We start from the raw sequence: 122,909 nt of genomic DNA, 5'->3' as shown, positions 1-122,909 counted from the left end.
TGTCAGGCCAACAGAATATGGCTTATTGCAGGTGGTTCTCCAAGGTGGTCCGTGGACACTAAGTGGTCCGCGGGCAAAGTCCAGTGTACCGGCTGAACAGCGTCATATGTCACAAAGTGATGTTTAAAGTGAGCATTCCTCGCATTAACATTTTAATTACAAATAACGAGATATGTTATTTTAATGTAACTATTACTAAATTTTTTTAAAGTATTAGTTTTTGAAATTAAAATGAAACAAATGCGGCAATTTAAAAATTTTGAAAATTCATAATATACGACTGATTTTTAGGCTTGGTGGTCCGCCATACTTTTTACTTAGGTTCTTTGGGGTGGGGGGGGTCCGCCCCAATAAAAGCTTTTTTACTTTTTAGTTAAAGTGGTCCGCGTCGAAAAACTTTGAGAACACTGGCTTTTGCCGCAAAGGTTTGTCCCCTTCCACGCGTGAATGAGGTTTCACTTTCACAATTTCCCTGCCTTTATGGCCATGTTTCTACAACCTACATTAGACATCAGATATTTGTCTGACAACTTACATTAAACTATTTGTCTTACAACTTACATTAGACTCCACATCCACAACAACAGGCCCCTGCCAGGCATTTGAAGATACGGCAGCTTCAGCTGTGACACTAGGAATAACCTGTGATGTGAGGTTCACCAGAATTGGGCAAGGCCTGGCAAACAGGGGGTAGGTGTAAACAGAAAACATAGTTCCGCTAACACTCTCAGAAGAAGATGAGTTACTTTATATAGCAGAATATTTTTCCTTTTTTAACAAATCATTAACTATCTTTTTATTACATAGCACACACGATATCATCACAGAGCATCAACGTTTCAATGTTTCTTTGTTTTTCATAGACAATACCACATCATTTGGTCTGAGTGTACGAAGCTACTGTATTGCGGACCGGAGAACTAACCCACTCCGCTCACATTCAGATTACCAGTGATCCAAACGGATGCTGAAAGAAGTACTCCAGGTCCCCCATGGGGATTGGTACGTTCTCATACTACCGTATACTTGTTGGGAGTCAGACCAGAATAATTTGCGAAGAAAAATTAACTTGTTGGTCCACCAAGCTAGCGTACACAGATAAAGCAACGGGTACCTGCATCGGAGACTCACTCAGATGAAATTAGACTGTGAGTAATTAGCTTACCCGCTTATGCGCACCAGTTTCAATTGTTTGATGTGGAGAGAAAGACATAAGTTCGGCCCACTAGCTACTCCCACCCGCCCCGCACCTCCGACCAAGAATCAATCATTTCAGATCTCGTACAGACACGAGACATAACCTGCTTTCTCTAAATCTTGTATCTAGAATAAAAAGTATGAAGGGATTTGCAGTTTCCTCTTGGCTCTCTATATTGAAACTTAGTGGCTGTTCTATTATGAACCTGCCTCTAAGATCCGCTTAAACACCTTATTAACTGATGTATTAACCAAGTTTATGGTCATAAATTTTAATAACCCATTAATAAATTTTATGCGTACTCAGTAAAAGCCCACATAGTAATTAGTCACAGGCTAATTTAAAAAATGGACACAGAGAGTCATTCGCTCAGTGAACGGATCTGCCTTAGGTTGAGTTCCAAAAAATTTTTCCTAATTTACAAAAAAAATGCGTATAATGCAGGTAATTACTTAGGGTATGTCATCCAGGGATATAACGCGGATAGACAGAGTTGGGAGGGTTATGTTGCGTGACCTGGACAACCAAAAACTAGGAAACAGATCTCCGAAAGAGCATTTGCCTTTGATTTGTCAAAATACATCTAGTCGATTCAAGTCTACTCACCTCTCAATTGCAGTCTGTATGGCCATGGTGTCAGCATCAGTTAAGGCAGGATTCTAGCCACGATTGGATTCTGATTCTGCACCTGCAACGAGCGAGAGTACAGCCAATTTCTTGCCCTATTCGGCCGCAGTGTACCATAAACCTATTCTTTTTTCAGGATCACAATGAAAATGAAGCTTTCTGAAATCATTATTTAAAGTCTAGCCAAGCAAACAGAGGTTATTTGATACATTTGATTATTTTAGGCATAATCTTTTACATGCAATGACGTTTCAAGGAATTGTTGTAACAGGGGAATCCTGTACCAGAATGAAGCAACTTTTTTGTTTCATGGGAGTGGGGGTTGAAACTTTTCACTTCTTTTGTCATATTTAGCCCAGATATTATGACTGGATATATTATTTTATGCCGACTTGTATACGCGCAAGGAGTATGGTGATGAAGGAAGCATAGTCATGCATTGGTTCGCGCTGACATATGATGTGCATGACTCGGAATTGCTTCTTTGGCATGCAATGTTAGGGAATGTACCCAGAAAATAAAACGTTATTCTAACATAATATATTATGTTATTTCTAGTCATTTGTAAGTGCATTACCCACCATGGTCTGAGGATGCAAGCTTCAATGCAACTACACAAAAAGATTACAGAAATCGAACAACAGGAACAAGGGAACCATCAAGAAACATAAACATTAGATGACCCCATTAAAATAAAATTAGCCTAATGTCTAATTCTTCACATCTTTCCTCAGAAGCTAAGAAAATTTAAGATGCAGCTGAGTAACAGTACGAAATGAGACTTACTAGGTTGTCTTGGCATTGAGTTACGACTAGGTTTCATGGCAGGTGGTCGCAGACGACAGATCAGTGGCGCTTAGACCCTTTGCCATGTAGGGACATAGATTGTGCCCGTCCAACCATGGAATGATGACACTACCTAAGTCATCATAAAATGATAAAAAAAATGAGAAATGGAAAATAAATAGTCGTAACAAAGGCTAAAGTTATATTAATGATTCAAACATGAAATTTATTTGAAAAAGGAATTAAGAAGCAGCATAATCTTATCAAAAGTGCACTGCTTAAAGCTGTGAATACCTGAAATACTCTAGCGGAACAAGCAATAATGCCTGGTGTTTCTAAAATAGTGACTAAGCAAAATTTGAAAAAGAGACAAGAGAGAACGAACCTCAAGCAGACAGTTAAGGACGAGTGAGCACAGAGCAGATGGATCCAGCTCTGAACACTCCTCACTCCATCCTAGCCTACAAAGAGGCGTAAAGATTAAACACAAGTTTACATTTGAGGTCTTGAAATTATTTTTCAAAAGATGTAACCTAAATTTGGGTATAGATGGTGGGAGAAAAAAAAATCACTTTTTCTTTATCCAGTATTTATTCTTAAGGATATTCAAGAATCCAAATTTTTAAAAGATTAAAATTTCTTCAGAACATTAATCAAATCATTTACCATCAGATACTTTCACTGAGCTCTAATGGGTATCTTTCATGCTGTATGCACATAAAAATGCAAGGGAAATCACTCACCTAGATGTGATGTGTGACAGACATATCAAAGTACTTTCAAGTGCTGCCAGATTATAGAAGTGCGGCCCATCACTAATGTTCAGACGCAGCAGCAGCTTCCGTGACAGGTCTCCGCGTCTCTGAGGTACTGACAACCTACAATGCACAATAGCAGTTTCTAGATACACACAAAGATAATGTAGATAATAAAAGTATCCTGTCTAAATTATACAAACAACTCAAACTGTAAATTTATGTATGCATAGATGAACATATAAAAAAGATGCAATCTTTCTTTTATTTTGTACTTTCATTATAAAAAGTGTGTCAGCCACACATATGTGTGTATAAAATAGGCAGTCAAATCTTAATCTTGAAGTGAACAAAGCAAGTAGGTGCTGATGTCTACAAAGCTTTTATCCTTTAGTCTCTTACCTCTTATGTAGCTTGTATGGCAGTTTGCTCATGAAGACTTTGATAAATTGAAGCACAACCTTGTCTAATGATCTGCTGGCCACAGACAATATGCTTTAATTTTGATTTTAAATTGAATTTTTGCATTCATTGATCATGTGTATGTATCTAAGCAAGAAGTAGTTTGTGCAAATGGATGCATATATGTGCACACGTACACATTATCTCACATGAATATGCACATTCTCTCATATGTATACACAGCATCACACATGTATGTACATTATCTCACATGAATATGCACATTCTCTCATATGCAAACATGCAGTCTCACCGCTTAGGACCAACAGAACCACTGGATGCCTCTCTCCCTTCGGCTGCTGTCAGCGCACAGTTTAAAAGCCCTATTAGTGGTCCAGAAGGATCATATAATTTCTCTCCAAGCCACAGCTGAATCTGCTCTGGCACAGATGCAGATAACTCTAGAATGTAGCAAATGAACTGCAGCACCTCAAGCAGTAGATTCTCATCGCGAGTGGAGGACGGTGTCACTGACAAAAATCTGTAATCAAAAACTGATTTGGTTCAAACGTAAAACAAAGCCATTCCTTATGGTTGTTTTGTTTTCCAAAACAAATAATCTTTCTGTAAGCAAACATAATGGTAATGTCTTGGCTAACACAAGTCATGCCTCTAGCTCCTCGCACCCAGCAGGTTTTGAGAAACTGCATTTAAAGCACTCAACACTGCATTTGAAGCAACATTGCATTAGCACTCAATCAAAAGATTAAACATTTCCATAAACAAGTCTCTAAAAGTATCCACCTCTCAAGGGCTGAGGTCCAGTTTAGCTGGTTTAATGAGCTGACGCAGTCTCAAATGGCAAGGTAGCAACATGCATCAAAATGCAGGTCAGGGCTGATGAGACATCTGCATGGGATGTGGCATTCAATACAGCATAAACACCTGTCTGCAGAGACCATTTTAGGCTTGAGACAGCCAAAATCTCTTTGTCTACTGATGTCAGCAGCATTGCCTTGTTGAAACTAGGACACAAGGTTTGCAGAAATTATCTTTAAAAATGTCTTTAATCATATATCAGTCATTATGTGTATACAGAAGAAACAGCATGCGATAAAGCACTGGCACTGTTTCTGCTTACTTTTGCAAACATTCTCTTTCACTAATTTTTCAGTCTTCATGTTTCACAACTTTTTTTTTCATTTACCTAGAACCTTCTTCTGTATCTTTCTTACCTTTCTTTTTCTTTTTCTTTCAGAAAAAAAGCTCAGGATGATACAGCATTTAAAATTTATGTGTCATTTTCTGATCTAGTAAAACCCTAATTGCTGTTAAACTGTGCAGTTCTTCCAAATGCTACCCTAACATACAAGCAAAATCCAAGCACTCACTCGCAAATTTCATCCATTTTTGAGCCACCAGACTTGAGCAGTTGCAGCAACTCATCCAGTCCTCCACACCATGCTACATTCCAGGCCACACGCAGCATTTCCTGAGGACTAGCAGTCTTCAGTACATCTTCATCTGCAGGCGCCAACACAGCACTTGGGCTGACAGTGTGGTGCACCATTGCACGAAAGGGCAGGCGATACCTGAATACCAGATTATGGATTCAGCTGTGTTCTTTGGTAATAATGTCAAGCTGTCCTGAAGATTGTGTTCAAAGAAGCTAATCAAGCTTCCTTCTATAGCACATGAATAATATTCATACTATGAGGGGAAAAAAAACAACTGGTATCACCACAAGTGGATAGTAATCCATGGAATATCTACTTCTGAATAACAACTGGAAGCAAGTAGATAGGAATCCTTGTGATATTTACCTTTGGGTTATAACAGCTGGGAGCGAGAAGCTTCTTTTCAAGTGTCCAGCATGCGCTGAGCTGGGGACACATTCCCAAAGTGAAACTTACACACATTTCTAGAAATAATTCTTAACACACAATGAATGAAATTACAGGGGATTTTTTTCACAGCAACATTTCAGTATGCATAATTTGTCTTAATTTTCAGGGCACAATTAAAACAGGGCACTAGTGTTATGCTTATTGTGCATTCGGTACACTCTACATTTCATGCCATCATATTCCATTAGTCAAGATCATTTCTGAAGCCACTTGCAATGAAAGCTTTGCTGGGCATGTGGATTTTTTACTTGCCAGTCTGTATCTTTGATCATCCTCAGGTCCACGTCTAAATTCTATACACAACTTTTGCAATGATCTCACAAGTTTCTGCTTTTTCATCTTTGAGAATGGAGCTGTCTGAGGTTTTCTGTTTGTTTGCTTTTGTCGTGAGTAACAAATGAAACACTTGTTTTCACTTTGTTTTTGGTTTACTTGCTTCTGACAGTCTTGAAAAAATCCAAATATACTTCCTGGAAATATTTGGAGCTGGTTAGGTGGTTAGAAAATTATCCAGTAATTAATATTGATCACATGGTTGGTTTTCAAGCCGGTGCAAAGAATGTCAACAATTATTTTTGAAGTGCTTCAAACGCACACTAGGTATGGTATTATTGCCGGTGCATGGTCAACCTGACTCTCAAACTATGCACTCCTCAACAACATTTTGAGGTAATCCTGCAAGGTTGCAGCCTAGAATAATCTCTGCTACATAATAACCAACATATGCCCCCCTCTTACTTGACATCATACATATGATCCACCTACCTTACATCAAACTTGGCCACCTCATCAAAGAGCAGCAAGGTGAAAATGTGTGAAACTTGATAGGCAACACTTTTGTTCTCCAGCAGCATCATTGACACTGTCAGGAAAATTGGCCAAACAGTCACAACACTCAGTAGATAAGTGAGATTCTATCCTGAAATGGTTTCTAAGGATACCCAAAGCCAGAAATAATGACAATGCAGAAGAGTAACATAATAAGCAAGAATTTAGTAACTACAGTAATACAGCAACATTTCAGCATAGTCTCATTGTAAAAACTACATCCTTATGACTAAGACTACCTCGTAGCAAGTCATAGTACAAAGATGCATCACGACTCAGGTTGTGACATAATGTGTAGTCACAGTGCAGTAAGTAACGCAAGATAGTCACACATGCTGGAATGTATGGAATTTGTGATTTCTGAAACAAACAAACAAAAAAAAAGACATTTCCCAAAACTGGATTTATATACTTGGGTGGATTGACATTAAGTAAAAATGTTTGTAATATCACATGGTATTTTCAAAAAATAAAATCCTTCATTTCTGCAAATATTTATGTAATATTTATTCAGGTGACAGTTGCACACAGTCTTACTTCACATTTGCTATATCATCTCTCAGCTTATGTAAGGTCCATTTTCAGATAACTCAAGAGCTATTGTGTGATATAGCTCAGCCAAGGTCAAGTATGTGCTTGTGAAATTTCTAAGATTTGCTCAGTAAACTGGTCACTTCATTTTTTTTTTTTTCAGTTCCAAATACAGTAACATGAAGTAATGTATATGAACATAGTCATAGATAGTAATGGTTTGTTTCAGTACCATCTCTGCTGGCAGTAGAGTATATCAAAGAATTTTCTAATATTATTATAATATCTCATCCCTATTATAATACCTTATGCCTATTATAATGCCTAATACTTATTATAACGCCTCAGTAAATAATGCACCACAAAAATAAATTGAAATAAAAGACCTGGGCCTCTCCCTGCTCGGGTTTCATCACCGCAGCATGAAGAATCTGAAGAATGACCTCTAACCCTCCATTCTGGCGGAATGCAGCATGGAGATGTGGATCTGGCCATGATCAAGTCAATACAATTTGCTAATCAGCATAATAACAAAAGTTAACGACCTCTACATAACCACTGCCTTTTACGTGAATTAACACCGAAACCATCAAGAAAACTGCTTTAGAACTAGTACCACAGCTTCGATTCACTGGGATGTTCATACTCTTTCAATAAAATCATCAAAAATCTCATAAGAAATATCTTTAGAAAAGGATTAAGTGATTAAAGAAAGGCAGCTGTGGCAAATAATTTAGCAAACCAATCTTCACTTACTTCTCTTAGTCTGCATATAGCAGATAATCTGGACAGAATTGTTTTCTCTGCATGAAGCCATGACAGAGTGACTCCATTCTTTAGCAACCATAAGTGAAACAACTTTGGGGAGATAAGGACTACAGTCTTAAAGCATCATACTACAGCAAACATGGTTATTGTTCATATCACAGTTCAAGAGAGCAAATACTTTAACCTTAAGACCTCACCACCATTTCTCAAGGAAATACTGGCTGTTATCTCAAGGTTATCAAAAATGGCGCCAACCTTGAAGCATAATTGCCAACTGATCTACTGCCGATTTTTTTACTTCAGGATCCACAGGGTCAGCCGTGAAAATGTCATAGACTTGTTTCATGCCTTGCTCCTGAATAAACAGAAATACATTTCTTAACTCTTTTTGGTAGGTTACCTTGAAAAAAATCATAATAACTAAATAACATCTCATAGGTGAACAAGAAAAAAAAACTTATAATTAAAATTCAAAATGTACAAAAATCCACATTTCCTACATGAATCCCTTTTTATACACCACCACTTTTTGTAAAAAGAAATTACATATATCTAATGGACTTAAAAAAACAATTCTCTACCAATGGTTTCACCAAAAAATATCATAAACAGATATGGCAGCAAAATTTACTAGAGATGGATGTTTACACCAGTCAGTGTGAAAACTACCATCTGTGAAGCCAGAAATATCTTCTGAACATTTATTTTGCAATAAAAACTGATATACGTGGGTCAGAAATATCTTCTGTGACATTTATTTACTAATGACTTATTGGAACAATCCTGATATTTGTCAACTTCCATAACAATTTGTCCATCTTTTCTTCGATCCACCATTTTTGCTGGTTCAGGAAGACTATTCGACTTGGCAATGTAAATTGGAGATAACATCCTTTTGTGGATCATTCCTTTTTGCATAAAAGTTATTGATTTTAGTTCATGTAGGACCAATGTATACAACAGCACAAGTCAGGGTAAGTGTCCAAAAAGTTAACCATCTGATCTTTCTTCATTTTTATTACTCTTTTACCAAATATGGAGTTCTTATTTTCCTGTTCTTGCCATCAGCAAGTGCATTATGAAATCAATCACAGCAGCAATGAAATGGGTCTGAAGGCAATAAATGTGCTACTTTCACCATGTGCTGCTAGACTATGTTAGATCCTCACCTGGAAAACCGATCTGGAATTATCTTCATCCAGATAATGTGATGTCTCTGTTATAAATAGTGATAGCAGGCATTTGACATCAACAGATGCAGGCACAGGACGCCTGTCACAGCTGTCTGACTCATTAGCTAGAAACCAGCCCAGGCGCTTCACCACTTCACTTCGGAGTCTGCAGCCAAAGGACAACAAATGTCAAGTGTGTGATGGACTTGACCAGGTCTATCAGGGCATCTAAACTATGCCAGATATGCTGATCAGAACTGACTATACAGCCAATTTTATTAAGTGGTATCTCAGAGAAACATGGAAAGGTCAATAATCGATTTGATCATTTGACAATGCAACCATACGCACAAGTTGATTTGACCACGGCAAAGAGTCGAATTCGACCACAAATATGTTTATGCACCTTTGGTAGCTGCTATTTTTTTATTTCAGCTTGAACCCTACTTTGTCATTATTGACAACCTGTGAACGTCTTTTTTTTCATTCTCTGTGTGTGTGCATGTGTGAAATTTAATTATACCATCTGGCTTGTGTGATGACTGACTTACAATGTCTGTCACTGATGCTCAAATCAACTCAGGCTGTAGTCAAATTGACCTTTATCTGTGGCTGAAGGGATCTTTGGCATGTGGTTAAAATCAACTTGGTCAAATCTATCAGCCCCCACCACTATGAAAACTGAAAATACCTCAGAGACATGAAGAATGTTGAAGGGATCAAACAGTTAGTGATCTTCAGAACTTCCTGCTACACTTAATATCCAAGGGTTAACTAAATTCACTCACTGCCTACAACAATGAGAGCAGCGATGTTAACACACACAGATGTCTTACCCTGCATCTGCAGATAACATGAGCCGAAGGTTGCCTCGCAGCTTTTCTAGTAAACATAGGTTGTCAGAAGCCACTAAAGGGTCTAGCATTGTCCAAATCCTTCGCCCAAACCTCGAAGTCAAATCCACATAGGACTGCAGATATCAAATCAAGAAATAAAATCACCTGAGTAACAAGAAAAGCCAATCAGACATCTTGTGAAGAATTACATGTATATCAAGATCAAAATGGTGAAATCCTTGCTGTGAGGTCATAGCTTCTCCAATTATCTGTCTATACTTTCTACCTTTACCTGCAGGACTGGTAAAGACTTGAGGAGAGCCGAGGCAAACTCTGACCAGAGCTCATCTCCTAGCAGCAACCGACTTTGAAGCAAATGGAATATCACTTCCTTTGCAAGGCTGCACACCTGGAATTGAGTTCCATAAACAAACTCTCCCTAAGTAACAGTAGTAGTAGTAATATTACTGATAAAATAAAGCTAGGTAACCAAGATGATCCTCATTCTCCCAGTTTATATCTTGTATTTTTTTGTAAAGAGATTGAACTTGAAGCCAATGGAGAAATTGCTCTATGTAAGTGCTTTTTTTAAATAATAACAATCAGACACCAATATCTTATGAACATCAAAGTAGTGTCTCTTCCTCAATGTTAAGAAAAGCCAGAAAAAGTTGCACAAATGAAGATCATACTAGAGTCCTCTTTAATTCCAATTTCAATAATGCTATATACATATGACTGTTTATATACCCTGCACCAAATAAAAAGCAAAAATGAGCCACCAAAAAAAACAACAACAAAAAACCAACAAAATGAACCCAAAAGGCAGCTTACTTTGTTGTCTGAATCAGCCAGCCCAAAGCAGATGATTTCATACAAGATATCACTGTTGATAAGAAACTTTGTCTCCAAGTGACCCTTGTATTTAACATCTGTAGCCTCATTTGAAGGATTCAGATTTGCCTGAGGGCACATTTTTAAAAAGAAAAAAAATGTTTACAATGATCAACAACTTGAGCCAAGAGCTACATGAAAAAGATAGCCTTTATGGTGATGACTGTAGGATAAATAAGGTTCTGTGGCATTATGCATAATCCATTCTAAAAACTTCCTTAACCCTTATCATATACCTCTCTTCTGCTGAATGCCAATGCTTTGCACATAAGCATTCTTGCATGTTTGCCTACATATAGGTTCACACATACATGTGCACACACATACACGTAGAAATATGCTGCCAAATGTTAATCATCAAAGGTATCAAAGGCTTATTTTACTTTTCAATCACAACTATCCTTTAAAATTAACATCTTTTCTTAAAGTATCATTGTATGTGATTTATATCTCACCTGGACAGTTTTAAACAAAATTTGGTATGTGTGCTGTCGGATAATTAGAAGTGGATGAGACAGCATTTTTAGAAATGTGCCAGTGCATCGTGACACAATGTTTTTGTCTGCGCTACTTCTGCTGCATCTGTAACAAAAATCAGTTATCTTTAAGAAGAAAAAATAAAATTTTAAGAATAAATTCTCTTTCTTTGAGACTTAAAGATGACATGACCATCAGAGGGAAAGGGTTACAATAGCTCTTTAACCATCAAAAAGTTGTCTCTCTGATAGTGTTAAGAGACCCCAAGCCTGCTCGTTCTGTGGTTAGTGGTCTCTTAGGTGCCTGCATTTTCTTTCTCCGCATATTTCTCTGTTGCTTCTTGGGTGTGTTCAGGACTGTCAGTGCTTGCATTGCCTTTCCTTCCGCCGAATGTTGCCTTGTCAGACTATTGTCCACAGATGCGCCCTTGGTCTCTTTTCTTGAGAGACTTTTTTGAGCACTCTGTTTCTCTGGCAGTGTGGCAGGCGATCACAAAAGTGCAACAGGATGCTTTCTTCCTTCTCAGGTGGTTGTTTGTTTCTTCCCTCTATTGCCATGTCATCTAGTTCAGTCAAAGAAGAATCAAATTTTGAGAACAAATTCTCTTTCTTCAAGATTTACCAACTTACCCTCCCAACCTCCCCACGGTTTGGTAGAGTGTTGGTCGAAAAACTGGTGTGTTGGCCTTGGGTTTAGCCTTTTACACTATTAGAAGGCAGTTGCTCACCTGACTAGTGGAGTGCATGGCACACCAAACAACTTACTATCTTTTTTGTAACCCTTTCCCTCGTACGGTCATGTAATCGGGTACACTCAAAAAAGGAAAGCAAATGCATATACTCACTGATATAAAGCTGTATCTAAAAGTGAGTACAAGTCAAAGAGTGTTACCATTAACATTTCTTAAATGCAAATGTAATTAGCTTCTTAAAGCAGAAAATTAACTCTTGTTTTTATGCATGTGACCACACCAGCACCACCATCGTTATGTGGGCTGCAACTCTTCTCAACTGTCAGATTTCCCCCCTCCTCTAGTAAACAATGATGTAACGCTTGTGTACGTTGATGAAAATATAACTAGATAAGACTCCAACACTTTGCATTCACACACAACACCAGTGAGTATCCCTTAAAAACAGTTTGTAAGGCATTAAGTGACTACTCACAGATGTGAGAAGAATTTAACAAACTCTTCTATGAATGGCAGATGCAGGTGATAAGGTAAACTGGCGATGGCTCTGTCTGCAAGTGAGGCTGCCTCTTCAGGACTCAATGTCTATCAGATAAGGAAAGGAATTTGATCAAAGATGGTAAGTGTCCATCACTCCAGAAAATAAACCCCTTTCATTCGAAGGAGTCTGAAATTTTTTTCTTCATCCATTAATCTTACTTAATTTAATGTCATACATTATCTAGTATTAACTTTATATTTGTGTTGTCTAACCAAAAGTTATAGGCTTTCAAGTACAAACAGGTAAAGACAGAAGTGAATACTAACAAGTATCAGTCGAATCAGATACATGTTCATAGTACCAAGAACTAGTTAGAACTGTCTACATTAGCAGAACAGTTCATAAAATACCGTTTTTGATGGTAAAATTCCTTTCTTTGAGTATTTACCAGATGACATGACTATATAGGGTTATCCTAACCTCAATTCCAGCTGCCCAGATTGGTCCAACTTTACCAATGTACAGGGAGAGTACAAAATCAACCCACTCACCCCTCCACCCATCCTGCCCTAGCCAGCCAGTGAGCTCTCCTCATTTTTTGCCTGTATGAGAAGAAACCCACAGCAGGGGGGGGATGGGGAAATTGGTATTTTATGTTGAGACAGCAACTAAAGCTATATCATGGCAAAGCAGCCAACCCTGTAAACAGATACCACATTCAGAGAAAGAATAATATGCCCGAGAAGAGAGCTGAACCTGGGACAATCAAGAGTAGACAGCTGGAATTGAGGTAGCCAGTTAGGATAACTCCATATAGTCATACCATCTGGTACAGTCGAAGAAGAATATAGAAGTCAGAATAGGACTGTTGCAACAACAACAAAAATCGTTTGCAATACATATTTTTTCTGACACTATCCTGGGCCTTATATTCCTTCAAAACCTGCATTCCAAGTATTTACTAGAGGTTTAGTATTTTACCTGAGATCTTGCCTGCATCATAAATCTGCAGGTGTCATGCATGGATTGGCGAACTTGTGTAACCTGGCACAGGATTCTGTGGGTCTCTAGATTTAGCAGGTGGGCAAAGTGGGTCAGCACAGCATGACACTGTGGGTAACTGATTGCCAGACTCTCGTCAAACAATACCTTTCCTAAAACAATCTGCAGTTTTTCTGGAACCACATGTGAAGCCTGAAAGGAATTGACCAAGTTTAATACACATGATGACAATGATTATAAATGTAACTCCTGAGCTTTTGAAAGAACAAAAGTATCATACCACTCACCTCAGCAATAAGTGTTCTAGACCCCCCATCCACCCCCGCCAATATAAAAAAGAAACTTTCAGAAAATACTTGAAAAAAAAATCTCCTGAAAAAATTATACCACACACTTAAGATTTTGGTTCATACAAAAATCAAAACAGTAAAAAATAAATAAATAAACATTAATAAGAGCAAAATATGACTAGTTACCATGTCAGATGGCACAAGGTGCAGGACATGAGAAAGAAGGCTAACAATGCCAACATACACACGCCTCTGCTGGGCAATCGTACTCCCTTCTTCACTTGAGGATGCACCAGAGTTGTACTTGCCATGATGATGGTAGTCAAGAAGATCAGCAATTGTTTCCAAACTCCTCATCAGTCTCTCCACCTGACAGCAACATGTGCATAAGGAATAAGGAGAAAAGTTAAGTCTTAGATTATTCTGACTCAGATGCACTTAAAGACACGAGCCTTACATTGACTGACCGCATAAATTTGCATGGCATGGTCACACAGCTAGAATACACTGCACTGAGAAAAAGGGTTATCAAGAAAAAGAAGGACTCAGTCTGTTCACAAACTAATTTATCTTTGAGTGTCTCCCTTTGCCAGCATTTTGATGTACCATTATAATTTGAAACTATCGGAGGAAGGTTGTGTACAATTTGAATTGATATCACTTCCTTATAAAAGAGTGACATATTCTTGTATTGATATATACTGGCATTTCTTTTGTTGACAGTATGGCCTTTTATGTTGTGGTTTGTGAACCATTTTTGTAAACTTTCTGACCATAGCTCATTCAAGTATCCTTTTTCACACAGATTTACACAAAGCTTAATACTCAGCAAAACACTTCACACCTCAATAAATCTTGAAAATAAAGCAGAATGTGGCAATATGTTTGGATAAGTACTATGTAAATCCACACCATTTGGCAAATCTGAACTAAATTTTGCAGAATACACATTTTTCCTCTCAACTCTCATCTGGTACAAAGAGAAATTGAAAAGTAGAACCCCATGCATCCTCACTACAGTACAAAAAGCAATCAGCACACTCCCTCTAGGGTCCACCCTGCCACCCTACCAAATCTTGGGCTGACTCTGCTGCACTGTTCCAGAGGTCAGTGGACAAGACCACGGCAAGAATCTTCCATGATTCAAACCCTAGCCTTAGCAGTTCCATGCTGGCCTTCTGATGGGTGGTGCGCAAGTTTTGCAGTGCCCCTTGTAGTACATTAACAGCAAACTGTGGGAGTGACACCTGCATGTACTGCAGTGAGTCAGTTTCTTCCAAATCTGTTTCATACACTGCATGCCCTGAGTCAGCTCCGACACTTGAATCTCTGCAACAGACCTGGAGTTCAATAATACTTGGCCACTATTATCATTTAAAATTATTTTCTTATGCATTTCAAGACAGAGACAGATGCATCAGATAATTTAAAAGGTCTTAAGGTACCAAATGCCAAATGGCCAGTATTATTACTTTTATAGTTATTTTATCTCATGCACTTTTAAATTTTAATCATTGAATAAAAATCCTTCAGTTTAAATTTTTTTTTTAGCAAGTGTCAGCACCTAATCTTGCTCTCAGTCCTTACAGTAAAAGCAAATTATTAAAAACTGCTGCCTCTCTTCATTTAAGACAGCAAGTTGGGTACACAGCAGCAGAACAGGTTGTCAGCATAGCTCAGAGGCAGTAAAAGTGACCCATAAATATGTTTGCTTTCCTGCAAATATTCACATCTGCCCATCAACAGACCAACCTGCCATCAGACTCTGAAGAATCTTGATCCCTTCCATCTCCACGGCGACGGCGATCACTCCAGCCAATCAGTGTGTCAGAGGATAAAGCAGGACTAGAGGAACTGCCAGTTAGGGAAAATGTTGATGGGGATGATGACAAACCGAATTCTGTACAACAAACCAGTCAATGGAGATTATGAGCTAAATTGTCAGACCTACATGGGGGAAGGGTAGACAGGAGGGAAATAGCAGGTAATATCTCTAGATAATATCTCTAAGGTAATATCTCTAAGATACATATAAAGTTTTGATTATGGCTCATGCTGTTTGGCTATGCACATCTGGTTCTAGTCTGTGCGTGGTGTATACAATGTCATGACACTCACCTTGCTTGGGTACGTAGAGAGTGGGATCCTGAAAATACTGTATTCGAACCTGCAGACACTTACACAAATCTGACAATGTGTGTGCTGCACAGACCACCAATGCTGGGTCTATTGTAGGCCCAACATTCAACAAAGACATAAGGCTCTGCAACACAGATTCGTCAACTGAGGAATTAGGCTTATGCCACACAAAGTCAAAACATTTATAAACCCATTAAGATTTGTAATACAAACAAAAATGTTTAGCAACATTATATGCAAGCAAAACCTGTTCAAATCTATGATTGGCAAAGACTTGTTAACACATCGTCTTGCACATGACATAAAGCTAAATAAGTGATGAAATAGCTATTGTGCCCAGGAAAGAAATGTGCTTTAAACTTGCTTCCAGGTCATTCATTACCTTGATAATCTGTGGTCTCTGAAGGAATATTTCAGCAGGAAAATCTTGAAACACCACTTCACTAAGAAACTCACAGGCACTGATCAACAGGTTTTGTTCCTTGCTCTGCAGTGACCTGCAAATCACAGAAATAACCCTTTCACTGCACAGCCAAATGGAAGTAAATGATCACATCAATACAAATCTTGTCCAATCTTCAAAAATAGCATGAACTAAAACAAGCTTCTAGTAAAACAATTTTTCTCCACTTTTTTCAACTAAGAAGTAAAGAACAGCATACCTGTTTGTTGACATGATGACATGACGGTCTGTCATTGTCAAAGGAAGCCAGGGAAATGTCACCATCTTAAAATTTACACTGTCACCTGATTCTGTTGAAGAATGACACTGACTGATCACACTGCATACTCATTACTCACTCGGTTACAGTGGGGAAATGATGTAACCTTGTCAATATTTAAACTTAACAAATTGAAGAACCAAAATCACTAATTAAAAACAGGAAGAATTCTTTTACCTTTAAAAAGCATAAGAAGTCAGCAGTTGGGATCTATGGGACCTATCTATTACACTATGCAACAATATACTAAAAGCAAACTATATGTATTTAGTGCCAACAATATACATCAATACTACAAAAGTAAACCATGTATATTTAGTGCTGACAATATACCTCAGTACTATAAAAGCCAACTATATATACTTGGTGCCAGTACATAAAGTCAAAAGCTACTGAGTACTGTGTCATCTTCTACAAGCTAGCTCTTCTTACCATTTGCACAGTTTCTCAAGACAAGATGCATTAGTCTCAGTCCTCATTGATCCAGATACAACTACAGAGTGTGCTGACCTACCACTTTAGTGCCCCACACTGCACCTAAAGATCTTTAGAAGATCACATCATCTTAATGTCAGTCTATTAATCTTCTGATGTTTGACAAAACACAGCACGTGGAATTGGTGTTTTCTGCAACTGAGGCTACAACATGGAAAGCAGCCAAACCTGTAAATGGATGCCATTTACAAAATACAGTAACTTACTCAAACAAAGTCTTGGTTCTGCAGTGACTTCATCAGCATCACGTTTCTCATGTTCCCCCTCAAAATAACCAGGTGAAATGTTGCCATGGTTACCAAATATGCTGGATGTTAAAGGAGGTGATATGGAAGTTCTAGCACCTCCCACTGCCATGATGTTTTGAGAACACTTCCATCCCCAGCTGAAGTTCTTGAAAGCCCACATAAACCTGCAGTCCAATAATGGGAAGAAAGATGAGTTATAATCAACTCTTCACAGTTCAGTCGATTATTTATAGTTGAAAAACCATGTTTATTTGGTGGCTGATCATAAAGGGTTTAAAACTAAAGAGTTAAAATCTACTGGTCTTTGTTTTCCATGTGCTACAAATGCTTCTTTTTACCACATGGAGCCTGGCCTGGGTCTTGATGGTCTAACTCATTAAACTCAGTCTTGGCTTTGGGTCAAGGAAAAGTTACTTTTCCTGTTGGCCCTGGCCACCGTAACAAGAGTCTTTGAGATTCTTGCTCTCCCTGCTGACCCAGTTTTGTGCAATTCCAGAGTTTGTTCCCCTAACTCACTGTCAGGGGAGACAGCTTTCGAATGTCACATAGCTAATGTAATCCTTTATCTCCAACGATCATGTCAACTGGTACACTCGAAGAAGAAACTAAGCATTTAATCGGTAAGATCATCACCATCACAATTTCACCATTCCTATATAGTAAAGCATCATGAATTTATGTGATTGTGCTAGCAGTGTATGTCATTGTCAAAAAAAAAACTCCTGTCAGAACATAAAAACAAAATAAAGATAACAAAATAGATACCAAGAACACAGACACAAAGACAAAATAAAAGCAGCACGTAATGCTATTAAAAAACATTTAGGCATCAGATATTACAGTCTGTTATAATATTCACAAATAATATAAGTTTTATGTGTACTACACAATTTTAATCAAGAAATCTGCAAAAATTGTTAAAATAGTGTTCCCAAGAATGCAAATTTTCTTACCACTGTCAGCAGTTTTGTGATAAATACATTCAGGGGCATGGTCTTGTCCACTGGCCTCTGGAAGATGCATAATATTCTCTAGGATCTTGTCCACTGTTGGCTGGAGTCTTAACTCCAAATCTCCTCTCACGTTTGTAAGAAATTCGATTCCTCCAATACTTTGAATCAGTTCTGCTGCTGCCCAGTGCTGCAAAGCAAATTCTTGCAGCTACAAGGATAATATGTTCATCAAAACTTTAAACTTCTGTGTATCTGATGTATACATCTGTGTTTCAGTGAGAAAGTGTGCGTTATGCAAACAATAGACAGGTTTCAAGATAAATTTCATTTTTATTAAGCAAGTTACAAAGCATTCCTCTGAATAGATGCATATATGGTGCATATTTTCTTTAAAACAGTAAATTCCTTTCTCATTAAAGAATCAAAAAAATACATAAATAAATATTCTGACTGAAGAAACTGAAAAAATAAAAAGCTAAACATAGCTTATCCTTCTAAGTAAACGATCCATTTTTTCAGTCTGCTCGTTGTTAAGTCAAATCACTTTTCAACATATTCATAAATTGCAATAAAAAATCAAGCTCATCATTTACCTTTGACAGTCTGTATAACAACTGTAGCACTTCCTCTTTTTTGGCACATGGTGTAAAGTTGAACCATTCTAAAAGTCTAATAAAAAGATGTCGCTCATGAATAAGGTCATGTTCACAGATAAGACTGTGCTCTAATTTTGAAAGGATGCTCTCCAAAGCACGTATTCGAATCTCTTCTAAGCTGTGACCTGCAACAAAAATTCCAAATAGTTTAATTATTTACAGAATTCTTATTATTGCTTTAGTTATAGTTTGCTCCTCTTTTAGATGCCGTATTTTTCACAAAAATGATTTGATCTGTCAATTTTATTTGTCATTTGCTCTATATGAAACAGAAATATAGGTTTACATGGTTCATGAAGACAAACAATTGATTCATCCCTGGTTATGGGAAAGCAGATAGCCAAGTGATTAAAGCGCTGGTGTCTAAACCTAAAGATCTATCTATCTATTCCTCTTCGTGCATCAGGTTGCACATAAGGCCTCAACCAGAGTCCGCCACCGATGTCGATCGGCTGAAACCCGCTCTAGGTGACCCCATGTCCAGACCTTTCCTTTCATCTCCCTTTCCACTGTTCTTCTCCAAGTTTCCTTTGGGCGGCCTCGTTTTCTTCGGCCGTCTGGAGTCCATCGTAGGGCGACTCTGGAAAGGTCTGCTGTCTGCTGGCGGAGCACATGTCCAATCCATCGCCAACGCCTTCGTTGAACCTGCGTGGTGATGGACTCGGTTTCAGTTCTTCGGTGGAGTTCTTCGTTGCTGATGGTATTTGGCCAAAAGATGTTAAGTATGCGCCTGAGGCATCTGTTTTGGAAGACGTCAAGCTTGTTACTGATGGTTTTGGTCATCTTCCAGGATTCTGATCCGTAAAGGAGGGTGCTGATCACATTTGACTTGAAGATTCTCAGTTTGATCTTCTGGCTGATGTTTTTTGCCTTCCATGTGCTCCTGAGTGAGGCGAAGGCCTGGCTGGCTTTCGCCAGTCGGGCTCGAATCTCCACCTCCGCATCCCCGGTGTTTGACATTTTGGACCAAGATAGGTGAAACTGTCAACTTCCTCAATCTCTTCTCCATTTAGTTTGATGCCGTCTTGGACTCTGGCGTTCACTCTCATACTTTTCGATTTCTTTGTGCTGACCTTCAAGCCAAGGTTTCCAGCTGTTTCTGAGAAGGCCTTTGTTTTTTCATGCATGTCTTGGTGGCGATGTGACAGCAGGGCAATGTCATCAGCAAAGTCCAAGTCTTCCAGCGTTGTTGTTGCTGTCATAGTCATGGTCCATCTGATCCCTCTCCTCTCACTGTCGGTGGAAGTCTTCATGATCCAGTCCATGGCCAGGATGAAGAGGAACGGCGATAGAATGCAGCCCTGCTTCACCCCGGTACTGACGTTGAAGGGGTCTGTGAGCTCCGTGTCACAGACAACCTGGGATTTGAAATCGCTGTACAGCATTGCAATGACCTGAACAAGTTTTGCAGGGACTCCGTAATGCCTCAGGATCTTCCATAAGGACTCGCGGTGGATGCTGTCAAAAGCCTTCTCCAGGTCGATGAAATTGATGTACAGCGGTGTGTTCATTCGTTGCTCTGCTCCAGAATCTGTCGCAGAATGAAGATGTGTTCGGAGCAGGATCGCCCAGGACGAAATCCTGCTTGCTGTGGTCGGAGGTCTTTCTCAAGAGTTGCCGTCAGTCTTGACAAAACAATCTTGCTGAAGACCTTGCTGGTGAGGGAAAGAAGTGTTATGCCCTCCAATTATTGCAGTCTCCAAGATCTCCTTTCTTGGGTAACTTGAAGATGAGCCCTGTCTTCCAAGCAACAGGAGCTGCCCTGATTCCCAAAACTTGCTTGAAGATTTCAGTCAGCTTGGGAGCTGTCACATTTATATCTGCTTTCAACATCTCTGCTGTTATTCCATCTGCCCCTGGTGCTTTGCCGCTCTTCATTGTCTTGACTGCTGCTGTCACTTCTTCCAGGCTTGGTGGGTCTGTGCAGATGTCAAGGTCTATAGCTGCTGGCTGGATGTCTGCAAGCTGAGGGGGATCTGGTCTGTTCAGAACTGACTCAAAATGTTCCCTCCAGCGCTGTAGTTTTCCTGCCTCTCCCTCGATGACATTACCGTTCACGTCTTTCACTGGCACATCACTGTTCTTAAACCCGTTGTTTAGCTGTTTGTTTATCTTGTACAGTGTCTTCAGGTCATTTTTACTTGCTGCATTTTCTGCTTCATCTGCCAGTTTCTCTATGTGGTCTCTTTTGTCGGTTCTTGCCATCCTCTTTACTCTTTGTTTAGTTTGCATATCTTTGTCTGAGTTGTTCTTTCAGCGTTCTGATCTGGTGCTGTTGATTCTTTGTTTGGCTGACTTTCTCTCTTCTATCTTCTTCCATGTCTCTTCTCTGATCCACTGTTCTTTCTTTTTCCGTTGGAAGCCCAGTATTTTCTCTCCTGATTCCTGTAAGACTCGATTGAAGTCGTCTAAGGTCATCTCTTGTTGGTCTCCTAGTGCTTGAACCTGTTCTTTACTTCCATAGCAAAGGCCCTTTCGATGACTGGATTTTTCAGTTTGCCAGAGTCCACTCTCTGCTGACGTGCCTGTTTTCCTCGTGATCGACGTAGCTTCAGAGAAACTGTGGCTATCACAAGAGTGTGGTCACTGGCAACGTCTGCTCCTCTGTAGGCTCTAACATCTTGAAGTGAGCTCCTCCATTTTCGGTTGATGATGACATGGTCTATCTGGTTCTTTGTGCTCCCATCTGGTGATGTCCATGTTGCCTTGTGGATGTCTTTGTGTGGGAAGAGTGTGCCACCAATCAGTAGGTTGTTTTCTTCACAAAAGTCTGCCAGTCTCTCTCCATTGTCATTGATGGTTCCGATTCCATGTTTGCCCATGACATGCTCCCTGCAGGTGTTGTCACTTCCCACCTTGGCATTGAGATCGCCGATGATGAGCAACATGTCATGGGCTGGAACGCTCTCTGAGGCTGCTTGGAGCTGATCGTAAAAAGCATCCTTGTCTTCTGCCTCAGAGTCATTTGTTGGTGCATAGCAGGCTAGCACTGTCAGCTTGGTGTACTTGGAATGGAATCTTGCTCTCAAAAGCCTGGGTCCATAAGGCTTCCATTCCAGCAGTGCCTTTTCCGTTTTCTTGTTGAGGAGTAGAGCTACTCCTTCAGAGTGCTGAGCGTCTGATCTTCCTGAGAACAAGATGGTATGTCCTGACGCTAGTCTCCTCTTTCCCGTGCCGGTCCATCTGACCTCACTGACTCCCAGGATGTCCAAGTTGTAGTTGTCAAACTCCTTGACTAGTTGGAGCATCCTGCCAGTCTGGTACAAGGTCTGGACGTTCCAGCACCCACCCTCAACTTTTGCCTCGGCTTCAGTAAATCCACTGTTGGGGCGCCAGCTCCCTTTCGGTTTGGCTGTCGTCCGTCATTAGTCCAGTCACCTGGTGTGCTTCATTACCTCCGCCATCTGTGACGAGTTCTCTGGTTTTAGTTTCTGTAACATACTTTTTTTTACATGGTGGGGTTGTTAGCCCTACCACAACCTAATTTACCTCTAGGTGAGGTGTCCACCTTAGTCGCCTCTTACGACATGCCTGGCTGGATGGCAGGGACCCTATTCTTACAATGCTTGCTAGGCAAGCATACCCCGGGGTCCCACAGGGGAAACCTAAAGATATGTCAGTTTTATATCCATGTGGTGTGGAAAACTTCCCAGTTTATTCAGCTGTTGGAAATGGGTACCCGACTCCATGGAGTCAGTGAGGGAGAGATGGGCACTGCTGGCCCCGAAAAACATGAAGGCTCACTACTCAATGACCTAAAAAGACTAGGGAATAACTTCTACTTTTACCTTTATAAAACCTGATTTTATTTGGGGCAGATTAACAAATAAGCAAAAGCTAGATGGCATAGCTATGATTTGTCTTGTCAGATGAAACCTAATCTCAGTTAAAAGATCAGGAGTAGGTAGTAGAGACTTAACTAGCATATAATTATTATAGCGGGACCTAATCTCAGTTAAAAGATTAGGAGTAGGTATTAGAGACTTCACTAGCATATAATTAATATAGCGGGACCTACTCAGACCAAATTTACAAAACGAACCTAGTTTTCTAAAAAGTCCATGAAAATCAATGTCTTGTCGTAAGGTTGTCATGATTCTTTTGTACAAAAATACAAGAAATCGTTCATAGCCATGATCAGTCGTTTCTATGCCCAAACATGTTTCAAAACATCCGCTTCGTCCGTATTTAGCACGGAAGTACGGTACGTACGCTTTAAAGATATCAAATATTTGCAGATAAATAATATTTACTTAAAAACCAATAAAAACAAGATGAAACTAAAAATCAAAATCAAGAAATATTTATGAAACTATAGAAATGTAGTTTTCCATTTTTCTTCAAATGAAAATATTCCATTTAGCTTTATCTAACAACCAATTCTCAAATATCTCTAGGCGGATGTTACATGTTACATCTAAATGAAGAAATAAGAGAAGTAAACTATAAGCTAGAAAGCTTATTAAATGTCTTCTTAGCAATTAATGCTTTTATGCTGCTCTTTTATCTAAACTACTGATTTTAAAAGTAATTTGGATTATTACGGATAGGCAGAAGTCTGTTTCGCTTAAAATATGCTTTGTTCCATATTAGTTCATTTGAAAATCTCATTGATTTTAAGTCTAGCGCCATACATGGACAAGTCCTGTTAGTATTGCGGCATCGTCTGTAGCATTAGTCACGGCGCAGTCAGGTGTCTTTTGTTGTCATACAGGTAGATTAGTATAAAACTGCTGCTTTCAGGGAGACGATGTTTCACTTGTAATTTCTAATAAGTGAAGGATGAACTGTTCACTGAAATTTGATTTTGTGCACAACTGTCATTGATACACTTGATCACCTTCAATCACAATGGGAAGTGGAATGAGCAAGGTAATAATTATACATTAAGTAAATTCAGCTTTTCACATTTTTAAAATACACAAACATCAGTTTTGAATCGGGATTTTTAAAGTTATAAGCAAGTAAGGAAAAGATCTGGCGAAAGAATCGATTCATGTTCAGATGGAGATAATTGCAGAAAATCTTTTTCATTATTCTCCACTTGGTTTTGTTCACGTAGTTTCAGGACATTTGTTTTTATTGGTCACAGGTCCTTCCTGGCCTTTACTTAGGAAACTTCCGGGATGCTAAAGACTTGGAGCAGCTTGAGACAAATAATATCACACATATCCTTTCCATTCATGACAGTGCTAAAAAACTTCTGGAGGTAACTTATTGCAGCGTGCTTTCATTTGTTGTTACTTTGTTACTAGGAGGGATAGTTAAATTTTGTTACAGAAATGCTTGCCACTGTGGCTTTGACAATATAAACATATTCATCTATATTAATTTTTTAAAGTTGTGATATACTTGTGTCTTAGGGTTATTCACTGACTTTAATATGCCGGGATTAGTGCATGTTTCCATCTCAGCTATGAGTGAATAGAGGAATAATTTGGGAACAAATTGCATGCCTACTAATTTTGCTTTACATTTTTTAAAAGAAATAATATGTCTTTAATATTTACAGAACAAGGAATACCTTTGTATACTTGCCAGTGACAGCCCATCACAAGACCTAATCCAGTTTTTTCCAGAATGCATAGATTTTATACACAAGGCCAGATTAAATGGTGGAGGTGTGCTGGTACACTGGTATGTTTGATTGATGCATAAAACCATTTATATCAATGGCAAGGGTATGTGGGTATGCATGAAGAACAGTTGCCTAAAAAGATACTTCTTTACTTGATATGTCACAAGAGTTTTATCAAGACTGTCTTACAAGGCAATAACACAACTAGTCTGCAGACCTGTTTACCCTTATGAGGACCAACCTGTAATATTTCCAAAACAAAAAAAGGGTGCTATCCCAGGTACAATCTGTGATTTTGATTCATTTTAATCAATCACAGATCAAACAAACATAATGATTAATTTCTGTAATTGTTAAGATCTGTTGTGATGATTACTAGGGAAACCAGTAAAGGTAAACTGCTCTACAGCTGTGTCTAGCAGAGAACAGATCATGATGGCCAGCCCTCTCATCTACTATATTCTCATGTGTCTTATGTGTACCTGCACAGAGGTCAAGGGCCTAAATGTCTTTAGCAATTGGGCGATGACTTTCTAAGATTTATTGGTGCTACCAATGATTTACAGAAAGACATTGAAAGCATTACATTATTCGTTCTAGTTTCAAAAAATAAAGTTTAAATGGTAAGTTTTAAACAATATAGCCAAGCATGTGTTATAGCATTGGTCTAGGTGGTTATTCTATACTGCTTGTTTCAGCCTGGCAGGTGTGTCAAGAAGTGTAACTGTGGTGGCAGCATACATTATGACTGTTACTTCCCTTGGATGGAGAGATGCCCTCAATGCTATCCGTGGAGCACGCAATTGTGCCAATCCAAATTTTGGATTTCAGAAACAGTTACAGACTTATGAGAACTGTGGGCTAGAAGAAGTAAGTTACTAATTACTGAAATATTTTATCTTTAGTTACACTATATATAATAAGCATTACCATAAAACATAATTTTAAATATTAGGGTATGTTCAATTTTTTTTTTTCCCCATGACTGTCCTTCAGAATCTGATGCCTTTGTCTACAATTTTCAAGCGATAAAGTTTTACAGCCAGAAGCTACTGATTCAAGGCTTACATTTCATAATGGGGGTTACAAATATCAGTGGAACTGACTTGAATATTGTCTTTTTCTTTGTTGTGTTCAAGGAGGCAAAAGGCTTTATCAGTGTTGTAGTTAGTTAATTTTTTTTTAAATCCAGAGCTCTTGCATGTTGCATTCACACAACATGTGGTGCCATTAAGTAACAGCTTCAGTTTCACTGACCATAGTATTGTATTTAGGCTGTCCAAGAAAAAGTTTACTCATGTGGTGTTAAGGCAAATTTCACTAATATTGGGGATATTATGTTTATAGTTCTTTCTTTTTTCACTGCAGGCCAGAAAACAATTAAAAGAAAAGTATCCACATAATCCATTTAGTGATGAAGCAGACTGTCAGAAACTGTTGCACTGTTTCAAGCATTACGTCCTGACTGGAGAGACAACGACTGCATCATCATCCATCAAAGGTGATGACGATGGGCTTTACCCTTTGCCTCACAATGCCTATGCAGACAAGAACCGAGACCCAGAGACAGGGACCAGTGACCAGTCTGGTTCAGCTAAGCATGACTGATGACATTTGATTTTAGCTACTTTACCTGTAACACTTTGATTCCAAAAAGAAAGCCATAGGTAAACTTTTATTTGACTTTCGCTCATCCATCAGTTTACAAAAAATGTTTAGGAGAATGAGCAGGAGTGCATGGTAATTGTTTTCCATGTCTTTTTATTGTGTTTTCAAATTACGTTTTTCAAATTATCCAATATGGTTGTCACTTTTTTAGGAATATCCCTGCAGTCCTTGCTTAGTTCATTCTCTGCTGCTACTCTCAAAGTAATTAAGTTTTGATTTTAATGTAAACATTCATTATAAATCTAGTCTAAAGTTTCCAGTTGTTTTGATTCCTTTAGGAAAAAAATACAAGATTTTATAGGTGTGCAAATCTGCGAAGAATCCACGTGGTTCTTGACATTGAATAAAATAAAGGCAAATTTATTTTTGAAAACTATTTTATGCTTGAGGCTTGTTTAGGTGCTTTATATGTTGATGTTGTTGCATGTTTTTCTTTTCTGGTTGTTAACTTTTATGTAAGTGTTATTTAGTCTTGGGGCACTGTGCATTTTTGCTTCGAGAGATCTAAAATCTCCAGCTTTTAAAAGGGATAAATTCTCTCGCTTCTTAGGCTAGAGCCTATCCCTTTCCCATCCTTAGTTATTACTTTTCCATATATTTTTATTTTCATTTCTGTGTGCATGTTCATTGCTAGTAACTTTCTAATTCACCTTTGTCTGTTTTCCTGCAAACATAAAATGTTATCCAATTGTTGTTTCTTATTTAGTTCTATTCTTATTCTAGTTCCATTTAACTAGAATAATTTTCTTCAAAATTTGAACTTCCACATTTTTTTTAAAAGGTTTTTGTGATTTTTAGGCTTGTTACTTTCAGGACATTTGTTAACATCACTTGAGCAATACTAGTGCATTTGGAGGTTTTCTCTTGTGCCTTCAATAAAAATAAGTTTCTTTAAATGTTTTTTATATTTAGAATGAAAAATGCAACTTCTTGCCTGAAGACCTTTATCTCATAAATATGTTTACTTCATTTGTGCATATAACTTATTTGGCCATGTGTCTTAATTTCAATCTTTCATATTTCAATCAAGCACCAACTCAAATCAAAATCTACAATTTTTCTTTGAGAGAAATAGATGAGAGGGAATATGTGTGCCTGTGCTGTTTCACTCTTTCACTATATGCTGATTTTACACAATCTGTTGTAGACCAATGTTTCCTAGCTTTTACCATATTAAAACATTCAAAGGCTTTTTTCCCACCTAATTATCAATCATTCTTGAGACTTTACACAAACTTGACTTTTGACATCATTTTTTTTTTCACAGCTGGTTTATACAGTATGTCATTCGCTAAAGATGTAAACCTTAATGGCCATTTGTTGTGAATATAAAGAGACTTGTGTTAGCATGCCAGTCTTTGGCCGCTTACGTTGTTTTGAATGCATGGTATTTTGGGCTGTTGTCCTATTTTGCTATGCCTTTGTTTATTCAGTTACAGTATTGTAGCATGATAAACCATGTTTTGTATGCAAATTGCATTATTTATGAGGGCCAGTCCTTGGACTAGAATGCATACTTTATAAGAGATCAAATCTTTGTGTAATGTACATTGTGTGAGCGACAGTAACTGCTTGTTGATAAATGAAAATTTTGCAATAACTTTTTTTAGGTCAACATGGTTTATAATAAGAAAGAATTAGAAAGTTGTACAACAGCAAGTATGGTTCTTAGCTATGCAAATAGATCATGACTGATATTATTTATATAGAGTGATGCTTGTTAAAATGAGGATACTGTCAGTTTCATGATTTAAAGCATTTTTAACTTGGTTGCTGAACTAATAAACTTCTGAAGGTTCTTAAAGATGACACAAGGACCAAGTTACAAAAATACATCTACAGTATAGAATTGATTTGTTTGTTTTATTTTACTGTTTCTTAGTTCATATTTATGTAAAATGCTTGTGAAGATTATCACTGACATGTGCATGTGCTCTAATTGTTTTAAATGGTTTGAAAAACATAAAATTTTTAAGCGAATGTTATCTATAGACATTAAGAACAAATCACGTTATGCTCAGGGGTAAATAGAAAGGTAATTTTGAATATAAAGTCAGATGGGTAATAATTTTTAAAATACAAGAAGTTAACACATTGATAAGAGAATATTAGATTTTAAAAAACTTCATTAGTATGGTTATTTCTCAAAATTTAACTCTGATTATGTGTGCCTCAAATGTTGGGATTACCAACAACGAACAGAGTATATAGCATTCCTCTTTTTTTTTTTTTTTTTTTTTTTTTTGGCTTTATAAAGACTATAACAAAAGTTGATGAATATGAATCCAAAAGCCTATATTTATTCTTTTACTGTTCTTTTCATCTCTTTGTTATGTCAGAAAATTTTGTACTTAAATATCCCTTCAAATTGTTTGGGAGATAAGATGTAAGTGTAATGGTCCACCCCATTTTCAAAATGTATTCATCTGTTACTGTACATTTGAACACTTCTTTTAACATTGCAAAACAAAGTTTGGTCACCACTTCAGCATCTTTATTAACTATCATTCTTATGTCATTTCTAATTTCAAGTTCCACCTACCATTTAAAACATTTTAATAATAATCATTTGATTTATATTGCATGGTTCATGACTAGGCCTAACATGAAACAAATCATGGAGTACCTGCCTTTAGTGTCAAGAATTTTTATCAGTTTTGTACATTAAAAAAAACACAAAAAAACCCCTAGCACCTGTCACGTACTTTGGTGGGGATCAGGAAGCTAAGTCTATGCACAGCCTTTCATTGTCCACTTCTATAAATGTGGGTAGGCAGCTAACAAGTGGTTGTGAGGTGGGTCAATCCTTTTAAGGGGCATTATTAAAAATAAGACAGCTGGCACATCACTAAGATTATTAAGATGTATTTTTCATGCTCCATTCCTTTGCTGCTCACAAATTAGAAAGCTTTGCTATATGTTTCATTTGTTTAAAGACACTTAAATTCTTGATGAGGTTTATTATGGGGTCAAATGCAGGAAAGTGTTAGGTTACTTTTTTTTTTACCAAATCAAAAATAGAAGTGGAGATGCAGTACATGATCATAATTGAATATAAATCTTCCTCATGTATCCCATAAGGTTTTTTTTATAGCTGTTGTCATTTTTTCTATAGAAAGTTTCTGTTTTATGACTATGTATATGCTTTGTCAATTTTTATCAGCTTCTCTCACTCTTTCTCTCTACACAAGGATAGGGAGAGAACATGATAGCTAATCTCATTGACTGTTTAAAGTATGAGACATTGTACTTTTAATTATAAATTTAGCTGATGCAAAATAAAATTTCTCTGTCACCTGGCTTATTAATGGCACAAAACTCCACACTCCATTTCCATGGACTGTTCAGTCTGCTTAGCTTCACTCTTCTCAGCTGATCAGGATTGTCCCAAAATACTTTAAAAAACATAATTTCTTAGTCATTTGGGCACCCAAGAAGAAAAAAAATATTAATAAACATTTTAAAAAAATTACCTTCAACAAAAATCAGACCTTCACTTTCAGTTCCCACATTGCCAAACCTGCCTCTGCACCATAGAATGGTTCAAGCATCCATTCCTCAGTTGCAATACAATAGTCGCTTATCATGTGTTTTAAACAATCAGTGAGATTTGCACTGACATTCTCTTGTATGTCTTTCCTGCCTTCAATCTTTTCATGTAATTTTTGTTTCAAAAAAATATTGTTACATAAAATTCATTCTAATCTATAATCATTTTCTGACAGTCATTAACATTGTTTGTCTTCCTCCCAGTTTTGTTCTAGAGACGCTGTGGTAGGTGTCTTTGGTCCAAATCAGTGTAACATTCTTGCCCTTGATATTGTCCAAAGATGCATGTGCATGATTATGTTTTTCCTGTACTGCTGGTTCTTCCTTCCTAAACTGTTTTGAAGTATACATGATATCCAGCATGTGCCAGTTGATCCAAGTTATTTTGTATGATACTTGATAGCATCCTTTTGTGTATACATGTTGAACCTCATAAGTCTTTGATGCCAAATATGCATTAGGACCAGCATTGTTCTGAACGCATTGCCTTGTTTGCATTGACTGATTATCTTATTATCATTTGTTTGTACATGTCCAGTTCTGTACTTAACTGAGAAGTTCAGGTTCTGTTGACTTGTGCTTCAAAAGAGTTTTTCAGATTCAAGCCATAAGGCAGCAGTCAGTATATATGACAGAAATCATGAAGTAATTTTACACACTGTTATTTTTTTCTCTGCATCAAGTGTAGATTTACATGTTATCATGAAGCAGCAACAGCTATGATAGTGTTAGTAGCTTCTCTTGTTATGCCTTATTTACTGTGTTGCATCTTTTCTTCACAAAGCATTTGTGAAAAAGTGAATATAAAATAAGTAAATGTATTCAACAGCAACATCATGTTAACAGTATACCTCAGGGTCAAATATGTTTTGAAGCCTGTATGAATATATCCATATTCTTTGAGACTTTGCTGTCCAGTAATCTAAACGTTCCTAGAATCTACATCGACTGATGATCACGGGTGTTCTGTAATGTAACTTACTACTTTGTGACCTTAGAGAAGGTATTGCCTCATTTTGCTGATGATTAGTAACCAACCTGTTGAGCTGGAACAAATGTTAACATGCATTACTTTCAGTTAAAAGTGGAATTTTTATGGGTGCTTGATATAAAAAAAATATTTTTTTCATATCGAAATTCATCAAGATCCTAACTGTTAATGAGCTCTGCTCAACTTCTTGTAAGACGTACTTTTTTTTATTAAAAAAGCTGTTAATCTAGCTTCTTTGATATGACAAAGACAGTGATCCCTTAATTGTGATATCTGAAAGAACATTATGTTTACATTGCTGGCCAAACAATAACTTTAATAGTTATCTTCCAAGACAGGAAGAACTGTAGCCCTATAACTTTCAGGGAGGGCACCATAGACCCATAACTGTGAGATGGATAGATACTGTGTGTGCATGTGTTGTAATAATAATATTTCAGTTTTTGAAGACCATTTGGTCCATATAAGCAAGAGAAAGTTTGCAAAATAGTGTAGCATAATGTCATTCTGTATATGTGAATGGTTGAGTATGAGAGAGTAGGCAATTAGTTTTCTTGTAAGATATAAAAATAATCTCATGATACAAGTTTAGCAAGCTTTTAAAGCCTAAGCTAACTTCAATGGCAATTTTTTTCAATATATATTTGTACATCCAAACAAACCCATACAGGCATGCACATGTGTGAAGTGTTTAGTTTTAGCATATTTCATAACCAAAATTACTTGTGTACTGCTTCCTTAAGAATGCTGTTTGCATTAAAATCTGCAGTCTGTGGTAAAGTTAGCTTGGGGGGAGTAATTCATAAACTGCAAAAAAATAAATCATGCTGACTATATGATTTTGCATCATTATGTGTGCTGTGCTGCAAATGTATGCAATAAATTTGTGATGGTTTTTAGCCAAATTCTTATTGGTCTCTGTGCGTGTAAACTTTTTTTTTTGGGTGGGTGGGGGGGAGGGTGTGTATGGAAATTGATGTGGGTACAGAAAATTGTGCAAGAGTTGATGTGTTAGTAATGTGTCAGAATGCACTGATGATCTTGCACCATTTGATGTACAGCTATACAACTATATTTTCCACAGCTGCAGTCCCAGCATGCAGTAGATTAGAACATCTATCTTTCCCAGACCATCAGGAATGTTGTGTGTATTGAGATCATTATTTGTAAATACAGTCTGCAAGTCCATATAACTTTGCAGGATCAGCCACATCCCATTCTGCTATTGGAGACAAACTTTCGAGGAATAAGAATGAAGCTCGTCGTATTGTCTGAATGAAAATCCTATCATTCTACACTTCTACCCCCCTCCTTCAGCCACACTACCAGTCCGAGCTAGCCATGGATTACAAGATCACTACTTTGTACCCTCTCGATAGTCTTCACGGCCGTGTACCGTTCCAAGCACGCCTGTCTAAGTAACTGCAAGGTCCTACTACAAAGTAGGTTTCTTCAATCTGTTAGTGCCGACCTCGTACTCTCTCTGTCACACATCAGACAAGAGAATGATTGTCCTCTGATTCTACCGTTTGGGGTTCTCTAACCTCACCCTTCAGATCGTGTCTACCTTCGGAACTTTCAAGTTTGTCCCAAAATAATAAACCATTTAAAAGAAAAATTGCTCACTCTTCAATTTCCCCTCCCCCATCCCGTCTTTGTCTATGCACTTTCTTCGTGTTTACTGCTGTGGCATTCATTGTATTGTGAACTGTCCCGTGGTTTGGTTGTTTTTTTGTTTTTTGTTTTTTTTCAAAACGCATTGAGTTCGTCTTCACACGGAGAAGTGCCCGCTGTACGAATCATCATTACTTACACAATGCAAAGCAATAAGCACGGGTTGGGAGGGGGAGAAAAAGAGAGGGAGGATGGAAGGAAATAAATGTCTGGGACAAACAGGTGTGACAAAGAGACTTAATTCAAGCTGTCACAAGTACCTCTGTCTAGTGCTTTCTCAGGCGAAGATCTCCACGGTGCGATTTTTCCGTATTAACCGCACACGTACTCTGCTTATCTTAGTCTCTCCAGTTCCATTTCCCGCTTGCGACACACCCCTCACCCCGCCACAGCTTGGGTCTACGATGCCCCGAGAATCGTTCCCCACCTCTCCTCCCCCACGATCGCAACACATATCGTTCTTTGCTTTTACCTTTATACCTGGCCGACAGTTAGTGAACATTCATTCCACACATTTTTCGTGACTGGCAACAACTCGCATCTAGAACAATTCGTCAAGTCACACGGGGTCAGCTGACACAAACACTGCTCTGGGTAAACCCAGGGACATATAGGTCGTCTAGCTTGCAGACTTCAACCATTTGTTATTTATTTCAGTAATTTAGCTCGCTACTTTGCGTTAGCCATTCAGCTAGCACCAGTGCACTTTGCCTGGCTATTGTATGGGCTGTACTCAAGCTCTCCGATGTACTGTCTGTCTGCCGAGACCAACGCTTGCGATGTTCTCTGTTGTCTCGGCGAACCTAAACAAAGAATGTGACTAAACCGGAAGCTTTGTACACACCTGCCTCGTTTTAGTAGCTAATCTGGAATGTGAATAAACCGGAAGCTTCGTAGTAGCATGACTCATTTTAGTAGCTAACTTGAAAAAAATCGTCTGCCAGCAGTCCAGTAAAACAAGTTCGTGCCTCTATGGTCCCGAGCTTGTGCTCCACACCATGGATGTGTAATACAAGTTCCTGTCCACACTGACCTTTTTGAGATCCATATCCCACAAAAATTTATATTTATTATGCGCTGAGCGATGGCCTTGCAGGGTTTAAAATTTAAGTGGAGTCAAAGGGACTCCAAACAGAGTGGCAGGTGCATTGTCACGATCGGAAATCGATCAAGAAATTCCATAAGAGAATTCCCTGAGTCTGGGTGAAGGAGAGGCGGGAGGAATGTTCAAGAAATACGTGTGTTAACTACTATTAATAGCAGCAACTGTGTTGGAAGAATGTTTGTGAATGACATCAAGTTTATTACTGGTCTGATGCATATTATGTATGAGGTCAGCAGATTTTGACGTCAGAGAACGAAGGGGAGGGCAGACGTGAGACGTGCACCAAAGGAGTTGTGCAACTTTACTCAAAAAGAAAAACTTCGTTCAGTGAAAGCCCTATGTGAAGGGGCGAGTGAGGAGATTTATATTTGTGTGTCAATACTATACGATGAAGTTTACGATGAAGTGACTAGTGAACAGTGTATGAATGGCGTGTGAATAAATTAAACTTGACAAGCTTTTCTGTAAAACAAGAGAACAAGGGAGATAAGTACCTGTGTGCAAAGAGTGAGATTCCAATTGAGATCTAAAAGAACTATTTTTCAGAATGTGGACTCGCCGGTTCGATACCGATGTGGGGCACCAAAATTTCTGCAGAGTGGACTTAACTGTTGGGAATCCGTAAATAATGACTCAGTAAAGGCTGATTCATTAGGTGCAGCTATGGGGAGGAGATGTGCGTCCCACTCTCAAAAAGAGGGCCTCGAGAAAAGTGCAGTCTTTAACACTTAATTCATTCCGCAATAACCAAGTCAAGAATTGTCTTGACCTTTTACTCTTCTAACACAACTTTGACTGAAGATGACACGTGACCTATCGCCCATGTTTGGAATGTTGATTATGTGTTGAAGGAGCGTTGACTGCCACAAAATTGCTTTGACGCCGTCAGAGATTTTCTAGGGAACTGAATAGAGAAACAACAGTGACTGTCGAAGCCGCTTAAACGAAAGGAACAAAAAAAGGGAGGAACATTTGTACAAGGAACTTTAAGCCCTGTCTGACATGCATTGTCTGACAATGGACAGCTGAGAGTGGTGTCAGCAATTAAAAGACCATTTAGTATGACTAATGCACGATTGAGCGGCGTTTTCGCTGCACCCTTCTGCCCCTGGGACCAATGGAGGCAAGAAAACATTAAGTGGTTCTCCGCCTAACAGTTTTCCCGGTTCAAAAGGTTGCCAAGTGTGTGTGTGAGCGCGTTAGGAAGGAAGAATTGAAGTGGAAGGGGTGGAAGGCATGGGGGGGGAAGGTTTCTATGTACCGGCACCCACCCCTCACCCTAGTTAACTTTCAGCAGCATTTCATTGCGGTTTCAGAGGGGGCGGTGGCTGTCCGCTGGCTTATGGACGAGTTCAAACACCTCTGCGGATCTAATTCCCTATCCAATCTTCGAGGGCGCTGACACCGGCTGCCTGAGGACAAAACTTGTTACGGGTGCCCTGCAGTCCACGGGGGTTAAAATACGGTAGGCAGAACCACAAGGAGTCGAGCGGTAGAAGTCTCTTGCTGTCAACCAACCAGCAAAGGGTTTAAAACTTTAACAAATAACATAATGCAAATAGTGAAGTGAAGATAAGAGCGTGCTTTTTCCGACATTTTTGTAAACTAGAAAGATACAATGACTAGGACATGCCACCCGGGGTGATCATGCTGACCTGAACAGACCGCGCAAGTGACACGGAGATCAGTTGTTTGGGCTGCAGTTGGAACAAAGGCCAGGACGAAAAACCTTCGTTAACTCCGGTGGATACAAGGTGAGGTCTACATGATATATACTTGTTTTGAACCTGTGTGACGCGCTTGGAAACACAATACTGGTGCGAAGAGGTATGTGGAATGGAGCGGTTTGAAAACTGAGGAAGACTTCTGAGTGTTACAAACCTTTCAGTTTTTGCAATTTAATGATCAGCATCGATGCTTTAAAAAATTCTTTGTAAGTGACTTTTCACTAAAATGCTTTTCATGTAGTTGATATAGACTTCATTAAAAGTCCGATCTTAACTTCTGGTAAAAAAAAAAAAAAAGAAAAAAAGGGAGGGGGACGCTCTTCAAAGTGAATAGGATACAGTGTATATGAATTCCTAATTTCAAACGGTATTCATAATGTCATGGGAGTTTCTCAGGTCATTTAACACAACATCGTGTAGTATCATTTTAGTATTTTTATCCACTGAAGTATCGCAGAAAAACAAAAACATGACAGTAGTTTTACCATCCCCGAATATGTCAAGGAAAGATGTATAGCTATGTGTTGAAAACATTGTTCATTAAGAAGTTTATACAAATTTATTTTAAGTAATAAATATAAATACTTATTTCCTCAGTGCATCAAAAAGAAAAAAAAATATCATGCCAGAAAGGTCGTCTTAATGTCTTTTCAGATCACATGGTGGAACATCAAAGAATAAAAGAAACTATCGAGTCAGCTATCCCTCAAACTGAACAATGAATAACAAAAGCCGAAATTTATCATTGACCAAAGCCAGCCAGCAAATCAACGCTGTCACGTGCCTCTTTGGAGGGAGGCCTGTTCCGGCTTCTTCAGTTTCGTCATTCTACCAACTGTCGGCACCCCTCATCAACGGGCGCATGGAGCCACTCTCTAGGCACGAAGGTCGGGTGTGCCTCGTAGTGAACATGGCTTCCGCTGACCCTACCACTAGGCAAGAGCTCATGCAGGTTAGCTTGACTACACTGAACTCACTCATGTACACTCTATGATTTGCTTAGTTGTTTGTTTTTGTTTGTTTGTTTGTTTGTTTGTTTGTTTGTTTGTTTGTTTGCCCTGGCGTAGCCTTCATGTCAACCTGGCATACATCACTATGTAGAGAAGGAAGTCAGGGACATATAGTCCCAGCTCTCATATTTGTTGTAACCTTGACAACGGTAAATGTATTCGTGTACAATCCTGACGTCTGCATTGTTGACTTCTTTCTGTGTCTGGGGAGGTGAGTATCTGGAGAACACAAGAGGAGTGTACTTACCCAGATTTGGGGGAATAGTATATATCTTGCTGTAAATATTTTTATAACCCCGGCTCTCTCAATATGCATTCGTAATATATATACGTTTTCAAATTGTATATATATATACGTGTGTGTAATTTTTTTTAATAGCTCAATGATTTGGTGACTGTATTCGGCCCACATGGTCTGAGTGTGCTGGTGTTCCCCTGCAACCAGTTCGGAGGCTTGGAGCCGTTCTACAACGACGAGATTCCTTTGATCCTCCAGAATGTGCGGCCAGGAGCCAAGTTCGAGACAAAGTTTCAACTCTTCGCCAAGTGTGAGGTAAACGGAAGCAGCGCCAGTCCTGTATACGAATACCTCAAAGTCAAGCTGCCTCTTCCAACCAACGACGACTCTGTGCTGTCACATGACAGTCAACATCCAGCAACATGGAAGCCAGTCACGCGCTATGACGTAAGTTGGAACTATGAAAAATTTGTGGTCTGCTACGACGGCCAACCCTCGAAGAGGTTCACCAACAAGGTGTCCTATGAACTAATTCGTAAAGAAGTAGAGAGCTGCCTCAGGAAAATTCCCAAATCTGTTCGAGAGCATCATGGGTTCACACCTTTTGAGACACTGTTACATACCTACAGGTAGGCGAAATTCGTAAGAAAACTTTTACCTGCAAGAATGCCAGAAGAAACGCCGAGTTTTTTTGAAAAAGCAAAAAAACATTTGTTCTCCTTAGTTTGAAAACTTCTTGGTAGTTGGTGGTCTACAAAACAAGAAACAAACAAGAAAAAAATGAAGACATCTGAATTTCAAGAGGTGTTTGACAGTTATTTAAAAAATCAGTCGAAGGACAATGTGTTTTTCGTAAATATGCTTTGAAGGATTTTTTTTTTCGTGTCCATTCTGTTTTTTTGTGTGACTCAAGTAATATGGTTGTGAAATATTTCTTCTAGCCAAATATTTCTATGTATGTGCGTATGAGTGTGTGTGTGTGTGACTGTGGAAGAGTGCCTGAAACATATACACACACGCACGCACGCACGCACACACACAAATAAGATGTAAAGACGATGACCAAGAGTTTGACATGAGTACATACCAGATGAGACAACATTTTTTTATGTTTTCTATATCTTGTACAATCTTCTTTTTCAAGTCTTTCTCACCTCTTCTTTCGCTGTTTTCGTTCAGGCTTTCGGCTGTCAACTACTGGTTTTCTTTTATATTTCCTTCTTTTCTTTTACATTAGTGTAGCTGTGTCCTTTCCTCAGGTTACTTTGTAAACTATTTTCTAATTGTTTGCTTCGTATTTTCGCACTGACACAAATTATATAAGTGAAACAAAATTGTACTTGTGCAAAATTATGTGAGGCACAATGGCTTTCGCTGGCCTCATTGAGGACACTATATTTAGAAAAATCTACTCGTAGATTCAATAAAAGCTGGTTTTCAGTTTGACCAGAGTAAGCCCATTATTAACGATTTCCAACCCTCGGTCAATAAAGGGAGGTAAGCAAACACCGAGAGAAACAAAACAGAGTAATGTCCCTTGTAACATTATCCGCGCCTCTGACGCGACCTCTGACCTGCGAAGCAGCCGATCGTGAAAGTGGGTGCATGGAGACGGCATAGCCGCGTGGTTCATTGGTCTTAGCAACCATTGAATCGGTCTTGTGGGTCTGAACTAGGGTCTCACGAACTCTCCAACAGAGTGACTAACACCTGGCGCCGAGGACAGAACCAAGAGGACTGGACTAGAAATCTGAAGAAGGGCAACTTGTGACATTGAGTGCGCGCGACATTGAAGAGGGAAACGGTGTCGCTATTGAAAAGGGCCGTGTGCAAATGAAGGCCTGGCCACTGAACGTGCCACTTGTTTAGTAAACAACAACCCTGCAATCGAATCATGAAGCATGAAGTTAACAGAACTCTGAACCATCGTCAGGCCACAGGTCCGTGACGGCCAACGAGCTTTGTTTCTGCGAGGGTTTAAGGTGATCATGTCGGACCTGGATTTGCTGTCAGACGAACTGCTATGTCTGCTGTTTGATGTCGACGAGTATGCTTTGCTGTCCTCGGCTTTAATGACCAGTGAGTATATATGCTGTCGGTCTGTTTGCATAGCACCAGGGTGATAAGCTGTTACGGTAAAACTGTTGGTCGCTGAGCCAAAGGGATCAAGTAGATAATTTTGTTTACATACCAGCGTGGTATGCTTACTTACGAAGAGTCGTAACGTCGTGTCAGGTAAAACCTGAAGATTTCATAATCCTCATTTTTCTGTCATAGCTTCTTGTTACCTTTAAAAAATTTAATGTCTCATGCCAACAAATAATAAATAAAACTGTGTATTTATGTAGTTCTCTTTTCTCACCACCGATAACCAATTAAAGCTCTTTACATTAGCAACCACACAGACGATTATTCACCCCGACTATCACGAACGGACACATGTTGACAAACAAGCGAATAAGGGAATAGCAGTCTTATCCAAATATTATAAAGAACAATTATAACCCAGTTATAGGGCCAGACAGACTCTGTAACAGGGATAATTAACGGTGAGTGGTTATGTTATGGTGAAAAATGACATGGTCTTGAATACGTATTTCTTTAACTTAAATGATATTTTTTTAAAAATATGTTCGTGCATCACACACACACACACAATGCGCACGCGCGTCGTACAATCACTCTATCGTGACAGAGCCAACAGTTAATTTCTCTTTATTGTACATACACAAAGCAAACAGCTGAATTCGCCCAGTTTTACCTGCACAAACAACCACATAAGTTTGCACCGTTTTTATTTGCTGGCATGTCCTGTTCATAGATGGCGGACCTCGCTGTGCGCTTTATGCTCGAAATCGATTGTGGCCAATTTGTACGCCTGTGTAAGCCGCTCAATGCCATTGTAGGAACCTTTCTGTTCTGGTTTCATAATGAGTGTTAGGGTGTGGGTGGGTGTAGGGTATGCTTTCTACCAGAATGAAGGGTAATTTGTCACCGCCTCAGTACCTGGAGTTCCCTCTCACCCGCCTCTGCCCCATGTCGTCTCAAGTAAACGTATATGTGAGTTGCTTTTTGGGGATTGTTTCTCTGGTCTTATGCCAGGTGCCAGCCACGAGAAAAAATCAATGGAAAAGCTAATGTCCGTTTAGCCGCCTTGCTTCGTACTCGCGTGGAGCTCAATCAGTGCTGTATGTTTTTGTTCAGATGCTAGAGAGGCGACCCCTGCAAGAGGCTGCCTAGGTAAGGACTTGTGTCATCTTTGTGTGTTCGCTGACTTTTATTTCTGATTATTTAATCCAAAAAATACCCTGTAACTAATTTAGTTGACTTGTCTGTGACCCTTGAACGGGAGGAACATACAAGGCATGCAATGCGTTTCAGTGCTTTGACAACTGCTTACAGACTACGAACATACAAACTATAGAAACTGAAGTATAAGTTGTAACTTAGACAAGATGTATCTCCAAAATGTGTATTTCTAACCATTTATTTTGTTAAATCAAAACTTTTTCGCGTATCTTATTCCTGTAGGCAGTTTCTTTTTATTAGCTAAAGTTTCCTGTGGAGGTTCTGTGTGTAGGTGTATGTTTATGGTGGTGGCGGTGAGTGTGTGTGAACAAATTTCTTTTTTTTTTTTTTTTTGCACTTTTGTTCCTTTGTCTTCTTTGTCTCACATTTGTTTTACTGTATTTGTGTGTGAGAGAGAGAGAGAGGTGCGTGCAGATGTGTGAGACTTCCCACAGCGCGTGCGTGATTCAGAACTATTATTTGACCATTCTGTGTTGGAACCCCGATGTGATCGATTTAGCAATCACGCACAGTTGGAGCTCGTGTCTGCCTGAAGAAGTTTTGTTGCAGTTGTTCCCTACACACCACTTACTTGTGCTGTTCCAGGATTTTTCTTCGCCCTGTCTTCTTTTTTTTTTTTTTTTTTTTTTTTTCGCTTTCTATGCGTGTGGTGTGTCTGTTAGAATCCCGTTTCACGATTTCTTTTTAAATCTCCATTTTCTTTATTTCACTTAATTAGCGGATTATTTAAAATAATGTTATTTAAGACTGGCAGTCATTTTAACAGTTTTTAGTCTTAAGAGTTGACATTAATTGCACACCCTAGTCAACCTTGAGATAAAATCCTAATGAGTTAGCATTGTATTCTTCAGGAATAAATGTGATATTAAGACTACTTTGTTACAGAATACTTGCTTTGGGGCTTAATTGAACACATTTCCGAATGTAGCTTCATGTAAGGCAAATATTCATGTGATGGTCTTATAAGAATGTGCCATATAAAGTCACATGTACGGCTATGTGGGTACCCTTCTGACTGGAATGGATTTCACATAAATTCCGTCCTGTACCTTTCTTTTGTCAACAAAATTTGTTATGGTCGTAGAAGAATGTCAATGTGAGGTATGTTTGTTTAACAGAGTGGGCACCCAAAGCAGCTGGCAGTCTAGGTAAGTGTGTGTCACTTCAAATTGTCTGTGACAACAGGCATTTTAGGGCATTGGCATAGACAAAACTTTATTCGGCGCGCGATATTAGTCTGCACGATCGTTGGCAAGGCGTGAAACTGCCACTTGGTACACGTCAGCGCCCAGCAACCGACCACAGTTCAGTGGGTAAATATAGGGACAATGAATATAGATGGAATGGGAAGACTGTACACATGCCGGTCATGCGTTTCATTTCATTTACTTCTACCTCTTGAGCGGTAGAATCGGTAGTTGACAGCTTTTTAATGTAGGTGGACGAGCTCATTTCATCGGTTTAATGGTTTTTGTTATTTAGTGGTGGTGTCGTTAAACCTTTCTGCCTTGCCGGCAATCAGTGAACCGTGACAAAGAGACTGTGATATGAACAGGTGATCGAAGGCATCGAATACCATTTCGTGCTTTCGTTGAAAGGGATCAAAGAAGCTGTGGAAAAGCCCACCCTCTCGGCATGGGGGAACATTGAGACCAAGCAAAAGCTGTTTGTGTCAGATGCTTCCGGCAGGAACTAGGTTCTGTGCCGTGCCATACAGGCAGAAAAATAAATCCCGTTGCGAAAAATCGATAGCCAATAACCAGAAATGAGGATTATGCCCATTGCACGAGGGCTATATCCCTTGAGCAGACAGACGGCCCTCCTCTGAGACGAGAGTCGAAAAGCTGAACCACGATGGAATGAAGCAATGTCGGGAAGCCCATGCTTATCTGAGACCGCGGGTGCTGTAGTCTGATTGATGTCGGTTGGAGGATTAATTTTCTTGGTCATAGTTGCTACAAAGTAAAAAATAAATTGCACAGCTTTAGAAAGCTTCAGACAAGGTAAACATATATGTTCACCTAAGTGTATGTCTATACATGCATAGCTATATCACTAGAGAGGCAATAGATAAACGACATTATTCGATAGACAGATAAATAGATAGTGTGTGTAAGTGTGTGTGTGTGTGTGCGTGTGATCGCGGCATTTACTCATACAGAGAGCTAAAATATTCACTGACACAGAAAGTCCAAAGTATAGGAAAAAAATGTTGGGGAAGCTACAGTAAAATAGATTACCTGTTACAGAAGTGTGTGCTTTGTGTATGTTTTTTTTAAGGGGTGGTGAGGGGGAGAGTGATCCCTGATCCCTTTGAGCTATATTTTACTCTCCTATTCCGCATTCCTTTGAAAATACTCAGGTAAAGAACAGGGTAGAGTAACTTTTCAACACCCATCTACCTTTTAAAATGTTCGTGAAAATGTACATTTAAAACCTGTTTTCTTGAAACTTAGAAGAATTAGGATGTAGTTAACTTTCTTCTTTTCAGTGTGCTATAGAACAAACTTTGAAGTATTTAAATAATTTATCGATGTTATGTTAAAAGTGTATCTCAGTAAATACCAGTCAGCTTGTAACTGGATAGCGGCAGTTCATTACATACGGAATGATTCTTACAAAAGATATCCGAGCGTGTTATATCTTCCTTACAGTAAGGATGAAAATAAATAAATCACGAGATAATGAGGAATGGCGGTGAAGCCTGGACAAGGGAGGTGTCGAAGGAGGGTAACAGACCCATCGTCTGTGGTGTGAAATAGTTGGATATTTATGCTTCTAGTTTGGGGAAGTCTTTTTAAAGCCACAGAAAAGCGTACATTATGCAGGACATCATTAACATGTACACTGAGAGGAGAAAAGGCGAAGACATGGCAAAGTCAGTAATGTTTGTACAACGATTGAAGCAGACCATGGTGAGTCGTAATGGCCGCGCGAGCGCACGTGTGTGCATGTATGTGTGTGCGTAACGAGAAAGAGAGAAGAGATTAAGATCGAAAGGACAAGATGACAACATCTTGGAGATAAAATGTTTTGGGGTTACTTATCACTCATGACACAGGTTTGTGCAAACATTTAATCAGGTGCAAGGTGCACATCCCGATACAAGGTGCTAATCCCGTCTTACAAGAGTCGTTTGTCTCAATGACAGCACGAAGAAGGAACAAGACGGAGGCAGACCTGCCATCTGGTGATTGTGCGTGCATCTCGGAGGTATACCTGGTGCAGCTATGCAGTGTATGCAGCCCTGAGCTGTACACGACCATGACCTCTTCCGTTTCACCTTGCAGATGTAAAGGATCAAGAGCAAGGCGCACGGATACATCATCATGAACGACACCGACGAGAAAGGCTGGAGCCACATTCACCACTGCGCCTACCGAGGCTACGTCAAGTCCTTAGAGCGCTTCGTGGAGGGCGACCCGGAGTCACTCGAGCTGCAGACGACAGATGACCAAGCCAACACGCCCTTCCTTCTCGCGGTAGCCTCTGGCAACCAGGACATGGTGGCCTGTCTAATCAATCTGGGAGCAAAGGTCAGTGGGATGCTTGCTTGCTTACAACTTTGTACGAATGCATTTACTATCATAGCCTTGCCTCGGTATTTCGTCTTTTGACAAAGCGTCTGTCGGGACATTGTTTTTGCAATGACAGGTCTGTTACGGAGCAAAACATTTTTCTCAGTTCCAGAAAATCTTTCACAAACTGAGTGAATAATTTTCCTTTGTTCTCGAGATACGCCTTTACATGCATTGCCGTTCACAGAAAGAAATCAAGATCGTAAAGTAACTTTTGTCGACGGACTCTCCTAATTAATTAATTACAGGAAATGAACTGTTGCAAAGGTAGCCTTGTTCATATGCCATCGACATGTTACTGTCACACTAGGTGGATGCGATCAACTCGCAGAACCATGGCGCCGTGGAGATATGCGCACTCAAGCATCACATCTCGCTGCTGCGCTACTTCCTCTCGCTGGCGCTCGACAAGCTTCCTGTCTGGAAGAACCTCCTCAAAATGCTCGGCTCCGACATGGAGGAGGACGCTGTTGCAGCAGGAACTTGCCTGAAAACTCTTACAGACCCCACTGGTTTGTACTTGAGAGGGAGATTGATCACAGCTTTGTCCTCTGCCTCTGTCTCTCCCCTCTCTCTCTTGCTAGCTTGGTATCCCACTCTTGGACTTTGTACATAGCACTTTCTCCTGCTACAGCATGCACGCACACATCAGAGAACAGCACAAGCGGGACATGCACACATAGATAAGTATGTAATGTATACATAACACATATAAAATCCTATGGATGGAAATTCAATATTTTTTCCTAAACGAGAAGATGTAATCTTCAGTTACTGAACGTTTCTATAGAAATCAACACAGGTAGTTGTAAGTAGTGAGCATACAGATTATCCTCTTGTTTTAACTTCTGACCAGATGGCGTGATTAACTCAGATTGGGAACCAGTCTACTCCCATGGCATCGTGCCGGTTATCAGCAAAGTGGTCAAATCCGCCATCACTGACGACTGCAAAGTCCCTGCCATCCAATGCTTACTCAATATGTTGGAGAGACCGGAAGTGCAGGAGCAAGTAGTCAGCAGTGGAGGGTTGCCAGCTTTTATTAAGCTGCTCAAATCTAACAACAACTTCGTAGTTCAGCTTTCAGCTACGGTACTACAATGAAAGCTTTCTCTGTGTTTGCAGGAAGGATATGCATGTAAAATTATAGTCTGTGTTTGTGTGTTTGTGTGTTTGTTCGAGGGATACACATAAGTGTTCTTATAACTTCACTGAAACGTAGAAAAACGAAACTTAAAACTTTTGCTGTGACATCCAGTAATCACAGTGTTATTTCAAATGTTATGCAATAGAATTTTTCTTGTCATCGTCGTCGAAAGGTTTTCTTCCATCCAGTCATCCTTGGCAATAAAATAACCCTCTTGCTTGAGCAGGTGGTCAAGGAGCTGACCAAGAACAGAGAATACTCGGAGATGGCCGTCCAGAACAGTGCCATCCAAAGCCTGCAGAGAGTACTTCAGTTTGTGAATGACCCGGAAGTGCTTGTACCCTCTGTAGAGGCTGTGACCAACATCGCGTCGTCCGGAAGCAAGATGGCAGCCACAATTGGCAGCACAGCAGGTACTGGACAAACCAAAAAGGACGATCTTATTTGTCTCTACAGTTCTCCCGTGACGGCGTAGTGTTTTCTTTTGCTAATTTGGAAATTTTTTGAAATCATATCACTTTTTCTACAGGTTGCATTGGGGCTATTGTAAGTGTGTTCAACTCCGCAAACACTCCAAACTTGCTGTTGGCCTTGACCAATGCCGTGGCAGCCTTAGCCGGCTCACGCGAGAACCAAACTGCCCTCGCTAACGAGGGCGTGACCCAGCATATATTCAACGTAATACTGACACAGGTATGATATGTTTGCTTTTCATATAGGAGCACTTCAAACTAAAAGTACTCCATTCCAACATGTTTTTGCTACCAAAACGAATCTGTTGAGATTTATGGTGAATGTATTTTATAGTGTCAAAATATTTCATAATTAGGACACATAGTTGGTCCAAATTTAAATACATATGAATGTATTCAACTGTGACCTTATTAAGACATATCTCAACACTGTAAAATACATTCAGGCATATAAAAGAACGGGGCATTCTGGTCGCAGAAAAGTGGAACACATTCTGTTGCCAGGAAGAATCGATTGTGCTCGCCTGCTAACTGCTCCCGACACGGAGTTGTTTTACAGAACACACAGTCAGAGCGCCAGTAGAAGTCTGTCGTACTCAATCATTTACTTATGTAGGCATGATTGAAATATATTTACTCTTCTGCTGTCCTTGTCAATTGTTTGATCGTAATATTATTTTGCACTTTGTTCTCTCCGCTTCTGAAGGGCAATGGTCGTGGACTAAATTCATCAAATCAATCAATCAATCAGTCGTACACTAAATGTTTTGTGCTGACCCTGACTGCTGCAGGCCCGCCACAGGGAGGTTCAGGAGAGCGGGGTGGAGGCAGTTCACAGCCTGGCGGAGAACAACACTGTGGTGCAGAGGGACTTTCTGGACAAAGGCGCTGACCGGCTTTTGATGCAGGTGTGTGTACGTGCGTGTATGCACGTGAGCGCATGTGTGTGTGTGTGTATGTGTAAGACAGAAAGAAAGAGTTTCTATACTTCAGGGTGTTTGATCTTCTTACTGTCGGACTGAACTGAATGCACTATGATTAGCGCTGGCAGGAAGTTGATGAATCAGGTTTTCGACTTCTTTACAGTATTAAGGTTTTCTTCTTTCAATATTCCCTTTTCCACACGCCGCCATTGGCGGTTGTTCTAGTATGTTCTGTTCTGACTCAAGCCGCATGGCGTTTGCTTTGCACCTCACTGGACATGAGTAGGACAGTCAAATCACGAAACAGCTACTACTCCCGAATTTTTTGACAATAGTACACTCTCTTGAATTCAGTGTCTGATAGGTAACATCGGGACACCAGCACAAACAGCAACAAAACAGAGTAATGTCCCTTAGGAACATCGTCTAAGACTTAATAAAAGTTACCCCTGACCTGCCAATGCGCGTGCATGGAGACAGCATAGCCGCGTGGTTCACTGGTATAGCAATCATTGTCAAAGTGTGTTGTGTGCGTTGAGAGATCTCTTTCTCTTTCTTGCACCTGACTTGCTGTTGTCATCTTGAGCACACGCACACACACACTGACATACACCATTGCATCGTGCAGTTGCTGAAACGGCGCAGCGCCGAGTCGCTTGCAGGAGAAGACGGCGCGTGCGCTGTGGGCCTTGGCTGGCGACGACATCAACGAAAAGCGCGAGATGGCAGCAGGCATCGGCGTGCAGACGCTCATCGAGTTCGTCAGCTCCATGTCCGCCAGCCTCCACCTCATCGGCTCAGAAGGGCTTGGCGCATTGGCACAGGTACGCTCAGGACCAGGGGGTGGGGGAAGGTGGTAGAGCAAGGGGAGCGAAAGGGACGACAGCACTCATAAGTTGCACTTCCGGCAAAATCTTTCCAACAACTCGTTTATTGTTTCGTCAATGAGTTTAAAAAAAAATTTAATTAAGTAACATTGAAAGTAGGAGGGTAGCTTTCTCCCTTCATTTAGACACTAATACGGTTTCCTCTCTTCATCCTTGTTCGAAGGGACCAAAGAGCCAGCAGTCACAGATCGCCACAGCCAATGGGATTCAACCTATGGTGCGACTGCTGAAAGCCGAGAGCGAGGCCCTCGTGCTGAGTGTGATCCGCTGTCTCAGGTACCTGTCCGTTGGCGTGGGCAACGTGCCGCATCACAAGAACCAGAGCACCGTCTCGGGGTCACGCGGGGTCAAGCTGCTGGTGGCCCTCATGGTTCACTCGTATAGCGAGGAGGTGCAGGTGGAGTCTGCTTACACTTTGGGCTGCATCGCGCTTGGTGAGCACACAGTGTGAAATGGAAAACAGGCAAACATTTACTGGGGCATTATTCTGGAAACCGTATCATCACCCAACTGAAAAATGTAAAAAAATCGGTTTGACGAAAAATGTACGTGGGCAAGCCTCATTGTTTAGCATTTATATTTTCTCTACATCTCAAAAACAGGTAACAGCGACACGATGGAGGAGATCCACAACCACCCGGACTTCAGCTACGTGCGAATCCTCAAGATGATGTACGCAGCAGACAGCAGGGTGCGCGTGCTCGCCGGGTCAGCCCTGGCGGCTTTCGCCTACAACAGCATCCAGCAGCAGCGAGAGATCGCGGACCATGGCGGGGTCAGGTTCCACTGCTTTGTGCCCTTTCTGCGGTCCGACAACGAGGAATACAGGTGCAACGCTGCGTATCAGGTATGCCCCACCTGTTTTAACTGCTTCCCGTCAAGTGTGCAACAGCTTGCCATCAGTCCTTGGAAAAAAGATCAGAGAAACCTCGAGGTCCGCCTACAGTTCACAGCCTTTAGTGGGACTGAGTGAAGAAAATCCGGAAGTATATAGTACCTCCGGTTAATAACTACTTACCCCTAAAAGTGTCACTTCAGTGTTGTCAGGTACACCACAGGTGTACTGCTGAGTGGTCAACCCATGCCATAGGCTTAGCATTGCACACTTTATATATATATGTCGAGGGTGAAAATATATTTAGCCACAAGTACAATACCATATACCAGACTAATTTTTGTTGGATTAACTTTTTTATTTCTCGTAAGTTTACCGAGAAAGTGTAAGATTTATTCTGAATGAGAAATGTCTAAAGAATATAGCATGGCATGAAATGTATTGCACACCTGGCGCGCAGGTTGTGGTCCTGGCACGAATCATTCCAGACGAGGAGCAGGCTGTCTCATCTGCGGTGGGTATAAAGCTGCTGGTCGACATCCTGCAGGAGTCGCGCAACGACAACATCCTGGCAACAGCCGCTGACTACATCGCTTGCCTGGCCCACACCAGGGCAGGTCGGTCACTACTTTGAACGAGTTCTTGTCACATAGGCTACAACTGTATTTATTTTATCCCCGAAGTCAATTAGAGAGCTCTACTGTTATAGCTAATCAATAATCAGTAAGACTCGCATAATACAACACCAACAACACCATCGCGTGTTCACACCTGCCACACACACTCAGATCAACACCAGCTTCCATACAGTTACAATTCAGAGCAGCATACAAACACAATTTATTCACATGCCAGGTTCAGAACGATAACAGCAAAAGTCAAATAAAATAAAATAAAAGTCAAATAAAATAATCTCCTAACATACTGAACAATATTGTTTTGGCGAAAACCTTTAGAGACTCAGCATTGGGCTGAAAATGTTTGCAGTTTGATGGCGCAGTGCTATCCTCCCGACCTCGTTTCAGGTGTTCCCTCGGCCATTGTGTCTGTCAATGCCATCGAGTTTCTGTGCGACATGTTGCTCAACCAGTCGGAACAAGTCAGGGGCAACTCCGCAATCGCCTTGAGTTATCTCTCTTTCAACCATGCCGGCGAGAGGCAGCTCCTGAACAGGTGAGCAGATCACAAAAATGTTTTTCGACTGCAGGGCTGGGTGTCGGGAGTTTTCTCCGGGTACTCCGGTTTCCTCCCCATCCTTCTTCCCCCTTCCTAATGCGGAATCAGAAATCACCTCAAGGGGGAAGCACTTTCCTACTAAATAAACCAACCAACCAACAAACCCCTCTACCCTCTGTTCGATAGGATCGACCTATGACGTACTACCGTTCTGCTTTCGTCTCTTTGTCAGTCTCAGTTAAACAGAATTGTCTTCTCAACTTTTCTGCTATTAAAATCACGGCAGGTGTGGTTCATTGCAACATTAAAAACGTTTTACTAACATCTATGTTTCTTGTTTAAATATTAGGGATAGTCAAATGAAATGCCAGGGCTTGTGTGATTTTTTAACAAACTTTTCAAAATTATTTTAAATTTAAGTAATATTCTTTATAAAATTTAAATTATGCTGCTCTTTCTTTTGAATCCATCGTGTAACTGGAGGTGTATTAGTGTCAAGTTGACCAAGCTTGTCTGATTCCAATTCGCTGACAGTAATGTCGACACATAAAATAGTGCATTGAATGATAATATACAGTGTGTTCTGTGTCTGGGAACGGTCGAAATTTCGATTACATTATTCTTTCTTATTATTTTATTTATTTTGTCTCCGTAGATGCCGTAATGACCCCTACCTCATGCAGGTCATGAAATTCTACACCAAGAGGAGCAAACTCTCCCCATCGTTTTGTGGAAGGATGGAAACATTGTAAGAAAGTTGGATTGCCTCCCATTCCGTAAGTGTGATCTTTCTCCAAGCATCGATAGCAGAATTCTGTACTTTTAGTGAATTAGAATAGAACCAGGACCAGAATAATATGTTTCTAGCGAAAGCACTCTTGATTGTGCTGTACGGCTGCTAGATGTGATCTCTTCTCACACAATCGGAGCGGGGGATTCAAGCGTTTGTAGTATCATGTCTGGTACTAGGGACTCAAACCTGACTCTTCTTGTCATAAATTCTTAAAATTCTTTTCATTAAAACCAGTGATCAGTTTTTTTGCTGACGATCACATATTCGACCGTGGTTACTGGTTAGCCTATGCTAATATTAATCAATCAGGGGGGAAAAGATGGGAAAGATCGTTAGCACACAAATAAATGCCCTATAGTCAAGCCAGCCGCCACGCTCTGTTCGCAGTGACGGGCGACCCTCCCTGGTGCGAGCCAGACCGCCCAAGGAGGACTTGCTGCCGGTGGCCATGCTGGGCATGGAGGACGCGCACTGGCCGCCGTCGCGCCTGAGTGAAGAGGGACAAGCGACAGGGCGCACCTCCCAGGCGTCACGGACCTCGCACCTGTCACGCGGCTCGCGCCGGTCACGCGCCTCGCGCCAGTCACGTGGCTCGTTCCAGTCCGGACTGACCCTGCAGGCCACACAGCTGTCACTGGACACGCGAGGGACGCAAAGCTCCTTGCAGGACATGGTACTGGTGGACGAAGCGTGAGATGGACCACTCACCTTGGCCATTTCTTCATCATCAAAGGCACTATCAACTGGACAAGCATTGGGGAAAGACAAAATTCAAGACTAAATCCCTAAAATGTCTTCTGCTGCTGCCAGCAGTCATATCCGACGAGAAGCGTTTATTTCATTTTTTTTTAAAGGTTCATGACCAGCCGCCTAGCCTTTACTCCACTCCCCAACCGTCCTCACCACTCGGCGGAGACACTGCCGTATCAAACGCAAGCAACCAACCATGCAAGTTGATCAGCTGAACGATACCTGACCCTCTGTGGAATAACACTGACCAGCTGTGGGATGACCCTTGACCAGCTGTGGGAAATTAATTCAAAGCTCTGCGTTTGACCAGCTGTTGGGCGATTTTTGGCCAGCTGTGTGTTACTCTGCTCTTCTGTGTACACAGCTGATGTTAACGATGAAATCTTCACACCAGTTGTTCACCTCTCAAGTGACAAGACTGGACAAGCTTGCACGGATAGTCCAGGCTGCATAATCGCATCGAATGTCTGAGACAATCACAGTTCTCTCTTACTGCGTTTCTGAGTTTTTATAATTATTCAGATTGTTCTTTCGAGAAAATCTGTTTGTACTGTAACTACTACAACGAAAGTGACTGCTTGTGTTTGTGGGTGTATTTTTTTAAAAGCAAGTGTTGTCTACATGCGGGCGGGCGTACCTGTATAGGTGCATTTATGAATGTGTGAAGGAGTATGCGAGAGTGTGTCTGGTGTTGTTATCCTTCGGTGAACCCTGTAAAATGTAATTAAAATATTCAGACTGCTAACTCTTGGTCTTCATTCCTCTGTTGTAACAAAACTATACTCTCTCCCTCTCTCTCTCACACACACACACTCAGAGGTTGTGAAAAAGTCATGTGATATTATTGTGCATCTGTGATGTCGGCTCCGATAATATCTAAGACCTTTACTTGGGAAGTAGTTTGTTTTACACATCAAATTCATTGTCCAAAAAGTCTTTATGTTAAGCAGGGGCATTAAGCACCATTAATACCAGTTAAGCAGGAAGGCACTCAAAACCAACTACAAATCCAACTAACTTTTGTATTTCCAATATTTTACTATGCTGGGATGGTTGCACTGATGTACAAATAAAGCTTTGAAGATGAAAAAAATCGTTTAGACCTTTTAAGCTTTATGAGCATTTATTACCATATGAAGCTTTACAGCTTTCAGAACCAAAATAGCATTGAACGATCTCAAGTGATATTTCTTACATGAGATTAAAGATTCTTTATTAAATTGTCACCTTCTAAGGCAGCAGTGGGCAAAGTTTTCTTTTTTGCGGACAGGTCTCAAAATTCTAAGCTATGCGGCGATCGAGTCGGTAAAACACCAAAGCCAGGTAACTACAAAAGAAACTTAGTAATAATGGAACGGACAACAAAGGAGTATATATATACAACACTTAATAGGTTATTACAGTTTTTTAATCAATCAATTTAAACCAAAAACTGAGCATTCTACCGAGATCGAATGTCGGCCATTACAGCCGGACAGTATGGTTGTCATGACACCATGAGACCTGTTCGTGTCTTCTTATCACAGCTACAGCACCTTTCCTGCTGAGAAATAGCCGTGCATGTGTTATATTAGCTGAACCAATATGGTTTTTTTTTTCTCTAGTGACATTCAGTGCATGTCGTCTCAAGCAAAAAGGATGGCGACAGCTCAAAGTGGATGCCTGTCACGTGCCCAGCTGTTTACGTGTCTCAGCCGCCGTTTGAACTCGCATGACCACCTGTCACGCAGCGTCTCGAGCTGCACGAGTCCGTTGTGATACGAATCGTTCACCATACATCCATAAATGCCGCCATGCTATGCCTGCCCAATCTCATTGCTATTCTACAGACGTGTACAGGTAGATTGTCTGTCTGCCGAGACCAACGCTTAGTCTCTTGCGAAGTTCTCCGCTGTTAGTCTCGGCGAGCCTAAACCAAGAATGGGACTAAACCGGAAGCTTATTACAAACCTGCCTCGTTTTAGTAATTAACTGAAAAAAAAAAAAGTCTGCCAGCAGTCCAGTGAATACAAGTTCGTGTGGTATGATAGAGGGTTTTGACTGAGGGAAATTCCCTATTAGAGACCCGTATGTTAAGACCCGAGCGCCATTTTGCAGATATCGTTCGGTAATAACAAGGTAAGAGCTACAGGTGTTCTTACTTCTATCGTCAGTCAAAGTGAGGCCAATAACACGGAGCAACACCATAAACAATCTAGTGTTATTCTAGTTGTTTAAATGCTGTCGTACACAAACAATGTATCGAGAACAGCGGCTAAAATGTGACAATGATCCATACCATGTCGACAGCAGATATTTTAAACCGGATGCTCGTGTTGTAATATGAGCTCATAAAAATAACACAAAGTAGAGAGAAGCTGTATTCAGAGCACTCGTTTTCCCGTCAGTTAATCATCCCAGTGTTGTCAAAAGAGAGAAAGGAAAAGAAAATGTTTACTCTGTAGATCTGACTAAAACAGAAAAAGGAAAACATTGGGTTGAAAACTGATAGACGGAAACCTGCCTCTATGAATACACGTGACTTACAGTAGGGTGAATAGCCAGTCACTAGTAAAAATGCTAGCCGGTCTGTAGCATCGGATTCAGCTGCATAGTTTTAACTTTAAGCTAAATATGAATCTGTTCTTTGTATGGTAAACAGTATCAGCTGCTGGTCTGACCACGCGCTGCCTCAAACCTTGATGTCATACACATCTCAGAACCCAAAGACCTTTGTTATACAATGTTGCACATCCCCATGTAAGAGTAATTATGTGAGCTTGTGTGAGTTGTATACCAGTCTTAGTTTGCTTGCTAACATTCATCAACGAGGAGGCTTGATGGGAAGAGGATTGAGATGGGAATGTAGAAGGACGGTTGTTAGGTTAAAGGTTAGGGCAATGTGAGGGCAGAGGTGAGACAAACGTGCTGGAGTAGCGTCACCACGTAGAACCCACGTTATAGTGATTTAATTAATAAATATTGTATTTTTTTAAAAATTCCTCAACTTGATTTCTCATTACTTTTTGTAGTATCTCTAAAGAAGCTACCGCATAGGACAAGTAAGATAAACATGTTTAAATTGTCTACCAAAATGGCGATTTCCCGACAACCTCTAGTTTGAAGACTTCGCTACACTTTCAAAACACATCGTTGAGAAAACCCTCTATAAACACATATCCTGTGTCCAAAAACGGTGTCGGCTAACACACTAGTCCTGTATCTGTGATAAGACACTGAACTATATTTCTATCTGCTACATCTATAAACCTATCCACTCCGTCCCAGTCACAACAAGATCATTCTTTCCTCCAGGCGAGAAGTTTCACTCGTGTGTTCTTTGTGCATGTCGAGGTCTGATCCAGCGGACAAACCCAAAGGTAAGGTATCATGGTATTTCTGTAGTATGTGTTTACCTCTATCTTCCCTCAAAACAGGCTGCGAAAATATCAAATCTTTTAGTGTCTGCCATGAATTGCGCGCGTACACGTGTCTGTATGTGTGTCCCGTTCAAATTTTCTTGTTAGAATGCTGTTACTCTTCATGTGTACCCGTTTGTTGTGTATATGAACTGTTTTGAGAGAATCGTTGACTCGTAGAACCTGATTCTAACCCTGCTTATTTTTTAAAAATTTTCTTTAATGCTTGAAGATTGCATGGCATCGCAACACTTCCTCACTTCCTACCATTTCATCTTCTTTTCCTTCTGGACGAAAGATATCGCCATGTGCCTGTTTCAAAGTAATAAACAAAACTAAATATACTTATTTTGACTGATGATTCCCGAAACAATCACACTGTAGGTTAGATGACCTGGGTGCTTATTTTCAACCGTTAACTGCGACGTAATATTCTCCGTTGTGATCTTAAAAACAAGGTCAACATTTCTTATCGTTGACAACGGCGCTATTGACTGTCACACATGAATACTGCGATGGCATATGCTTGGCCACAAACAACAAACCTTTACGGACGTGGTTGTCAACCTGAACCATCCATCAACCGTTGGTTCGCTTTTTTTTTTTTTTTTTTTTTTTTTGAGATATCGATCAGACAGGCGATGTAAAGCTAACTTGTAAATATCAGACTCAATAATTCATCCGTTAATAACTATCCGGTAACAAACAACGCTAGTTGCACCTGCAGTCAACGACCGCCGCGAACAGTGTACTACGTCACGCTAGTACACCATTCACAACGTTGCCAACAATCAACACCAAACAGAGAAGGAGATTGCGAGACATCTTGGATTATTCGGTAGCTGAAAGTCTGCATTTATCGTGCTTTAGTAGGAGGGTTTTTTTCAGAACAGGGGGAAACTGTGCATGTTCGAACCCGAGGGTTTTCCAATCTCAAACACATCGGAGGCACGTAGCGATGGCATTTTGATTCTCTGATGGCATCAAGCACCAGTTGCTGGATTGGTACACGAAAAGCATAACATCTCAGTCTAAGCAAGATCTTGTTGGTCTTGGGGGAAAAAATTCATCCTTAGGTACTAAAAATTCGCAATCAGTTTGTTTTACTAAAAACCACAGAAGCTTGTCACTAGGCAAGCATCAAATACCAATAATTCAGTCTGTTTTCACTGCACATGATTTTTGTAATTTTTGTTTCAATCACATCATAAAGATTAGTCATTCAACCTTTATAAACTTCTACGAAGATATTAAGCATCTGCATACAAGATGGGATAAAACTTCACACTGTTTGTTATAAGACATAACACTGAAAGTAAAAAAAAAAAAAGATACATAAACAGAATATGCTGTGTGCAACAAAATAATTGCTGACTTCATCTGACTGAAGAGAAAATAACCGTTGGTTTTCTGTGACCTTCACACACACACACAAACTCGACAAACTTGGTCAAACGTTCGATATTCGTCTTGTTAAGTAAATCCGAAATACTGTATCTGGTGTTTGAGATAGGGCAGATGGCAATCAAGTGGCAGTTTCCTGCAAGAGAAATGGAAAACTATCGCACCATGCTGGTCACAGAGACGATCCAAGGCCTTTCTGCACACACAGACACACACACAAACACACAGATGGAGGTGGGTGGAAGTCACGTGGGGTGTCTGTGTGGCTGTGGCGCGTCTGATTTCTTTCTGATGTTGGTCGTCTGGAAGAAATTTCGATTTCCACTTCAATCAGCGGAACAGCGGAACGGACCGCAGCTTTGAGTGACAGGCGAGATGGAGTTCGATTTAGCACGGGGCAAGATTTTTTTTCCGACCATGAACCTACTCACAGGTCACGCTGTAGTGTGTTTTTCGGGGTCGCCCGCGAGTTTGCCGAGCTGCGCACTTCGGAACTAATTTCCTCTCCTCACTTCTCGTGCTTTCGCGAACGCAAAAGGTCTTCCGCCATCTGTTGTCTCTATTGTTGTCTTTCTGAATCGACACTAATAGTTATCGCCTGTCACAGAGCTTGGGTGTGTGCATCCGCGCGTGCGTGAGCGTGCGTGCGCGTGCGTGCGTCAGCAAGCAGCGCGTCACCGCCAGCTGATTCCCATCCGCCACGCGCCAGGCAAGCGAGTACAGACGACGACATCAACCGCAGCTCCAAGCAAAAGCAGAGGTTGGACGTTTTCACCGGCCGTTTCCTATTCGTACCATGAGTTTCACGGGGGAACATTCTGGACAACTGTCTTCGTGAGTTGCGGAGCTTGCTATCTTGACCTTTACAGGACAGGTCAGTCGACTATTTTTCTATTTCACATTCCTTCTTTTCCTTTCTTTCGAACATCGATGTCGTTCGAAGTTCAAACCGTTGTCGGACCAGTTCGCCTGTTTGCCAACATGTAGTCAGGTCTGAGTGTGTCAGTGATGGAAACCCTCGGTTGTTGCTGCTGCACCTGCTGTAGGTTTTGCTGTAAGCAACAGATGGTGGGGGAGATTTACGAACACCTCGTCCTTCTGTCGTTAGTATGCTAAAAATGTTCCGTTTTTTCTAAATAGTGTGGTCTAAAAAAAAATCCGGAAGAATATCTTGCCGATGTTGACAAAGAGTGAGCTTTGCTTGTCCCTGCGTCATCGGGTGCAGTGCGATGTGTGTGATAGATAACATCGATTAAAGTGATTCACTAACAATGGCGAATGAAGCTCCCTTTTCTACCTGCCAGAAGCTTGGGGAACGATTGCCATCGTAAACCTACACTGACCGAAATGACCTGATGGAAATGTCACGTGCTGGGTCTGCCATAGCCGATGTCATGGATGTATCGCTTCCAGCGATTTCGAAACAATTTCTAAAAGATGTAAAAGATCAGAGATATTCATAGAATTTGGAATTCCAGAGTTCCATGTTCTTATTTTTTTGGTCATCACAGTTATGCTTTCAGTTATTACATTTCATTTACAGCAAGAGCAGATTTACAGGCATCAGGGCATTTCTTTAGTACCGGACAGCGTGATTGGACTCGTAGGGCACCTGTTCACCCAGATGTTATAACATGCCCTTCGGTCCTGGGTAGCCACCCCATTCGCCACCACCATTCCCTCCTCCTTCACTCCTTCCTCTGGAACCACTTGTGAATTTTATATTCGCGAGCCACTCCCGACAGCAGTCAAAATTAACCACATCGATGACCCACACAATGCAGAACTCAATGGTGAATAATGAACATTCCCAAACATATATTAGAAATAGAATACTTTTGGATGAAGTTAATTAACTGATAGAGCTGTATCTTCCTGGTTTTGAACCTGAAGGCGTGTGTTCACAAAAAACTGAAGGTAGATTTTAACATTCAACATTGTTAGAAAAAAAAATTTTAAGTGTTCGATATTTTTGTGGTGTCCGACTGGCTTGTTGTTGGGTTTGGATGTCATTTTCCCCTACTCTTGTTTTGTTTAACTTTGTCTGATTTTCATTGCTTTTATTTACCAAAGTCAAGTGATGATGCGGCTGTAATTTCCAGGAATTGGTGATTAAAGAGTATTGTTAATGGTGGTGTGAAGGTAGTCGGTGTATTGTCCGACATGATCAGAATTCGTCGTTAGTATTTGCGTGCATCTAACGATCGTCAGTTTACTCATGCGCAGAAGAACGAGACCACTGAACCCCAAAGTTAAAACATCTGTCACATTAATATCTTGTATTGATAACGACACACGTTCAAATTTAGGACACAGGTATTGTAAATAATTCTCTCAGGCGGTCACGTGGCGCAACGTTCAGCGCATGTTATCAATACATTGAGGATTGGTCGTCCTGGGTTCAGATCTCGTATCAGGCACGAAGTTCTTTCTGAGTTTGTGACACATAGTCCTAGTTGCTGGCTTGGAGTTAAACACCAATTCACTCGTGTGTGAGTGGATGTGTGATGGAGTGAGCGAACATACGCATGCACTTGCATGTTTGTGAGAGAACGTGCGTGCTCTTCCGTCTGTGTGTGAGAGAGAGAGACAAACTGAAAGAGAGAGTGGGTACGGACTGTGTCTGTAACTGTACATACGAGTCGGAAACAAAACAGAAGATTACTAGCACCGCCATCTGTTGCAAGCCGTGTTTATATACATATTCTCCGCCATGAGTCATGCCGCTTTTATTCACTTGACAGAAAACCAGCCGCGTAGTTCGTGCATTGATCGAATAACCTCCTGTTTGTCACCACGAACCTGTCCACCAGGTCACGCAGGTCAAATGTCACACCGATTTCCCTGTCGCTCGGACCCCACGCAAGATGCATGTGACGTCACCGGATGTCACGCCACACGTTCGACGAGTCGAGCGATAAGCTGCGGAGAGATGAGAGCACGCGGTCGTCTGGATGTAGCGGGCACTGATTAGACATCCCGTCTGCCGGAAGCCTTATGAAACGATCTTAGGGATGAAGGTTCAGGCCTGAATGTGGTTCATCATGTCCCCCGGTGATGCTCGTCGTTAAAGGATGTCGATGAACTGTGCGAAATAAGTGACGTGTGTGTCATAAGACACTCGCATCCTCTAACTTCTCGTGCTTTCCTCATTCTTGCCAACTACTTGACGAATTAGATTGTCTGGGGGCAATGCCGAGAAGCATTCCAGCTGCAAATGGAAAATAAATAAAATTATCCCAGAAAACTTTTAAAGTACACGTAGACACACCCAGACACAGCCTCGGTCTGCGAGAGCCAGGACATTCGAGAATACGCGTTCTTTACGAGAATACGGAGAACCAGAGAGAGAGAAGGAGGGGAGCAGTTAGGGAATGGTCTGTGCAGGGCAGAAGACAGAAACTGCCACGGGAAATGCCACAACATTGTAGCACATAATATGCTCGTTAATATAAGCTGGATCAGGGTATCGAAGATCATAAATATTCATCGTTCGTGATCCAACACTTAGAATTGATATTATCTGTGCGCTCTAGCCCTCGCCACAAAGACCTGAAGCAGAGTGGGCGGGGAGGTATGCTGGAAACTGAAAAGGGATTGACTGGAGGAATTGTGGGAGAAGGACTAAAACAGCAAGGGACTTGGAAGGACAGGAGCAGTTGATATTTTATGCTGAGCCAGCAACCATAGACTATATCACAGCAAAACAGGTAGCAAATGCAGAGAAAGAACAGCATGCCCGAGACGAGATCCGAACCCTGGACAACATGCACAGACAGGTAGAGGGGCGCAGATCAGACAGAAACATTGAGGAGCATAATGGGCATCAGTCAGGGATGGGGTGAGGCCATAAACATTCACAGACAGAAGCAGGTCAAAGACCAAAGCAGTATATCAGCTTGTAGACACCCCAGAGTGACTTTAAAAACCTTCACTCCGAATATATAATCATGTACCCGTCAGTTTCCCAGGAGCTTCTATTGTTCCTATCGCAGCCCCGCAATTATTTCAGTCATTAAACTTGTAATTTATCTTCCAAAACTGAACACGGATTTTACCTGATGGGGACCGATCGGGGTGGGTAGTCCACGGATTTTGCTTCGTCAACAAATCCTCAGTCCACCACTGTTTGTGAGGCTGGATGGATGAATTCAAAACAGTTGGGCTATTTCACAAACAGCCTGGTGGGCGAGATCCTGCGGGTCTGAAAGCAGTTTTCTCATTATAGATTTTACGACCTAATTTGTAAGCACACTGGGAAATAATTCCCGATTATAATGATTAATTATAAGGGCCCTGCAAAGGTCGTCTGCCCCGGAGCCCGTGTTGGCTTTCGGCGGTCCTTTCTGCGCGCGTGTGTGAACATACCTGTGTATGTAAATATTGTTGTACAGGTGTACATAAATTTGTTTATTTTTGTATGGTGAGTTGTAAGTATAGCTGTGCGTTTGGTCGTGTGCATGTATATCTTGAAAAACTAAGTATCTCTTAACAAATTTCAAAGAAACTTTTGCTCTTCCAGGTCATTAAACCTACAAATAATATTTCAGCGCTCCTTTTATCTTGTTCAGGGTTAATGAGTTTGTTGACAACTTTCCTGGCTGGACGTTGTGATCCCATAAGAAGTAAACAAGTCTTTGAAAACTCATATTTTACCCACACCTCGGGAAGAAAAGGAAATAACTGTTAACTCGTTGCCATGACAATTTATCAGCCACGCAGAGAAACCGGGTGCGGCCTTGCGCTGGAGACAAGGAGCACAAGGTTTTCCCATTTGCCTCCGACTTGTTTTCTCTCGGGTCGAAGGGTGGAGGATGAACGTGGGAGGAATGGGGAGGAAAGAGGTCTTTCTGGGAAAACTGTGGGCTGGTTGACGAAATTAGCAAAGGGACCCCCGGAAAACAGTCTGTGTATTCTCGGTGACTGAAGGGTCTGTACACGCCGCGCCAAATGCTAAAAGATTGGCCGGCAGTCGATGGGATCATGGAAATCAAAGGAAAAGCTCTCTCTCTCCCCCTCCATCTCTCTCTCTCACTATGTGTGTACGGAGGACAGAGGAAAGAGAGAAGGTGCTTGTGAGAGTGATTTTGAGTCTTGAGGATGCATACATCCTGGATAAAACTGCTTCCACTTCACATCAGCATTAGTGATCAGATGACGGTTATTCTTTGACAGCTTTTTTGAACATTTAATATTCTTTCTAAATGCTAGCATTTTTCGTGAACTCAGTCTGCGAGTGACAATGTTTTTTTCCATGATAATATTCAGGCTAGACGGCCTTCCCGTGACGCATTCAATAAAAAAATGAGAAAACTCCCTAGATATGAACCTAAAAGCTTTAAAGCACAGAATGCACATAAAGAATGGCGACTGAGCAGGCATCTGTCGCGCGCTTGATTGGTTTAAATGAAGTAGATAATTCTGTCAGCTAGTTAAGTGTTTCGAAGATGGAAGATAAGATAGGAGTTAAAGCATTTTTTAAGTACCGGTCTATTTTAAGGCAATCACGCACATGCAAGGGAGCAAAGGCTGAACACTTCTCACAACTTTCTGGAGAATTAAAAAAAAAACTTCTTAGACTATTCCCATCAAAGTTTATCGTGAGCCGAGGATAAGCTGGAGGCTGAACATTTCTCACAAATTTTCCGAGAATTTCAACCCCACAAAAAATTCTTAGACTGTTTTCATCAAAGTGTGTGTGTGTGTGGGAGCGCGCGCGCGCGCGCGCCTAGAATAAACGGACGAGCGGAAGTGCCTTTCAGACTTTCGTGTAAAGACTACAGTCCACATGGAATGGCGATGGCGCTGAAGAACTGCTCACTCACGTCTGGTGCTGGCAGTCCTGGACTCCAAGAGGGTCTTGCGTCCCCCTCGCTCAGGACCTTTCCACTCGACAACAAGCTGGAGGGTCAGCCCGGGTCCCTGACGCACTCAACTCTGTGGAGAAAACTCTGGCATCTCTTTGAGAGCTTTTCTCCTGGATTGCCACCTTTCGCATATTTTGTTGTCCAAACTCTTTTTCCAGTTTTTCTTCTTCAATTAAAGCACTTCTGCTGCTGGGGGGCAGAGTTGGTGAAAACATCGTCAGGTGCCTCTTAAAGCCGATTGACTAGGAGACATCATGACGACAATGTCTACCTCTACCTGCTTCTCGTGAAAGCGAACTCGTGCATTATTGTATTGCTACACAGAACATCTCTTGTCGATCGTAGCCAGCTGTTACCCAGCTATAACACATTTTATCTGTTTCTTATCGCAGATTTCATATCAGTGGATATTGTAATTAAACTGTTGTTTAATTTGGTATCGGAGCTCAGGATGGCTTATGGCTGTCGACCATCAACTTCCTTAATAATATTTTTGTGGGATGAAAAATAATCATAGTGGGGCTTAATGGTAATGCCAGTGGAAATTTGATTCAGGGGTCACTTTGTTTTCTTTTCGTGCGGTATATCATAAATCAAATTTGCAGCTGTGCTGCTGCTGGCTCATGTATACCTCTTTGGCTTTATGACAATATAAACGTGTATCAAGTGTTGACACGCACGTGCTACTCTCTCTCTCTCAACACACACACAGAGCTCCTGTCAGGACCAACAGGAGGAGGTTGTTCTTGTGTAGTTTCATCCATACAACTTCTAAAGACTGGCTTGTATGATTAAATTGTGAGTGTATGCAGGTCTGTGATTGTCTGGGACTGAGAGCTTCACACAAAAAAGTTCAATCGCACAGGAACCGCTGTGTGATGTTCTGTACAAATGATGGTAGATATGATGCGGCGGACATACTCTTCTTTCTTTTCTTTGCAAGTGAGAGAAACTTTAAAAGCTTTGAACTTGAACAGTTTGAAATACAAAGACACAAAGAGTGGAGAGTGATGTCCCTTCGCCTAACAGGCTAGAGGGTTAGCTCTCCATCGCTTTTCGTCTTTTCCTGTTAATCTGAGTGAAGTTTTGTGTGCAATACTGATCTGTGCATCTATAACACAATTTCACATATTCCGGGATATAATTTTGTGTCTGCACCACTTTTCTTTTTTTTTTTTCTTTTTTTTTTAAACACTATTTATTTCTACTGCCACGTCAGCGCCATCTTGCCATAACTGACATTTGACATCTGTGGCAGTGTCGACCAGACCGACTCCTTTTCTACAATTGCTAGTGTTGATGGTGGTGTAAAGTGCTAAATAAATCATCTTTATTATATTACACACGCTTTCAACGTGAGTGTTGAGTGTGTGACAGGGCTGTTGTGTTTCTGAAAACTGTTTCACTTCAGTCAGTTACAATAGCTAAGATAACAATACATGTGATTGTAGTTGCCCAACTCTACAAGAACTAAAGTTCAGACAAGGTTAAAACTTGTTTAATAAATGCATGCTATTGATGAGACATATGGTAATGTAGGCTTGTGTATATCAACCTTATTTGCACATGATTTAGTTCTTGTAGAGTTAAATGGTGGTTAAATAATGTTAATGTGTGTTAATATGTTACTTTACATAGCTCCAGTAGGAATATATGAATACAGGTATAGATGCTCCTAATCTGCATTTGCATTTAGTAATAAAAGTAATCATCGATGTCTTTTCTTAGAAGTTTTTATATTTTTGCAGTTGCTACTGTTTTTCCAAGAAATAGTTTTATCGGTCTCTGTCCGAGTTCAGCTGGTAATAGTCGTCAAAGGGTAGGTGGGGCAGGCTGGGTAGACGTAGTGGTTGAAAGACTTGCCTTTCGTGACCGGCGGGGACGAGGGTCCCTCGGGGTACAGTTTGTCCACTCAGTCCTGTATCCTCTGTATCCTCTGTATCCTCTCACGCACCAATTTAGACATCTACGTCTGTGCTCTCGCCCGCACGCACATTTCATGGACGGAAGCGATAAAGTCGTGAAGCACAGCTGTGTTCACAACAATCACAGCCCTTAAGAGGATTTGACATGTAAATAAGATAGAAACAGGATTGGACGAAGTCCCTCTGACAGACAAAGCCAGAGTGAAATTTCCTGTAAGGAAGACAGCTCAGCCTAAACCAAAAGGGATTTCGTCAGTGTCCTTACTTCAGGTCCATGTTCAGCTGTGGGGAAAATACTGCAGCTTCTAGAAAACGCAGGAAGATTCAAATAACCTACTTTTATTCCAAGTTTTAATGCTTATATGATCAAAGCTTCTTTTGATCTTCGTATGGTAACGAGAATTGCTATTACTGACGCGCGTGTTTCCTGGCACTGAAATGTCTAGGTTCGGTATCATTGCCAAAGCCATGTGGGTTTTTTTTTTTATCATTACTAAGTGAACCAGACTGAACAAGGGTGTCCATGGGTAGATCTTTATTTAACACCTTTTCACATTGTGGGTCACAAACTTAACGCCAAAGGGTACATCATCTTGTACAGGGGTGGGAGAGGGTGGAGTGTGGCATGCAAGCACGACAGCCAATCGGCCCAATATTTGAATAATTTTGAAGCTAAATGCTTATTTTCTTTCAACAAAACTTTATAGACTACAACCTAGGTTGAAAAAGTAATGTGAGCGTTTACAGCTAAGCTGATTTATGTTAAACAGATCAGTCATAGCGCTTGGACAGACAAACACGAACTTGATGAGCCATCTTTTGCAAGCTTTGGGACATGTAGGAATGTAGGATCACCTGACCTGAAGCGGTTAGCAGTTCAAGTTCGGAAAAATGCTAGGTCATTGCGTACATGACTGCTCGTGATTCATGTAAAGTACAGATGCCAAACTCTTTTGTTAGTTTTACACTTCTAAACCTTACACCCTTCAGTCATGTGGACAGCCTGCTAACGGACATGTCGCGCCGCTCAATCAACAGTGTAGTGAGTCTTATTAATCTGTGGCGAAACATTTAAAAATCCTTCCTGCAATAAAAAGTGTTACATATATCATCAGGTACCATCTGGGAATTTATAAATAACATAAGTAATAAGATCGACAGATCACGACGGATGCGATTGAGACAGACATGGATGCCGTGCTTTGCTATAAAGACAGTTGGCATCATCAACAGTGAGAACCCGGGTCTCCTCTCTCTCTTTGAACTACTGATATAAAGGCATCAAAGATCTGGCGCCAACAAAGATAAGAGCCCCAGTCTTCATCTCTCTCCCTTTCCATTTCCTTCCTCTCCTCTTTCTTTAATAATAATAAAGTTAATTTATATAGCACTTTACACTACCATCAAAGGCAGGCTCAAAGTGCTTTAAATAATAAAACTAATTATAATAATTATGTTTCCCAAGTGTTCAGAGAGAAAGGCACCTTTAACGGTACAAGCAGAGAGAGGGAAGCAGAGATGGTCTCCTATTTGTTTCTTTATTAGTCTGGTCAATAATATGTGTATGTATCTGCTACCCTGGCGTAAAACACCAATCCCCTCACCATCCGTTTTCAAGAGACATACATCCATACAATTATCACCATGCACATAACTGTGACGCCAGAATTGTCCAAATATAGCATAATGAACATATAGCCCGCTACCACCACTACCACTATCTCCCTTTGTCCGACTCCTTGACAATTTAAACACATCCATGTACAATACTGATATATGTGGGATTTTTTCTCTTTCTGTGCGGTGATGTTTGTATGTCTCGAGGATAGAATGAAGTAGTCCTCCAGTTTGGGGGAAATTTTATCTTCACCGAGTTCTACTTTTCATTAGAAAAAAGTTTTGCACTGTAGAGAATCTTTAAGGGTGCGCTCAAGGCGAAGGCGACTGGTTCGGTTGACATTCGACTCTGTCCACTTCGATCGCTGCAGGGGTCCTCCCGCACCAAGTGATCCGTCCCTCCACCCGACCGGAGAGTGCACATACGTCAATGCCCAGTGCATCGGAAAAAAGAAACGGCAGCGGTCGGCGGGATTCTCTGGGAAGGGCTAAGAAGATGGAGTCTTTTCCCTGAACTCGGACAAGAGCTAGTGTCCCAGACTTGCTGCTGCTGCTGCGGAAAGTTGCGGTCGCTGATGCTTCATCGCTCGAGTGGCCGGGCTGTAAAATGGCCTCGTCTACCTTGGGTACAGACGTCTGGCCGCAGCCGAAATAGTGAATAAAGAAAAGGAGTTAGTGAAAGACTTCCGTCTGTTTTGTTCTATGACTTTTACGGGAAATGGGTTGCCTTTCTCTTTCTCTCTTGGGGATGAGTTGAGCTCACGGGGCGTCTTCACACATTTTTGGACCCCAGTTACTTTTGAGTTCATTTTCTTCTTTTTTAATTACGATATTTTCAATCTACCGATAGGAAGTTTATGTCTTGTGGGGTGTTGTTAGCTTCCTTACCTCAACACTTTACGGAGTCAGGTACCCGTTCTCGATAGATAAAAATTTGCTGCGCAACACGTTTATCTAATCAGGCCACCTGTCGGTTCCAACGCCAGTGCTCAAACCATTTGGTTATCCACTTTTCAAGTTCTGGTGTTCAACATTTATGCAAATAAAATACTGAATATAGCCTGTGCACAGAAACGATGAGATCTGTGTGGGACCTTGTGTATGACCTTAACGTATTTTAAATTATTCACTTTCGATTCTTGTCCATTCCATTATCTGATACACAGTAATCATTATCATTCCTACCTCATCTTCATCGTTTTCTTCATCTCTCCTGACTGCTGAACACTGCCAAAGAAAGACTTTTTCTTATCGTTGACAGGATCCGAGAAACTTTGGACTTCCATGATCCTCGTGTATCGGAAGCATTGACGTCATATCTCTACATCACTTTGACGTCATATCTCTGCGTCACTGTGACGTTATATCTCTGCGTCACTTTGACGTCGACTACAAAGTTGTGGGTGCCATCCCTCCCTCAACATCATGGCCGACAAGCAACAACTGATAAGTGAGCTTCGCAAGAGGGTAGCCCATCTCGAACCACTGCCTGATGAGCCGAACTTCATTACAGCAGAAGACACGTAAGCATTGAATGGCGAGGAAAGATGTCGTTGACAGCAGCCTCGCAGCGTTCATCACAATCTCGTCTGTCGCCTGTGACATTCGCTGATTCGGGAGATGTCTTCACACTACGTGTGTGTGTGTGTTTGTGTTTTCTCTGCGTGTTTGCTGTACATCCATGGTACATGTGAAAGATGTGGTTCAGGTTTTATGTTGAAAGATGAATTAGGTACAGGCCAAGGGCTGAGGTACTTTCCATCTTCACACCATTGTTGGTTGTTTTTTTTTTTTATTTATTTGAGACGGCCTTTAGCAATGCACATTTCAGAGAAGCTGTGCCATTTCGCTAACTGAACTAAATTCTCGCAGAGTCCACGCGGTATGTGAGGAGTAAAAAGTAAGTCTTAAGAGACGGTTTGAAGAAAGAGTAGGTTTTTGGTGAAACTGAAGTGGCAGTTCCTTCCAGCACCAGAGACAGAAAAGAAACTCGTATCAAATGTCCAAAGTCTGGTCTGAGGAAGGCAAAACCTTGTGGAGTAGGTAATTAGAAGAGCGGAGAGAAGACCGCATGTAGATAGGATGAAATCTCGGGCAGGTAGTTGGGGGCAGAGACATTAAGACTCGTTATATAGATGAAGTTTACTTTATATTAAACTCATAGATCAAATGGTGTGATAAACATTTATTACAAATACAAAAAAGACGTCTAACAGTTGCCTGGCGTCGAAAAGCCAGAAACTGATCTTTGGCAGTGCTAGATTTGCGATGCCTGTGTGTTGTTTCTTTATCATTTTGTGTCATTTACCTGTATGTATTAAAGAGGTTAAGATTGGAATATGCGCTTGCTTTACAACAGACTGGTGCGGTACCTCAAGTCCCGTGACTGGAATCTGGCAGAGGCAGAGCGACAGTTGATTGACACAGTGGAATATCGGCGCCGGACGCAGCCCTTGAGAGTGGACTGTTCTTGTGCCACAAAAGGCCTGGCTTCCACTCGATGGTAGGTAGACCGTAACGTGACTCCAGCTGAAACACTTAAACCCAGTCTCCCACCCAACTAAATCAAACAAAATCCACGAGAACACATTCCGTCATCATTTCATTTCAAGCAGTGTGCATGTATGAGCATGGTAAATTGGGTTGGCATCTTAATAATCAGCATTGATGCTTTTATGATGACTGTCGAAGCAACTTGCCGGGAAAATTGGTTTATAGGTGAGGTAGAATGATGTGGAGCTTGTACTATTTACCTTTTGTCAACGTTTATCTTCAAGAATATTGCATCAGCTCGTCCAAGACTGCAGATGGAAGGATGGAGAAAGAGAAGAGAGGTAGAAGGAATCGTTGCGTGATTTATGGTAATTGCATGAGGTCAATCGATCTGACCCCGAAAACGTCTGTCGTTTTGTCTAGCGCCAAGTGGGCCATGACCTGGCGGGACGACCAGTCATTTACGCGAACTTCGCGCAGGCCAGCACACACCGCGCCACAGCTGATGACACCATGAGTCACGCCATCTACCTTATCGAGAACGCCAAGCGCTCCATGGGACCGGGGTGTCCACCTGGGTCTTCGTCATGGACTGCACAGGTAACTAAGTGGAGGACACTAAAAAGTGCGTGTGCGTGTGCGTGTGAAGATGTCCCTGCATGAAAGCAATCACGTTTGTAATAAGAGAAGTGGTTGATGAGCCCGTGCTGCTTGGCGCGGTAGGTTGATGATGTGTGTGCGGTTTCTCGTGTTAGGGATGACCCTCACCTCCTGCAACCCCAAGCTGGGCCACGCTGTGATGAGCGCTATGTCCAACCATTACCCGGAGCGCCTGGGCCTGGCCATCTGCCTCAACCACAGCAGTGTCTTCCACGGGGTGTGGAAGGCCATCAAGACTTTCCTGCCGCCGCAGACGACGGCTAAGGTGAAGTTCATCAGATCCAAGGCCAAGATGGCGGAGACCTTCGCGACCTTCTTCGGTGACGAGCTGAGTGCCTGGCTGCTGCAAGAGATCGCCCTCAACAAACAGAAGCCCCTTCCGACTTCGCAGCAAGAGTTTTGGAACCCTCCTCCACACAGCGGCATCGGCGCGGCCACCGGTGCCGTTCATGATCCGCGCGGTTGTCCTGCCTACGTGGAGCGGTACCTGAACCCTTTGCACCTGAGCGCCTTGCCGGTCATTCCCGGGTGCCACTTGCCCCACCCGAACATCGTGGATAACCTGCGCGGGCAGGTGGTGCATGCCTGCAGTCTGACGCCGGAAGAGCTCAAGGAGCGCGAGCATGCGCAGAGGGCGGCGGAAGCGGCAGGAGGCGGCAGCGGCGCGTCTGGGCAGGAAGGCGGCGACGTGGCGGTGGAGAGTGGCGACGAACTGGACTGCCTGCCCGGCGAGTTGGACATGGCTTCCCCTGCCGTCTTACCCGTCACTGCGCTCTCCTGATGGACGAGTTTCACGTAGCGCACCGTGCTCTGTATCATGTCATAAATTAATAATATACAGCGGATTATGATCGCAGTGTATATTATACATGTATATGCACGAGGTAAAATCGCATGAAATATTTTTAACAGCTTTGCACCTAACGAGGTTGACAACTTTTTTTAAAAGAAGATTTTATCCTGTGTCTGTCGTATGTCTGATATTGCGGAGTGGGCGAGTCTTCAAAAACAAACGCAGTCCTCAAATCAAGATGTTCGTGATGCGACTCATGTCTGCTTTAACTAAAGTCGGTTTTTATTGTTGTATACACATTTTTTTACCGCAACACATATTGGGGTGAATAGCTACAGAGTCTTGCTAGCGGCCGGATCACATCCTGGTAGACGTTACCTGATCCTGAAGTTACTGATTTGAAGAAACTGGCATTTCAATACCTCGGGATTGAGCTTCAAAGGAATGATCAAGCATTAGTGGTGTCTGTTTCTCTCTCACACACACACATATATATGCCTGCACTAGTTGAAGCACCAGGAAGTTCTGGCCCACATTTCATATCCAAAATTTATTCCAAAACTCAAGTGAAAAAGATGAAAGATGACAGAAAACAAGATCTTGCAGGACCTGTTCAGTTTCATGACATCACAACCTCATGATACGTTGTTGTTGTTGACCGCCAGAGTCAACATGTACATAGGAAAAATAACACTGCTACTGTTTAGAATGATATGGCTCATGCCACTTGATTGATGCAAACAAACCTATCAAACCTAGAAATTTCTAATACAAGATTTCATGTACAGTCAAGATCAAAATGAATTATCAGTACTGCCAGAAATTTGTTTAAAAAATTGTATATTCTATATCACACAGTTTTTCATGTAAAAGCTTGTGTTCCAAACAACAATTTCTTTTTTTAATTTTCTGAAAACATCTTGACATCTTAATTAGATATTCCGTATTTATTAACTGCTAGAAGCCTTCTCAACTGCTGGTTATACACATTATTCAATCGATCTCTTTCTGTGGTGATACAAATAAAGATGAAAATAGCAACAGAATATTTGTTGTTCAGAATCTGATAAGATTTATTCATCGAAATACAAAAATTTCTTTTTTTCTCTTCAACATAATTATCCACCTTTTCTGGTGGGAAAAACACCCTTTTATGAATTAAAAAGCAAACAAAAAAAAAAGAGAGAGAGAGAGAAAGAAAGAAAAAGATTTCTCAAAAATGTCACTTGCATGAATTGTACATTTGAATATTAAAAACCACATTTGTGATAAATATGGATGTAAAAGCTAACATGTTCTGGGGATCACCTTTGAATTAAAGTAATAAGAAAATATTTAATTTTGTCACTTCACCGCACACATCAACTTTTGTATAGATCTTGATTTAATACAAGGTATTTTCATTTTAATTCAAACAATCACGAATGTGCTATCAAAGCAAAAGCATTTTACATGGCAAAAAAATTGAATCATCTTTTTTTTCTGCACTTCCAACTTTGTCAGAGGCTACTTGCTTCACTAAGTGCACCATCTCTCGTTGTCATCACATGGCAGCCACAGGCAAAGGTGGTCAGGACACCAGTTGTCAGAATGTAACCCAACACCATTCTATTGTCAGAACATATCTTTGCACCAACCCCTTAGCATTAGCACCTTTATTGTGTCAGGTTATATCCCAACAGCAATACTACTCCCATCTTCTGGACCCCCCCTTCTCAAAAAAAAAAAAGTACCAGTCACGCCTGTAACAGCATGTCTAAACATGACATCTTCCCGATCTCTAACACTAGAATATTGCAACATATTGTATAAGACTGCAATCTGACATCATGAAATCCCTCTGTCCATGAATATTTTAAGAGCTAATAGGAAACATGAGGGGCATTCAAGTATTTCTGTGAGCTTCGCTGCACCCATGCCTGGGCGTGTGAGCAGTGAAAAAACGACACAAAACACCCCATCCTCACCTGCATTCACAGTGTGTATAAATATAAATAAGGATGAATGACAGGGAGGGGGGATGTACTCTTGACATTCAGAAGACAATGGTTAATACAAGTTACTTGTGAGCTTGTTCAAAAGATTCAAAACATTGAACACATTCACTCTTCTCTTTCTCTCTCCATGTGTATGTGTACATGTGAGTGCGTGCACGCATGTATCCAAGGGTGGGTGGCTGTATATCTACACACTCTGCATTAATGAATAATTACTAGCTGAAAATGAGGATCTGGGGCAGAACTGGAATGTATCAGAAAAATTCAGAAGCCCAATTTTTCTATCACTTTATGATAAAAATGAGCTACCATCCAACTAGCAGACTCAAAAAATCTGCTACTGTGCAAGCATTTGTTATGCATTTTTTTTTTTTGACCATTTCCGTGCTAAGATATTTGTGCTATGATTAAACAAACAAGCTTTTTACCTTGTTTGCTATATATTGACCCACCAAATGTACTTGTTCAACACCATCTCCAATCTGTTAACAAGAAGGATAATAGTGATGGGCTATGAATGACACAGGCAATTATTAAAAAAAGGAAAAAAGTTTTTATATGCTCTCTGACAGGACAAAAATTGAATTTTTGGCATTTTATAAATGAAGATAAAGATACTCAGCAACTTCAGAAATAAGCTAGCAGCTCAATCCCTTTTTCTTGTAAAGAATTTAAACAATATAACTCCTGACAATGTTCCCTTTGAAATATCCACAAGAAGTATTGCCTAACAGTTCCCTATAGGACCGTTTCCATTCTCTTTCTGGTGCCCTGTTAACAGCAACAAGTAAAGACTGCATTTTCTGACACAATATGTGTGTGTGGGGAGGGTGACTACTTCTTGTTGTACAAACCCTAAAGGAGATCGGCACAGAGAAAAAGGTCAGAGGTACAACGATGGGAAGAACACAAAGTTGGGTGAAAAACCATAAAGCCAACTTCAAGTAAATACAAATGAGCAAAACTAAAACGGAAATAATTGGATGCCAAATGAAACAGCATAAGAAAACCTGACAGTCATGATCCTAACCACACTTGAAAATCTTCTGATAAAATCATCTAGAGATCATTTAAAAGATAAAAAAAAAGAAGAGATTTGAAGCCTGATGTTTGGTCCGAGGTGCTTTAGCAATTGATGTCAAGTCTAGACAGAGATGATTGACAAACATAAAGTTTTATGACTGCTGCCAAAATCTTACAAAAGGTGAAAAAAAGAAAAACGAAAAAACATCTATTTCAGAAAGGCCATATACTACAAGATGGGCAACTATGAAAAAGCCAGAAATGTATTATAACAAAACACTGTCTTGATAAAATTTTAAAAATCACAAATGTGGGATCTGCTAAACTATATCCAATAACAAGGTCATCATATTCATGGAAGTCAATTATGGTAGGGCAAAGGTACAAAGCACAAAGGCAGAAGCAAAACCATGACTGGTGCAGCATCCAAGCCAAGAAATGAGGGGTGGGGTGTGAAACAAAAAAAGAACAGCAGACCTGCTGCCTCAGCAGTCAAAGGTACAAACAAGCTAACAATGGTGAGTAACATAACCATCTTTGTAGCAGTAACAAAATCTGTAACAAAATAAATAATGAATATACATGTAAAACAAAAGAAAGAGAAAACTGAAGACCAATACTGATGAACAAAGGAAGAGGTGGTCTGTCTTGGTGAAAAAGTACCCAAGACATATGCCTCTCCATCATGGAAAGAAAGGGGGAGAGGGGGACAACTTTTGTATGGATGCCTGTGAATGACAGAATTTTGCTGAGGCTGGTGTAGAACAAAGACATCATGATGTGTTGATATTGCCAGGTAAACAATGACAGCGAAAGTAGTCTGCTCAATGTGTACACCGTGTTCCTAGAGTTATTGCTAAGCTTGCATCCTTGTTGCCTGTTGACAGTTTGGTGAACACTGTGCGTGTGCATGTCAGCATTCACCCAGTCCCAGATCAAGACAGCTGCTTCACAATCTCCCAATAACAATTCAAGAAATGTGTCACCATGGCATGCACTGCAACTTGCAAAATGGAAAGAAATGAAGCAGCAGACAACACTGTGTACAATACTCAAAGGATCTTCAGTCACAGCTGGAGACAAAACAACAATTTTTTTTCCAAAGACAACGCTAAAATCACACAATTTTGGAGAAAGGTTAAAAAATTAGTGGAGTGGGATGGAAAAAAACAATCTCAAGTCTAGTGTTGAATCAAAACCCACCCAACTGTCATCCCAGACAAAACTCCCTGCATCTAGAAAATAGTTAATAACCTTTCGCCTCCTTTACATTACAACAACAAAACAGTGCTGATGGTAATAAACAAATGCTACTTTTAGACATCAAACATTCATTATGTGAAAAATTGTTCTCAGGCTGACATAAATCTCTGGCACTTAGACAGTTTCATAAAAGAACTACATCACATTCCTAGTGAAAAGTTATGAAGCACAAATCTAAAAGCATTTTGAAATTTGTAATCATGTACTAAACTTACATTTGTTCTATTCTTGTATTGATTATATACCCTAGTACAAAGTCTGTGACAAATATTTTAGCATTTTTTTCAAGAATGAATTACAACTACTCAACCATTTTTTAATTAAATTCAGGAAAGCTGAGTAAACAAATGTACTACTTTTTGTTTTGGTCTTTAAAAATGAGGGACATTTCAAGTCAATACAAAAATAAACTTTAGGTGTTCAGATCAGTCTTGGAAACCCTGATATACCTCTTTTAAGTACAGCTGCTGATGTTACATCTGGTCTAGTATGGTAATCAGCTGACCTCCCCACAACCCCCATACACACACAAAACCCCTTTTTCTTCCAAAGATGAGCAGTACTTGAAAAAAAGTTATAATTTTGTTATTTTACACTGTAGTCTCTAGGAATCATTAAACACACAAACTAGTTATTTTGCAATTATGGATAAGGCTGAATAGTTGATTTTAATCTATAGCACAAATGGGCAATTGGGAAATGATTGTTATCTTGTCCAGAATTTCCTGAAATGAATATTCAAAACTTGACCCCAAGGAGTCCAGTGTTGTAGGCAAAGAAAAAAAAATTGGTAGCCAAGTTCCATCAAGAATATGAGGAAAGATATTTTTTTTAATCATAAACCCGTGCATGTTATTTTTTGTGGTGAATCTTACAACTTGATTATCATCACAGACATGCATGGCACTCACAGCCTATGATTACTGCTCAGTAAGACACAGCCAGTGAATGACACAAGAGAACATTTTAGTCTTCACCATTCAGGTTTTTGTCTTCATTTGTACTTACTAAAACAGTCAAAGGTATCTCACCACCCACCCCTAATTGTAGTAGGGCATTCATGATCCTTTGGCACAAGCTATTATTAGCCAAAGGACATTAAGCCAAACCAAACAGAAAAAAAGACATTTCACTTCAATTCACAACATCTCACTGTCACATTGTGTTTGCATCTCACATCTACAACTGCAAAACTACACTCACTTTGACCTTTTTGATTTAACTACCACCTGAGACAACTATTCACCTTAACCTCACGCACACACATAAACAAATATCTACAACATTCCCTCATGTAAAAATGCACGTGCAAGCAGTTCAAGCATCTACAATGTTCCCATTTCGTGCTCAAGCATACAAAGACTTGTCGGAACCAATGAATACAATCACAATACTTACAAACAAGATGTGACAACCTCACCTGCATTCACCCCAACATGTGCATGCAAATACACAACAGTTTAAGTATAATGCAACTAATATATTCCTTTCTCAGAATCTTGAGTAGCATGGTGTATGAGCTGTTGTGACATGACAATTCCACTGTGGTCAAACATACCACTCACATACATGCTTTTTCTTTTTAAGTGAATGTAAGATTTTCTTCTAGCCAACAGGTCTATCCTGCTGCTTAATATAAACATCCTCAAGGATCTATTTACATCATGTATGAAACACCTGACAGATTTGTCAAGAGGCTGCATGAGAAATGGGATTTATGTTGGGGTAGGTGGGGACAAGATGAGATTTCAATTTAATTTACACCTGAGCACCTGGTTTGTTTTCCAGGAGAACTCTGCTTGCAATTTATTAACAGATTTCAGATCCCCAAGCTGACAACTGGCAAGAACGTTCAGAAACGCTTTCATTGAAATGCCAACCATTGGGGTTAAGGCCAGGACTACTAACAGCAAGTTTAACCAGCTTTTCACATTCTAGCCTAAAGTATTTTTGCTTGGTGGCTAGCTCTTGTGAAAAGTAGAAAAAGAACAGTTTAGATGCTAGCTCTTTCAGACAGGACAAGAAGCATGGGTATTTGCTTTTGGAAGTGCACCTTGACTACCAAGTAGAACTTTGCCAAACCCTGTCATAATGTAAACAAACATTCATCTTTGCTTCTGCTCTGATGATGACAGTTTGATGAAACATTGCAAATACTCTTCCCTGCTGATGTAGCTTAAGAACAATAATTCGTTACGTATGTACAGTGATGCACCATAAGTTTATTGTCTCTCTGAAATAATTGAGAAGACTTAAGTCACAGAGACCTGCCAACAAAACATGGTTGATTACAATAACCCTTCGGGACAATCTCCGTTTTGAGGTGGGAGGTTGCGAAGGTATAACAGCTGGATGGATGGGTGAAGATGGAGCACTTTGTCTGCAACAAGAACCATTATCTCTCACTCCCCAACGACCAGCACAAGGCTTTTCAAACTAGACAGTCATAAAGTCAGTAACAAGAAAATACTAGGACATGTGAGGAAACAGCAAAAGACGGTCGAAAATATCATGCATGCACATGCCAAATGATTCCTCATCCACATGCATCAGCACATGTGTGCACAGACATGCTCATGTGTACTCTCTCACATTCATCAGCACAAACGGCTGCACAAACACATCTAACCCCTCTCTCCAATGAATGAATTTGCAAACATTCATACCCATTTGTCATACACTAACTCTATCACCATCTCTCTAACACACACACTTGCATGTGTCTACACAAACACACAGGCTATGCATTCTATATAGATGAACCTGGTGTCTCATAAATGCAGGTCATAAAGGGAGTCAATTATTAGGGTCTCTGAGCAAACAGCAGCAGCAGCAAGAAAAGGCCACCAGCTGCAATGAGTGCGAGACAACTCTTGGTCCTTTACTGCACACTGTTTGTCCAGATGTCCAGAGTGGTTTCTTTGGTTGAGTATTCTTCTCTTGCATCACTACCGTCGTCTGATCAACAACGACCCTAGCAACCGCAGTCATCACTACGTCATCTCTGACTATGAGCCTTAATCTTCCACTTCCACCTCTTCCTCTCCTCCACCGTACATGTCTGCAAGTCGGGAGAACTTGGGTCCCCAGTCATTCAGGTAGTCATAGTCCTGGCTAGCACCACTGCTGCTGGTGTTAAGAGAGCTGAGAGTGCCTGCATCACTGCCCTCCCCCTCAAAGGCAAACTCCATGACACCATCATGAGGAGGTGCATTTGGATCCTCATCGGCATCATTTACACGTTCCATAATGAAGGCACCTTCATCCAAATCTTCTGGAGCACCTGCAATAAATCAGGATTTTCTTAAGCTGTTAACTCCTAGTGCAGAACATCATCAGCTTATAATAAAACAAAACTTGATAAATAAACAACACATGTCTATCCAGATCTTTCTCCCTTTTTATCATATTGCTCCCTCACACACATATATATATATGCTCATGTAAACATGCACACACAAACACATACATTAAAGGTTACATATCACAGCATGGAAGTACACAACCAGACTATGGAAAGTCTCTACAACTTAAAGGGATACCAACTGCTAAAAACAAATTTTCAGGATTTATTAGACTGTTGATACAAGAATCTAAAGATATCCCACCTTCCATCAACATTGGACTAGTTTTAGTGAACTCATTGTTGACTTTAAGAACTTTGCAACTTGCTAAGTCGTGTTATCAAGCTATCAGCTGATTGAAATAACAGTAAAAATCTTCTTAGTAGTATTCTAGCCCTTCTTCTTTCTTGTTTCTATTCACCCCCAGTGGAGCATAGGGCCGAGTATTCTAGCCCTAATTAACGCCATTTAACAGGCTGACTACGTGGGTTAGCATCCCTTTTACTTACGTCTTCTTGCTCTGTTCTGAAGGCGCATGTTTTCTACTCCAGGTTTGACCAGTTCATAGTCAGGCTTCTTTAACCTTGATATGTCATATGCATCCTGATCTTCTTCCCCTGTAAGAAGAAATTAACATAGAAAAAACCCTCCCCAAAAACCAGTTTCAATCCATCTATAAACAACAATTTTTAAGAAACTTTTTTTTACATGGTTTTCAGTGATTTAATTATACATACAGATCATTTTGAAAACTTGTATCCCTAGTATAGTCATCTCCAAAACATGCACGAAATAGAATTGCGTGTAATGAAATGCATACTTATATTTTTCGAGTCTGAAAATTTACATGCACAACATATTTGGTAAGATAAGTTATACAGCAAAACCTCCCTATTATGGCTAAAATCCATCAAAATTGGGTTGTAACTGAAAGGGGTCATAGTAGGGATATCAACTAGGTTGCTTTCATTCCATGACTTTAAATACCTATAAATTCAAGTTTACTAATTTAATGCTGAAATAAAGCTCTTGAAAACAATATCACAATTCAGAAGGTATTAATAAGGAGGTTTTATTGTACAGTGATACCTCGGTTCTCGAACATAATTCGTTCCGGGAGGACGGTCAAGAACCAAATTGTTCGAGAACCGAAGCAATGAAACCCATAGGAAATAATGGAAACTGGATTAATTCGTTCCAAGCCCCAGAAAATGCCTATTTACTGGCCTAATTTGTATATAATATGTAGAAAAGCATGAGTCTCAACAAGAAATAAGAAATAAAAGTGTATTTATTAAAACAAAAAAAAAAAAAAAAAAAATGTACTGTACAGTACAGTAAATTGTGTTTCATTTACTGTACCTGTACCAAACTTTATGGCAGGAGGGAATGAATGTGGAGGGAGGAGGGAAGAGGGATGGTTATTGTTTTGAAGGGGAGTCCTCCAATAAAAACAGAGGGTAACTGCTCTTTGGGTGTTTCTGTTCTCTGTATCTTTTGCTGAGGAGAATCAGAATCTTGCTCTGCAGTTGCTTGTCTGATTTCTTTATGGAAGAATTTGTCAATTGTTTGCTGTTTTTTTCTCCTCTGCACTCACACTGATGACGCAAGCAAGGCGCGCTGGGCCGAATGAACGCCATTCGGCTCAACTCGGCTCATCTCGGACGTTCGGATGTTCGAGTTCCAAATATTTGTTCGGATTCCAAGACAAAATTTTCTCGAATTTCCTGGTCGAATACCAATTTGGTCGAAAGTCAAGGCGTTCGAGAACCGAGGTATCACTGTATTTCTAAAGTAAAGAACATGTCACAATGCAATCCAAAATACCTGCTCCTTCTTCATCGTAGTTGATGACATTCTCCCTAATGTCATCTTCAGGATCAACCTCCAAAATGTACTTGTCACCATCTGTGTCTCGCTTGCGGAATTTCAGTAGCATGAATACCAGCAGAAGCAACACTTGAAAAACAAAAATTAAGACTTGCACAATTAGTTCTTTAAATCCTTTCAGTTTTTCAAAAGATCATTTGTGCACTTATAATTTTTATCTTCTCTCCCACATCTCTTTCAAACTTGTTACTTTTTTAACGAAGAGCTTTTTTTTATCAGGGTTAGGTGTGCTACACATCTAAGAATTTCACTATACAATGTCTTCAATACTTTGCTGAAAGACCTTTATTATAGCTTATTTTCTTTAAGCTTAGGTGCTAATTTCTAACACAGGTACACATCTAAATATTCCATTTCACAAGGTGTTCAATACCTTACTGAAAGACCTCACTGTTCACACAACCACAAAATAACCCTGCATGATCAACATGCTTTCTGCAATGAGTGGATACTGTGGGAGCTCTTCAAGAGACCAGGAGCTAGCACCAAAGAATAAATGAAAAAACAAATAAATAAATGAATAAAAAATTAGAAATGAGATTGCTACTTACAGAGCACAACAAAGATGGAGATAGCAATTACAATGATGCCAGGGGTCGTGATGGAAGGCAAGACGGATTCCTCAGGTTTGGCGATGTTACACAGTTCCCCAGTCCATCCTGGGGGACAGGTACACTTCACCATACCCATATCAATACGGCACGATGCGTTGTTGTAACACGGATTTGGTATACAGTCTGAGATACATTCCCCAGCAATTTCATGGTAGCCTGGCTGGCACCTATGAAAATACACTGAACAATGTATACCTTGCTATACAGGTACTGGCATCGCCAGTCATAATAATAAGGAATTTCTGAAAGGAACCACAACTCTTACAAACTTTGCTATGAATTTCAAACCACCAATCCAAATAGACAAACACAGAACGGTATTTAAAATATTTTCCAATGAATAACTAACCATTCTTTACAGCAGTGAACATATAAATCCTACATTCAGCATCATACCATTGTCTGGAGAGGAAATTAGTTTCCAATTAACAGACGCACCTGGTGCAACAGACGGAAAAGCCCAACCATTCAGTGCAGATTCAATCTCAGTCTATAATCAATCTTGGTCTAGATTCGATGTTCTCGCAAAACTAGGTGTATTTACTTTAAAAGCAAAGTTGTTGAATTTTTTTAACTGAATAATACTAAGGTCATCAAGTGTCTAACAAAGCAATCTATTAGTGAACAAATACCTGCACTCAAATGCCTCCCACAGAGGATAACACACACGGCCAGCAGGACAGTCTTTGGCAAGGCAGTCATTCCGAACACAACCTTCATCCACGTTGGGGTTTTCCTTAAGTTCTGCCACTGCATCTAGAAGATCATTCTCACTGAAGTCCATTGGAAACCAGCCATTGTTGAGTCGAATGTCCTGAATACAGGCTGTGTAAGAGAAATAAAACTTGATCTGTGTGTCATATGTTGACTTCAGCATCATGGAAATGATTAAGAAATCTTAGCAGCATTCTCATCAGCAGCAAAGCTACCACAATAACTGTGATTTGTACTATGTACAAAAACCTCATGTGTTGACGAAAACTTTGTTATTTTGTCATCTTTAGCTTGACCTTCCATATCATTTTTTTCTTTTTACACTCTTAGATCAGATGGCATGTCTCATGAAAATTTGATAAGCCAGAAAATTATACAAGAATGTTGTAAAGAATAAAACAAAACTTTAAAAAAAAAAACAGCAATAAATAAAGACCTTCCAAAACACTGATCACAGGAAAAGTCTCTGAATTGCTTAAGTGTGGAAAAAGTGGTGGTCAAACAAAATTGTGGAAGAAAAAAAAATTGGAATGGGGTGTGAAGATTGGCTAAAATGCAAAGAAACACAAAAACAGATCCACTGTCTATATCAAATGCTACAAAGCACTCACTGTTACTAAGGTCCTGTGTTAAAACTCTGACATCCTGGGAATAGGACACACTGGCGCCAGCAAAAATTAGACGTTGTATCACGAGGTTCACTTTGCCATCTGGATTTCCTCGTGAGAAATTATAAAAACGACCTTCTCCTCCATCCAGAGTCAAGGTCATTTGCTGAAGCCGCCTTCTGGCATTGACTACATGCCACTGACCATTACTAACAGGGGCTTGAGACAACTCCAACAGCTGTTCTCCATCACCCAAGTTAAAGCGAACACCTATGCGGCCATCATGGATCTGTAAAACAAGCATAACAGTTCACCAAATAAAACTTGTGCAAACAGGGAAATGACACAGAAATAAGTGTGATTTCTTATTGTTCCGTGTTTCCTAAGGAGGAAGCAGTATAGCGTGAAAATGTTCTGGTAACAGCATGTATGATAATGCTGACTGCAAAACTCAGTTTCTGACATAACATGAAAATTGCTAAAAAAATGTGCAACTATCTTCTTTACACTCCCACTGGGAGACATTTTGTGTCAGGAGCACCTTATGTGTATGGAATAGTAGATGTTCCCAGATGCATATAATCACTTGACATGTATCTTCAACATACCTCCAAAGATATTGTCTGCGTATTATCTGTGCTAGCAGCCGTAAAGATCACACCATTTTCATCTCGTGTACGGAACATTGCCTGGATCTCAAGCTCTTCTGGCTTGACATTGTTGGAAAAAAAATCTCGCTTCAAGGTCCAACGAAGATAGCTGTCCTGTTTCAAGTCACGGATGGTAGTGGCTGGAAAATTTTGTAGATTCATTTAATCCACAATATATCTACTTTTAAAATGCTAATTTGGAAAAATGAACAGGACATTACGGTAACTTCCCCAAACCAGATCAATGGAGAAAATGCTGCTTACTTTCATTACAACGATGACCGCTTCCTCTCCAGCCTGGCTTGCAGATGCATGTCACCTCTCCTCTATCCCAGTTGCTGCTTGCACAAATGCCATTGACCCCACAGCGACCTGAGCTGCCATGTTCTCCTTGCATGCAGTGTTCATCCTCGCGTGGGCAGCCATTAGCACCAGAGTTGAAAGCTGTGGTCTTTTTGTAGTACAAGTCATAAAGCTAGGAGAAATGCAAGAATAAATCAGATATAGATGCAACTTTCTAACAGCAACAAAATCTACTTCAAAATTCAAATGATCTACAAAAATGAACATTAAATAATGGAAATGTTTAAGGACTTCGTTGCATCTGCAAACTGGATGAAGCATATGGTGGAAGTCACAGGTATGGAACAAGTCTAACCTTGCCATTGTGAACCAGGTTGCGCATGCAACCATTGAAACCCTTGGTAGTGATGCCTTGTGGGTAAGCAGGAGTGGAGTAGCGACCTCCCAGCTGCAGCAGTGTGTTGACATTAAGAAAAGTGTTTTCCCCTGGTGTTCGACCTGTGACTCGACATGGACGAGTGTCTGCTTGCACATCTTGTTCTGCTTTTACAGCTCGACAGTAGTCAACAACCATTTCCACATTCTACATTGGAACAAGACAGAGCACAAGGCACAAATGATGACAAATCTCTGAGCATTCAATAAATAAACTGTATTTAAAATATTGGTCAAGGATAAAAGTGACATAATGAAACTTAAACTCCAAATATCACAATCACAATAATCCCTTTTCGGTGACTTACTTTCCCAGAACGTATCAGATCAATGCGATGCCACTCGCCATCAGCTAGTGGCCGCATGATGACGGCACCACTGATGTCCCGGCCATCAAGGGTTATTGTCAGGTTGCCTGTGCCATGGTTGATCATGAGACGGGGGTATCCTCCCAAAAGTTCCAGTGAGATGAAGTCTTCAGGCTGATAGAGTCGGTCAATGTTTATGACAGGTCCATTATAGAGTAAAAGCCCATCACCCTGTCAAAAAATTGGGGGGGGGGTTTAACCCCAACCTGTTAGAAAATCTTTCCAACAAAAGCACTCAACAAATTATAAAATAATCACACTCCAAAAGGCAAAGGTCTTTATAGGAAGACAGGAACAAGGAAGTACATGTACTGAGTCTTCTAAAGAGATGTCAATGCAAGTTTTAGGTTTTATATTATACGCTGGCTTGAAACAATCTTTTCTGAAGACAATGATGAGATGATTACCTCTAGTGTTATGAACTCAAGGGTTGTCTGACTTTCTTCGCACTGCTCAAGAGTCGGGAATATGGCAAAGCTAGAGCCATCAAAACTGTGTCGACGTTGCTGGCAGCGTGGCCCATCAAATCCAGGTGGACAGTCACATCTGGTCAATAAAACAAGAAGCAACGAACAGAGAGGGTAAGACAGTTATCAAAAAATAATGGAAGATCTCTTGACTACAGGAACTACAGTTTTGAATGTTTTCTGTTTTTCAAGGTAAAAGAACAGGGCACGCCCACTTACTTCAGTACTCCCCAGTCATCTTTGCTGCATATTCCACCATGGTAACAATAACTGCCTGAACATTCATTTGGATCAGGAAATTCCAGAGCCCGACATCCTTCACGTGCTGTTACTATTGCTTCGACACCCACAAATGAAGTTCCATTAGCATTGACCATGGCTGGCCTCCCTGTGATGTCTAAGAAGTTAAAACAACCACCTTCAAACTGCTCTTCTCCACACGCATCAATAGGAACCATTAGGATCTCAATTCCAACCTCTTGCTCAAACTGCAACAGAGACAATGCAATTAACACTCTGACTTTTAAACAAGACTATTAACTTCCTGAAAGAAAGTACAGAATTCAGAATTAAGCACTCAACATTGTGTGTTTGATGCCTGTCAATAAAAATTAATCTCCCACTCCCATTTCCAAAGTAAAAGAATATACAAACAAAGGTAATTTTAAAATAAAATTTAAATAAAATTTGTGACCTGGTTTTATTCAACACCACTAGACTGTCTGTCTGGGAAGATGGGTAATATGGAGAGCCATGTGCCGAATAGCGAACATCTGTGAAGCCATCAATGTCCATGACTGTTATAATATCAACATTGTCCATGCTCGTCTGCAGAAGCCCTGCTAGCAGTTTGTGGAATTTCTCTTTCTTAGACGATCCACCATTTTTAATGATGAATTCCTCAGCACTTGTTCCTAAGCACAGAAAGACAAGCACAACCAAATACTACCAGAAATGATGTGAAAGCATACTTTATACAGGGCTTCTGCTTACGCAAAAAATTGCGTACAGTACGCATTAAAAGTTCAGAGGACCCCTTCAATTTTCGTCAATGGGGTCCCATTCAAATATGGGCGAAGAACAGGGACCCCTTAAAAATCTGAAGAAAGGGTCCCGGGGACCCCAAAGAATTTTTAGCCTTAGCAGAAGCCCTGCTTTATAGCTAATTTCTCAGTTTTTAAGAAATGCTAGCTGCTATTTAAAATGTGGGCATTGTAACTTTAATTCCCCTGTCTTATATTAAAAGTATCATTAATTCTTATGGTAAGGTGTATATTCTAATACTGGAAAGATTTAAAAAAAAACACTTTCTAATCCTAAAGTAATCCTAATGGTTCAAAACTTAAGTGTGAGCAAGATGACCATTCTTTGGAACTAAATATTCAGCAATGATTTTATGATTTTACGATTTTATGATTTATGATTTTACTCATGAACGCTAACTCAAACCCACACACAGGAACTGACCTTCTGACCCTGTTTGTCCTTTTCATTTGTTATTAGAACAATTTATCGGTCAAGATCAAGAACAGTTTGAACTGACTCGTATACACCCGCTCAAAAGTTATTGGAATAGCCCAGATTGATCTTCCAATTCTGTGTAACATGCAGACAAAAGTATTTGCAATTCTACATGATGATAGGCATAGTCTATTGGGAGAGTTTTATCACCTCCATCAGGCGATCAATTTTGCCTGCCTGCATGCAAGACCAACAGATTGAAGGCTGAATGAAATGTGATCACATGTGGGGCTGAATTGTGACTGTATAGTTATCTGGTGCAGTGAAGTATGAAAGTGTAATAGTACTGTTGATGTCGTGCTGTGTGGTTCTAACCCTTACTTAATAAGAAAAGGATGAGAGAGATAATAAATTTTACCTTTAATCCGAATGGCACCAGAATTAGCAACAGCCTCCTCAGACAATTCCCTGACCACAACTGACACGGTTGAACGGACCTTCAGTTCCCATACTGCATCATAAACATCCACCTTGAATTCATACTTGGGACGATCTGGGGTGTTGCTGGGTACACCTTTCAGCATGGTGATCATCCCTGTCAGCTTGTCCACCCTGACAAAAGAACACAGCAATGACACACTTCCTCAATAGAAGAAAAGACTGAACAAGTGTGTGAATCTATGTACACATTTTGATTAGTTCAATAATTTTATCAGCCAAACCTATTTTTAAATAAACTGCAGAAAAATAACCACAAGTGGTATTCAGGTTTCCAAAGGACTAATCTTTTGGCTGCCCTGCACTATCTTTGCAAGAAAAATGATGCAAGTTTCAGCTATATTATATTTCAATTATGCTTTGACTTCATTGGCTACTTTTTGATACACTGCACTCCAGATCATAAACATGCCCTCTGGATTAAGATTTTAATATTCTTATTGCCAGAGCTTATGCATACCAAATCTTTGTACTTTAAGACTCTACTTTTAACAAAAGTGTTTTCAAGTAACATACACTGTACATCTCGTGTCTCTTACAAATTTCTATTTATGCAACACGGTGTACCTAATTTCAATTCTTTATTGGAATTTTAATGAATCCTTTTCTTTACCTGTGATTGTTTGGGATTTTTTGTGAGAGAGGGTGTTTGGGGTAGTACTCACTCAAAATAGTCCTTTAACCAGGCTGGTTCAGCAAAGGTGAACGTCTTATTCTGCAAATCCCAGTCATCCTCATCTTTGACATACACACGCCCAATGTCAAGAGGTCCAAACAGGCCTGCACACAGACACAACGTTCATAAGGCCCAACATTCACAGTGGAAAACAAAAATGTAGATCCAGCAAGCAAGATTAAAACTGAATCATTTCCCTACCATCAACTGCTAGTCATGTGTGTAAAACCTTTCAAGAGAAAGAAAACATTTTGATATTACCACTGGTGATTAAGAATTTATATAGTCATCATCACTACTACCATCAATCATATTACATCACTGGAGGTCACATAGCTCCTACTGTAAACTTCACTTTATCAATACCTTTGTAATTATAGACAAAGACGTCTTGATGTCCAGGCTTCAGCTCATTGTCATTGATGTCAGCAATGGTGACTGTTAAGGTATTGGTTCCAGTCATGGCCTCCGAACTGTTCTTTCCACGCATATCCCACATCACAATCGGTATGTAGTAATATTTGCGGCGTTCACGGTCAAACACTTGTTTAGTGGTCACCTTAGCTGACCCCCTTCCATTATCTCCATCTGAAAATAAATGAAAATGAAGATTCAATAGTTTTCCTCTAGTGTCTTTCTTCCCACAAGAAGGAAAATGCATGCGCATTAACTGTGCAAACAAGAACTCTGTGTGTGTGTGCGCACGCGCGCGAGAGTGAGAGTGCACGTCTGCACATCTCTTACTGTAACTCATGACTGCAGGTGATTCATAGCGATCCCAATGAAGAACCCGAATTATCTGACATTATACACTACAGCTTGTTGCAACCCTCCTCCCCCAAGATCTGCCTGTACTTACTTGGATCAAAATGAAGGTCAAAATATTCGCAGGTGGGGCGACCTTCACAAGGGCAGGTGTTGGAGCCATCTTTACATGGGGGATCAGAAAAACCAAAAGGTGGCCCATAAGGCTCAGCATCCGGATCTCTGGCAAATATTTCCTGTACCAGTGCTGGAGCAGGAGAGTTCTCCGGAACCTGTGGCTGGTACTTATCTCGGAACTGAGGAAAGTTATCGTTGACATCCTTCACGATGATGGTCAGTGTGCCGGTGCCTGTCATAGGTGGATCACCTTTGGACAAAAGCATGCCTGACCTGAATTTCCACTGTTAGAGATTCTACAATGCTCACAGTCATCCACTGTTTTCCACAAAATAATTATCAACTGCTATATCTTTTTATGTAAACAATTTTCTTTTATTATATATAAGAATTTTATGAAGTTGTAGAGTGAAACTAGTTACTACAATGAATTTTATGAAATGTTTTAGATTCAACACACCACATAGAAGATTTTCTCCCTCAAACTTTTAAACTGGCATAAAAGAGAGGAAAAAACTTTATGCAAACAATACAGCAGAAATTATGAAATTAAAACCAAATTAAATCCTTTAGTTCATTTCCCCTCACTAAAAAGCTTTCAACAAGGTATTTGAGATGATGAGATGTGTGCAGTATTCTCGCTTTTACAACAGACAGACCTTTGTCGATGGCTCTGATATATACAACATGCCGCTCCTGTGTCTCTCGGTCCAGTGGACGTCGCAAAGTGACAATACCTGATATAGCACCGACACTGAAATGTCTTCGTGGATCCGAAGAGCGGTCTATGGAAAACCTGAAATTCATAACTGAACAGATGTAATGTCCATGCAACACAACATATAAGACCTCCATAACTTCAGTTTCACTAAAGCTTAAAGTAACAGTTTTCTTATGTCTATTTGCATCAGATTAAAAATTTTCCCTGATTTATTTAAAACAAAAAATATAATAACATATAGTGCCTTTCCAAAGATATGCTCAGAGCGCTTTACATAAATAATATATAGACTAAATCATCAACAACCATGCATGCACATTTGCATATAACAGACATGCTCACTTCTACAACATACACTCACTCGTACATGAAGTAAATTACAGACACATTATACACGCACATGGTCAGGACAGGGTCGCAGTCAGAAAAATAATAATACATTTAATTACATTATCCGAACAAAGGAACTGTAGTGTTTAAATAAATGGTACTAAACTGTATAAAACTGATTAATAAAAATCAGACATACTCAAACATGGCATTTTCTCCAGAGTCTTTGTCTGTGGCACGGAACGATGTTATCTGAAATCCTGGTGGGGTGTCTTCAGAGATTTCCACCTGCTTTACTTGTGGTGAGAGTGTGGGAGCATTGTCATTGAAGTCAAGGACAGTAATCTCAATGTGCGCTGTGGCAGTGTGTAGTGGGTCAGGATCTTGAGCAATTACCGTCAGGTTGAAGAACTGCTGATCAACTTGCTCATAGTCTACTTCTCTCCCCTGAAAATTTTCAAAGTAAACGTTTTACTAAATAGCACCTTGAAATAAGCTCCAAATGATCTTTAATGACGGATTTTCTCAATTTATTCTACTTAATCTGCTTTTTAAATCTTTTTAATGACTAGGATTTTTTAAAGTGCCTCTGAAACAGTTCATAACTTCAGATTAAACTACCTTTAAACAATTTCTCAAAGTTGAAATGTTCTGTACCAATAGTTTCTTTCAGTTGGGATTTTGAATTGAAATATAGTTATTTTTTTCTAAACCAGTCTGCTGATCTATCTTTATTTTAATTTTATAAATGAGCATTCCCTCAACTGATTTGATTCTCGTATTATTCCCTTAATTTTATGCATGTACCATTTGCATCGATGCAAGGGTTTTGTGCAATGGATGGAATCTGAAAGAATATCTGATGCACTTATTTATATATGTTTTCAATAAGATATGATCTTTTTTCTGTTGTTAAAGAAGGGGCGAAAGAGCTTTACCTCATACACAAGAATGCTGCCCATGTTGTCAATGGTGATAACCTGAAAGAAAACCCTGTCATCTTGTGCTAAAGTGTATGTCAACTTTGCATTGTTGCCCATGTCTGCATCCGTTGCTCCAACACGGAATACCTCTCCAGATTTGAGGTTTTCTGACATTTCTGTTCGATAAATGACAGGTTCAAATACAGGTCGCTGGTCGTTGATGTCACTGAGGGAAATCGTTATGACAGCTGTCCTGTTTCTTGGAGGATTACCTTCATCACTAGCTCGTACTTCCAAGGTGAAGGATGGGATGGTCTCACGGTCCAATTCCTCACGAGGAACGTTGGTTTTGATAAGGCCCCGAGATCGGTCAATCACAAAATAATCTTGACGAGATCCAACAGTGATGGAATTTCTAATTATATCATAGACAACTGTTCCATTTTTGCCATTGTCAGGATCAGTGGCCAGGACATACATTACTGAGGTACCTATTGAAAGATCACAGATATAATGTATTATAACAATTTTGACTCTTCATACAAGAGTTCCAATAGTTTAAATGGCTTAGAGACAACATGAATTATACATACAGGCTAAAAATACAAAAAAAGAAAAATATGCATGAATCAGTACCTAAAAATATGCATGTTCATTCCCTGTAAATATCAATACAATCCCCTTTGACAAACATGTCAACACAGTCACCTCTGACAAAAGATGACAACACAATCATCTTTGATAATGTTCTTACCAGGTGGTGAGTGTTCAGGAACTGACCCTTGCAGACGGCTGCTGTCAAATGTGGGTGCATTATCATTAATGTCTGATGGCCATACTTCAACTGTTGCATAACCAAATTGCCAAGGCTGGTTAGGCTCATCTTTGGCCACAACTGTAAACTGAAAATTTGCACGGCCATTTGGAGCATCACGGTCCAGTGGCTTGATGACAAAGACATCGCCGGTGATGGGATCTATGCGAAAGAACTGGTTGGGGGCCTCAGTTCCATATCCTTGGAGAGAGTATCGAATTTGATTTGGTCGATTTTCATCTCTATCTGTTGCTTTGACCTATATAGACACCATAAATATTAATTACCAGTCTGCCAGATCTCCCACCATCACAAATAGTGAAAATAAAAAAGGAGCTCTATAGTTTGATGCATACTCAACACATTCAGAGATATATAAACACCATTGACAAAGTTGCAATCTTGGTAAACCATCTTATCATTACAGCTTTTTAAAAGCCAGTTCATTTAATTCAAGCAACAGCTGAATCAATGATATTCATATTCACCTTGAATAAAAAGTAAAATGTCACTCTTTCCTTTATCGGTGTCACTAAACAAAACTAAAGAGAGAATAAAGTGAAAAAAAATAGCAAAAAAATACCAAAAAATGATAATCCGATTTCCAATAACTGAGCATAGATGTGTTTCCACTGACCTGGACTAAAAGCTTAGGACTGGTGATAACACTGGTATCCTCCTCTACAAGCTTGTTCTCAATTTTGTAAGTTCTCTCTGTAAATTCTGGAGCATTGTCATTGGCATCCAGCACTGTCACTTCCACAAATGTTGAGCCGTGTGGATTCCATCAGTGACATTCAAGGTAAGTCGGAAAAACTATTTTTAAATTAAAAATAAACAGGATGCAGAAAACTTGAGATCAATTAAAAGTCTCTAATAAAAGTTTCTATCAAATCTATATTATAAAACAGTTTTTGGCAATGCAGAATCTTCCAAAACAATGTGAGCCCACATAACTGTTCTATGAGTGGCAAATGTTTATGTGCATTACTGTTATGTACGGTACATAAGCATGTATAAAGATATAAGAGAGCAAAGGTTGGGGGAGAGGTGGAGATAAAACACAAAGATACTGTCAAAAATGGGAAGCAAAAGGTTACAATGTAAAAGGAAATGATTACAGTCATTAGTCATTTAAGTTCTGCCATCCACAACAATTAATAAATCTTGAGGTCATACATATTTTGTCTTCCTTACCCTGTCACTTGATTCATAATCAAGGGTCTTGGCTACAAAAAGACCTCCAGTTGCTGATTTCACACCAAATTTGTAGAGGGGACTGTTTCCCCCAATGATTAAATAATTCAATCGACCCACATCAGCTGCACACAAAAGGAGTTTAGAAGGTAGTCTTATTGTTTCAGAAATACAAACAAGCATCAGGTAAACTGCATACTTGTATGGCAAACATGATTTGCATGCATCAATATGTTTGTGAAATGATGTTTTGTGTGCATGCATACATCTACACACACACAAAATCAGGGATGATATTTTTAGCAAAGTTTCTTACTCTCATCAGGATCTTTGGCAGTAATCGTTGCAAAGACAGTGTCAATATACTGGTCCTCTGCAACTGTCACGTTATACTGAGAGTGGGGAAAGTAGGGGTCATTGTCATTTTGATCTTTTATGAAAACCTCCACCGTCACTCGAGCTGAAAAATATATATGCACATCCATCGACTCAAATAGACAGGTTGTCTACGTACCTTCTTAGCCACATGTTTTGGCAAAAAATTTGTATCATCATCTCTACAGTTTGTTGTTCTTTCTCAAAATGAAATTTAGGAATCTCAGGAAACATTAAAATGTTTTAAAAACAATACAATTTAATAAGCTTCTAATTTGTATTAAATAGTTGTTAATATTTAAGCACTAGAATGTTCCCAAAGCCCTTTACAGCCTCAGTCACAACAATATTTAAATAGCACTGGTGCCCTCGCAACATCAACTAAATGAAGCACTACTGACATCTGCCCTTGGAACATCAACAAAGCACTACTTCCATCTGCCCTTGGAATGTCCACAAAAAATAAAGTGCCACTCACCACTGTTGGGTGTGAAAGGTGGGATGTGACCAGGTCTGTCAGAATTAACACTGTCAGTGGCGATGACAGCTAGATCATAATAGCTCTGTTGCTCCCTGTCAAACTTTCGCTTGGTGCGGATGACTGCAGTGTTTCGAGTTGCCGCAGGCACTATTTCAAAATCGTCACTTGGCTTCTCTAGGCGAAAAGTCAGCTGTTAATAAACAAAACAGAATGTTGACGTACTATTAATCTGTCAAGTCTTTAATTCAGCATTACTTCAGTCACTATTAACTCATCATCTGTGCTTCATCAGCCACCTTTACCCTCCCTTAACAAGCTACATATTTCACTAAAAAAAAAGCCAGCAACCATAGCTGATGACTTGAAGTGGCTTTATTGTATTATGTCCATGGCACACAAGTGTAACTGTTCATGTTTACCCTTATGTACACCAATGGGAGAGTGGGGAACATGTTAATTAGGCACATCCACAGACTTTCCTGCTGCTGCAGTTTTGTCAGACCAGTCATAATCCTACACTTCCTACATTTCATGTCATTTCACCATGCAACCACATTTTGAAGCTGTTCACTAATGTGTCATCACCTAACAAGATTTTGACAAATTATTCACACAAAAAAAGATAAAAAAAAAAAAGAAAATGTCAGGATATTATCAGTACATTAGCAAATGATTATTTCTAAAAATAGTGGAAAGTGTCTCTCTGACCTCACTGAACTGTGTTGTAACGTCATCGTCATATCCTGTAATGGTAATGACATCCTGACCAGGGTCCATATTTTCAGGAACACTACCAGGATATCGTCCTTGACGATTGGTCCCTTGGAAGTATGGCAGCTCATCATTCTTGTCCATAAGCTGTATTGTAGGATTCACCTCTGACTGCAGAGTCACTGGACCAAAATTCTGCCATGAAAAAAAAATTTTTGTTAACTATTGAAGATTTACAAATGATCGACGATAATAGGCTACATTTTCTCTCTAAAGTTGACTCCCTCCCCCAACAGTGAGGTAGCTGGTGACTGGTGCCCACTGGAGACTCCTGCAAGTCAAACATGTGCTAGCTTGCTGTCAGGGAGTCAATTTTAGATGGCTAAAGGACAAGTATAGCCTATTATCTCTTGAAGAAGAAATGCTATTTTTTAAATGGTTCAATGCCTATGATGGACATAGATGTCTGGGTGTAATTTTTTTTTTAGGGGGTATGATAAATGCCATTAACTCCTCCTGTCAGGAGGTAGGGTGTATGCATACAAATTTTTTTAAAACTTTGAGGTACATGTTACATGAGACCTTCAGCACTAAATAATACACAATTATACACAGGAACACCAGACTGATTAAGTTAGGCATGCAGGATGACACAAGAAATAGTTACCTCACACGAGTCAAACAGTTCAAAGAAATCAAATGAACGTTAGAAACAAGGGTTGAATAACCAAAAGTTTACAATGCAATGCTCATCAAAGATATGCCACTGATATGGGACACTGGGACAGGCAGAAAAGTGATAAAAAGATGAGTGATGAGGTCAGGATGATTAACTCTCCCATGATCATGTTTCTGCCATGTACTCACGAGGCAGCGGAGACGAACAGTGTAGCTGCTGACAGTCTCGTAATCCAGCTTGCCATCCACAAGAAGGTTCATGGTGTTTCCATTGACAGCAATGGAAAAGGTGCCGGTCGACTGACTGCTGCTACCATCCTCCTGGATGATCTGAAACTCCACACGCTCATCATCAATATTGGAGTTGCAGCTCATGCTGGCAATCAAAGTGCCTACTGGGGCAGTCTCATCCACAGAATACACTTTCTGATCATAATCCATATCCCAAGATGGTGGGATACTAGTTCCCGTAGCAACGGCAATGGTCACAGTAACTGTGCTGTTAAGGGAGGGAGTGCCTTTGTCTTTAGCCATGACTGTCCGCGTGTATGACGTTAGCTGCAAAAAAAAAAATAAATAAATAACACTTTCAAAAGCAAAGAATTATAACCTCTGTAATTAATCCAACAAAGCTAGAGACATCACTAGGAAAGCTGTTTGTAGCCATAATTTTCATCACGTTATGACTAGTTACAGGACAGCATTTTTTTAATCTGTAGATAATAATCACCCCAAGATTATATCTCTTACTGACATGCCACCATTAATAAGCACAGCCTAGGCAACATACCCCAATAAGATTGCCATTCAAGACAATGAATCCATTTGCAGGTAAGATGGCAAATATGCCATCATCATTGTTGACAATAGAATATTCAATTTCTCCATTCAACCCAATGTCTGCATCATAGGCCCTCACGGCAATGATGACTTGATTACGCTGAGTGTCACTTGTGATGTCTGCACTGTAAGAAGGGCGGTCAAAAACAGGACGGTTGTCGTTGATGTCTTCTACCTCAATACGAAAAGTACACCAGCCATCTAAGGGTGGGTTGGCACCATCAATGCCATTCACTGTCACCTAAGATAGCAACAAGTTACAAAATGCACAGTTCAACAGTTCAGTATTACAGCAAAAGTAAGACTCTAGTTCTTATCTTCAAATAATTGTCAATAAAAATCCAGATGATACATTCTGTGGATGTTACAAAGTTGGTGAGTAGTAGTACAGTTTCTGTATATCATACAATATGCAAGATGCAGTACTTAAAAAATAAAAGATTAAATAAACAAAGCAAACAAAGCATTAAAAAATATATGACCACAATTCTGTGGCTGCACCTTAGGCAAGTAGTTCATAATTTATGTCCATGACAGTTTATTTTTTACACAAATATTATGGACACGAAATGTGAGGGAAAAAACAATAATTATGCTAGCTGAAGCATGTCCAAGAACAACTATGGCCATTAGACAAAAAAGGAAGGTTGACAGGAAGTTTAGACATTTCCTATCACAGCCCTCTTTTCTGCAAGAAAATAGTGACTGCCAACAAATTAAAGTGCCAAACTAAATAGACTTGTACCTCTTAATATAATGTAATATGGGTTATTTTAATAACTGCTCATTTATTTCTACTTGTTGCAATTTTTTAAAGTCTACTGCCTGCAGGAAAATATTAACAGATTGTGATATCATCCGCAATGCCCTTTGTGTGTCTAAGACTCTTCCAAAATCTCATTAGACACAACTGACTCCTACTAAAGTTACAAAAAAAAAATGATTTTTAGGATGATTTAAGGTAAAACAGTTGATTTCTGCATACTTTGTACTTTTTTTTTACTTCTGTTTAATTTTTTGTATTTTTTTAAGTAAGCTATTCCAGGGTAACTTGCTGCCTGTTAATGATTCGATACTAAGAGATATGTTTTCAGAACTGTAGCATGATCAGTAAGCAACAACTTTCTTCCGTAGATCTCATACTTTCTGTGGTATAATATTTCTTAGTTTATCCATATGATGTGTTTAACTAAATTATTGATATAAAAACGAGCAAGTAGCCAACTTAGTAATTAAATGTAAATATTCACCTGTATGTATTTTTCGGAGCGTGATTCTCTGTCAATGTCTCGTCCTACTACAATCCTGCCATCACTGCGACCAATGCGGAAGGTGTTATCCACAGGTGACACGATAGCATAGCTCACTTCTCCATTCTGGCCTCTGTCTGCATCTTCAGCTTGCACCTAAAAATAACAAAAACCAGTTTAGTGGTGACTGGGATTTAAAATGAAAACTGTGAAAGACTGTAGGCTCTTTATGGAATAAGTATAAGTGTATGACTGTAATTAATGAAATGATGAAACTTAGCTTAAACTGCATTTTAATATTACTAATGCACTCTTGGTTCAAGGGGCAACTTGAAGATTTATATTATACAACTTGTCTTTAAACATAGAAGATAATTCAAAGATCCTTAAATTATCAAAACCTAATCAAACAAAGAATAAACTATTATCACTTCGGACAAACAACCTCAGCTAAATGTAATGAATCACGCAATCTGTACAAGGCTGCCCTTGTTTTAATGAGCAGATGACTGTATAAAGTTATTAAATTTTTTCTACCACTGACCTGAAGTACAAATCCGCCTAGAGACGTGTGCTCTCTCACTTTAGCCTTGCTGTATTCATCACAATGTTCAAAAGTTGGTTTATGTGTGTTCACATCTACCACTTGCACAATGATGTAACTCTCATTGGACAAAGTGTTCGTCTTTCCACAGCAAGATCCGTCATCATATGCTGTGACATTGAGGATGTAAAAGTCGGTCCCATCAGGTAATGCACGGGCAAGAGAGATCAACCCAGCAGTGGAATCAATATGGAAGTTTTCTTTCTCAGTTAGACGAGCTGAAAGACAATGAGTTACAACTTTCACCTGCACTCATGTTTAATACAAGGTGATATAGCTCTTACACTCAAAAATATCATGAAAGGCTGCTGCAATTGAACTGTATGCTGTGTTTAACTGTATACTGAATGTAAGTATTTTAACACATTTATGGAAAGATTTCAGCCATAAAAAATTTATAAGAGAAAAAAAAAACAAAGCATATAAAAATGGTAACTATGCAATAACTTACGAGAAAAGAAGTAAGAGATAGCATCTCCATCCAGATCCACTGCCTGTACAATGGCAATGACAGTGCCAACAGGTGCATTCTCATCAACAGAAATGATGCTGGTAGTGCTAGTAAACTCTGGCGCCTCGTCATTAACATTCAACACTGTGACACGTATGTTGACAGAGCTCGACTTGGGAATGATTCCTTTGTCAGTGGCAAAAACTGTCAACTCATAAAAATGGCCCGGAATCTTGTCATAGTCCAAGCGCCTGAAACAATGCCATCCAAAATTTTGAAAGCTTGTATGTTTGTGCTTTTGTTGTTGTTTGAAAGATATTAACATGTTCTGCTTTTTTGATAACTTCTGCAACAATATATTTTAACAAGGATGAAACACTGGACTTGCTGGTGTGGTTAGGGAGCATCTCCAAAAAATAGGTACATAAAGATCTGCATATAAACAGCATGTATTTTTATATGTGAATATGTATAAAAGTATACAAGAGCCATTTTAGTTGGGGTTTTTTCCCACCTAGACCCTGCTATTCATGTTTAATCATTCAAAAAACTGAAAACTGGTGAAGATCATAATTAAAAAAAATGGAAATAAACTAAACTAATTCTTGCTGACCAATTACCATTTAGCCATTTGCTCACCTTTTCACTTTAATAATACCAACATAGTTGTAATCTCCCTCTTTTCGCGTATCCACAAAGAAGTCATCACTGAGCACAGAATATTCAATCTCTGCATTCATTCCAGAATCAAGGTCTTTTGCCCTCACTGAAAAAAAAAACTATGTCTGCTTTACTGTTGATTATTTAGTTAACTGCTCAGCTGTGGTTACCTTAGAACTCGTAAACTCTTCTAGCATAATACACAAAACAGTACTGCTCCAGCTCTCGTTTCATTAGCCTTCTATGGCATTAAACAAACCTTTTCACTAAACTTCTTGTCTGTGTGGTGTAAAGTAAAACAATAAAGTCACTACTAAAATTTTTGTTAACCTTCTGTCACAGTGGCATTGATTGGAAGATCTTCCGATACTGTTTCAAGATACTGGGATACTTCAAATTCAGGCTTGTGGTCATTCACATCCAAAACAGTGACAACGAGCTGGGCAGAAAAAACAAATTCCAAGATTATTCAAAACTTCAAACATGTTGACATACTTCATTTAACAGCACATATGAAAGACACAGGTCAAAACCTTATGGCATGCTAAATATCAATCATGGATTTCAGCATCTTCCTCTGTCCTTCAGTATTCTGAAAGCTCAACTATGTCCCAATAATTAAGTCTGGTATATTTCAATTACTGACTTCAATACCCCACTTTCTCACACAAACAAGGAAATGTAATCTGCACTAGAAGCAATCAATGAGCCAACTTTTTATTCAGATGTAAGCTTCAGCGGAAAATACTTATAACAACTTAATTAAAAGTATTAATCACTTGACTTCTTATCTTAATTATTTCTGAGAAGCTTTCATGTTCAAATCTTTAAAGTTTCACATGCAAATTCCTCAAATTAAAACTAAAAATAGCAAACAATTTGTTTACAAGCTTCAAGTGCTGACTCAGCAAATAAATACTTCTAAAGTTCTTTGACTTACAGTCGCATTGTTGGACAAAGTAGAAGTGCCAAGATCTTCATGTACCCGAAGAACTAATCGATACTGCAGTGGCTGTTGTGATCTCTCTACAGACTCATAATCCAATACCTACAAAGCACATCATCACTGAAATCAGCACTTACTAATCTGTGAAAATATTGTCAAAGAATATATCAATAGTTTAAATGATAAATCATAGCCTACATTGTATTTCATATTCTCAGCATAAGATGAACATGTCATCTTTTTTGCTGACATAAATAACAATATATATAAAAGAAACGTGACTTATATGTATGCTTTATTTCCTTTCTTCTATAAAAAATGTATTGTACTGACTTAGTAAACTACATATTAATACATACTGCACTAGAATCTTGCCTCAAATGACCTTTAAAGAAATTAATGTCTCATCTCATGCTTACCTTAAGGTTTGATATTCGTCCATCACTGCTTATGGTGAACACTGTGGATGGCTGGCCCTTTTCATCTACGAGATCAAATCTGATCTGGCCAGACTGAAACCTCTTCACTTCAACAACAAGCTCCTTCTCATCTGGAGTAGTCACTCTACACAAGCAGTTAAAACATAAATTACAGAAGTACTTTATTCCACAAGATACAAAGTTGACAATGATCAACTGGTCCCTCAGAGGAAGCGTCCACAAGCCTAGTTGTCATAAGACCAGCGAGTGCAAGTGGCCATAGGGTTGGTAACTGCAAGCGGTCATAGGGTTTATGATTGCAAGTGATCCATGGTGTCTTTGAATGTGAAGTTTACTCTCCTTTTGCTAACATTATCTCCCCTCATTATTAGGTACCCCCATTTCTGCTGGGTAGGCAGTATTCTGTAAGCATTATCTAGCCATGCTGATTAGTGGGCCTTGAACCACTGGCATTCTGTTTCATGGTTGAGCATGCTGACCAACAGAGATTGATACATGCATAGTTTGGCTCTTTTATTTCAAGGTTTAAGTTATATTATCTAGGGATATGTACCCAGTTTGATTCTTAATAAATTCAAAGATCAATCTAGCAACAACAACAAAAAAACTAGAACAAAACGAAACAAAAATACCTCTTTATGACAAGGGAGAGAGAGTGATATATCCCATTAACCTGCCAGCATCTATGACCTGCTGGCAGGTAAAGCTGTCTAAAAAATAATGACCTCATTTAAGTACTTACATCTGCATGATTGGACTGTTCTCGTACATCACACCATGATATGGATCTTCAAAGAACTGTGGTGGACGCACACCTACTAGAACTCGTACTGTGACCACCGTGAGCTGTAAAGGATCCCCTAGAAGGTCTCTCGCAGATACATCAACCTTTATTTCCTGATCCTGTGCATACCGTCCTGTCCCCTTAGTCTTCAGATGACCAACGGCTATCTTGCCATATTCTTTGTCATCTTCTAAGGCAGTAAAAACTTCAAACCTTTCTCTGTATGATTCAGGGACAACTGAAACAAAAGTAATCTAGATTTCTAATGAAGACTATAATTCACAGAAAAATAAATTTCAGTTACTTACAAAATAGCAATTTATAATCATGTCGAAGTTAATATAAATGTTACATTTAGTTTTTGCTCAAAGGCTGATTTGGTGATTCAAAATAAATTTCTCAGCATGTTACCACTAAAAGATGTTACTCACCAGACACAAGACCATATACAACTTGTGAGTTGGCATCATCGTCACTGGCCAAAAGTTTGAAAATGATGCTCCCTGCCATTTCTGTAGCAGCAACTGTGGCAAGGTATGGTTTGGGCTCATTTCGGAACACTGGCGCTTCATCATTGACATCCATCACAGGTAATGTTGTTGTTATGAAGACCACATCTATTTTCAAGAAAAGATATATTTTAAAGTGATTTAGAGTCAGTTATTTCTTCAGATAAAATTTACTACAGTTTTGCATTTAATCTGGAAAAAAATATTTGTTTCAAACCCTCATAACCTCATATTCTAGGAATGTTTTATAAGCTATAGTAAGATACTGAATAATCAGGAGATGTGAGAAATGTATAAACAGCTACATTTATTACTATCAGAGTAGTTTTGAAATATAATTTCATATTCAAATTCACATTCGTTTGAGATATGTCCAATATCTGACTGAAATATATGTACGCTGTACCCTCCTTACTCTCCAGCAAAATAACCATGTCATTACATGCACAGATTGTTCTTTAAAACTAAAAAAAATAAGAGCCATTATGTGCATAGCATGTTTTTCAGAACTAAAAGTAATAAGAGCCATAAAAGCAAAACCAGGATCCTGTAATTGTGCAAACATATGAAGGCTTTTATAGTATCAATTTATAAATCAATGAAAGTTTTCCCACATATATGAATGTATATGCATGCATAAATACAAGCACATCTACACACACACATATTTATATTATCAAACTATTAATATTATTCAAATCTGCACCTGGTATTGCTATTAACTGTTATCAGGCAACCAGCATTATCACTTAAAATGCAACAAAAACCTACATAGAAAACTGACAACCAAGGCTGCATCATTTTGCTTTCTTCCTGGCTGCTTTTTTTCTTTTTGTAGCTCTTACTTCACCCACCCACTGCAACTTTCCATCAGGATACCCAAAGGTTCTGCACTGTTTGTGGCACAAGATTAACTTTGTCTGACTCAACAGATCTCTTAGCACAAAGCAAAATGCAGGGGCACTGTAACCTGAGGCAGCCTCCTGGCATGAGGGCCAAAGCAAAACGACCTTAAGAATAATGTTACCCAAGAAGAGAGGGAAAACATGTTACCCAAGGAGAGGGTTGCTACAAATTAGGCATAGTAACTCTACAGCAGCATGATAGTCCTGTCCCTTAGTGTGTGGAACTGATTACAACTTCCAGGCAGGTTTAATGCTAACAAATCAGTGACCAATTCTGCTGATTACAAGCAAATCAGCTATGAAATCACACTTTTTACACACTTGCTTGTATAAATATAGATATGCATTTAAGCACAATTTTAATATTCACACACACACACTTCCCTGATACTAGATCTGCTTGTGTACATCATCAATGTTTCACAAAACTGCAAATTAATCTCACCCCTGGAGAAATCAAAAGCAAAAAAACAAGGAGACGGTCAAGGTAACTGTAATTGAAGATATTGTTGTTCAGGAAATTGAATCACCAAGCTGTGGAAGGTAGCTATGCTTAGTGAATGACTAGATGTTACTGAGGAGTTCTAATCCCTTGTTCTGTCAAAGTGTGTTTGAGGGTGGAGCATTTGGACAGATGCAGCAACTGACAAACTTTTTTCTCTCTGCATTTATTGATTTTGATTAAATAAGACCAAGTAAACTTCTTGCGAAAAAGAACCTGAGTGGATGCACCATTTAAAAATGTTGCAAGAACATTAAATATCTCAACAAAAATAAGTAAATAAAAAAATGTAAATAATTATAAAAACTTTCTCAGTTGACTTTTGTTACATAGGGATTTAAATGACAATCTTATATTTAATAATCTTGTTATATATTGCAAAGGCATTAAAATTGCACATGAATATCTTTCTGCGTGCTTTGCCTTTGCTGTCCCAACTGTCTGAAAAACACTTCCTCCCCAGCTGAGCAGCTGCTGAATAGGGACACTTGTTCTGTGATACTTCTGACTGACAGTCTGTGGAAAGTCGTGTGCTTGATTGTTAAATAATAAAGAATGTTGTTAGGCTGTATGTACCATAATCATGTTGTGGTACTTAAAGCCATTGGGAAATGATGCTCTGTAAGAAATCTTTATTATTGTCATTACTATCTTGTAGATGATTATTAATTAGATCACACAGTATTCTTATATTCACTGGGAAGTGACCTGTGATGTCAAATGTCTGTTAATATGTAAAACCTCCTTTACCTTATGGGCTTGATGGCCAAATCAATACACTTCATTTGCTCCCCTCTCTTATTCATCACTTCCCTTTCTGCAGCACTAGGTTGTTGTTTTTTTTAAAAAAAACGTGGGGGAAAGAAAGAAAACATGTAGGAAAGGATTCAGAACCAAAATTTATGAAAGGGGTGTGTGCCGCAAGGCAAATGTGGAAGGCTCTTGACACGCTGTTGTGCAGTGGAACAGACATGCAGATGTTTAATCAATATCTTGAGAAAAAGAGATTAATCCCTTGACTACTAGTGAAGACAGATTCCAAATGCTGGAAAGGACGATTTTTCTAAGGACCACACATGGTCTATAACTGCCAAGATAACGGCGCCAGGCTTGCAGCTCTCCAGCCATCTTCATAATCTTCCTGGCGGCTGGCAACTGGAATGGAGAAAACTAATCAAGAATATCATGACCCGCGGTGTGATGAAGCTGGGAATTTGTGTATTATAAACCACCAAAATATGAGCACTTTTTTAAATTTAAAAAGATATTTGGTGTAAAACCAATCCTGAACTAACAGGATGCTGTAATAGAAACATAATTATGTATCTGGGAGCAATATTCTTTATCATGTCTTATAGACCTTTAAGAATGTATGTTTTTAATATATATATGTGCTCTGTAAATACATGCAGATGTGTGGCAAAGGATGGGAAGGGAGGGAGACAAGTGGGTGGAAGCCTGCATGTGTATTAAAGGGCTAATGTACATTAAATCAGACTCACATTTTGGTAATGGCCATAATCATCCAATGTAGCTGTGTTATAGTAAAGTTCTCTCTCTTTTTAAAGCTTACAAATACCTGGGATTAAATTTTATTCCCCTATTGTGTGTTCAGACAGGCATTAGTAGCCAAAGCCTACAGGGAAGTAACAGGGATATCAAAAGTGTTGGACTGGCTTGATAACTGTTCACCTTCCCTTTCTTGCCCCACTTCCCCCAAGCTTTTATACAATACAGAAACCTCAGGACTGAAAACAAATTGATAGTTTATACAACTGCCTTAAGGAAAGTATCTTTAAAATCACCATATACAACTGCCCATGGAAAATGTGGTAGGTACTATTATTTAAGATTTATAAAGAACTAGTTTTTTTCACTGACCCAAAAAAAGTGAAAGCAGGCACTCCAGAAAGGTTTTTACTAAATAGTCATTCAACAATAAGATCACGATTAATATCATTATGGTTTTGTACAAGTGTGGTTTGATTTTTTCGTGGCAAGAGCAGCATGTGGAAAATATAATAATTAACAATTGGATTTATAAAATACATTTCTCTATGTGGATATGACCTCAATGCATTGCAAACACAAAAGACTACAAATAAAACGACAGTCAACCATACAATAAACCTAAGTATCAGCAAACAGATAACACCATGACCGAAAAAAAAAAATGCTTGTGTGAGTGGATGCCTTATTCAGATTCGGTGCTTTTATTAAAGCCATAACCAGCAGACCCAGGCATTGATCGTATCTGTTATTTCTGGAAAAATATTGAGAAATCTGAACTGCACTTCCTATTTTCTTGTCAAATGGTACTTGAAATCATATGTAAAGTAAGGTAAATGTCATCCTCTAACCTTTTCAGGTTGTTGGGGATAGGGTGAGGTGCTTGACTGCTGGGGGCTGTTTTACATGAAGGTGGTGCCCATCTCCTCTTCCTCGCAGCCTTACCTTCCAAAACTCTCTAAGGAGTCAGGTACCTGCCAGCTGGGTTGACTGGGAGAAGCGTGCTTCACTACTCAGGCATTGAAACTACATGCTCTCAGTTTGAATGCCAGCGCCCTAACCACTCGGCTATCCATTTCCCCTATAAATCATGCTTTCCTTCTAAATTTTGGCAGCGCCGTTGTTTTTCCCCATCTTTGTATACTCATGTAGGATAACTGCTCAAGTAATGCAAACTGTCTGGTGAGCTTTGAACACAATGTGCCACAGAAACTATGCAATCAAATTATGAAATGTCTCAAAGCATGGTCAACGTACTTATGATAGTTTCAACTTAATGTCTGGCCTAAAAGATTATGTATTTGATACTGTAGTTAGATTTGTGTGTGTGAGAAAGACAGAAAGTGAAAAAAAGTGACAAATCACAATTTATATGATATATTTATGTTTTTCTTTTTTACTTCATGTGATTTTTATTCAAAATGTATATTTTTATATGTTCACCACATGGATCTACACTAAAATATAGTATCTCTATAACTATATATATGAATGATGTATGGAGGTGTCAAACAAATCTGCCCATGTGTAAATGACTGAGGAGGACAAAACTCACACTGTTCTTTGTTTTAGAGCTTTGTGATAATATTCAAAGAAAATTATACTCTTCTTAAAATGCTTTTTAACTGCCTACTATTGGTTTCAACCAATGAGATTGTTGTGAAGATTAGTGTTGCACATTTGCCATATGTTTTTAGTCAACTACTTCTGATAGGGACAGTCCATATGTTTATTTAATTACATAGACTTGGTAGTGCTGCTGCCTTCAGCTTCTATATTTTTTCATTAGAGATTGCAATATTATATTATGTTGTTATTTATACCCTTTTTGTGAATTTAAAGGCATTCAAATATAAAAAAAAACTTTCTTGCCCACCTCCTTTCTCATGTGAAGACACACACAGCTAAACCAAGATGGAGTATGATTAAAAGGAATGTGTGAGTGCTAATATTTTTTGTTATCTTTGCCTAAGTCAAAAGTTTGGACACCTGCAGAATCTTTTCCGCCTTGTTTCTACTCTATGACAATGAACCGGATAAAAAACTATAATGTTGGGCCAACAGGTCCTACACAGAGAATGAAGGGCCCTTGCAAGAGGATGCTCTCCCTTGCAACAGACACTCCCTAAATATGACAGTCACTGATGGACACTGTAAAATTAAATAGGATAACACCAGTCAATGACTCATAGCTAAGTGAATGCTTCCTTTTAATCTGTCTGACATTTACCCTGAGGATGAACAATGTGTGCTGTGTTCTACTCTCCTTTCACCCACCTTCCTCTGTGCACCCACACAAACTATCAATTTCAAACTTCTAGGATGATCTATATATATCACAATGATACCCTGTAAGTAGAGCAGAATGCAGCATGTGATGGTGGTAGTCAGACCAAACTTTTTACACACAGATTAAAAAAAAATTCTAGCCCAGAGCCCGAACAATTGCATTCTGTGTCCGATTCTCTCTTTCTCTGCACAACTACATTGACTGTTCTTGGACAAGGCAGTCTACAGCACAATGTAAGCCTAAACAGGAGCATCCTGATGATTTACCATGGTTACCTCTTTAGCATAGAAAAGCAGAAATGATCGATCCTCTAGTCTTCCCTTGTATTCTGTCGCCTGGATTTCGTTTTGAAACCTAAAATGCAAGTAGTTTAGTGCGACAAGGGTATGGCTTGCTTTTACCTTCCTTGCTGTATAATATACTGAAATGGCCGTTTCTGCTGTGTGCTATAAAGGATATAATATAAACATCTATAAGTGCCAATGCGCCCTGACTACTGACTCTCAAGTTACACTTCATTCTTTTAAGCTCTTTTGTTCTTAAGTGGAAACTACTTTCACCCAGCAGGAATTTTGCACTAACAACTGTCAGTTCAGGTTCACCAAGTTCGTGTCTGTCTGACCTTTACTAAACTCCCTCGTAACCCCACTTTTCGACACAGGTTCGTTTTCTTCACTTGTTTCTTTCGACATGTTGAAAATCGCCCGACCTACAAAACGAAGATGGCGGTGGGGGAAGGGAGGGAAGAGGAATTAGTGAAGGGGTGGGTGTTGGTTTGAGGGAGGAAGGACGGAAGAGGAATTAGTGAAGGGGTGGGTGTTGGTTTGAGGAGGAGGTATTAGTGAAGGGGTGGGTGATGGTGGAGGAGGAGTGTCTGCAGAAGACGATGTCTCGATCATCTTGTCGATCACCCTTGTCCGTTCTGTCCAGGCTGGCACATTGTACAGCAGTTCCGCCCGCCAGACAGCGACGCAAAGATCACACCAGTGACTCACAAGAACATGACCTCTGTGACGGCGCATGCACGCACACACGCGTGCACATGATTGACCACTGAACAGGGAACGAGTTCAAACAGAAAGACTGCTGACTTCTCATACACCGCCTCTAACTGCTGACCAAGGGGAAAACAAAAAAAGTGTTTTTCCGGTACATGAATAAAATGATTGAATCGATGTAGCCAGCACCTTCGGGTGTTTTTTTTTTTTTTTTAAAAAAAAAAAAACGTTTTGCTAATCTACTCATTATGGACTTCCAAAATAATATTTAGTATCTCGTGTAAAAGTAGTGAACCTATCTAAAAATATATAATATATAACGACAAAAGAAAGAAAAGGTCAAGAATGGAGGCTCTAATACGAGTTAATAAAGCAAGTGCGTGAGGATGAAGTGTAGGAGAGATGTAGCACGATGGGGAGAAAAGGATGGGAGGGGTGGATAGAGTAACACCGGGCACGAGACTTGCCATGCTCGGCTGTTAACGTAAATTGCGCGCGTGCTGACAAACTTAACACGCACTCGAAGCTAAGTAACAAGATGAAGGACAGCGAACCTAATAAATAACAGGTGTCGAGTGACAGCAACAAAACTCCTACGTCTATCAACGCTGTATTGTCAGAGTGTGAAATATAGGGACAGAGGCAGAGAGGGAGGGAAACGTGGCATCAAGAGGTTCACAAAGACAAATTATTGACAGCTGTTCGGTGATGACAATAAGTGGCGGGAGGAGAAACCTATCTGCCTACTCCACTGTGAAAGGGGGTGGGGTGGGGAATGATGGTAAGATACCAAGGGGGGTCGGGACGTTTTGGAGGAAGCACAAAGAAACTGGACGAAGGTCGGCGGGGGACTTTGGGGTTAAGGGGACAACAGTGAGTCAGCACGAGGCGTGCAGCTGGCACCTGCCGGGGGCTGACTGAAGAAGGGAACTGTCCACTGCGCCGAGAGTTTGTTTAGGGTAACCACATGGTCGGCTCAAGGTTTTCTTCTGGACACTCTCCACACACACAGTTTCGCACACACAGGACAAAAAGTGTTATGCATGTGTATGTGGGCGTGTGTGCGCGCTAAAGGGAGATTGCATGTACGTGCGAGAGTGTGTGTGAGATAGACAAGAGAATCTACAACTGCTTCCTTTATAACGTTACGCTTATGACAATTACTCTACGAGATGAAAGGCTACCTCAAGCCGTACGAGCCAAAATAAATCAGTATAAAGTGTGGGGTGGGGTCGAGGGAGAAAAGCTAGCAGCACCAAGCTGGGTACCACCTGGAATACTGGACACTGATACCGAGTTCGCGACGTAATCTTGACGTGACACACACCACGCCAAGGGCTGACTGTGACGTTAGGGCCTTGAAAGAAAAGAAAGACAACACGCCACAGCCTACTCATCAGGGACGACGAGGGCGTCACGCTTGCTTTCACCCCAACCCCCCGTCGCGATAGAACAACTTCCTGTTGAAGATCGTCCCCGATAAACTACAAGCCCTTTTGTACTCATCCACCTCTGACCTCTATAAACACTCGACAGCTGTAGGTCTGTCTACACAGCAGATTTCCTTTCGACAGACGGTCGACTGAAGGGAGAATTAGCTAATGTGGCTATCTAATCGGAAAGGGGATTAGGATTTACAGAGTCCTAGGGTCTCCCAGCTCTAAATAAATTCGCATAACTGATCACGCTGTGAGTGAGAGAATAAGAACGAACTTGTACCGAGAAAGAGAGAAATGATCACAGTAGGGAATAGTATTTGAAGAGTCAGCCACTATCGCATTATGATGTATGTGTTGCCTGCGTGACCACCTGCGCTAGAAGAAGCGATGACTGCGACACTAACCTACGGACAAAAAGTGCGTGGGAAGTGCTGGCGGCGCTCCTACGCTCTTTGACACACCTGCAGATGCCCGCCCCTGCTCTTCAGCACGCGTCGCTCCCTCTTGGCTTTTTTCCTTTCTTTAACTTAGCCACATGCTTCAACCTTTCTTCCTCTCTTAACACACCTTTTTTGTCTCAAAATACCGTCAGTCTACATTCAGTCACTCGCGTGTTATTTTTAGATAATAACACCGCTCCGTGCTTCAAAGCTCGTATCTACCTCGCTGCTGAATCGGTTGACGGCTGAATATAAAAATAATTACTTCGCAGAAAATAAATGTCGCTCCAACCTTGTAAGACTTGCAAACAGCTCCCATCACTTCTTATTAGGCTTTGATTTAGTTTATTCAAACAGAAATAGAAACGAGAAATGCAAGTATAAAACACACACACACATATACATATCAAAAGATATGGTACAGCAATGTAACCCATATAATATGTCCTAGCCCCGTGACTGATCACAGACTTGCGTCGCTTCTCCACCCTAGGCGTCGTTGCTGCTTCCAGGCGACAGATTCGTGTTACCGGGTATTTAACTGAGCCTGGCACGAGAATACAAGAGGCGCCAGGCGATAACTAAGAGGGAGCAGAGGAACAGAGCTGACTTTTATCAGCTCGCAAGTAAAGGTCATCGCAATGTCTGGACTGCTCTTCCCCAGCCACTCTTCTCTTATCAACCAGAACGCCACTCTAACAAACCGCCATGCCAGCATGTCTTTTGCTAGCAACCAGATGAAGAGGGTAGGGGGTTCCGGAATTGCTAGGCCTGTTAGAGACGATAGTGGTCATGATTTGCAGGTGCTGTTACAGGTGATTCACAAGGTAAACTTCGTCCAGATGGGTGGGCTGGGCCTCTGCAGCCAGGCAGACTCCAAAATATTGAGGTGTTGTCAGCAGATAAGGGACCTAACAACTAGCGCTAGGTGCTGGTCATTCATGCAACATGACTCAACCCATTCTTCACAACTGTTGCCACGTAATTCTGACACCGGTCGGAATGATTTGTTTAGGGGTAATGAGCCCAAGTTAACGACTGTGCGTGTGAGCGGGGTCACTTTGAGCAAGCTCAATAATGTAATAACGGAAATTTGCATTTTCCAGAGAAACAGAGTGTGAAAACGAATATTAAGATAACGATAATTACACGGGACATTGAGAATGCAATCAAAAACTTCTCTGCTGGCTCTGTGTGTGGTCTGCGTATTATTCTGGTGACCATCCGTCTACACTATTTAAGTTGCAGACAGTTGTGCCGCCATTTATGCCTCTGTATCGTGATTTCCGTGTTGTGCAAAGCTTTGTCTAAGGCAGATTTGCGTACATCTGGCAAACAGTCTGCTAGCTGGAAACCGATCAGTTTTAAGATAGTCATTCTCGGAGCACTTAGTGCCTGCCAACAAGTCTTCAACTCGATGCTCTTTCCTGATTTTGTAATGCAAAAAAACCCCCAAAACTTAAATGCGTGCGCGCGCGTGCAAGCACATGTTCATGACAAAGAGCGCACCACCAGGATGAAAAATGTAAAATGTTGCCGTGGAGTGTGAATCCGATCACATGATTCTCATTCTCACACACCCTTCTCGCTTTGTTCTCAAACGTGGCAATGAAAGGAGTGGCTAACGAGGATGAGCTCCCGAGCACAATAGGTACGACTGGCGACACGTCACCAAAGACTAACAGACATCGCCGACACCACCACCGACCCCGTCCCTAACCTCCCCCATAAATTGTCACCAAGCAGATAACGATGGCAGCGGAGGGGAGAGGAGGAGGAGTGCGAGCCTGGGTAAAGACGTGAAAGCACGAGCAGGATGCTGACTGCACGGCGTTGGCTCTTTGATCGCTCCTGCCTGTACAGCACAGACACCGCTGACAGAAATGTGGTTCAACCCCTCTCCCCACCAGCCCTCCAGAACCCTACTGCGTGTGAGAGAGAGTGCGCGAACGAGCGCGTGTTGGGACGAAAGAACAATGTAAGCTTAATATTATTTGGATAACAAAGGGCAAGAGGACACCAGTGCAAGGTCGAGAAGGGGAAAAGGAATAAAATGAAAACAGTAGAGAAATGATAATCGGTCTGCAAATAGAGCAAACACGTCGTTGCACACTGTGATGCACGTGCTTGCGAACGCATGTTGAGTGGACGTGCGCGTGCCTGGTGGCATGTCGCCCGTGCGTCCATCTGGCGGCGGACTAACTACTCGTGCGTCTGGAAACCCGATACCACCACTCAGTAGTCTTCCCCAGATCGATAGGCTATTACAATAATGTCCTCCCCTCCCCCTCCCACATTTTTTTGTTTCAAATAGAGCCTGGAGAAAGTGGCTTAAGTGCTAAGGCAGCATTTCGCTTCACAACACTACTGAATCAACCTCAAGTATATAAAAACGATCTCTCTTTTTTAAATATATCCATTCAACTACACCTGCAGGCTTTAATGGATATCTTTTTCTTTTTAGTCTGAGGAAGTGATATATTAGTCTACCACCTCTATGGCTCTGTGAGGGTATGGTCTTCTTCCTCGAGCTGTTTCCTCTGTTTTGTTAAATTTTCTTGGGTAGCAACTGTGTCTAGGGATGCCCATGACCCCTAATTTGTTTTCAACTATGATCATGCATCTACAAGCATTGCAGAAGCAAGCTTCGATGCACACACATAACATCAACTACTACAGAGGCACAATATTTAGACATCAAAGCAAAAAATCTGATTTAAAAAATCAGAGCATGATCATTATAGCTTTAACCATAAACCAAGATTTCGGTGCTTCTTTTCCCATCTGTCCCTCACTCCTTTCATTTTTCTGCACACACATTCACACTTGTGTACAAACTTCTACCACTGACAGCTGCTAGAAGCATGTGCTCATACATAACACAAGGGCATTTATATACACAAAGCCAATCAGCTACCTCTACAGGGGAAGTCAATTTACCATCAGTCTTTTAGGCAATACTTCGAACTTTTAACAGCGGAAACACATTATTCTCTATGCCTCCATGCTGTTTGTATAATGGCTTTTAACTCAGTATAATATAAATTACTCTGGTTCTGAGGAGTACCTATTTAAATCTAAATGAGTACATATTTCACCTCAATCTTTCAGCTAAAACATCAAAAACATATCCTTGCAATTATCCAATAAGGATTTAACTTCTTTCTAGCACTAATGGTGAAAAGTAATCAGAATAACTTGAATTGCTACCACTAGTCTTAACTCTACTATGTGGTCAGACACTAGATGTCCATAGGTTTACCTTATCTGATAACCACAACTGCACAGTAAATCAGTTTAAATATGCCAGATAATTTGTTGATGATATATCACCTGCTGTCAAGTGAAGGCACATTTAACTCAGAGCAAGGAAATAAGCTGTCAAGATGTTGAAAACAGGATTCTAGCATCTATAGTGAAAACTGGCTGCTCATGATATTGGGAAAGGCAAGTTTCTGATGCTTGCTGAACACGGTACCGGTTATCTATTAGGTATGTTCCTACTCTCCCATTTTTCTGTCGATTCAACCCTCTCTCTTCTGCCCCAACCCTATATATATACATTTTACACATTTTTTTAGTTAAATAAAACTGGCCACTCTTTATCTCAAAGACGTTTAATCTGCCATGATCCCTCTCTTTGAAGATTAATGCACTGTCAATGAAGCTAGATGTAATAGGCATGCATGACTTATGCAAACCCCTTTCAAAAGGTTAATGGTAGGAGGAAATTGTAATCGGTCAAGTTAAATGAAAAAAAATGATTTATACAAATCATACAGGAAATAAAGAACTATCAAACATATCTGAGCTTTGCTAATAATGAAACAGGCTATTGATAAGGATCAAATGATCAAACCAAGGATAATACTATGGCCAAAACTGGTGTGGGTGTGGGAGAAAAGATTACTGGTGTTAAAAAAGATATATAAATCGTGTAGTCGAGCAGAAGAAACTTGCTACCAGTACCTGACATGTCGTTTATTTTGGTGGCTTTGACGACGATGGACAGTCGCCTCATACTTTCATTCTCGTAATCCAAACGTTGTCCATCTGCAAGGTACACACTGCCGGTGGATTCGTCAACGTTCACTAGATTAAAATCCACGGATGTGCTGTTCAATGTAAACCTCCTCAGTGGTGCATCTGCTAGTACGGATGACACAGTGAAAAGCAGGCCCGTCTGAGTTTCTTGCACTGGTGGTGCGCTGTACTCCGTGTATCTTACTGCCCGTCTGTGTCGCCGAGGGTACACAGCTCTGATGTCGCGATGGACGTCTGCTGAAAAATATCCCGGCTCCTGGAAATATTCCACTTCCAACTCCTTAACCAAGCTATCCTTTCTCGTTCTGATCCCCTCGTCTTTGCTGCTGGCAGCAGACAACAATATTCCATGAAACAGAAGCAGCGATGTGAAGGCTGCCGACAGACGATCTATGGTCGCCGCCATCTTGCGAATAAAGGTACAGTGAAGGAGGGGGGCGAGCAAGGGGCTCCCCTTACCAGCTCTTCACAGATACTAATCGCCACTCACACGGGCAATGAGCAAGCATACACATCAGCGGAGAATATATCCAACTGATGATATCATCTGCGGCTAGCGAAACCAAAACAAGAATACATTTCCGTACGAAACCCAAGCGAGCAGATTCTGTGCCCTTGTGCGGAGAACTGTCACCAGAAGGAAGAGCTCACTTGTCCTCCGAAGTCCGGATCTTAAAACAATCGCTCCTTTGTTAACCTCCTTCGCCGGCAACGTTCTTTCCTTTGGCTTATGCACCGGCGGACGGAACGGTGCCTGCCTTCACACCATGTTGCCTTGCTCTAGCCTACCTGTGCCCCGCTTCCCGTTTGATCCGCAGCTTCACTGCCTTCGCTCGTTCTTTAAGGGAATGCGTTGGCTGTTTCGTTTTCCTCCCTCCGCATCCACGAAACGTGGTATAATTTCAAAGGAAGGACATTCTGCCATCACAGAATTTCATCCGCCATATATAAAAATACAAGAATTGGAAATTGGTTGCATGCAAAAACTACGAATAATCCAGCAACCGTGGAAATATTTTACAGCAACCGGCGGGGGTTAGGCCGTTCAGCGGCACTGCTACTGTAAACACGCCATCCGACCAATAGCGGGTGTCGGATTGTTTGTGTGTCGTCACGTTCACCTTTGAGTCTTTTCGAATACGAGCATACCTGCGCTGTGACACAGTCGAGTGTCAACTACTCATTCACTATAAACATAAAAGCGAGTGGCCTTATGTCACAAAGTTGTGTTTTTGCTGTTCACGGGGTGCTTCGGGTATCGGTGTCCTGGCGACAAACCAGCGAAGGGAAAGCTATTGAACTATTTTTCCACCCGGCTCTTGACTACAGTGTTTTCTTCGCGCCACGTTCCCGATTGCCAAAACTCAAAAAAAGACACAAATAATGTTCAGATAATTATCTATCAAATATAAGCCTTTCTTTTTTTTTTCTCTCACTCTTCCTTATATCATATTACTGACTAAGAGATGGAAAGAATATGTAGAACCTCAGCCATAATTTTTTTTCTCTCTCTCTTTTTTTTTTTTTTTTTTACTATAAGTTGTCAATCTTTTGTTAGTGTTTCAATGTGCATGTACTATAATGTTAAAATGCTAATTCTGTCGTCAATACATTTTAGACTTAATAATACTATAATGATCGAAATTTTTCTCATATGTATTTATTTACGGTATTCTACTTTAAAGTATTTAATGAGGCTACACGAGCAGGCTCAAAGTTGTGGGTTCAGTTTACATTGGTAAATACCGTTTTGACTGTTTTGGGTATATCTAATTTTAACTGCTGAGAATGGCCTTGTACACAGCTTTTGCGTTAAGGGACTTGGGAGGGAAGTATTCCCCCTCCTTTTTTCAGTAATATTTAGGGATTCTGCAGGATATCAGCTGTCGTAATTGATGTTACCACATGACCTGCAAATCCAATTATTTGATTGAATGATTGTCTCTTTTCTTTGATATGGTTGTGAATTATGATGTTCTTTTATGTCTAAATTGGCTACGTTCCAACTGCAGTTCATCAAAATAATGTTTAAATTAAATAAAGCCAACCAAATTGCAAAATTTGTAAAGCATATACTCACACTCATAAGGAGGATGCTCTTCGCTCCTGAAAACAGGAACGAAATATGGACAGCATACGAGGGACATGAAAACAAACACATAATATACGAACTATAAAAAATAAACAACAGTACTAACGAAGAATGAAATCAAATACAGAAAATGCAAAGAAGAATTAAATAACAAGAACAAGAGCTGATACAGGCAGGAAGGATTGCTTACATACCAAACGAGGAAAGTTGTGCAGGCTATGATTCGTTTGAAATATGAGACGAATTTTATTTTAAATATTTGGTAGTGTTAGAGATACTTATATTGCCCGCTATTTTAGTAGCCCAAACATTTTGAAGTATTAAGAAATAAACCGTAAGAAGTTATAGACACAACTACCACAATTTATGTGTGTCATATTGAAAATGTTTAGATAAAATATTTGATGTACCCTATCAGAATTTTTTTAAATAAAAATCTTTCTTTGTTTAGTGCCACCTCGGTTATGACCTTACTCTTCTGTTTAACTAGACGACCACTGCCACCACTGTCGGTTTAAATGAGGATTTCCCAATCTCAGAACAAATAAAGGGCATGGTTGCGCAATCTGTAATGCCCTCGAGACCAGGTGACAGACGTTTACACAGGAGATTACGATCGACTCTTGAAAAGACCAACGGCTGGACTGGGCGTCGAGTGGTGTGGCCACGTGCAGCTGACGTTGACTCCTCACCGCAGTCCGTGAGCTTTACAACCACCTCCTGATCCTTACAACCACCTCCTGATCCTTATCTCCTCTCTGTACTCTGCGGTCACGGGGGGGCCACCTTCAAGTTTTTCTCCTCCGATCGGATCCAGCTGGAGTTAATCTGATGAATCATTTCTTGAAGGACAGCACGTAAGGAAATCTTTGTTTCGGCGAGGGCGTTCGTTTGGATCATCGAGCGATCGACGTTGTTTGTTTTTCCCCTCCCTAAACCCTCCATCTGTCACCATTTACTCGTGTTCCGAATGCCTGAAAAATTTCTAGCGAAGCTCAGGTTCCGCTGATCCACAGCATAGTTACTGATAGACTGAGTCCTATTATATTTCAACCTTTAGCCTTATTTCCCAAGTTCTGATCTTTAGAAACGTTTTTTTTTTCTAAATCACTAGATTGAGCTCATTGCAGGGTTTCATTTCTCCAAATGTGCGTGAATACCTCCTCTCCTCTCGACAGACGCCTGCTTACATCCCAAGGCGCAGAAGGAGGGCAACAGTTCACAGTTCCTCCCAATAACATCTAACTCCAGCTTTCCAAGCCTTGACAGTGTAAGCCTATCCATGTACTTTACTGATGTCTGTGTTTTTGTCTTCTTTCTGTGCATCATAATGATGTTTGTAGGCGGAAGAAAAGGGGAAAGGGGTGTTAACCCAGATTTGTGGAAATAGTATCTTGTATTAAACTCTTCCAAGCTATGAAAAAAAAGTGTAGAGCTGTGCACATTTGAAATGTCAAACTCTGATAAGCAGAGACAAAACAAAAAACCCTGATACACCAGTTTCTCTTTCCCTATATCTAGAAATTTGTAAACATAAAATCACCAGTGCAATTTTTTAGCGCAAAAGATCGCTCAACTTCCTGATTAGTTTCACATTTAGAACAATTTTAGTTTTTGTGAACTTGATCTTCTCATGTACAGGCTGAGATCCACACTCATCAGGGAAGTTGTCAGAACTGACCGTGAGTCACTGTGAAGCAGGTTCATATTCGAGGCAGAAATTTCGAACTTTGTACATTCCACTGACCTGACCTGATCTTACATATTTACATCTATATTCCTTTGAGAAACTTCGAGCGGAAAAGATTACAATTCAGTATATTCTAGAACCCTCAGACATTGAGATATAAAAGCCAGACAGCAAGAGCATACTAACCTACGACTCCTTGCTATACATTTATTTTTCAGTCATTCGACTTCACAATAATAATAATGAGTATTTAAATAGTGTTTTTCCAAAGATGTGCTCATAGCGATTTACATAAATCATACATCGACTAAATCATCAACAACCATGCACCCATAATCGCATATAACAGACACGCACACTTCTACAACATACACTCATACACAAAGTAAATAACAGACACAATATACAATGTCATGGTCAGGACAGGGTCACATTAGTTGCACATTCTAATGAAATTTTAGTTCTAACAAACTTTAATTTCGTGTGATCGGCATAAAGTTTTCAGAACAGTTATAATTTACATCATGAGTTATTGTGAAGTAGGAGCCAATCAGAGACACTGTACACACATTGCATTGACCTTACAGATTTAATTACAAAGTAAACCTGTATTAGAACTATATAGCGGATAAGTAGATTGTATATATATACTCGAACTCATGTTATCTAACCGGTCCCAGACACCGAGTGATAACAACCAGGAACCAATTCATACTTTCCTACGACCTCTTCATGTCACTTCGGGAGCCTGCACATTATTTCTTTATCAAAACTTTTAACTTTAATAACTGGTTACTTGAAAATGAGAAGCGATAGCAAATTTTATGTGAAGGAGGCACAGAGAGAGAGAGAGAGAGAAAGTGTAATATGGTTGCAAAACACGTTCATACTTCTAAGTTTTGTTGGGTTTTTTTTTTCTTGCTTTTTAAAATTTTTTATTAATTGATCGACGGTGACACACACTCTCTCTCTCTCTTCTAAAATGATTATGTCTTCGTAACTCCAAATCTAAATCAATCAGGATTATGAGTAAACTCTCGCAATGATCACGTGACTACATGAGAGTCAACGTAACCTCCACAACGCATTCTCCGATTGGTTAATTGACTGCCAACCACAAAGGCGATTGGTCGGGGGATGCGTGCTTGTTCGGTTGATCGGACAGCCTGGCGGGGAGGGGGAAGAAGGGGGACAGACTCTTGGGAATGTTAGTGGGGAGTAGTGATGGGAATAGAATGAGAGATCGAGTAACATTGTGTCTGGAAGGGAAAAGTGTTACCAAGGAGAGAAAGAGAGTGTCGAGTTTGTTTTTCAACGCGGAAACGAGACTGGCACGTGACAATGGAAATGTTGCGCGCGAGGTCAAGTTAACTTTTCGGTTCGTCACTGAGCTTCGATTGCCGTGAAGGTCGTAAAATGTTGGCGATGGACATCCGATACCCATAAAATACCCCTTTAAACAAATTTGCTGCTGCACAGATCGGGCCTATCCATTGATCAAAAGGGTTGGGCTTTTTTTTTTTCTTAAAAATAAAATTAAAAAATAAAAGCGCGGTGGGTGGTCGGCAAGTTCTGGATAAGTGGGTGTGTCGGCATTATGTATAGTCTATGAACAATTGTTAACAGATTCAAATGTCATGAGTTCCTGAAGCACGTGAAGACTCTGATGTCTCTAATTATGTGTGATTTTTCTGTCTTTATCTTCTTCTGTGTGTCTCTTGATTATACGTCGTTTCATTCCTCGTGTGGGAATGAGACTAAAAGTATCCACCTACTTTCTGAGTAAGAATGCACTATTTTTGTCACCCTTCTACACAACATTTGTCTGCCACCTGGGTGCAAAGTCACCTTTATCCATCAAACAAACAAGGTCATTTCGGATTATGTTCTCTACTGCTTTCCATTCTTCCATTCGTTTCATTCTAACGTCCATTCTCCTACTTAAAAAAAAAAAAAATCCTTGATTTCTACAGCAGCCTCGCTCCAGGTCGAAAAGTTCTGCCTTCTGCATGTTGGTCCTCTAGAAGGCTGCTGTCGCTGTGACATCAGTTTACCGTCTGTACCGTTAGTTCTTGTTTTCCGGTTCTCTCAGCATCTCTCAGAGTCACTAGCAGAACGAGAGAGAGAGAGCTTGGCATTATTGATTTTTTTTTTTTCTATTCCAGCCGTCTGTCCTTTCTGACTGTACCAACAATGTTGCCTACTTGCCTGAAGACATTCACCAGTATGTACAAAAACGCGAAGGCATTCTTTTATTGCTTTTCTTTTTTTGCTAGCTTAAAGTGGGTTGGTAGTAAGAGAACGCACGCGCGCGCGCGTGTGTGTGTATGCACGTGCATTGCGCAAGGGAGGCTGGCAGCAGCCATTGCGTCATCGCTAGCCTCAAAAGCGCAGAGATCAGATACAGGTCTCATCTCCAGTATCAAAGGCAAAACTCGCTTTTACGCCCTTAAACTTGAAGAGAGCTGGCTCGTATTATTGACTCGTCGTCAACAGCACCAGCAGCAGCAGCAACAACAAAAACAGACTGCTGCAGCAGTAGCCGTACTAGACCCTGCATCGGCAGATGCAGCAGCAGAACCTGTGCAGCATCAAACAACTATCGACTAAGCAGTCGTTTGTAAAGGAAATCACGAACATCAGGATTCAGAAATTCGCTGCCTTGTTCTGTTGCCAGTCTTGCGACCTACAGCAATGGTGGCCATGTTCTCTTGTGAGAATTTCACAGTGACCTGCACGCTCACAGATTATTGACTGCACGTTCAAATGTTCTGAACACACACCTACATCATCTTCACTGCTGCAAGCTTTCTGTGAAGCTGACGAGGATGCAGAATTGAATTAAACCTTGATTGTGTTGGGTTAGACTGGATGAGGGTTAAGAGATGAGCAAGCTGTGAAGGCATCTAGCGATGTGGATGTTCCTGACAAGATATGACTACTCACTGACAAAGGTGTGAGACGAGGTGTGTGGAATGGGGAGAACTGGCATTGACAGTGAGGATGAAGATGGTAATAATTTACTTTAAAAAATAGCATTGATGATGACAATGAAAATGAAAATTTTTTATTTAGGAGGAAGCAAGAAACCGAAAGGAAATGACGATGACAATTTTTTTATTCACAGAGAGAGAGAGAATTACAAAAATGTCAAACAGACCACTTCACTTACAAATTTTTTTATTTCAAAAGAGAGAGGAGAGAATAGCAATGACGACTACAATTCTTTATTCAAAAAAGAGAGAGAACGACAATGAGAATGACATTGATGACAGCAACGATGACACTGACAATTCTTCATTCATGAGGAGGAGTGGACGACAATGACGAATGACAATTTTTTTTATACAAGAGGAGGGAGAGAGAGAAAAAAAACAATTACAAACCCGAAAGACGATTTTTTTTATTAAGAAGTGAGAAAGAATGAGAGAGAGATGGAGACGGGAGGAAGAGTTGCATGACGGAACAGCGGTCACGCAACAAATTTTACCACACGGTGGAAACAAATAACAACAGCGATAAAAATAATTACAGCCCCGCTGCTGCTGCTGCTGCAAGATCTTCGAACTTCAGACACAAGTTCACCGTTATCAACGAAACTCCATGCGGAGTTTGCCGCTAGGCGCACTCTTTCTATCTCTACCGCCGCCGCTTCCGCCTGCCGCCTGCCGTCCACCGCCCTCCGCGCCGCTATATGGATTGGTTCCTGTGAGCGGAGGGCAACTTGTAGGAAAGGAACCAGCCAATCGACTTCCTCTGAACAGATTCAGCGCCGTAGGGAGGCAGAAGCGTGGCCAGGGTCCGGGTGTTGCTTGTGGCCTAACTAAAGATGTATCGGGGCCCAAGTCAGATATTCAATTGAAAACCGCCGCCAACAGAATCGATGCCCCGGGTTGAATGCGGCCAAAAGGGACAAAGAAGGATGATGAAGACTGAGTGCTTTAAATGAACAAAAGAAGCCATTATGTTTTATTCTTTCCTGCCTTTCATTATTTCTCCTCCCCTACCCCTATACCCCGCCGCCACCCGTTTCTTCCTTCCCAGTAATTTTTCCCACCTTCCTGTAAGTTCCGCTTATACAGATTTTCTGTTAATTGAATAGGCCATTCTTTGCTCGAAACCTTATATTGTAATAAGTAAAATACCTATTTCCTACTTAAAATATAATTATTATTGTTCCTTTGCCAATGATAAATGTACATTTATTTCCGATGGTGTAGACTGTATTTCTACAAAAACTCTCAGAATCTAGACATTGACAGGAAATGGCCTTAGTAAGTTCATGCAGGTAAGCTATAAACTTTTCGGAAACGTATGCCTCAAAAAAAAATAAATAAATAAAAAAAAATCATAGAATGGATACAGCAGCCAGTTGAGTACGAGACGGAAAATACAGTTATGACTCAGAGTATATACGACTAAAATACGAATATGGGGCAGCATGAATCCAGAGCACAGGAGCATTACGAACGGAAATTCTGTGTAAAAATGATTCAAAACGAAGGAGAAAAACTTGTTTAAAAGCCTGAAGACTTCAAAGAAAACTCGGCAACCAAAGGAAGCCAGAACTGCGCGCGCAAACCTTTCTGTTGCTGCGCGCCTCGTGGGTCGATGGATGAGCAGGCGGTTTCTCCAAAGATCAACCCTTAACCTTTTCCAGCAAGCAAACTAAAAATTGAAGAAACGCAATAAAAATGTGCATTAGCCTAACTAAGTACATCCATGCTCTTGGTCTCAAAACATTTTGAAATAAAAGTGATATTTCTCATTTATTAATTTGACAGAAATCTGTCTTTTTTTTTTTTTTGGCCGGGTAGTTTGATGATACTCGATCAATGGCCACAGCAAACCGTCTCATTTAAAAAGACCACTTTGCTCGGTTCATCTGTTTCTGGAGAGAGTCCATTTCCTGTTTTTATCTTCTCCCATGATTTTGTGAGAGCGCTGCAGCAAAGGGAGGGATCGCTAACTTCTGTGAGATTGTAGAAGTCTGTGGGGGGTTGATGTGCAAGAAAAGGAAAACCTTACAGGAAGCAGTACCTATCGGCTCACAAGCGCGGGTGCAATGACCGGTCATGGGAGGTGTTGTACTAATCATGCATTTCACGGCCCGAACTTTTGTAGACCTTCAGTTCTGCATAATTATTCTTTCTATCTCTTCTGTAGGCGTTCGTGTCCTTTCACTTTTCAAAAAAAATTTTTTTTCATCTCTTATCTGCGCTCGTGACTTGCATCAATTGTTGTTTTATGGTAGGCGGAGTCCTTTTTCATTTTCGCGGCGCAGCAACATCTGTTTGAAAAGAAATCCCTTCATCTTGCCCTCTCATACTCCTTGTCGCAAACTCGTCTTTGATGTTAGTACCGCGCATTGGATTCATTTCCGTTCATTCATCATTACAACTCCTGTAATAATATCGACTTCAACACCGACACATCACAGTCACTTCCACCCTCCGTAACCTCCTCTTCCTCCCTTCCCCCCACTTCTCCTCAGTAGTATGAGCGATGTCAAGTGTAATTACTCTCTGGGTGTGGCACTTGTTTACATGGCTGGACCACATCGTCCGTTGATGTAGCTAGCCTTTGCTGATGATCCACCGACAACAATCATCGATATCGTCCTCCTCGCCAACCCCAGGCGAGTCATTAAGACGAGGAAAGATATGGCAGTAAATAATTGATATAATAGAAGATGGAGGGGAGGGTTGTGAGTTTACTAGTTACAGTCCCGAGAAAGATTCAAACTCTTTCCATTTTAAAACTTACATCCTACCCGCAATTTTTTTTAAACCGTGCGGTGAATGAATTAGCCGGTCGACAATTTCTCACAAGTGTACAAAATTCTTTTATCAATTATGTATCTTAATTTTAACACTTTTAAATTACGGGTATCCATTATTCTTTGAGAGAAGACCTGAATAATTAAGTGATGTTCGAGCAATTCACATCACAACACCGGAATATTGTGAACGAGACTCACGGGATGATTGAGGTGGCTGACGGTGGGTTGGAGGAGGGGGATGATGGGATGATGGTGGTGTGTGGTGTAATGGAGTCGACCACAACAGCAAATCGATTGAAGCGTGATGCTAAATGAAAAAAAAAAAAGAAAAACCACAAAAACAAACAACATGCACACACGGACCTTCCGGCACCAGTGCCACCAACAGCCTGGCGCTCAACAGCTACACAGAAATCTGTCGGCAGAGAAATGGAAGAGGGGACAAATAACACCCGTGGGAATTTTGCACAGTATTCAGTGGCTGCGAACTTTTATTTCCACTAGCGACTGGTAAATATCAGTTTCCACTTCGATGGGTTCTCTCTCGTGAAAATCTGAACTGTGGATATGTGGTGGAAGCGGTGTAGAACAAAAAAGAATGAGATGCACATTTTTAACTTGCTGATTCTTATTTTTATGTTTTTAATGTCTTGTTTTATTACCAAAATGTTCTTACATGTACGTTTATTCCCAGAAGGTTTTTAAGACCAGATAGGACAGAATGAGTGAAAACTGCGACCAACAACCACTAAATGTCAGAAACTGATCTCATAATGTAGTCAGGAAAAGTTCAGTGACCAATGGAGGGCAGAGACCCTGTCATGTTGTGACAGACTCTGGCTGCTTTGTTCTTTCTCGAGAGACCTCGAGGGCTGTTTGCTCTTTCATCAGTTTCATCCACGGGGAATAAACTGCTAAATCCAGGAACGCTTTCATGCGTAGCTTTGCCCCAGCTCTGTGCGCATGTGTGAGTGCCTACCTGTACGTGCATGCATGTTTGTATATAAGTATAATGTGTACAAAAATAGTTTGTTGTGTGTGTTTCTTAATCCCTGGACACCTTTGCCACTTCTTTATAACACCGCCTCGAGGGGTGAAGCATCTTCTGGGTTTAGACACCTCTTTATAATTTTGGAAATAAAATGCCTGTCCTTGATTTCCCATGCTACCTCAGGGCAACGACTGCCCTTGCTTCATAACTACGGCCCTTGGGTTTCTTCTCTCTCTCTTCTCTTCAATCTTTCTCTTTTCCGTTACCATCCTTATTTACTTTATTCACACGCATTCAAGCAATGAAACAGACTTCGGTCACCATCTTTGTTCGTAGGGCTTGTGTCAAAGCTTGAACCATCCGACTTTCTGCAGAAATAAAATTTATTAAGTACATTTTGAAAGATACTGGTTGTTCAGAGTTTACCATTGTAATCAGTTATTGCGCTTCGTTCACGACAGGAGTCACGTGTGTATAAAAATAAGATTCTTGTGACAGACTGTCTGTGCTCTTTTTTTTGCAAAAATCAGTTTTAAAAATGTCTGTATTTTAATAAAGCATGTTTGTCTACCACGAGACAAGTGAATTGATCGGTTACTCTTACCTGGAGAGGTAGGTTCCTATAAATCTTCAATCTCGCGCAACAATGACAGAATCAGAAAGCATGACAAAGCAAAAGCAAAAACCGCAAGGAAAAGCGCTGTGATATGGTTTTAGAAGTTTTGCTTTCAACATTTACAAAAAATAATAGGTCTTTGAATTCATGGTTCGAGGAATGAAAGCAGACTGGTCGATTTTCCTTCTCAGTTACAACCTGACTTGGATGTAGTTTAGCAGGGAAGGTTTTACTGTATTCTGGTTGAACTTTGACTATTTCAACTTCATTGATTCTTGGTCTACTGTTTGGTCTACTACAATATACATTGGACTCTACCCTCATCGTGATTTTTGAGACTTTATGCTGAGAATCGTGTACTTTGTAGGGATTCAGCAGACATGCAGACAAAACACTGTCGGTGATCATGTAATTTGCAATTTTTCTGAAGATATCTGTGATTCAGTGGACATTTTAATTTTTTAGTCGTCTGTGTTTCGTCATGCTTTATACATTGTCTCTGTGTTGAGTATATCACTCAGTGTGAGATAATGTTGTGCTCCCGACTCTATCGATGTGAGAGAGAATGTGCGCGTGCGTGCGTGCTTCTCATCGCATTGAGCTCTTGTCAATTGAGAGATGCGCTTTATAAATCATCTATTGTTATCATCATCATCATCCTTTCTCAACAACAATTTTACAATGTCAGAAGTCAAATTGAGGATTTGCCATTGCCCGGATGCATAGAAGCAAACAGTAGTGTCTGTAACCGTGCCTCACAGTTGGATCACCGTGACCGGAGCCCCGTCTCTCTGTGTAAATCCGTTAATCGAACATTATGGATGCTCCAAGACTCCACGTGCACGTGCTGATGTTTGAGGAGGGGCTATTGAGAGTTGGTATCTCGTAACGAGATAAGCACAGGCAATAGAGTCTGGTTGATGACGAAGGAAAACACACAAACGCACACATAATCAAGACCATTAACCAAATAACAAGTCAAGAAAATAGCTCCGGGAGAGATAAGCCAAAAACAGTCATTATCTCCCTTATCGGAGAGAGGTAAACGTTGAAAACAACAGAGAAAGAGCAAAGGGCGGGAAAGAGAGGGAGAGACAGAGGCAGAAATAGAGAGAAACAATCGATGTAAAAAAATCCAAGAAATAAAACATAGGACACGATTAGCTATTGAAGTGATCAGCGCAAAAGACCAACAAAGAAAAGCGGCCAAAGAGAGAATTATTCATCTATAGTTTGGACAGGACTGTTCCCTCCACCCGAACTCCCCAGTGACTACGT

General features: G+C 40.3%; 5 protein-coding genes, 1 long non-coding RNA gene and 1 pseudogene across 8 annotated transcripts; 4 read left to right on the top strand and 3 right to left on the bottom strand.

The window, feature by feature from the left end:
* Positions 1-2,681: 2,681 nt before the first annotated feature.
* Positions 2,682-23,038, bottom strand: LOC112577416 (rotatin-like). The gene is given in 30 exon segments (XM_025260479.1): positions 2,682-2,744; positions 2,997-3,072; positions 3,355-3,489; positions 3,769-3,840; positions 4,082-4,309; positions 4,573-4,599; positions 4,602-4,793; positions 5,160-5,360; positions 5,592-5,651; positions 6,441-6,537; positions 6,743-6,863; positions 7,421-7,521; positions 8,058-8,157; positions 8,972-9,140; positions 9,811-9,944; positions 10,103-10,219; positions 10,645-10,773; positions 11,160-11,286; positions 12,348-12,457; positions 13,335-13,547; positions 13,832-14,014; positions 14,716-14,974; positions 15,398-15,545; positions 15,764-15,908; positions 16,167-16,281; positions 16,447-16,537; positions 17,208-17,351; positions 18,203-18,389; positions 18,796-18,983; positions 22,901-23,038. Coding segments are annotated over 30 exon segments (3,984 nt in total). The 5' UTR covers positions 22,953-23,038.
* A 229-nt stretch (positions 23,039-23,267) lies between these two features.
* On the top strand, positions 23,268-31,543 carry LOC112577129 (dual specificity protein phosphatase 22-B-like). Its single transcript, XM_025260098.1, has 5 exons — positions 23,268-23,730; positions 23,951-24,067; positions 24,371-24,495; positions 25,135-25,306; positions 25,805-31,543. Exons 1-5 carry the CDS (start codon positions 23,710-23,712, stop codon positions 26,042-26,044), a joined length of 675 nt encoding a protein of 224 aa, XP_025115883.1. The 5' UTR covers positions 23,268-23,709; the 3' UTR covers positions 26,045-31,543.
* Positions 31,544-34,668: 3,125 nt separating this feature from the next.
* On the top strand, positions 34,669-37,418 carry LOC112553452 (glutathione peroxidase 1-like). Of its 3 annotated transcripts, none has more exons than XM_025220671.1 (3): positions 34,669-35,177; positions 35,805-36,102; positions 36,540-37,418. In XM_025220671.1, the coding sequence occupies exons 2-3, from the start codon at positions 35,869-35,871 to the stop codon at positions 37,029-37,031; spliced, it is 726 nt and encodes a 241-aa protein (XP_025076456.1). In that variant the 5' UTR covers positions 34,669-35,177; positions 35,805-35,868; the 3' UTR covers positions 37,032-37,418. The 3 variants fall into 3 exon arrangements, with proteins under 3 accessions (XP_025076456.1, XP_025076458.1, XP_025076457.1); XM_025220673.1 differs by lacking the exon at positions 34,669-35,177 and adding an exon at positions 35,219-35,250; XM_025220672.1 differs by lacking the exon at positions 34,669-35,177 and adding an exon at positions 35,220-35,356.
* Positions 37,419-37,906: 488 nt separating this feature from the next.
* Positions 37,907-51,358, top strand: LOC112553235 (ankyrin and armadillo repeat-containing protein-like). Its single transcript, XM_025220324.1, is given in 17 exon segments — positions 37,907-38,477; positions 39,603-39,638; positions 42,998-43,243; positions 43,596-43,797; positions 44,142-44,377; positions 44,659-44,845; positions 44,962-45,125; positions 45,697-45,813; positions 46,457-46,476; positions 46,478-46,652; positions 46,879-47,149; positions 47,318-47,562; positions 48,011-48,167; positions 48,576-48,723; positions 49,382-49,451; positions 49,453-49,502; positions 49,907-51,358. Coding segments are annotated over 15 exon segments (2,556 nt in total). The 5' UTR covers positions 37,907-38,477; positions 39,603-39,638; positions 42,998-43,036; the 3' UTR covers positions 50,214-51,358.
* A 6,389-nt stretch (positions 51,359-57,747) lies between these two features.
* Positions 57,748-65,998, bottom strand: LOC112576513. Its single transcript, XR_003101858.1, has 3 exons — positions 65,666-65,998; positions 59,130-59,275; positions 57,748-58,282 (listed from the first exon to the last, which is right to left on the bottom strand). It is a non-coding gene; the product is annotated as an uncharacterized LOC112576513 (long non-coding RNA).
* An 821-nt stretch (positions 65,999-66,819) lies between these two features.
* LOC112577414 lies at positions 66,820-67,581 on the top strand. Its single transcript, XM_025260478.1, is given in 4 exon segments — positions 66,820-66,949; positions 66,952-66,983; positions 67,397-67,538; positions 67,541-67,581. Coding segments are annotated over 4 exon segments (345 nt in total).
* A 1,376-nt stretch (positions 67,582-68,957) lies between these two features.
* On the bottom strand, positions 68,958-111,327 carry LOC112577413 (annotated as a pseudogene).
* Between the last annotated feature and the right edge of the window lie 11,582 nt (positions 111,328-122,909).

This window comes from Pomacea canaliculata, linkage group LG12, assembly GCF_003073045.1.
Source record: "Pomacea canaliculata isolate SZHN2017 linkage group LG12, ASM307304v1, whole genome shotgun sequence".
Taxonomy (NCBI): domain Eukaryota; kingdom Metazoa; phylum Mollusca; class Gastropoda; order Architaenioglossa; family Ampullariidae; genus Pomacea; species Pomacea canaliculata.
Note: the sequence above shows the minus strand (reverse complement) of the source record. Positions and strands in the feature narration are given on the sequence as shown.

Excerpts from the sequence above, each read along its gene's own strand:
- LOC112577129 (XM_025260098.1), top strand. The coding sequence starts at position 23,710 with ATGGGAAGTGGAATGAGCAAG. Across the intron at positions 24,496-25,134 it reads GGAGGTGTGCTGGTACACTG|CCTGGCAGGTGTGTCAAGAA; the intron begins GTATGTTTGATT and ends TGCTTGTTTCAG. Across the intron at positions 25,307-25,804 it reads AGAACTGTGGGCTAGAAGAA|GCCAGAAAACAATTAAAAGA; the intron begins GTAAGTTACTAA and ends TTTTCACTGCAG.
- LOC112553452 (XM_025220671.1), top strand. The coding sequence starts at position 35,869 with ATGAATAACAAAAGCCGAAATTTATCATTGACCAAAGCCAGCCAGCAA. Across the intron at positions 36,103-36,539 it reads CTAGGCAAGAGCTCATGCAG|CTCAATGATTTGGTGACTGT; the intron begins GTTAGCTTGACT and ends TTTTTTTAATAG.